The following is a 144,179-nucleotide window of genomic DNA, read 5'->3' on the forward strand; positions in this document are numbered from 1 at the left end:
GCTGTATACACATTGTATATAAGGAGATCAGGGTACCAGTGCAGTATATACACTGTATATAAGGAGATTAGGAATACCAGTGCAGTATATACACTGTATATAAGGAGATCAGGGTACCAGTGCAGTATATATACTGTATATAAGCAGATCAGGGATACCAGTGCTGTATCTACACTGTATATAAGGGGATCAGGAATACCAGTACTGTATACACTGTATATAAGGAGATCAGGGTACCAGTGCAGTATATACACTGTATATAAGGAGATCAGGGTACCAGTGCAGTATATATACTGTATATAAGCAGATCAGGGATACCAGTGCTGTATACACACTGTATATAAGGGGATCAGGGTACCAGTGCTGTATACACTGTATATAAGGAGATCAGGGTACCAGTGCAGTATATACACTGTATATAAGGAGATCAGGAATACCAGTACTGTATATATACTGTATATAAGGAGATCAGGAATACCAGTACTGTATATATACTGTATATAAGGAGATCAGGGGACCAGTGCTGTATACACTGTATATAAGGAGATCAGGAATACCAGTGCTGTATACACTGTATATAAGGAGATCAGGGTACCAGTGCAGTATATACACTGTATATAAGGAGATGAGGATGGTATAATGTGTGTCGGTCCCCGGAGGCTCTGATGTCATTGCCCTCTGCTCAGCCTCTCAGTATATCAGCTGTCGCCTCCATTCTCCTCCCCTCCGGTGTGATCAGACGGTCAGTACTTTGCAGGGCTCCGGCTGCCTCCAGTACCATGGACAGGGAGCCCTATACCTGGAAGCGTGTGCCCGGCGAGCGGCGCCCTGCCTGCATATGCGGATCCTAGAGGCTGATCCCGGGATCTGGTGATCTAGTGACGGCAGGATCTCTGCTCCTTCCCCTCCTCTAGGAGCTGCTGGCAGCCGGAGGAGGACATTGTTGTTGTTTGGGCTTCTCCATAGCACATCATGCCGTCCTGAGGATCACCGCGCAGGAGATCCACCACAATCCTGCCCCCTGTGCCCGGCACAATGTGGGTGAATCCGGAGGAAGTGCTGCTGGCAAACGCCCTGTGGATCACCGAGAGGGCCAATCCTTATTTCATACTGCAGAGGAGGAAAGGGCATGGGAGCAGAGGAGGAGGGGGGCTGGCAGGTAAGAACTTCACATATATCTACCTAGAGGTGTATGGAGCCTTCTATATCTCTATCCCTCTCTTTACATTCTATCTAGTGGGAGCCAGGCCTGTGCCACTCATACAGCCGCTTCATACTGTGTTATGTTTACGTTTCAATACATTGAGATTTACTGTGTACAGAAGCATAGTCAACTACCCTTGTATACAGCATGAAAAATATCTTCAATGCATTTTTTTTGTTTTTTAATTTGTTAGTAAAAAAAACAGATTTGTTTGTTTTTTTTTGTGTTTTTTTTTAGTATCCATTTAATATACATGTTTTTAGCCTTTTTAAGAGTATAAAATCTACGTTAAATGTAATGTCTAAGGCTGGGTTCACACTATTGTTGTCCCTTCCATTGTTCTGCTCAGTCAGTGAGCAGAACAATGCAAAAAAAAAGGGCACTATTGGTCATTTCACACCACTGGTGCCTAACAGACCCCCATTGACTTTAATAGCATTCGTCTTGTTTCCAGCATTTCAGCGGACAAAATATTGCAGGATGCTGCACTATTTTTGGGATTAAAGATGGAACCTGTGACTGAGGTAGCGATGTCAAATTTCTTGAATTTTAGAAGCCATGGAAATTTAAAAATAAAATTTCCCTAGAAAAAAAAATGGAAACTTTTTAAAAGTGAAAAAAAAAAAAAAAAGTAGAGTGGAGTAGTTTTATAAATTTAAAATAGTTTAAATGCTGGATGTTGGTCTCGCCATTTTACTAAAAGGCAGAAAAGAAACAATTTGCTAGTCAGCCAAACACAGAAAATAGGCAAACATTATCTGTGATGGGGGGGGGGGGGGGGAGAGAACGTCATATGTGATGGGGGGGGGGGGGAGAGAGAATATTATCTGTGATGGAGGAAGAGAACGTTATATGTGATGGGGGGAGAGAGAACATTATCTGTAATGGGGGAGAGAACATTGGCTATGTTAGGGGAGAACTTTATCTGTGATGGGGAGAGAACATTAGCTGTGATGGGGGAGAGAACATTAGTGGTGGTAGGGGAGAACATTATCTGTGATGGGGAGAGAACATTAGCTGCGATGGGGAGAGAACATTAGTGGTGGTAGGGGAGAACATTATCGGTGATGGGGAGAGAACATTAGCTGCGATGGGGGAGAGAACATTAGTTGTGGTAGGGGAGAACATTATCTGTGATGGGGAGAGAACTTTAGTGGTGGTAGGGGAGAACATTATCTGCGATGGGGGAGAGAACATTAGCTGCGATGGGGGAGAGAACATTGGCTGTGGAATGGGAGAACTTTTATCTGTGGTGGGGCGAACATTATTTGTGAGGGGAAAGTACATTATCTGTAATGTGGAGAACATTATCTGTGATAAGGAAAAGCATTTGGTGTGATGGGGGAGAATATTAATAGGAATCAGATAGAAAAATTTCAATAAAGGCCAAACTGAGAGGAAAGGAACAAATAACTACTGTAATACCAACAAGATGGAGCTCAGCCACAACGATCCTAAACTGAAACCTTTTACCTGCAGCGCCCCTAGAGACAGAAATGCATATTATTCTGCTTTAAGAATTGCAAGGAAGAATAGGCAAAAATACCTCAAACGAGAATAGAAAGACTCTTGGCTGGCTACAAAAAGCGTTTACAAGCTGTGATACTTGCCAAAGGGGGCAGTACAAGATATTAACTCTGCAGGGTACCCAAACTTTTGCAGACGCCATTTTTTTGTTTTCTGTTATTTTGAAAGTGTAAATGATGGAAATAAAATCTAACTTTTGTTGACATATTATAAGAATGTCTAATCTGTAATTTGATGCCTTTAGGAGATTTTTCCATCTTTCCTTGGCTTCTTTATGCACATTAATACAACTTTTTACCTGGGGTGCCCAAACTTTTGATCCCCACTGTACAGCCTGTGAAAAACAATTGTCTGTTGATAGAAATGTACTGGCGTTCAGACTGATATGGTTGATCTCACCAGTTTGCACCATCTATAATGTTAGACCACCTTTAATGTGAGAAGCAGGTGGTAACGTACAGTGGTCATACAGCTGATCATAGCCGCCTCACTTCTGTGATGGCAGAATATAGTAGCATTCCTCCTGGGCTCGCTCTTGTGCTGGTCATTCTTGTTTTGACATTTGACTTGCACAAGGTCTAATGTGTTTTTCTGGGGGTGTAAGGTGGGTCATGTTTCTCCTGTAAAAGTAAAGGAGGAGGAATCAGCTCCTTTAGTAATGGGACACCAGTGTATGCTTACTGAATGATATGTGAACCTGCTAGATAGATATTATGATTTTTTAAAGATAAATTGTAAAACATTACATACTTATCACTGATGCTGTAACTGAGAGGTCTGTATGTAGCCAGTTATCAGTTGTGTAAATACTGTGATAGTTTTAGTAAAATAAATAAATAAATAAAGACAGCGTTTGGTATTCCAATGGAGAACTCAACTACACTGTTTTCTATAAGACTATATTACAGGGGCTCCATGGCCTTAGAATCTAGTATTGACACAGGCATTGAGGACCCGGGCTGGTGGTACTTGCTCCTAGGAACTATTAGCACTTCTGATCCAAGCAGATGAAGATGAAGGCCAGGCGTTGGATGGTGGGTTGCTTAGTAAGTGTTTTCACTTGTGTGGGATAGAGTCTGGTGAAGAAGCGGGGGTGTACAGGCACAGGATTGTCTACTTATTGCCATGTCTATAATGTAAGAGATATTATGGTGCATTCATACATATTAACTTATTTTTTGAATGTTTTAGTGTTGCGTCGCATACACTTCTATGGGCATCTATTAGGGCTCTGTACTATTCAGAGATTGTACAGAAGTGTTACCAGTTAAGTTTTGGCTCATGTTTGGCTATTGCCTGCATCTAGCATTTTTTCTAACAACTTCTTCTGTGACCTATAGATGCATGGATCAATACGGTTTCCCTAATAGGGAAGGATAGGGTGTCTTTTATATTAATTTTGTGACTAATAATAATAATAACATTTTAAAGGATACACATGACATCCCGGCAGCCTGTTTTATAAATGTCTACTATGTTGTTATCCAGTAGTGTGATGATAGGTTTGTATTGTACCTTCTGTCACCATTTATTCATTGTGTGTCTGTAAGATATACAAGTCCATTAAATTGTATTGCCATAGGCCATGTTCACATGTCAGAATTTCTGTGCCGAATTCTGCATTAGAATGCGGCAGGGAAATTCCGCTTTAGCAGAGTCCCATTGAATTCAGTGGGATTTTGTTGCTCTGTGCACACGGTGGAATTTCCAGATGTTTCAGGCACGGAGATGCCATTTTCCGCGTCCACTCAAGGAATGAACTTGTTCATTCTTTGTGTGGATTATGCACAGAATGCATAGCCGTCTATGAGACGGCGCATTCCTGTGCGGTCCTAATGCCGGCAGATTATGACAACACCCCGAAAGTGTCAGGAATGTCCGCACAAGGATTCTTTATGTGGACATTTTGTCGTATGAACATAGCCTTATAGTTAAGCAGTGTATATACACTGCATATTTTCCTATGTGCAGACCTATAGGGCTACCCGGCGGCAGTCCTGTGTGTGCAGTGAGGTTTGGAGGTGGGGCTAGTGCACCAATGTGACTGTGATGCGCGGGCCGCCTCCATACCTCACTGCACACACAGGGCTACTGTGGGTACAGCGGATTTTCCGCTGAGCTGTGGATTTTTCGCAGTGTGAAATACTCTGCGTATACGCAATATGTGACCCTATTCATACTGAAAAAAGAAACCTTTTAATGAGAATAAAGTTAGCAGCTGGTGCAGAGTAGAATCCATTTTCTAGCTCAAAGATTAGATATTTCTAACATTTGGCACATCTGCCATATCTGTACTGGGGGAGTGAGAACATTATCTGTGGTAGGAGATAAATTGGCTGTGATGGGGGGGTGAACATGATCTGTGATAACGAAAAGCATTTGCTATGATGGGGGGAGAACATTAATAGGAATCAGATAGAAACAGTTCAATTAAGGCCGAACTGAGAGGAATGGAACCAATTAACTACTGTAATACCAACAAGATGGAGGCCAGTGACAATCATACGAAACTGAAACTTTTCTCCTGCAGCGCCCCTAGAGACAAAAATGCATATTTTTCGGCTTTAATAATTGCTTTATTACTGCTGCTGCCTATCGCTTGTAACTATTAATCACCACTGTTGCCTATCACATATCATCACTGCAACCAATCACTAGTCATCACCGCTGCTGTTGATTTCTGGTCACTAGTAATCACCACTTCTGCCTATCACTGGTTTCTAGTAATCACCACTGCTGCCTATCACTGGTCACTAGTAATCACCACTGCTGCCTATCGCTGGTTTCTAGTAATCACCACTGTTGCCTATCACTGGTCACTAGTAATCACCACTGCTGCCTATCACTGGTCACTAGTCATCACCACTGCTGCCTATCAATGGTCACTAGTCATCATCGTTGCAACCAATCACTAGTCATCACCACTGCTGTTGATCTCTGGTCACTAGTAATCACTGCAGGTTATTATCTGGTAGATACCAGCTGTAGATAGGTAGATGACAGCTGTAGAGAGGATCTATATACCAAAGAAGTGATCATTGTTATATCCAGTGACTCACAGGTGACGTTGTCTTTGATTTTTTTTTCCATCCAGTTTAGATAGTCATGACAAATTCTTTTAGCCAAAACTCATTTCTTTATGGCAAACATTTAAGCCTTCACATTTTTAAGTACCCTCCCTATCTCTACACAATTTTCCCCTGTAGAACCCCATAACTCTATTAATGCCCCTTTTTGGTTTGCAGCTCAGAAAAAATGGATAGGTTGGTAGATCCTTCATTAAGTAGGCATGTCCCACAGTAGAAAAATAGAGCAATGTCCAGCACAAAAGCACGATGCAAGATGGAATTTATTGTAGATACACACAGCAAACAGCAACACGGATCATGGAGTAGAGTGACGCGTTTCAGCAACCTTAGTCGCCTTAGTCATACCATGGTGTACTCGGATCAATCTGGCTCTTATAATGGGCAGCCCCGCCCCCCCCACCAGGTGAAAACACCTGAGTGGGCCGGGGCGGCGCATAGCCACACACAAGGGCCAGACCGACGCCTGCGTTCACACTAGACAAAGAAGAACACCATAAAAAATATATAGATCATAAATAAAAACTAACTGTGAAATATCACAGACAGAAAGAGATTTTTTAAATAAACAATCAAAATTCCTAGGGATAAAGACTGACCAACGTGTATAGAAAACATAATAGTAAGTCAGTGACCTGAAAATACATACTAATATACATTGTCAGTCACACCCTATATGTGCTCAAGTTTATCAATGCTGGACACAGTATAGAACCAATACCATCATTATTGAGACATTAGGCCAAGTCACCAAATGCATAATAAGTAATGTTAATATATTAGAAGAAAGAAGGGACTTGGTGTAAATAGGCTGGTAAGAATACTTAAAAATTATTTTGAATTGGTTAAGAGCTAGTCCCTTGGATATAACCCACATCCGAAAAAGATAAATGCAGAAAAATTAATAAGCTGATATAAATTTTAGTATAGATGCTAACAATCTATGTAAACGGATGTGGGACAATCCATGGGAAGATATTTAGGTTCTATAGAAAAACATAGTGGAGGAAAAGGTGAGGGCCACTAATCCAAAGTCTATATATCACAAGACCACATATAATTGAATATGATACGTTTATAATATTAAAATAGAGAACATATATTGTGGTAGATATAGAGCTAAGGAAAATACCAACTGATAGGACAAGAGGACTATAAACTATAGAGAACTGAATTATTAAGCTTAATATGTAGAAGGGAGTATCTGAGATAACTGTATTATATACCAAGCTGTAACGTCCCTATACATGTGGGTTTAGCGAGGGGATAGGAACGGGGGCAAGACATCAAGTAACAAGTTCAAAAAATGAAATGAACTGTCAGTACGTATACTTCATTATATACAAATCTAATAATATAACATGGTGTCCTGTCTTTTGTTCAGACCCCTCGGAGACCTGGTATCAAGTTTTAAAATCCAAAATACCTCACGGTCAAGTAACTATTTTCTATGGTCTCCGCCGCGCAAAGGCATAGTGACTTTTTCTATGCCCTGAACATATAAGCTGCGAGTTGACCCAGAATGTTTCTCTGCACAATGTCGGCTCACCATGTATACGTGCCGGGAGTTAAAATGGGGGATGTCCGACAGGTGCCTCCGAATTCTCACTTTCAGGGCACCCGTCGTGCACCCCACATATTGGATGTTACACTCCCGGCACGTGATGAGATAAACGACATGGTGCGTGTTACAATTGACAAATTGTGTCATATTAAATTGCTCACCATTGGATGCTGACACAAAGTTCGTGCTTTTGAGCATAACAGAACAGCAGGTGCATCTGCCATGACCACATCTGAACGAGCCCTGGTGTCGCAACCAATTGGTCTTGTGACTCCTTGTATTCAAAAAGAGACTAGGAGACACTTTATTAGATATGGTTTTGGCTTTCTTAGATATACATCTGAACCCACCACTGAATATTTCGGAAAAAGACGGATCACCTGAGATCATGGGAATGTATTTTTGCACTATATTGCGGATAGCATGAAAGTCATCACTATATTGGGTCACAAATGTAATTGGGTGATGTCTTTGTATCACCATATCGTCATCGCTGGTGGGACAAGGCAATCTCCTCCCACCAGACAGAAGTTTTGGACGATCACGGTCGCGGGCAATATTTATCGCCCGTTGAATATGTCGATCGTGGTAGCCCCTTGATCTCAAACGGGATGAGATAACTCCGATCTCACGATCAAAGTCCTCCTGTCTAGAACAATTACGTCTAGCACGTATCATCTCCCCCACGGGTAAATTTTTGGTCACGTGGGTGGGATGACACGAATCGGCTCGTAGGATGGAGTTCACATTGGTCTCCTTCCTATATGTGGACGTCACAATCTTTCCGGTAATAATATCACCAGTCAGATATAGGTCCAGGAAGGAAACAGTGGGGACATAAGATGACACAATAAATTTGAGGTTAAGAGCGTTATCATTTAAGTAATCTGAAAATAGTTCCACGGCCGCCACATCCGAATCCCATATAAATATGAGGTCGTCGATGTAGCGGCCGTAAAATAAAATGGATGAAGAGTAAGGATTGTTGGGGGCGAAGATAGTCTCCCTCTCCCACCAACACATGTAAATGTTGGCGAGAGAGGGGGAGAACTTCGCCCCCATCGACGCTCCAGTCGTTTGTAGAAAAAAATGTTGGTCAAATTTGAAAAAATTATGTGTTAGTAAAAACTCTACCACTAAGATAACATATTCGCATAAATCAGCCGAATACTGCGAGTATGTTTTCAAAAACCAGTCCAATGCTGGTCTAACTAGTGTGTGAGGTATAACTGAATAAAGGGAGATGACATTATGTCGAGGACTCCCGTCCTTGACCACTTCCAAGAGGTGGTGGAACGGGAGTTGTTGATGTTATCGAAAAAGAAAAATTGTAAATCAGCTGGTAATCTATCCCCCCAGGAGAAGATAGCTCTTGACCATCTCAGCAAGTCGGACGATATTATCGTCCGGCAGGCTGATAAAGGGGGGGCGGTTGTAGTCCTTGACAAAGGACTTTACCGCAAACTGAATATGATCATGTTGCAAGATACCAACACCTACAAAACATTATCCGGTGATCCCACCTGTTCCTTTAGACCTATTCTGGACAACCTTGTGGATTTTGGGGTAGCCAATGGATTTATTGATCAGCGTCAAGTTGAGTATATCAAAATCAAACATCCGGTTATTGCTATATTCCATTCGCTCCCCAAGGTCCACAAGGGTGTATTCCCCCCACCCATGAGACCAATTGTGGCAGGGATATCTTCCCTTAATGAAAGAATGTGCTCATGGGTGGATAATCTGCTTCAACCACTGATCGGTCAAATTCCGGGCTACATTAAAGACACCGGACACATTTTGACTATGTGTGAGGATATAACCTGGCAAGATAACTACATATGGATAACTGCTGATGTCACCTCCCTTTATTCAGTTATACCTCACACACTAGTTAGACCAGCATTGGACTGGTTTTTGAAAACATACTCGCAGTATTCGGCTGATTTATGCGAATATGTTATCTTAGTGGTAGAGTTTTTACTAACACATAATTTTTTCAAATTTGACCAACATTTTTTTCTACAAACGACTGGAGCGTCGATGGGGGCGAAGTTCTCCCCCTCTCTCGCCAACATTTACATGTGTTGGTGGGAGAGGGAGACTATCTTCGCCCCCAACAATCCTTACTCTTCATCCATTTTATTTTACGGCCGCTACATCGACGACCTCATATTTATATGGGATTCGGATGTGGCGGCCGTGGAACTATTTTCAGATTACTTAAATGATAACGCTCTTAACCTCAAATTTATTGTGTCATCTTATGTCCCCACTGTTTCCTTCCTGGACCTATATCTGACTGGTGATATTATTACCGGAAAGATTGTGACGTCCACATATAGGAAGGAGACCAATGTGAACTCCATCCTACGAGCCGATTCGTGTCATCCCACCCACGTGACCAAATATTTACCCGTGGGGGAGATGATACGTGCTAGACGTAATTGTTCTAGACAGGAGGACTTTGATCGTGAGATCGGAGTTATCTCATCCCGTTTGAGATCAAGGGGCTACCACGATCGACATATTCAACGGGCGATAAATATTGCCCGCGACCGTGATCGTCCAAAACTTCTGTCTGGTGGGAGGAGATTGCCTTGTCCCACCAGCGATGACGATATGGTGATACAAAGACATCACCCAATTACATTTGTGACCCAATATAGTGATGACTTTCATGCTATCCGCAATATAGTGCAAAAATACATTCCCATGATCTCAGGTGATCCGTCTTTTTCCGAAATATTCAGTGGTGGGTTCAGATGTATATCTAAGAAAGCCAAAACCATATCTAATAAAGTGTCTCCTAGTCTCTTTTTGAATACAAGGAGTCACAAGACCAATTGGTTGCGACACCAGGGCTCGTTCAGATGTGGTCATGGCAGATGCACCTGCTGTTCTGTTACGCTCAACAGCACGAACTTTGTGTCAGCATCCAATGGTGAGCAATTTAATATGACACAATTTGTCAATTGTAACACGCACCATGTCGTTTATCTCATCACGTGCCGGGAGTGTAACATCCTATATGTGGGGTGCACGACGGGTGCCCTGAAAGTGAGAATTCGGAGGCACCTGTCGGACATCCCCCATTTTAACTCCCGGCACGTATCCATGGTGAGCCGACATTGTGCAGAGAAACATTCTGGGTCAACTCGCAGCTTATATGTTCAGGGCATAGAAAAAGTCACTATGCCTTTGCGCGGCGGAGACCATAGAAAATAGTTACTTGACCGTGAGGTATTTTGGATTTTAAAACTTGATACCAGGTCTCCGAGGGGTCTGAACAAAAGACAGGACACCATGTTATATTATTAGATTTGTATATAATGAAGTATACATACTGACAGTTCATTTCATTTTTTGAACTTGTTACTTGATGTCTTGCCCCCGTTCCTATCCCCTCGCTAAACCCACATGTATAGGGACGTTACAGCTTGGTATATAATACAGTTATCTCAGATACTCCCTTCTACATATTAAGCTTAATAATTCAGTTCTCTATAGTTTATAGTCCTCTTGTCCTATCAGTTGGTATTTTCCTTAGCTCTATATCTACCACAATATATGTTCTCTATTTTAATATTATAAACGTATCATATTCAATTATATGTGGTCTTGTGATATATAGACTTTGGATTAGTGGCCCTCACCTTTTCCTCCACTATGTTTTTCTATAGAACCTAAATATCTTCCCATGGATTGTCCCACATCCGTTTACATAGATTGTTAGCATCTATATTAAAATTTATATCAGCTTATTAATTTTTCTGCATTTATCTTTTTCGGATGTGGGTTATATCCAAGGGACTAGCTCTTAACCAATTCAAAATAATTTTTAAGTATTCTTACCAGCCTATTTACACCAAGTCCCTTCTTTCTTCTAATATATTAACATTACTTATTATGCATTTGGTGACTTGGCCTAATGTCTCAATAATAATGGTATTGGTTCTATACTGTGTCCAGCATTGATAAACTTGAGCACATATAGGGTGTGACTGACAATGTATATTACTATGTATTTTCAGGTCACTGACTTACTATTATGTTTTCTATACACGTTGGTCAGTCTTTATTCCTAGGAATTTTGATTGTTTATTTAAAAAATCTCTTTCTGTCTGTGATATTTCACAGTTAGTTTTTATTTATGATCTATATATTTTTTATGGTGTTCTTCTTTGTCTAGTGTGAACGCAGGCGTCGGTCTGGCCCTTGTGTGTGGCTATGCGCCGCCCCGGCCCACTCAGGTGTTTTCACCTGGTGGGGGGGGCGGGGCTGCCCATTATAAGAGCCAGATTGATCCGAGTACACCATGGTATGACTAAGGCGACTAAGGTTGCTGAAACGCGTCACTCTACTCCATGATCCGTGTTGCTGTTTGCTGTGTGTATCTACAATAAATTCCATCTTGCATCGTGCTTTTGTGCTGGACATTGCTCTATTTTTCAATTGTTCGTCCTTGTGGTGTCCGCACGAGTCCGTGCACTGAGGCGGCGGTGGAGAGCTGGACGATCTTTCTATTCCCATGTCCCACAGTAGGTCCATAGTTTCCCAGTTATGCCCCTACCCCCTCCAGTAGTTAGTTCGTTTCTCCCCCAGGCAAGGCAAGTATGTCCTTTTATGAAGATAGTTCCTTTGCCTCCAGTAGTTGCACCCTTAGGTAGGTAGACTACTTCCACCACACCTCCACAGCAGGTATGTACTTAGGTAGGTAGACCAATCCCCCAATAGACAGGCATTCCCTATTGTGTCAGGGCTGAGGTTATAACTTGCTCTCAGTGTAGGCCGCAGGCCCGACACTGCCTGTGGCTTAGGCTGACATAATAATAACCAGGCAATGGAATCAGAATGTCCTGTTTGCAGGAGACACTGAAGCTGATACCTGCAGGAAGCACCTTGTTCTGCCCCTATCTGTTATTGAGTGCTAAGATTGATAGTTTTCATTGTATTTATGGTATTTGATCTGATGACTATTCCCATTATATCATCCTGTACATGAGATTGGCCTCACACCAAGTAGCAATTATCACATTGCACTGTGAACAATGGAACCGTGATCAGGAAGGAATGACAGCTATTTAACCCATTATCGCCCGTTATCGCAGTTATTTTGTAACAGGCGATAGTAACGGGAGAATTAGTGCATGCACTATTTCTCCCGTTCATTCGTTCATTCGTTCAGCCAATGGCTGTCCGGGCATGCTGGAATTGTAGTTTTGCAACAGCTGGAGGCACGCTAGTTTGGACACACTGCTCTGTTTAATTGATAGCAGTGAAGTATCTAATTTTGGAAGTAAAGCAATGAGTATTTTCTTCCCAATTCTAAAAAAAACCAACCACAATTTCTGCTTTTTTTTTTTTTTTTGCCCAGGAAGTATTTATTCACAGTATTATACAGTACGCCAGCTGTAACGTTCACCCCTTAAATACGCAGGGACTTTTCATTTTTGCGCTTCTGTATTTTCCTCCTCGCCTTTTAATAGCCATACGCTTTCAATTGTCAAATTACAGACCCATATGAGGGCTTCTTTATTGCACCAGTAAGGCTAGGTTCAGACTACGGAATTTCTGCCTGCAATTCCGCTTTGAAATTACAGGCGGAAATTCCCCTTGCTAAAATGTATATTATAGTAAATGGGTTTCCGTTCACAAATTCACACTTTGGAATTTGTGAAGCGGAATTTGTGAACGGAAAATCCACTTGGAAATTTCCACCTAAAGAATGGCGTTGCTCTTACTTCAGGCGGAAATACTCGCGAAACACATTGCAGTCTGTTGGAGACTGCATTGTCCCCGCGGTTCTAGCGCCGACTGATTGTACTCTGTAATGACATCACTCATTTTACTACCAATCTATAGTAAAAAAAAAAAGTTAATAAAAAAAAATATATATATATATTTGTAGTCCAAAAGTTAAAAAAACTAACATTTCGCTTCATTGGGAGCTTCATTTCTAGGTAAAAATGACATGTTATCTTTATTCTATAGGTCCATACGATTACAACAATTATTAAAGGGGTTATCCACCATAAGGTGATTTTAGTACGTACCTGGCAGGCAGTAATGGTCATGCTTAGGAAGGATCTGCGCTTGTCTTGGGGCTAAATGGCTATGTTGTGAGATTACCATAACACTGCGGCTAGCTTTTTGTGAACTGGTATTTCCTGTTTGACTTTTCTTTTTTTGACTACAAATCCCATAATTCCATTTTCCTCCCTCCCACACATCAGCCACCCCACCCATTGAAACATAAATGAGCTGCATCCATTCAAAAGACCTGTGGTTTTCAATCAGGGTGCCTACAGCTGTTGCAGATTGATCTCTCTCACACCAAGCAATCACTCCACCCATTGAAGCAGACAAGCTTCCTGTCATCAGCTGACTAGTGAGTCAGGTCTCGGCCACATTGCAACCTGGGAAAAATCTGAGACAACAGTCATTTTGTATGCTGTTAAAAATAAATATTGGGGTGAAAATCACAGAAGAATTGTGAGAAAACCGTCACACACAGGTACAGACACTATATTATGAACTACACTAACTTAACATAAATTTTTTATAGAATTTGTTTTATTTTACCTTTAAAAAATATATTTTTGTACGAAAATTAGTATGCGTAAAATTGTCCTCTTCTGACCCATATAACTTTTATTTTTCCGCATAAGGGGCTATATGAGGGCTCATTTTTGCGTTGTGATCTTTAGTTTTTATCGGTAACATTTTTTTAAGATGGGGCTCTTTGTTAACTTTTTTCTGGTATATAAAGGTACCAAAAATCTGCAATTCTGATATTTCGTTGACATTACGTCATTGACCGTGTGGTTTAATTAACATTATATAGTTCAGTCATTTCTTCCTTTACATTACCACAAACATTTGTTTATTTTTGTTTACATTATTTAGAAATGGGAAAAAGAGGCTGATTTAACCCTTTCATGATCTAGCTAATCATTTTTTCTGGCTCACATTTTTTCTCCTTCCCTTCTAAAACACATAACTTTTCATTTTTTTACTGACAAAGTTGCTTTAGGGCTTATTTCTCGTTCGGCTCTATTGGAGGACACAGGAACCGTGGGTATATCTTGCTGCTACTAGGAGGCTGACACTAGGCATTAACAAAAAAGAAGTCTGCCCCTCCTGGCTGGATATACCCCGCCCACTGACTCTGAGCTAACCAGTTGTTTTTTCCTTGCCAAACCTGCTTTCCTTTTTGTAGGCGGGTCTGGAAACGCATCTGGCGCTCAGTTCCCTTAAAGGGCAGGTTTCGGCGCTTCCATCCTTTTTCAGCGTCCCCCTAGCATGCGATCCTCATGTCCGCACCTTCCTTCATGGTGTGGCTCACGAGGCTCCTCCATACAAGCCCCTACTCCACCCTGGGACCTGAATCTGGTACTCAGCGCCTTGCAGGGCTCCCCTTTTGAGCCCCTCAGGGAGGTCTCTCTCCGCTTCCTTTCTTGGAAGGTGTCCTTTCTCATCGCCGTTACCTCCATCTGGCGGGTGTCTGAATTGATGGCTCTCTCCTGCTGCCCTCCTTCATCAGGACAAGGCTGTGCTTCGGCCGGTATTGTCCTTTGTCGTTAAGGTAGTCTCCGCTTTCCATGTAAATGAAGATATTGTCCTTCCCTCCTTCTGCCCGGCCCCTTCTCACCCTAAGAAGCACTCTCTCCACAATTTGGATGTGGTCAGGGCTCTTCGAGTTTATATCTCTACCACCTCTTCCTTTCGGCACAGTGATTCACTGTTTGTCATTCCGGAAGGCCGGTGCGAGGGGCTTCCAGCTTCTAAGGGGATTATCTCCTGGTGGATCTGATCTTCATCTCAGAGACCTATCGTTCTAAAGGGAAGGTTCCTCCTTTCCGGGTTACGGCACATTCCACCCGTTCTGTTGGGGCCTCCTGGGCGGTCTTTTACAGGACTTCAGCACTGCAGGTGTGTAAGGTGGCCACATGATTGTCCGTGCACACGTTTACCAAATTCTACCAAGTGCACACTTCTGCGGACGCCGGGTTTGGGCGTAAAGTGTTGCAGGCGGCAGTGGCGTTGCCTCCACCTGATTTTTCTCTGGCTGTGTTCTGCTTCCCACCCGGGGACAGCTTTGTTATGTACCACAGTTCCTGTGTCCCGCAATGGAGCCGAAGGAGAAAAGTAGATTTTATATACTTACTGTAAAATCTCTTTCTCTGGGGATCCATTGGGGGACACAGCACCTACCCCGTTGGTTATTAGTTTGTTGACCTGAGGGTTGGTTGCTTGTCTGTGGTTTTGTTCGGTTGTTTTTGTCTGGGCCTTACTCGGACTTCTGTTGTGTGTTTCGGTTCCCTCCTACTGCTTTGGGACTAAACTGATTAGCTCAGAGTCAGTGGGAGGGGTATATGCTGCCAGGAGGGACCGACTTCTTTTTTTGTTAATGCCTAGTGTCAGCCTCCTAGTGGCTGCAAGATATACCCACGGTTCCGGTGTCCCCCAATGGATCCTCCGAGAAAGAAAGAGATTTTACAGTAAGTATAAAAAAAAATCAACTTTTTCTGTGTGGCGAGTTGTACTTTCCACTGATACTTTTTTTTTTTTTTTTTTTATCATACAATGTATTACAAAGCCAGAAAAAAATATATGTTTGGCAAAATTGAAAAAAATATTGAATTGCACAATTTTGTATGGCAATAATTTTTTTGGAGTTCAAAATACGGTAAATCTGACATGCCATTTTTATGCTATGGGTCAGTACGATTCCAGTGATACCAAACTTGAATAGTTTTTGTTTTGTTTTATGGTTAAAAAAAATGTAAACCTTGAAAAATAAAAAATAAATTTTGTTCATTACCATGTTCTCACCCCTATAATTTTTTTTTTTTTCTTCTACGGAGCTGTGTTTGGGGTTAGTTTATTTGCGCCAAGAGCTATAGTTTTTAACGGTACCACTTTTGTGTAGTTCTGGCTTTTTGATCACTTATTACATTTTTTTTTCTTTTTGATCTATGAAATCTGTGCTCGATTGCTAAGGGCTGCCAAAGGGAGCCCTAATCAATAACAGAGCCAGGGAAGACGCTGAGGATATGTTAAGACCTCAGGCTTCCCTAGCAATCCATAGCCCCCCACGATTACATTGGGGGGGGGGGGCTATCGAACCACTAGACACTAGGGAATAGCGGCATTTAATGTTTAAATGCTGCGATCTGTATAGATCACGGTATTTAACCAGTTAAATGATGGACATCGGAGCGATCTCCAATGTCCGCATTGCTGGCAGATGTCAGCTGCTGATAGCAGCGGACATTTCCCAGTCGTGACACGGACCTGACCCGCGGGCCCCCGTCATGTCCGCCCACCCCACCCATGATGTACATGTGGTCATGGGTCGGTAAGGGGTTAAACTCTTATCGGGGAAGGAGCTTATTCACATTTATTACCTTTTTTATAATTTTGTCACAAATCCCGCTGGTCGGATGGGCAAATATTGTCCTTATATTCCGACCTCATATCCCATCCTTGTATCCCATCCTCATATCCCAGCCAGACTGATGCAGAAAAAAAAGGTAGAAAATAAAAGGGGTGTGGCTTAAAGGGTGGGCATGTCTTTGCTAGACGGGGCATGGCATGCTTGGAGGGTGTGGCTTGCAAGCCGGACTGACTCATTCACCAGGAGATGCAGAGCTTGTGGAGTAAGGTACCTGAAGTCCCTTATACTTGTATGGGACTTGAAACAAAAACCCTGACCTTCGCAAATGGGGATAGGTTAGGGTTAAATTAAATATCCTATATTTTTAGTGGACATATAAGTAACATATCTCCAGTTGAAGTAATGCAGTAAAGTATATTTCCTATAGATTTGTATGGGACTTTAAACAAAAACCCAGACCCTTTCAAATGGGAGGGGGTAAGGGTTAATTTACCTATCCTATGTTTGTTTTTTGACATATTAATAACGTTTGTACCATGTTTCTTGGAAATATCTTTAGCCATTTGGAAGTGATGCTGGAACATACACACGTACGCACATTGTGGGAGATTTATCAAAACCTGTGTAGAGGAGGAGCGGCGCAGTTTCCCATAGGAACCGATAAGATTGCTACTTTTATTTCTACGGGGGCATCTGGGAAATGAAAGAAGCGATGAAATGGGCAACTGCCCCTCTCTTCTTCTACACAGGTATTAATAAATCTTCCCCATTGAGTTTTATATATCCGGATTTATCAAAACCTGTCCAGAGGAAAAGTTGCCCATAGCAACCAATCAGCTCGCTTCTTTCATTTTTAACAAGGCCTCTGCAAAATGAAAGAAGCGATCTGATTGGTTGCTATGGGTAACTGGGCAACTTTTTGCTTTGCACAGGTTTTGATAAATATCCATATTTTTTTTACTCTGGGATTTTTACTCTGGGATTGTCCTTTGCCACAGCCAAAAGGACACGTTTTCACTTTACTAAAGCAGGTCCACACCAGCTGCTTAATGCAAACTGGTTCCCTGCTAGGTTTATTTACATAGGTTGCTGGATACAAAACACAAAGTAAAAACCTAGGCCGTCTAGCCACTATCTACACAGTTCAGAACCTGTCTGCCAACTGCTGGGCTAATATCTGCCAGTTAAAAAAAATATATACAGTTCCTGCAATCTTAATTTTATAACAAGACAAAGCGCTCCTATTATGCTTTTCAAACCTCTTTTACTTACTCAGCCGCAAAAGAAAAATACATATATAAGATGATATGTATGAGAAAAAACTTTAAACGTAAGGTATAGTGTAGCCAAACATGCTACCATTCACATTAGCCATTAGGAAAGTAGGACACATCATAAAGGTGATGGTTAGTATTAGGGATCGACCGATATCGTTTTTTTGGGGCCGATATCGATAATCGGTGGAGGTTAGGGCCGATAGCCGATAACTTATACCGATATTCCGGTATAAGTTATCGGCTATTTATCCCCCCGCGACAACGCTGCAGATCATTGATTTAAAGCGGGCGCTTTAAATCAATGCACTGCAGTGGCTTTTGCGATGCCATAGGCCGCCGCCACCCGCTTCTCTCCCCCTACCTTTCAGGGTGGTCTGGGCCATCCATCCTTCCTGTAGTGTCAGGCGGCATTCCGGGTGGAGGGTGAACCGGTCCGGGCTGTCCTTCTTCTCCGGGGGTCATCTTCTCCACTCCGGGCAGGCTCCGGCCTAGTAACGCAGCATAAACGCTGCTGCGCAGTGACGCCCATGCGCAGCGACGCACCTGATGTCACGGCGTAGCGGCGTCTATGCAGCGTACTAGGCCGGAGCCTGCCTGGAGTGGAGAACATGACCCCCGGAGAAGGACAGCCCGGACCGGTTCACCCTCCACCCGGAATGCCGCCGGACACTACAGGAAGGATGGATGGCCCTGACCACCCCCATTACGGGTAAGTTTAAATTTTTTTTTATTGACTCGGAGGGTGGGGGAGGGGCCCGGCCGGTATAGCGGTATGGGCAAAAATCCATACCGTGGGAGAAAAAAAAACGGTATCCGGTTCATACCGGTATACCGCCCAGCACTACGGTGGGGGGTGCGACGCGGTGCGGTGGGTCGGGGGGGCGGTCGCAGTGCGGTGGGGGGCGGTACGGGGGGCATTATCGGCTTATCGGCAAGGTAATTGCCGATACCGATAATGCCCAAAATCGTGATTATCGGCCGATAATATCGGCCATACCGATAATCGGTCGATCCCTAGTTAGTATCTCATCTTCCTCTTCTTTTGCTGCTCAGCAGAGAGTATAGATGAGTGTCCATTATATATCAACCTTAAATACTATTCACAGTCTGCAGTTTTGTATATTCTCCTCAGAAATGTTACTTGGTTTGTTGTTGTTTTTTTAATTTAATGTAAATGGAAAGTGACATGCCATTCTACGAATATTGTGTATAATGATAGGTTTTGTTACGATGTGAATCTTTGAGTAATCTTGATGGAGTTTGGCTATTAGATGAGGAACACTAAAAAATGTTTTGCACAAAGACTTTGAGGGAAATTTTAGCCAAACATGTACAGAGCAAACGTTGACCAATTGCCCATAGCATCCAATCAGATTCCTTTTATTTTTCTGAGGCCTTTTAAAAAATTAAAGGGGTTGTCCACCATAAGGTGATTTTAGCACTTGCCAGCCTGTCAGTAATAGACATGCTTAGGAAGGATCTGCGCTTGTCTTTGGGTTAAATAGCTATGTTGTGAGATTACCACAAAGCAGTGGCTTTCTTTTTGTGAACTGTTTTTTTTTCCTGTTAGAGTTTTCCCTTTAACTACAAATCCTATCATTTCACTTTACTCCTTCCCACACATCAGCCACCCCACCCATTGAACCACAAACAAGTTGAATTCCATGCAAAAGACCAGTGCTTTCTTACCAGGGTGCATTCCGCTGATGCAAATTCCCTGTGGTCGTTCCACCCATTGAAGCAGAACAGGCTCCCTGTCATCACCTGACTAGTGAGGTAGTGTCTCGGCCCCACTGCATCCTGGGAATACCTCAGACAGGAGCCATTTCGTATGCTGTTAAAAATGAACATCCAGAGCAAAGATCACATAAGAATGCTAAACCAGACATCCGAGACAGATACAGACACTATATTAGGAACTACACTAACTGTACAGCCCCTGTAGCGTAGTCAGATAAGAAATATTCCTGGAATTCCCTTTTAGGGTCTATTCACATGTACAGTATTCTGCGCAAATTTGATGTACATGATTTCAAGCTGTGTTCAGTCATTCAGTTTACATTAAAATCTGCAGCAGAAAATCCTGCGCATCAAATCTGTACGTGTGAATAGACCATTAAAGAAGGAATCTGATTTTTCACAAGTTTGGATAAATCTCCCCCGTCTTTCTAAAGTCCCTTTTCAAAACTCTGCCATCCAACTTTTTCTTTGCCCTGCCTCATGCCTCATCACTGTAGCCAGCACTGGGTTCAGTCATTGTCTAAAAGTGCTGATGGCACCTACCAATATACTCCTCCAGCTCTTCAATAGTATAGTGAGTGACACCCATGAACGCAATACAACATGGAGAATTTGTCATATCACATACTTATTTTGGAAATCATTATTAAGCAACAGATTAGACATATATGAACCATTTCTTAAAGGAAATTTGTCAGCCTGTTCACCCACACTAAACCTAATACACTGGGTTATAGTGGAGGTGAGCAGTAGTCCAACGAGGGGTCACTTACTTAAATATGTCCAGTAGGTCCTGGGATGTCCCCCAGAAGATCCTCTGCTGAATTCAGTGGATCGTGCACAGGGGGCTGGGCTTCATCGGCTCAACTTACATATTCATGATCTGTGACTCCATGTCCTAGTGAACAGACTAGGATGTGTAAATTGACCCCCCCCCCCCCCCCCCCTGTGCAAGATTACTTTACTTTACTGAAAATTCATGGACCACTTCGCTGGAGTCACAGGCCATGGATATGTAAATTGAGCCCCCCTGCGCACGATTTACTGAAAATTCATGGACCCCTTCTCCCATGTAAGCACAAGATGGGTGGGCATATCAGAGCAGAGGGGAAGGAGGCAGGGATGCTGGTTATGCCAGGTCCCACCTCCATTGCACAAAGGACAAGATTTCAATATTAGCAACAAAGGCTAATATACCCTGTTTCACTGGAATGGCAAAGCCGATCTGGGTAAGTTACACATCATTTCGGTTCAGTGCGGGTGAACCGGCTTTCAGTTACCCTTTAACCCCTTAACAACCTATTTTTTTTCTCTTTTTCCATATAAAATACATGAACATAATAAAAATGAACATATTTAGTATCCCCACAAGCATAATTGCCCGACCTATTAAAATATAACATTATTTATCCTGTATGGTGACTGTTGTATAGGTAAAAAAAAAAAGACCAACCCCCCAAATTGCATTTTTGGAATTGGGTACTGTTTTAATCGTACTGACCTAAAATATCAAATGCCATGTTAGTTTCACCGCATGGTGAGCGGTGTAAAAGCCCCCAATATTTTTTGCAGATATTCGGCAGAATTTTTTTGGTATTTTTTTGTTCCCGGGCTGCAAAAAATAAACTAATAAGCTGTAATTCACCTTCTGTCGCTCCTCCGATGTGCCAATATCGGTCTTCTGTTTTTTGGGCCTGGTCTTCTTCTGCATGTTGGAGCCTGACGTGACACACTGAGATCAGCTGATTGCCGGCTGCAGAGATGTCCCACCTTGGCCGGTGATACAGTAAATGCAGTGTCATGTAACAGGCCGGGGCCCTGCCTTATACCTACTGCCCGGGCCCATTACATTACATTCTGCTCAGCGTACCGGCTGAGGTGTGACATTGCTGCGGCCGGCGATAAGATGGTCACAGTGTGACGCATCGGGGTCCAAGATGCAGAAAAAGGACCGGGCCCAGAAAATGGAAGACCGATATCGACAAATCAAGAGGTCAACATCGACATGAGGTGAGTTACAGTTTATTTTATTTCTTGCTGCCCGGGCACAATGGATACAAAACAATTCCACCGGATATCTCCTTTAAGGGGTTTAGTAAAATGAGTTTGTTTCCTTTATTTATCTGCTAGGATCCTTAATTTTAGCTGCAGTTAGCGCTCACAGCTGAAGTGTCAGAGCCTGTGCTGAGCCTTCTCCTTCCTCCCATCTTTGACTGATTGACAGCGCTCCTCTTCCAGCACTGAGCCAATCAATAGGCAGGAAAGGGTGGGGGAGGTAGGAGGCTCAGATCAGCCTCTTTTGACACTTCAGCTCTGAGCGTGATCTACTACTGACAGATTCCCTATACTGTGTGTATATCTACTTCTTGTCTATAGTCTCGCTGAATGTGAGACTTGGTAAAACTGGTAATGTAAGATCCTGTTATCGATTGTCTTAAAGAAGAAAAAAAGATCACTTTTGTACATTAATATGCCACCACTTGACCACAGACCATGTGCTTTACTGGCATGACCTTGAAGACTTTGCTTTTATGCTTAGGTCATATTTTCTAATGAAGCAATTCATGATCTTCCTTGTTGCTTAGCAGTGAATGAGTCTTGTTGACTCTATGCCAGGACTCTACTCTACACGTTTCCTAATTCTTCGTCATGGCAATTTACAAACACTTTAACTGCTGGAACACATCTCAGGAAACTGGGTTATACAGTACTTGATTTCTTGTTCTTGTTTGTAGTTCAGTTTTTTAGTTCATTTCCTCCTTAATTCAAAAAAATAAAAAATGTGTATTATATAAATGTAACTGTATATATTTTTTGCTGAAAATGTATATATCCTATATATTTTCTCATGTAACTCACTCTAGCCCTGCATTTCAGCTATTTCATTTTTTATTTTACCTTTTTAACCTACTTTAGTCAGTACAGACAGGAGATCATAAAACTCCGTTAGATGTCAATGAGAACTGCAAAGCCGGACTGCACAGAAAAAGTGGCATGTCCCTTTTTTTGTGTGGTACCACAATGGGAGATAATTCTTATTTGGAAGCAATCACTGTATCTGGATTAAAATCAACAGTGGACCCTCTGGTGCTCAACTCTGTCATTTGTCAAACTTTATTGGCATAGGTATAGTCACATCTCTACATAGTGATAGGGATGGGGAGAGATGGCAAGGTAGCCCACTGGGGACGCCTTTCTTTTCTGGGACTTTGGAATAGGTTCATGCACTGATAATAAGAACATAGCTAGTCATCAGATGAAACATAGAGTATATTAAACCAGGACATGACAAATTTTTTATGAATCTAGGAACCAGGATGTCACACACAATGTGACTTCATATGATCAGTCATTAGTGTCCCCTCATCTCTCCCTGTGTCACAATCATTAGTATCCCTGTATCTCTCCGTGTGTCATTAGTGTCCCCTCTTTTCCCCTCACGTGTCACAATCATTGATGTCCACACATGAGTAATGATCATTACTGTCCCCCCCTCATCTCTCCTCATGTGTCACGATCATAAGTGTCCCCTCATATTTGAAAAAATCAGACTGTTTTATATACCTCCGCATTAGTTCTCATGAGTATGGAGCATGACCACCAAGGCTGCTGATTGGCTGTGGCGATCACCTGACGTTCGCTTCTCATGCAACACTGTAGCGCCGACCGAAGGCAGAATGGGGGTCATTGCAGGATTTGAGGCAGAAGTAAATAAAACAAGTGATCACCCCTATTGGAACGAGTTTAGAAACACCTAGGCGCCATGGCGACCTGGAATCTGGGATTTGTCAAGCCTTTTATTAAACCTATTCACTATTGGGGCTAATATAGTAATTTCTTCCTTGTACTGACAAAACAGCTCTGACCCATGACCATGAATTCTACAAGGCCTCTGACTGTGTCCTGCGGCACCAAGATGTTACCAGCATATTCTTTAAGCACCGTGTTGCAACGTAGGCACCCTTTGGGTCAGACTTGTTGTTTCATCACAACACACAGATTCTCAATCGGTCTGTGCTCTGTGAGATTTAAAAGGCAATACAGCACCTTTAACAGGGTTTTATTTGTCAAACCATTCGTAAATATTCTTTAGCAGCACCGCAGGTCATATTATCCTGCTAAAAGAGTACATTGTTATTAAGAAATACTGGTACCATGATGGGATGTACTTGATCTAGTTCTGTACTTGAATGTTTAGGTAGATAGTATGTGGAATAGTAAAATCCACATGAATGCCAGAACCCAAGGTTTCATAGTAGAATATTGCCTGAAGCATCATACTACGTTCATCTGCTTGCCTCCTTCCTATGATGGCCCCTGAAGCCCATTTGTTGGCTACTAACCACTGCATACTGAAAACATGCCTCAATACCTACTTTTTTTTGGAGATGCTTTTTTCCAGGCATCTATCCATAAACATTTCTTGCTCAGATCTCCACATTTGTCCACTTTTTTATTTTTATAATACAGTACATCAGCACTAAAAACAGACTATGTACTTGCTGCCATATATATTCTCTCTTTAATTGGTGCCATTGGCATAAGAAAATGAATGTATAATATGGTTGCCCCTGCTCCAGCTGTCCTATTTTCCCATTTAAAGTCTTTTCTCACCTATAACTAAAATCTCAAGTTTATCATCCTTATGTGAAGAAGAAAAATGGAATGATCTTATTGAAACAAGCAACTTGTATGATAGAGTAACCCTCAGAAATGAATGCTTATCACTCATGTTATCCTATTTCTGTAGACTAAAGCTTAGTTGCTGGTTTATTTTGCAGGTTTACTGGTTGGGACCCTGGATGTTGTATTGGATTCCAGTGCGAGGGTAGCTCCTTACCGCATCCTTTATCAAACTCCAGACTCTCTTGTATACTGGACCATTGCTTGTGGTAAGAAGCTTAGCATGTTGCATGTGAGATTCCTTTTTAATAGTTGTAAGGGTGTATCATTTGTATCATTGTTTTTCTGCTAAAGAACTTCAGCTTAAAGGGGTACTCCAGTGGAAAAACTTTTTTTTAAATCAACTGGTGCCAAAAAGTTAAACATATTTGTAAATTACTTCTGTTTAAAAATCTTAATCCTTCCAGTACTTATCAGCTGCTGTATGCTCCAGAGGAAGTTATTTTCTTTTTGAATTTCCTTTTTGTCTGACCACAGTGCACTCTGCTGACACCTCTGTCCATGTCTGGTACTGTCCAGAGCAGAATAGGCTTGCTAACAGGATTTGCTCCTGCTCTAGACAGTACCATGACATGGACAGAGGTGTCAGCAGAGAGCACTGTGGTCAGACAGAAAATAAATTCAAAAAGAAAAGAACTTCCTGTGGAGCATACAGCAGCTTATAAGTACTGGAAGGATTGAGATTTTTAAATAGAAGTAATTTACAAATCTGTTTACCTTTCTGGTACCAGATGATTTAAAAAAATACTTTTTTCCACCCTTTAAAGTAAATCTTTTATCAGTGTCCCCTGCATTAACCTGTCCTTATAGATAGGTAGTGCAGTTGACACTGATGACAACAATACTTACCTGTCCCCGCTTTGTGGTCTTGGTTTCCCACTATCTTCCTCTGTGTGGCCGAATTGGAGCATGGGCGGAGCTTCCTGACAACACCATCCCTGCTTCTCTGCTGAATCCCGCTGCTAGCAAGCAGTAGTGGTGACGTCAGGAAGCTCCACCAATACTCCAAGTCGGCCCCGGAACGGAAGATACGGAGGAAGATAGCGGGAGAACCAGAGCACAGAGCAGGGACAGGTAAGTATGGTTGTCATCCGTGTCACCTTCACCTCTACTGACAGGTTAATGCAGGTGACACTGATTTCCTTTAAACTTTGTTCACATAAATATATGGTGGGGATGACTCTGTCCTTTTGATGGATGCTTTTCCAGCGGTGCAGACCAATGCATCATTTATTAGTCTGTATCGGTTCAATTGAAATACATCATATATAAAATAAAGTGGGCAGCAATCAAATGGCTTACCCAGCCTAACAGTAAAGAATGTTTTGTATCACTTTGCCAACTGTAGCAACAAAAATTACAATAAAGGAGTATTCCAGCAAATAAAATTAACACTACTAAAATGCTGTGTAACAAATAAAAACTTCCTGCACAAACTACCTTTTTTTTTTCTATATTACTGCAAATCCAACTATATATTAATAAGACAATGGGCATGATATAATCATGTGGTTGAAGTGCTGTCGTCAAATAGGAGCTCAGTGAAAATCTACTCAGTAGCCCCATAAGCATATAGAAAAGACTGACCAATGCTGCTGTAGTTAAGTAGGTCTGCAGTAACCTTTTTGCAACTGATGTAATGTTAATAGGAGAGCCCCTTTAAGTGTTCTGATATACTCCTAACTCATTTTTTTAGGCTGTGTTCACATGCTGCAGCTAATTACTGCATGTGTTTTTGACACAAATTTGGCATTTTACTACGATTAGCATAATCATAGCAAAAACGGTTGCAGTATTTAGGGGCTAATTAGCCGCAGTGTGTGAACACAACAATTCTAAAAGCGCCATTGTCCTGTATTGCTCATTTATTCAATATCACAGTTATTTGTTAAGCCAAGATATTCCTAGCACTTATGATGACTGACGTTAGAAAATCCTTGGAATTTGACATACCAGAGCACTCCTTTAAAATATACCTCCAGGAGTACTCTCTTGCGTGATCGGACATTGGGCCTGGAGTGATACCGCTGCATGCTTGTCTGTTCCTTTTTCAAAGCCGTTATACAATGCTTGATAAGTATTGTGCTCGGGTCCTATTCTAGTTTGATATTTTTATGTAGGTTCATCTCTCCACACCTCAGATCGTCAGATCAGACAGGAGAATGGGGGAGATTTATCAAAACCTGTGTATAGGAAGAGTAGTGCAGTTGCCTATAGCAACCAATCAGATATTGTCTTTACATTTTTAAGAAGGCCTCTGTTAAAGGAAACAAGCACTCTGATTGGTTGCCATGGGCAACTGGTTAGTTTTACCTCTACATAGTTTTGGATAAATCTCCCCCAGTATCCCTGGAAGTACACTCTTGGATAGGGTGACATGACATATTTACAGCAGCTGTGAAGAGGGTGAGATTTTAAATGTTTTATCCACACACTGCAGTAGAATCTGCTGAAAATTTGTGTCAAAATTGATATTCTGTGTTGATGTAGGAACAGGAGGGCCTAGACAACTTGTTTGTATACTTCCCTAAGGCCTCATTCACACTGCCCTCAGGCTCCGTTAGGTGGAGCTCCGTCTGCAGTTCTGTCAAGATTTACTGGAAAAAATTCCTGTAAAATTACCAGAACACCGACGGGCCCCATGCAAGTGAATGGAGGCTGTCGGGACCTGACAGTAGCCAATTGCATCTCACCCGTTTCAGGGTCCAATCTCCTCAAGAAAAAAAGAAAAAAAAAGCCTATAGGACCCTTAATGGGTCAGATGCAAATGGCACTGGGAACCTAGCCTAAGTTGTGCCATGGTGAATTTCAGAGCTCTATTAAAACATTTTTTTTAGCAAGCTTTCTAAATCGAACCACTTTTCCTAAATGTGAAATCCGCCATAGCAGATATTTTTGTCAATAAATATATCTAAAAGGAGTACTCCGGGATGTTAAAATTGTGTCCCATACTTCTGGCAGTGACTCAGGTAACCCGTTTTGGCCTCCACCGCGATCCTCTTCCCTGGTGTCCGGTGGTCCGTGAGTTGAGTCATACTGCACTCAGCCAATCACCGACCGCAGTGAAGTCCCGCCTCAGCCGGCGATAGGCTGACCAGCACTGTGATGTTCACGGTCCCGAAAACTGGTGCCGGGGCCGAAAATTTTACAGTGCTGCTCAGCCTATCGCTGGCCAAAGCGGGACTTTGCTGCAGCCGGTGATTGGCTGAGTGCAGTATGACTCACCGCCCACCGGCAACCAGGTAGAGGATCGCGGCGGAGGCTGAAACGGGTTACCGGGGGAGCGGCAGTAGGTATGTATCCCTTTATTTTTTTAATGCCAGCAGTATGGGACACAATTTTAACCTCCCAGAGTAGTCCTTTTAAGGAGATAATTTCATGCATTGCTTTGTTTCTGGTTACTCTTTTGGGTAGGGTCACATTTGCTGTATTTTCTGCAGCTGATTCTGACAAAAATATGCAGCAGCAAAATACAGGATTTGGTACCCTACCCTTACTAAACATAGAAGGAGATTTATCAAAACCTGTCCAGGGGAAAAGTGCTCAGTTGCCCACAGCAACCAATCAGATCGCTTCTTTCATTTTTGAAAAGGCCTTTGAAAAATGAAAGAAAGGATCTGTTTTGTTGCTATTGGCAACACAGCAACTTTTCCTCTGGACAGATTTTGATAAATCTTCCCGTGTACTTAAAATTTCCGAATGACAATCTGCCGGGTGTTTCCTGTATCTAGCATAATATAGAAATCCAATAATTATAGTATAGATAAACTGAACATTACAGTTCTGTGTCACTGATATGTTGTGTATTAGCCGGCTTCTACATTCTTGTAATGATGAGCTGAATGTATGCTGTTATACCATTCTGACAGCAAAAATTAATCAACATCTTTATAAGTAGTTGTACCTATCACTGTTACTAATGTAATAATAATTTGGTTATAATGTTGCTGCCTAAAATGGGCAGAATATTGTAGTCTGCGTACTAAAATAAAGCCATTATGGGTCAAAATCCATGGTGTAACCTATGGCAGACTAAGCTATTTTGCCCCTTTTTTATAGACTATGGTAGCTATTTTTGGAAAGAACCATAATACTACTATAACTTAAAGCCTCATACATCATTAAGTGTGTGTATGCTTATAATCACTTTATTGACAAATGTTAGTAGCATCACAATAAAACTTATAGTAAAATATATTGACCTTTCTTTACTGTTATTTGCCAGAGGGTGATGGCAATATTTGTATGCTTCCATCATTGTTTTGTGTTTGCCTTGTCCTATCAATAGACAAGAGAATGCCATAGTCATTGTGCTTTTAATGTGTCCAGGAGGCTCTCGGAGGGAAGTAACTGAGCACTGGGAATGGCTAGAAGTCAACCTACTTCAGACGCTTTCGATTTTTGAAAATGAAAATGACATTACCACATTTGTCAAAGGAAAAATCCAGGTAATGAACGTGTTTGTTGTGTATAGTTTTGCAGATTGGTAGACTCACCAGACTGATCAGCTGATCACTGCAGCCACTCCAATTTGAAAGTTTTTTTTTTTTGTAGGGAGTCAACCTCTTTAAAAGAGTACCTGTCGCCAAACAAAACTTTTAAATATTGTTCCTTATGAAATTAGAAGACACTTTGAAATGTACTTGCTGTTAAAATTCTCAACCTTTTATATGTTTTAATGTGATTGAAAAAAATGGCCACTTGGTGGCTCTGTTCTGTTCCCTGCCGCAAGTCAAATAGTTTGGTCTCCTCTCAGACTGGCAGGAGACCAAACTCAGGAAGTGTGTGCGGGGCAGGGGGAGGCACAGCTCTTGAAGGCTTTAGTGACATCACCCCTGCTGGGGAACGCCCACTTTCTCCTGCCAGGAGCTCACACAATGTGAGCAAGGGGAAAGGTATGATACAGAGCTTTTTAAAGGTCGGAGAAATTTTTTAAGGGCAGGAGGGGTGTTAGGAGTAGTTAGGGATATAATCTGAGTTAGTTTAGAAAATATGGTTTGATGACAGGTACTCTTTAAGTATACTGGTTAGTTTAACAAGGCTTGGCTTTAACTGGATCCTACACCACACTGTGATAAGAATCTACATTAGGCCTTCCCCCAAGGAGTTTTCCCATGTCAGATGTTTGTGGCATATTGGCAAGATTTCTGATGCCCTACAGATACAGGTTGGATAAATAAGAAACCTTACTCTGGGCCTACACGTATGTCCAATACTATGCTCTCTGACCCCCATCTAGTCTATTGAAGGCGGTACCAACCGTTCCTTTTAGGCAGAGAATGAGTAGACAAGGGTCTGTCACTCTATGGGAAAACACCACTAGGATGCTTGCTTGGCAGTTTCTGTAACTTCCAGACCAATGAAAGGGCTGTGCACATTTGTGCTTGAGGAGCAGCCCTGGTAAGTGGTTATAGTTAGAACTTGTTTCTTCAGAAGAATAGCAAGCTCCAAATGTCATGAAAACAGCAAGCTCCAAATGTCATGAAGGAAAATTGAGAAATGCAACAAGAAATATACTATAGGTGGCAAAATCCCTAGACTATAATGGATGGATGGGGAGTTGGAGATGTTTGATCTCTGCCGGGGATCTCAAACAACAGACTTTAACAAAGCACATTTAGCAAAAAAAAAAAAAATACTGAACCTAAACCTGTCACCATGAAAATGTCTATTCTATCGGCATAATCCAATAGAATAGGAGGAGCTGAGAAGATTGCTATATATTTTTGTGGGAGTCGATTTTATATAATTTTGTCACTTATTGATTGAAATCTCTGATCTTTCCATGCTTAGGAGTTCAGTGGGGGATCCTATAATACCGTTCCTTTAAAATCTGTTCATAATGTATCTATTGGTTAATATACTGTACGGAAAAGTTAAAGGCGTATTCTGGGGAGATAACGTTACCGGTAAATAATTCCCTTGCCCAAAGTTGTTTCAGTGATTTATACTTTTATTTTAAGATATTTTAATATCTAAAGTTTGTGTCATCAGAGCGTAGGCATTCTCGCCCTGGAAGATTGTTCAATGTTGTCGCTCGCTCCCCCTCCCTTCAGGACCAACATGTCTCATACAGTATTCTGTTAGGCGAGGAGGCTCGGCTTGAGTATTGCAGAGAAGCTTGGAAAAATACCCTTTGCAGATGGCGCTGCGGCTCCTTCAGAATGTTGAAAGTGGACCAATGCTTGGCTTAAGGCTCCCAGTGCAACCATTTTTATTGAGTTATGAAAATAAAAAACATGCGATGATGCGTTTTGGGAGGAACCCTTCCTTCCTCAGATCAGAATGCTATACAATAGACAGGCATCCATATAAATACATAAACAAAATGCCAAAGTACAGGTAAGGGGCATGGCTAATGACCATAACAAATAAAAACCACTCAGAACATGTTAATTATAGTAAAATCACATATGCATGGAACATTAAAAAGTAAAGTAATTCATAGGATACATAGATCAATCTGTAGATCAGATTTTCCCTGGAAAACCTCTGCCACCGACTGCACAAGCACACCTAGAAGGGACGTTCGTCGCGTTGGCGAATGTCCCTTCTAGGTGTGCGTGTGCAGTCGGTGGTAGAGGTTTTCCGGGAAATTCTGATCTACAATCGATCTACCACTTTAACTCCTGTTACCTAGGGTAATACACCAGGCGCCGGTATCGGTCTCTCCATTTTTTCTCCTTAACAGAGACTTGAGTATTGAGCCTGCATCAAGCCGAGCCTCCTGGGATGATAGAATGTGAGATGTGTTGTCCCTAAAGGGAGCAAGCAAAGACAGCAGAGGAGTTGACCCAGAGGAGGAAATGACAGCACTATGCAGCTTCCGGGGTGTGATCATATGAATGCTTTAATTTTTTTAATACAATTTTATATTACACTAGAAAACAACTTGGCCATGAAAACTATTTACCTGTAATTTTATCTCTCTTGAATACGCCTTTAAAGTAATCTTAATGATGGTCAAAGGTGATCCTTTTTCATGTGAATATAATATGAACTAAAAGTGCACTAAATGTGCAGAAATAGTGTAACTTTCAAATTCCCTTCCAGGGTATCATTGCAGAGTATAATAAAATAAATGGCGTTAAAGAAGATGATGATACCGATAAGTTTAAGGAGGCGATAGTGAAGTTCCACAAACTATTTGGTATGCCAGAAGAAGAAAAGTTGGTCAACTACTATTCATGCAGTTACTGGAAGGGCAGAGTGCCCAGACAAGGATGGGTGTACCTAAGCATCAACCACCTCTGTTTCTACTCCTTCCTGCTGGGGAAAGAAGGTAGTATAACAAATTAAACATTTACTTCCAGTAAATACAAACTCATTAAAGGGTTTTCTCCTGGGCCATCAACATCAGATCAGTGTGATACCAGCTCTATGTAGCCCCACCAGTCACTGTGACTTTACACCTGCATGCTGTACATTTAGCAGTGGCCATACAGGGTATTGCAGTCTTGTCCAATTCATTAGGAAAGAAACTAGTGTTGAACAAATTTCTAGTAACTGCTCAGCCATTCATTACTTTATTCTGCATAAATTATAGACTACAGTCTGCAGGAAAATATGGAGTATAGTACCTTCCCCCAGAAACCAGACAATGGCAGGACACAAACAGGTCAGTATTTGCCATTAAGCACCCGTGGGCCTGTGTCTAGGGTAGTAGTATTGAGAGGAAGGGGGGCGCAGCACTTTTTCTAATTAAAAAAAAAGAACATAAACACTTTTGATGTAGCTGTTGCTGTCATGCTGCGGCCTGGAGAAAAATACTATTTTTCCCCTTGGATGAATCCACATGGGTCAGATTTTCAGCTAAAGCATTCTTATGTTGTGGATTTGTGATTGCTTTCGCTGCTTTCTGTGTATAGTGGTGAGATCTATACACACAAAATCCAAATCCAAAACTCGTGCAGTTTTTATTACACATTTGGGCCAAATCTGCATTAAAAAAAATTCTGACTCATGTGGAATCGCCCTAATTGTGTATTCAGTCCGAGTGCCTAGGGCAGCATGAGTTGCAAATGTGACCCTGCACACAGACCTATACCTCTGTGTTCAGTGATACCTGCCTATCATATTGCTTGCCCCCTAATGATATTGAGTTTGCTTTGCTGACACTGTCCGAGTCTACATGGTAATATGTAATTTTCAAGCTGCAAATGGTGATGGTCACGTGGCGGCATGACGTAACGCCGCCAGCTCCGAGCCTCCGGACCGCCCTGCCGGCCTCCCGATGGAGCTAGGAAAGATTCCCCGGCTCTCCCCCCCCCCCCCCCTCCACTGAAAGAGTCCCTACCGGAGTTCGAGCCGCTGTGTGGGATCCCCGTGTGGAACCGGAGACGAAGCTGCAGGCCTGGCTGGGCCAGCTCAAGCACAGGGATGGGGGCCTCGCAGCTTGGCGGTGAGTGGTTGGGGGAGCTCACGTGATCAGGATGCATGTGATCTACCCCAGCAGCATTCCCGGAAGACGCCGAGGCACGCTGAGGAGCACTGGGGTAGAGCACAAGGATCTAGCCTGGTTGGAGGAATACTGAAGGCACTGGGCTGCCATATGAACTCAAACTAAAACGCGGTGACCTACACTCAATTCCTGACCTTGAGTAAAACACTGAACACAGCACTGAACTACTACCAGCAATAAATGCTGTTATGCCACCTAAAGTCAACGCTAGAAAATCCTTAGGGGGGGGGGAGTGATGCCCCACATAATACAAGGATGGATAAATTTTTGAAGTCCCCACTTGATAATGTTAAAACCAGGAACAAGCGGGACAAGAACAAGTACTGCATAACACCGCAAGCGGCTCGAGATTTGCTATATTGCACCCAGGGGATGATGAGATAGAAGAGGAAAGAGGGAACCTAGACTCACAGGTTCTGAATAGAATCTTGACTGGGGTGGAAAAATGCAATAAGGCATTGAAGGACTTAACAACTCAAGTGGGAGCTCTAAGTGCAGAAGTTTCCTTTATAAGAGAAGATACTAATAAAATTAAGGACAGAGTTAAGCAAATAGAGAAAGCAGTACCGCGCATGGAGAAGGAGATGGGTGAGATGAGAAAAGAACATGAAGTAATGAAAGCAGATAATAAATACCTCAAAGAAAAGATCGCAGATCTAGAGGATAGATCAAGACTCAATAATGTACGGATTGTGGGGTTGCCGGAGGTTGAAGAAGGGGAAAATCCTATTGCTTTTATAGAAAAATGGTTAAAAGAGGTTGCTGGAAACTGTCTGCTTATCAATCTTTTTCATGTTGAGAGGGCTCACAGGATTCCCACAAAGAAGCCCGTTCCGGGTTCTGCCCCAAGAACGTTTCTGGTTAAGCTTCTGTGCTCTCAGGACCGTGACATCTTATTAAAGATTTCTAGAGAAAAGGGAACAATATTACTCGGGAACTCTAAAGTTTATATGTACCCGGACTTTTCAATGGATACCCAGCGCAGAAGAATGGCCTTTAATCCTGTTAAAAGGAGACTTCATGCTGCTGGCATTAAATTTTTTTTTATTGTTTCCTGCCAGGTTAAGGATAATATTTGAGAAAAGGGTTCTATTTTTTGCCTCAGAAGAGGAGATTAATAAATGGTTGGAGGAGAGGGGGTTATGAGAGTACTGGGGGACGGGGGGTAAAAGTTAGATATGGGATGGTCGGCGGGGGGGGCAAGGGGCACAGTGTAGTATAGAGATTTGTGGAATTAATGCGAATCAGAAGGAGTGGGGAGCTGGGGGGGAGGGGGGTGGTTTGGTTTGGGAATAGGGGGTGGGAAGGATAGGGATAGGGGAGGTAGGGGAGAGGGAATGGAAAGGGAAGGGAACCTACCAGCTGGGTCCAGGCGAGAAGGTCATCAGTTATGGATGGGAGAGAGGACAAACTTCCATGGTAATGGAGGATAATAATAAAATTATCATATGGAATGTTAGAGGTCTTAAAAATAGGAGTAAATGGGTAGCAGTATTTGATAGAATAAATAGACACCATCCCGCAATTGTATGTCTTTTAGAGTCTCACTTGACCAAGGACTCTGTAAATATTCTGAGTAAGGGGTGGGCAAGAGAAGCCTTTCATTCCATTTTTTCTCTGAGTATTCATCTGGGGTGTCAGTCCTAATCCATGAAGCACTAAATATTCAAGTGTTAAGCTCTCAAATTGATTGGAGAGGTAGATTTGTGTTTCTGTATGTTAAATGGGATGGTAGATTAACTATTCTAGCATTTACGTATATCCCTCCCCCGTTTTCTACAGAAGTGTTGCAAGTATTAATGGATTTTCAAAGAGATAAGGAGTTTATTGACTTATGGGTAATGGGGGACTTAAATTGTGTTATGAATAAGGAGATGGATTGGTAGGGTAGAAAGCTGGGTAGTAATAATACTCTCCTTTATAATTGGTGTCAAGAGGTGGGGTGGGAGGAGGCATGGCGCAATCTACATCCATATAAGAAGAAATTTCCATGTTACAATACTACTCCTAAAACAGCATCTAGAATCGACCATGTTTTGGTCAATAGTGCAGGAAGGAGTTACTCGCAAAAAATTGTGTATGAACCCGGGTGTATATCTGACCATGCAATGTTAGTGTGTTTTATCAAAAAAGAGGCAAAGAAACAAGAAACAGTAAAGAGCATGTATACAAATCCCCATTGGTTAAAGATTCAGGAAGTAACAATGGGGGTTAGTACAGAGATCAGAGAATTCTGGGATATAAATAAAGGGACGGCAGACATTCTAGTAGTATGGGATACATTAAAAGCTTTTTTGAGGGAGCTACTTATTAGAAATAATGCCAGGTTCAAAAAGAAATGTAGGGAAAGGGAGAAGGAGGTATTGGAAAAGGTAGCAATAGCCGAAAGAGAGTATGAAAATAACCCTAGTGAAGTGAACTGGCTTCACGTTAAACAAACACAAGATATATATCGGAAAATTATGCTAGAGAAGGCCCAACATGCTATCTTCTTTAGGAAGCAAAGATACTACGTCGAAACAGGTAAACTGAATAAGACACTCATGGGAATTATTAATCAGAAAAAGAATAAAACGATAGTTGGGATTAAGGACAAAGAAGGAAGGGAATGTACGAAACATGAAGAAATAACAAAAGTAGCAGTCCAGTTTTTTCAGGATTTATATTCTAGGGAAAGCTATGCGACAGATGGGGAAATTGATACATTCCTGGAGGGAATTAAGCTCCCTAGAATTAATGAGGACGAAAAGAATAAGATAGGGGAAGGAATTGGTGTAATGGAAATAGAAACGGCCTTGAAATCTTTCTCACAGAACTCAGCCCCGGGGCCGGATGGCTTGGTCTCTGAAATTTATAAATGCTTCGGCGACCCGTAATTGTCATGCCTCTTAGAGGTTTATAATGAATCCTTGAGTAAAGGGGAGTTATCCCCAACTATGGCCGAAGCTATTATAGTCTTAATCATGAAGAAGGGTAGAGAGAGTGGTGCAATGGATGATTTCAGACCAATCTCGCTCCTAAACACAGATCAAAAAATCTTAGCTAACTGGGCCATTCGCTTACGAGTGATCGAAAAGCTAATAGGGAAGGAACAGAAAGGATTTATGAAGGGAAGAAATATTTATAACAACATTAGAAGAGTTTTCCTGAATATGCAGGTACAGGATGAGGGGGGGTCCCCGCTCCATCCTGTCTCTTGATGCTCAAAAAGCATTTGACAGGGTGGAGTGGGGCTTCCTCTTTAAGATAGTAGAACACATGAATTTAGGAGAATACTTTCTGCAAGGGCTAAAGGCCCTATATAAGGCCCCTCGAGCAAGGATTAATATAAACAATATAGTGTCTCAGGAGGTAGTCTGGTTGCAAAGAGGAACTAGGCAGGGTTGTCCCCTGTCGCCGCTCCTCTTCTCCCTCTTCATCGAGCCACTGGCACAGCTGATTAGGGGCTCCGGGCTGTTCGGGGGGTTCGGTGTCGAGGGAGAGGAGGAGAAAATATTGCTATATGCGGATGACGGGGAGTTGTTTGTAACAGATCCAAAAAGAAACTTATCAAGGATTATGAACTTGATTAGCGATTTTGGTAGCTACTCTGGCTTCCAGATTAACTGGAAGAAATCGGGGTTATTATTATTATCAGAAAAGAATCAGGATTTTCAGGAAGAGATACATGTTCTGCGGGACAATGAGGCCCTGGAATACTTGGGAATTAAAATATCCAGAAATATAGAGGATTTTGTTCAGTTAAACATTGTCCCATTGAGACAGAAAGTAAGAAATAAAATCCAAATATGGAAAAAATTGCGCTTAAACATGGCCGAAAGAATTGTCCTAATAAAAACTATTATCTTTCTCATGGTTTTGCATGTGATAAAAGAAGCACCTATTTGGTTAGGGGAACAGCACTTTAACAAAATACAGAGTGAAATTAATGAGTTTTTATGGGAGGGAAAACAGACACGTATGAAACACACTTTTTTTTAGCTCTCTTTGGAGGTTTTGGTTTAGCAAACCTGCAACTGTATTATATAGCTGCACAAATTGAATATATGATTAAGGAAGATGATATGTTAAAAAGTTTTTTTTCTAAATTAGGCAGTAGGGGAGGTAGTACACTAGAGTTATTTGAAAGCGATAGATGTATGTGCACTGGTTGGGGAAGAGTCCCCATTTGTAATATGTTTAACAAGGTATGGAGATTCACGAGACGATTATTAGGGATTAAGGGGAGTACGCAATATACACTACTGTGGCGTAATGGCTATTTCCTAGAAATGTTAAAATTGAAAGAATATGTAGATTGGGAAAAAATGGGGTAGTTAGAGTGAATGATTTAGTGAAAAGAGGCACACTGAAAGAGTGGAGAACACTTAATAGGGAATTTAACATAGGACAGAACAAATATTTTTTATATGTACAAATCAAAAGCAAATTTGAGAAGGAGAAGAATAACGCCAGATGGACAATAAATAGACACGAACTAATGGACTGCATATTTGGGTTACGATCTGTTTCTACAAAAGTACTGGGTACAGTATATAAGGGCCTGGTTAGATCTGCTATGGAAAGGAATCCTTTAAAAAGTAGGGTCAAATGGATGCAAGATGTAGGTCAGATAGAGGGAGGAGAATGGGGGGAGGTGTTCCCTAATATTGTACATTCATCCCTAAATATGAATCATAAAATCTCAATGATAAAACTGATACATAGGATACCTTATACACCTGGGTTCCTGCACAGAATAGGGAAAAGAACTGATTGTAAATGCCCAAAATGCAATATGGAAGAAGCAGATTTGGTACACATGGTGTGGGCATGCCCAAAATTACAGTCTTTTTGGAAAGAAGTCTATAAAACAGTGGAGAAGAAATTGAGAGTAAAAATAACATTTGATATTAAAACTGCAGTTTTAGGGATAGGATTAAGGGAGCAGGTGAAGAATAGTATTATTCTTAGTCATTGGTCTAGCTAGAATATTCATCCTTAGGAGATGGTTTGCACCCGAGGGCCCAAATTGTGTTGAATGGCAGAGAGAAGTAGAACAAATGAGAAGATTTGAGGATATCTACTACAGAGGGAGAAAACTGGGCCCGAAAATAGAAAAGGAATGGGGGAAATGGGAGGAGGTAGCTTAGCTGGTAGTGGGGTGGGCGGGTAAGAGGAGGGTTTTTTTTTTTAAGGAACATTTGTATATTTGTTATGTAATGATGTATGTATTCTTTTTCATAAAATAAAAACTTTTTGAATATAAAACAAATATGTAATTTTCTGATTTCTGTCAAATGACATTATCCCCTGTCCACAGAACAAGGGGTAACAAGATGATTAGTGGGGTTCCCCTGATCCTGAAAGGAGGGATAAAATTGTCCCTGGAATTAATAGTGCACATCATTCATTCCCTATGGGGTTGCTGAACTTAGGAACATATCCATTATTATTTGTAATTGTTAAAGAATTTTAAGTCCTATCCTATATCAAGACATTTAGAAAGCTTTTTAAACATCTTTTTTCTCTGTTTGTCACACAAAATATGTGCCATTTGATAAATTTGACACAAGTCTGCAACTATTACAGCAACGTTTGTGCTATACAATAGTTAAGAATTTACACCACTCTTTGTAAATGCATCCTAGTGTCACCAGAACGGCCTGGGGAATGATCCCCATTAGTCAGATCAAAGAGACAATATCCTAGAAAAGGTGTAGGTATTTTATGTGTGATACAGATATGATAATGCAGCCAGTAGCAGATCTAGGCTTTCAGGCTGCTACAAATAAATGCATTTCTGTTTGCACTGAAGACATCTAGCAATGTCCTTTCTAAACTGTCATCTGTCCCTTCTCAGCCAAGCTAGTGATCCGATGGGTTGACATAACACAGCTGGAAAAGACGGCTACCTTACTTCTCCCAAACATGATTAAAGTCAGCACTCGCTCCAGTGAACACTACTTCTCTGTTTTTCTTAACATCTCGGAGACTTTTAAATTGATGGAGCAGCTTGCTAACATAGCCATGAGACAACTCCTAGATAATGAAGGTTTTGAGCAGGATCGATCTCTTCCCAAATTGAAAAAGAAATCGCCCAAAAAAGTATCTGCCTTAAAGAGGTGAGTGGAAATTTTAGAGACTATATATTTGGAAGTATTCAGACCCTTTAAAGGGTTACTCCGCTACCCAGCGTCCTGAACATTTAGTTCCGAACGCTGTTTGCAGGCTTCAGTGTTCACGCCCGCCCTGTCATGTGACGTCATGACCCGCCCCCTCAATGCAAGTCTATGGGAGGGGGCGTGACATCATCGCGCCCCCTTCCCATAGACTTTCATTGAGGGAGCAGGCTGTGATGTCATGAGGGGGCGGGCGTGAACAGGGAAGCACACACACAGAGTTCAGAACTCAATGTTCCGGGAGTGGAGTAATCCATTTAATAGTAGTTGATAACTTTTTGCAGCTATAAAAAATACATTTGTTATTTTTATATAATTAAATTAGTTAGCATTTCCTACCCTCCACTCTGTCCTACCAAAGCACCCTGTCTTGTTGTTTAAACTTACTATACAGGGAGCTGGGTAGATACACTATATGGACAGAAGTAAGGGGACACAAACACATTACATCTACAGAAGACATTCCAAATCCATTAGCATTAATATGGAGTTGTTAACCCCTTGCAGTTATAACAGCTTTCAGTCTTTTGCGAAGACTTTTTACAAGATTTTGAAGAATGTTTGTGTTTTGTGTGTGGAAATGTTTGTAGGAAAAAGCATTTGTGAGGTCAGACATTGGTAAGAGGTCCTGGCTTACAATCTCTGTTCTAGTTCTTCCCAAAGGTGGTTGAGGGGGTTGAGGACAGGTTGGTTCTGTAGAGGCCACTCTAAACTAGCCCAACCTTGCTTTGTGCACTGGGGCACAGTCATGCTGGAACAGAAAAGGGCTGGATTCAAACAGTACCCATGAAGTTGGAAGCATACAATTGTCCAAAATCGTCTCAATAGCTGAAGAATTAATTTCTCTTCACTGGAAATAAGGGTCCTAGGAAAACACCTTAAAATAACCATATAGCATTGAACGTTGCAGTCAACATAATGCAGTCAGGCAGGTAATATTTTCCTGGCATTCCCCAAACCCGGGTGGATGACCAGGGGAAGGGGGTATGCTTTAAAGTAAGGAAAACAGACATTTACTTACTGAAATGTTCATTTCCTGGAGTCCATAGGCAGCACAAGCTATTTGTTATTGTGCTGCCTAGGATGATCAGGAAATAAGTATTTTTTTGCTGGGTTACAGGTTTGTGGATATAATTAGACACAAATGTCTCTCAGGACCGAATAATTCCATAGCTAATAGCCTGTCCCTCATTCTGCCATTGTATTGAAATCCTCTAGTAACTACATATAATATACCACAAAAGAAAAAACTAGAATTGGATTGTCAAAATATAACAACATTTTATTAAAGCACAATTAACATGTGAATACATACAATGGTTAAAAAGGCAAAGGTACCCAAAAACATGCGAGGGTAACCAGTGCATGTTTTTGGGTACCTTTGCCTTTTTAACCATTGTATGTATTCACATTTTAATTGTGCTTTAATAAAATGTTGTTATATTTTGACAATCCCATTCTAGTAGGTTTGTGGATATAGTTTATGCAGTAGGAAAGATATGTTAATACTATAATATGCCTTGCACTTATATTGCAGAGATTTGGATGCACGAGCCAAGAGTGAACGGTATCGGGCTCTTTTCCGTCTTCCGAAGGATGAAAAGTTGGATGGACATACAGACTGCACATTGTGGACACCCTTCAGTAAAAGACATATAGTGGGGCAAATGTTTGTTTCCACAAATTATATATGCTTTACTAGTAAAGAAGAGAATCTGTGCAGTCTGATCATCCCATTGCGAGAGGTTGGTGGTGTTACTTGCTCTTACAGTTTATATTATCATTGTGTGCGATGAGGAGGACCAGTCTCCGAGAAAGTACCTTCATTTGCAAGTGTATGTAACCCGTTAATAGAGAGTATCACTCTTGAAGAAATTAGTAATTTGGCAGCAGCATTTTACAGCCCATTTAACTCAGTTGTCATTTAGAGGTTTATGGTCTGTTACACAATCTGCCTGATCTGATTATATTTATATAAGAAGTGCAATGACTGAGAAACCTCAGCATCTCAAAGACTCGGTGCCACTGGTCTTCACGTAGTGCATTGAGATGTAGGCAGATTCACAGGGATTGTTCCAACATAAATATTATGGTAAGTGTATATTTTAAATAAATATTGCAGATAACACAGGCTCCAATAATTATGATACTGTATTTATAACAACTTGGAAGTGAGGAATATATGCCTCACTACACAGATATAACTCCATTATGTAATGGTTTGAGAAGCTTTGCACAGTCTAAGGCTCCTTTCACACTATACTGAATGCAGTAATTTTTCCGCCACGATGTCCCGTCACTGTATCGCGTCCGTAATGAATTATGGGCATATACGGGTGCAAACGGGCAGTTACAAAATCCCATAGGCTGCAATGCGATTTAGTCTCGGCCGTCAGGGGTTTTGTAACGGCAGGTTTTTGCCGAAAATCGTGACGGAACATGCAACGGAATTTCAATAACGGAGAAATCACTAGTGTGAAAGGAGCATTAGCTACCTACTGTATGTAACTGCAAGGGAAGCAAAGAAAAAAAATTCAACCAGGTTACTTACTGATCTAGGAAGAAAAATGGAGGATTTTCATATCAGTAACTTTAGAAAAAACAATTAAAGGGAACCTTTAACAACTAGACCAGGTGTAATAGAAGCAATTTGATACCCATTTTATACCTGTGCTTGATATATGTGTTTGTGTAATGTATTTTTAGATATTAACCTGTCTGTGCTGTTAATAAAGTATCTGGAGCCCTCAGGACATTACACAGCAGCTCAGTCAGAGTCATGTCATTCACCTTTCTCCCTACTGCAGGCATGCCTGGTGATTGATAGCTTTCCCTGCTCGATTTCAGAAAAGCTTTACTGATGTCACAGCAGGGGGCACTGTCTATTATCAGGCAGAAGGCATGCCTGCAGTTCCACAATACTTCAGGCATGCCTACTTTTTCCCCACAGGTAAATGAGATGAGACTTTTCAATACTGATCTGTAATGTCCCAGTGACTCCAGGTACTTTATTTACATCACAGCACATGCAACACACAGAATTTACCATCTAAAAACACATTCTTAAGACACACCTACCAAGCACATGTATAGTATGGGAAATAAATTACCTACATCACACTGACAGCAGCTTTACTATAAAAAGCTGCTGTCATGTTCTCTTTAATAGTAATCCCATTGGTGTAACTTGGGGGCCTTATAATCATTCATTGGTGGAGTTCTGAATGCTCGACTGATGTACCACCCAAAGTCTATTGGACTGACAAGGATAACTAAGCACTGTACTGACTGGCTACCAAATAGGCATTTATAATACACTCTAGTTACAGAAAGCATCTATGTAAAACAAACCCTTAAAAGCAGAATATCTTATTTAACATATCAATTTTGTGGATCATATCAATTCTGTGTATTTGACACTTTTTCAATTTGGAAAAGAAGAATTGAAAGAAGGCAATACCCCGATGTGAGATTGGCATTTAAGAGAACACATTTTAATATGATACATAACAGCAATAACATTGATTGTTGTCATCATTATTTATTTTTTTCTTCATCCTATAAGCAGTGTTTGGCTGGTGTATATCATTCTTTTATTAAGGTACACATTGATGCCAGCAGCTCCGTATTCTATGTGTAGTAAAGGAATATTTTGCCTTTATGTAGGTAACCATTGTAGAGAAGGCTGACAGCTCTGTTGTCTTGCCCAGCCCCCTGTCTATCAGCACCAAGAACAGAATGACATTCCTCTTTGCCAATTTGAAGGACAGAGACTTTCTTGTGCAGAGAATATCAGATTTCCTGCAGCAAACAACCCTGAAAATGTACTTTGATAAGGATATTTCTGGAAGTGACAGCAGCATAGAAGAGGAGGTACAGTACGTGAATGACCTGCATATACACTTGTTCTGATCAATTTTCCAATGCAGATTCTAACAATAGGAAGCACCAGATAATAACTAGATCTTGATCATTGTTATCCAGTTCTCTTCAGTGACTTTTAACTCTTGTTTGAATGTAACACAATCCTTTGACATTACAAAAGCTAGCCCTGGTGATGTAATGTGTGCATGCATATGTATATGTGCTGTAATATATGTGCTGTAATATGTGCCGGTTCATGTTTACAGGTTGACTCCAGGGCTACTGGTTTTGTCTCCTGCAGTCCCCACCATAGACTAAGAGTGGAAGCCGATGGGGACCATCACGTTAACCTTAATGGGAATTGTGCTCCCACAGCCACACAGACTTTAATGACAATGTATCGTAGAAAGTCACCGGAGGAGTTCAACCCTAAATTGGTAAGAGGCAGCCCGGACTAACACCGTATAAGCCGAGTTTTTCAGCACGATTGTTCGTGCTGAAAAGCCCCCTCAGCTTATACTCGAGTGAACCCTCTGTCTGTCAATCCCTTCTCAGTGGTCTTCAACCTGCGGACCTCCAGATGTTTCTAAACTACAACTCCCAGCATGCCCGGACAGCCATCGGCCACTGTGGCCTTCGTCATCATCCAGACCCCCCTTTAGTTTTCTACTCCCCTCCCCTCGGTGGGAAGGAAGGGTGAGCTGGTCCGGGCCATCTATGCTGCAGGGACCGTCCGGTGGGGAGGGTTAGTCATTCCAGGCTGTCAATCTTCACCGGGAGGCCCTCTTCTCCGCTCCAGGCCGGCCCCGGTCTAGCGACATTGCCTTGACGACGACGCACAGGGACGTTCATGCGCAGGGACGTCCGTGACATCTGCTGCGCACGGACGTCCCTGTGCGTTGTCGTCAAGGCAACGTCACTAGTCTGGGCCGGCCCAGAGCGGAGAAGAGGGCCTCCCGGTGAAGATGGACGGCCCGGAACGACTAACCCTCCCCACCGGACGGTCCCTGCAGCATAGATGGCCCGGACCAGCTCACCCTTCCTTCCCACCGAGGGGAGGTGAGTAGAAAACTAAAGGGGGGTCTGGATGACTACGAAGGCCACAGTGGTCTTCAACCTGTGGACCTCCAGATGTTTCAAAACTACAACTCCCAGCATGGGAGTTGTAGTTTTGAAACATCTGGAGGTCCGCAGGTTGAAGACCACTGATGAAGGGATTGACAGGTGGTGATGATGAAGGGGGGGGGATGATGACGAGGGGGATGATGACAGGGTGATGATGACGGGGGTGTTAATGACGGGGGTCTGAATGATGACAGGGGGGGATGATGTATTTCCCACCCTAGGCTTATAGTCGAGTCAATAACTTTTCCTTGGTTTTTGGGGTGAAATTAGGGGCCTCTGCTTATACTCGGATCGGCTTCTACTCAAGTATATACGGTAATACTGGACACTGTTCTAGGGTGCAGAAAGTGAACCTGACAACTCTCATCACTAGCTTTGTCATACTGGTTACATAAGTGGTTTTAATGAGGCTTACATTCTAAATCCAGCCATTGATGTCTGAGGAAAAGGAGTCTGTTAATGGTTTTCTGCTGAAAGACAGCACTGGTAATGGTGACTAAGGATAATTTTTGTGTGTACGGATTTAGAATCTCATCCTCAGCAGTTTCTTGCACTGAATATATTATATTCTGCATTATAAAGCTGCTGCTTGTTCTAGAAAGATATGTCAAGCAGACTATTACACTCTTTTTTTTTTTTTTGCATTTAAATTACGGTAGGGTAATGATGGTGGCAAGGCACTTGGCCTGGAGACAAAGCAGCCTCAGTGGCTAACAAGTGAAAGTCTGGATCTGTAGCTCACCCCATTTTGCTTTGTTTTCCCCAGGGGCACACAGCACGCTCTTCTGCAAGAACAGTATATGTGCCCCAATGTTATTCAGTAGCTCATCCCAGAGCACCCCTTTATATGTCTGTAACAGCCCCCCAGTAATTAAGGCATGTAATTATTTACCTTTACATGCACTTTAAAGGAACCTGTCATCCCTTTAATGACAGGTGATGACAAGTTCCCTTTCATCGGCAGGAGAAAGAAGTAATTGTATTGCCTCCCCCATCTACTAGGCTACTATGTACCTGCACAGGTTGCATATATAGTATAACTAATGCGCAAAATGATAAAAAGTATACATTAGCTTTCTCTGACAATGTATTTTTAGCTGAAGAAATGGGCTACATCTAAAAAGCTTCTATTCACCTTTTGGGTACATGTGCTTTATCTTCTAAAAGTAAGAATAGAAAGCCAATCTATATGAGCCGCTCCCATACTGGTGGACTTGATCCATCCTTGTATTAGATAAATGGCCATTTTTCTCCGTGTCCACCATTTCATATGTGTGGTCTATCAGAAGATCAGTATGGCTGATTGGATGGTGAAAAAACTATCATACAGCTATGTTACACTAAATACTAAACAGAGAACACTTTATTCTGTTTTCAAAGGCCAAAGAGTTTCTTAAGGAACAAGCTTGGAAGATTCATTTTTCAGAGTATGGGCAAGGTATTTGTATGTACCGAACACTGAAAACAAGAGACCTGGTACTAAAAGGCATCCCAGAGAGCATGCGAGGAGAGCTGTGGCTGCTGTTCTCTGGTCAGTTATATGAATTGTATACGTGTATTGTACAATTACAGTCACAATTCGTTTCTTTGACAATTTGTTTAATGTTAAAAGGGGCTATTAATGAAATGGCAACGCATCCAGGGTATTATGAGGAGCTGGTCGAGAAGTCTATGGGTCAGTACAACCTTGCCACGGAGGAGATAGAAAGAGATTTGCACCGTTCCCTCCCAGAGCATCCTGCATTCCAGAATGAAATTGGAATTTCTGCCTTGAGGAGAGTCCTCACCGCTTATGCCTTTAGGAATCCAAACATTGGATACTGTCAGGTAAGTTCTTGAGCTAATGGACTGTCAGCTACAAAGTAGACAGGGCATTTATGGAGTTTATTCTCTGTGATTCTGGCCACATATAGCCTAATTCTGTATAAAGAGTTCTGCAGTAAAGGAAGAGCGGACCAGAATTATGAACTAGGGATCGACCGGTTATCGGTTTGGCCGATATTATCGGACGATATTCACGATTTTTTACATTATCGGTATCTGCAATTAACTTGCCGATATGCCGATAATGCCCCGCCCCCCGGCCAGAGACGACCGCCGCTGCCCCATTGCCTCCCCCATCCCCGGTTTTATAATGACCTGTTCCCAGGGTCCGCGCTACTTCTGGCTCCCGCGGCATCCTGCACTATTGCTGTGCGCTGCGCAATGACGAGTGACGTCCTCAACGCGACGTCACCGTAAGTCGCACAGTGACAGCCCAGAGCACCGCCGGAGCCAGAAGTAGCGCGGACCCCGGGAACAGGTAATTATAAAACCGGGGATGGGGGAGGCAATGGGGCAGCGGCGGTGGTTGGACTCAGGCCCGGCAGGGGGAGAGAAGCGGGCGGCGGCGGTCTCTGGCCAGAGGATAGGCAGGGGGGGGCAGCGGCAATGGTGGTTGGACTTAGGAGGACCCCAGGACAGGCAGGGGGAGAGAAGCGGGTGGCGGCGGCTGTCTCTGGCCCCACAAAAGCCGCTGCAGTTCATTGATTTAAAGCGCCCGCTTTAAATCATTGATCTGTAGTGGCTTCTGCGGGGCCGGGGGTGGGAGGGCGGTTGGTGGCGGATTAGATGGAGAAATAGCCGATAATTTATACTGGAATATCGGTATAAGTTATCGGCTATTGGCCTCAAAGTTCACAGATTATCGGTATCGGCCCTAAAAAATCAATATCGGTCGATCCCTATTATGAACACTAATAAATCACACTGCAACATATGCAAAATCTCCGCCATATCATAGTCACTTTCTATTCTCGTAGCAAAGCGGGGATGAATTATATTCAATTTTATAATATTTATGCGCAACACCTGAGCCTTTTTTAATCTCGCTGTTAGCAGCTTTATCAGATTTCTGAATTAATTTTTGTATGTACTAATGTATGTACTAATATGCAATGCTGGCTCTTCATAAGTAACCCTCTCTATGTATAAGGGTATCACTAAAACTGCCATTTACTAGAGGCAAAGAACAATAAGAACCCCCAATAAACCTTTGCAGTATATAAGGGGCATGCATTAAAAAAGGGATAGTGTGTTGTATGGTACAAGATGGTTAGTCATGAAGAACCTGTGCTATACGACACATGAATCAGTTAGTATATTCGGATATCATTGGTGAGTGGTAAATAAAGCCCCTTCAGTTTAGATATGAGCTTTTCTATGTATCATCAGTAAACTGGCCCCTCCTCAACCTTGCTTAGGTTTGATGCATTTTTGCTATATTTTTTGTTAATGAGTAATAAAGATCTAATTTACTCCTCAAAATTAAGTACTAACACACTATGATGAATTATGTCCATCTAGAATTAGATCTAGAAGGAAAGAGAAAATACTCGCATAAACCTTACACTTGTGAACCCAGCCTAACACTGCAAAAGAACAGATTTATGTAAAGTGAGGATTTTATGTCATTAAATATGTTTCTTTTGTCATATGTTTACGCAGTCCAATAACAAAGTAATGGTTTCCACACACTTTCCGTAGTGTTATGTAGAAGCTTAGTCCCAGGAGTTGTCTGTGGGTGTCATTGTGAAACAGTCAGCAGTTTGGGCTGCCTTCTGGTTTCCTCTATGGTTCACCATCCTATAAATAAGATTACTGCAGTAAAACCATTCTGCAAACAATAGTCAGTGACCCACTTGCATAAGTGTGAAGACGTTTACAATTAAATGTATTCTTTAATTTACATTAAAAACAATGTTCTTATACCTTTCTATATCCATTAGGTAGCTTCTGCAAAAACAAAGTATGGGCTTAGTTCTGAATTTTGCCATAAATCATATGCATTTAGCTAATAGATGCATCCTGTGTATTGACCCACTACATGTATGTGTAACGCCGAGCGCTCCGGGTCCCGCGGCTTCCCTGGAGCGCACGCGGCGTTGTAGTAACAGCAGCGCTCCAGTCTCTGTCTCTGACCGCGAGCGCTGCTGTGTTTGTGCCGGCAGGGACGCGATCCGTGGGGCAGGTCAGACCCATTCACGGATCGCGCCCCGTTCTACTCACCCTCCTCCTGTGACTGTCTCGTCCCAGCGCACGCGGCCCCGCTCCCTAGGGCGCGCGCGCGCCAATGTTCTGAGATTTAAAGGGCCAGCGCACCGTTAATTGGTGCCTGGCCCAATTAGTTCGAATCACCTCCCTACTCATAAATACTCACTTCCCCTTCCTTTCCTTTCCTTGCCGGATCTTGTTGCCTTGTGCCCTGAGAAAGCGTTATAGTGTGTTCCCAAGCCTGTGTACTCAGACCTTCTGCTGTTGCCCCTGACTAAGAACCTCGCTGCCTGCCCTGACCTTCTGCTACGTCTGACCTCGCCTCTGTCTAGTCCTTGTGTACCGCGCCAGTGTCAGCTGCCTGAGAGGTCGAGTCGCTACTGTGGAACACGACCTGGTAGTTACCGCCGCAGCAAGTCCATCCCGCTTTGCGGCGGGCTCTGGTGAACACCAGTAACTGCTTAGAACCGATTCCCCAGTACGACCCGCATCATCGCCTCTCGGGTACAGAGGATCCACCTCCAGCCGCAAGTCCGGACCCTGACAGTATGTCATGTAACCCTGGTGCGAACTGAATGCCAGGGATAATCTAAATCTATCAGGGGTGTGGGTTACACCATTCTGCTGTGTTGGCAAGAGTCAACTATACAGACATTTAAATGCTAAATAGTCCTGGCCCTTGTGACACTGGCATTGTGTTTATTTTTGTTTCAATTTATACCTATGCAAACTTTTCAATAAAAATTTCAGTTAAAAAAAAAAAAAAAAGCTAAATAGTAGAAACAAACAAGATATAATAGAAACAAACAAGATAACACATACAAATTGGAATACCATTCACCATTATTGAATTCCTGCATATGTACAAATAGTTTGCCTGAATTACAACATATTTTGAGATTCTTGTACATGTCACATTGCTTGCTATTGACTTAAAAATTGACAAAAAAAATTAATTGTGAGTATATTGTTGGGTATTACAATATAGTGTACCTAGTGCTAGATATATAAAAATACAATGCATAACTTGTGAATACAACTTTTAAAGTTTACTTGAATGAAAAGTTATTATAGTGCAGCACAGTGCACAATAATCATTCTAAATTACTTTCATTTTTTTAAATCGGCATCAAAATACCTGTACAAAGCAGACATTGTCTACACTTCCTGCTGCACATATTTGTGCATTAGGGGACAAAGCCTCTGGCTCAGTCTCCAAAGCACCTGGGATAGCAGATAGGGGTATCTAGGTCCAAAGAAGAAATACTTTCCCCCACCCCCACCAAATAGCTTTGTGCAGTTATTGGAAGTCCGATTCCTTCTGCTTCAATAATTAGAACAAAGCATTTGTGACTATATAGCTGCTTGGTTACTGCAGACTGCACCTTTCTGATAAGTTTTACTGTTTTTGTTTCACGTAAAATACTACTATTTTGACTAGCCTTGCTTGTAAATTATGCAAAAAACCAATACAGAGGATAGCTCATGACATTTCCCCCTTTAAACTTATTGCCATCCTTCCACTGCTACTTTGGTCAGTACTACAGTTTGTATCTGTATAGTACATTCAGAAAGTTTTAATATCTTTTTTACTTTTTTCACATTTTATGTTGTGGCCTTGTGCTAAAATAAGTTTTTCCCCATCAATCTGCACTCAATTCCCCATAATAACAAAGTAAAAATGAAATGTTAGAAATCGTTGCTAATTTATTGAAAAAATACATAAATATTCACTTTACTCTTTTCTTTGTATTCGCTGCCAAATGCACTTAAATTGTCTCCAGTCTTCTTGGGTATGATGCCACAAAGTTGGTGCTACTGGATTTGGACACTTTCTGCCGTTCTTCTCTGCAGATCCTCTCAAGCTCCGTCAGGTTGGATGGGGAGCATGAGTGGAAGCCATATTCAGGTCTCTCCAGAGATGTTGATGGGGTTCAAGTCAGGGTTCTGGCTGGGCCACTCAAGAACATTTACAAAGTTGTCCCTAAGCCACTTCTGTGTTGTCTTGGCTGTGTACTTCGGTTCATTGTCTTTTTGGGAGATAAACCATCTGCCCAACCTAAGGTCTAGAGTACTCTGGATCAAGTTTTCATTAAGACTATCTCTGTACAGTGGTCCCTCAACATATGATATTAATTGGTTCCAGGAGAACCATCATATGTTGAAACCATCATATGTCGAGTACATATGTCTATTTAAAAATGGTAATTGGTTCTGGGGCCTTGGAACCATTGTATGTTGAATACATATCTCTATGGGAAACTGCCAATTGGTTCTGGGATGACCATTGTATGTGGAGTGTATGGGAGTGTTTAACAAACCAGGGTGCCTCCAGCTGTTGCACAACTACAACTCCCAGCATGCATGTACAGCCATTGACTGTCTGGGCATGCTGGGAGTTATAGTTTTGCAACAGCTGGAGGCACACTGATAGGGAAACATTGATGTATGGGGTGTATAGTGTGTATATGTATTGTATGTGATGTGTGACATCGCATACAGTACTGTACAGTTCTTTAAATACCTTCAGGGGGGGGGACAGAATGTCCTATATTACGATCCTGCCGACTACAGCTCTATAGGAAAGGAAGGGGAGGGCAGCCAGCAGCTGATTGGATGCAGGCTATTGGCTATGGCTGCACTGGGGGGGGGGGGGGGGGGGCTTACACGGAGCTCACAGTGGAAGCCTGCGTAAGTTAGCAGGACAGCATGTGAGTAACAGGAGGCAGAACGGGGCACACGGGGCACATTAAGCATTAAAATCTGTCAGTTGCTGAAGTTGTCAGCGCTGTCAGATAGCTGTTTGTACGATGGCCCGACACCCAGCAGCAACGTATGTCGATGCTGCCTTCAACATACGATGGGCTCTGAGAGGCCATCATATGTTGAAATGATCATATGTCGAGGCCATCATAAGTCGAGGGGTCACTGTACTGTGCTCCATTAAACTTTCACTTACCTTGACCTGTCTCTCTTTCCCAGCTGCAGGAAAACCCCCAGTATGATGCTGCCACCACCATGCTTCACTGTGGGGATGTGGTATTGGACAGGTGATGAGCAGTGTCTGGTTTCACTTACTCATTATGGGGTATTGAGTGCAAAATAATGGGGAAAATCTAAATATTGTATATTACTTTAGCACAAGGCTGCAGTATAAAAAAGCTTAAAGTTAAAAGGTCTGAAAACTTTACAAATGTACAGCATATGTTTTTATAGATATAATTTATACCTTTTGACCATTTTATGTATTTTTCCATGCAGGCAATGAATATAGTTACCTCGGTACTACTTCTTTATGCCAAGGAAGAAGAAGCCTTCTGGTTGCTTGTGGCTCTCTGTGAACGAATGCTGCCTGACTACTACAATACAAGAGTTGTTGGTGAGTATTGTGTATATTACTATGTACCTTTATGTTGAACTGTACTAATATTATGTATTATATGTAGTATCCCAGTGTCCGAAATTGTTTGTGCGCCCATATGTGTATACAATGTTTGTTTACATGGAAACTTTTACCACTGTACAGCAGAAAGCTCTCTATTCTTTGTCTTCCAATGTTCTGAACAAAACTGTTGTCACTGACTTTGACTATATAGAATGTCAATAGCTACAGGGGGGTACAATTATCAATTTCAGTAAATGTAGTACATTTCAGTAACCATGGACAGGGTCTGTATGGATTGTACTTCATTTGTTTCTTTTTTACCACTAGGAGCTCTGGTGGATCAAGGCGTCTTTGAAGAGTTGGCCCACGATTATGTTCCACAGCTTTATGACTGTATGCAGGATCTAGGAGTGATCTCCACCATCTCCCTCTCTTGGTTTCTCACACTTTTCCTCAGTGTGATGCCCTTTGAAAGTGCTGTTGTGGTTGTGGATTGTTTCTTCTATGAAGGCATTAAGGTCATATTTCAGCTCGCCCTTGCTGTATTGGAGGCCAACGTCGACAAGCTCCTCAACTGTAAAGATGACGGAGAAGCTATGACTGTACTTGGAAAGTACGATACAGTATTTTATCTACATTTTTCACATGCAAGAAAACCTCTTAATGGTCTATTCACACGTACAGTATTCTGCGCAGATTTGATGCTCAGGGTTTTCTGCTGAAGATTTCAATGTAAACTAATAGACTGAACACAGCTTCAAATCCTGCACATTAAATCTGCGCAGAATACTATATGTGTGAATAGACCCTAATAAGATCAACTTATTGAGAAGATTGAGAAGACTACCCCCATATAGCCCAGATTTTGCTGTGATAGTTTTTTTTAATTCCCTATTTTATGTGTATATTGATTGGCCTCCAGCAAAAAATAAATAAATACATTTTAAGCTATGTGGCTGTCTGATAAAAAATAAAAAAAAAGCCCCTACTTGCCTCCCCTGCAGCCTGCATTATTGCGGCACACTTCCCGGAGCTGCAGACAATATGTCACATCGCTGTTCAGCCGGTCACTGGAGGAGATGGCACAACACTGTGAGCAGTGATTGGCTGAGTGGCATGTGACGTATTGTCTGCAGCTCTGGGAGGTGCAGCATGACAGAGACCGAGCGCAGCAATAATGGAGGTTGCGGGAAAGGTAAGTAGATGTTTTTTTTTTTTTTTGTTTTTTGTTTTTTTTTACGAGACAGCCAGGAAAAATAGCTTTAAAAAATGTTGCTGGTTAACCCACCACCCCCAAAAAGGCCATTTTTCACAGCAATTTTAGAGGTTGTGTCAAAAAAGGTTTATGGTATGTTGATATAGTTAAGCATTTACCCAGTATAAAGCATGTCTCCACCTTCTGGGGTATACACCTCAGTGTGTAGCATCAGGTCTCTAAGCTAGAATATAAACCGTGATTCCTCTATGATGTGTATCCTCTTCATTCACTTACAGACGGAATTCTTGCTTTATTTCAATATAAGACCTAGAGGAGGAGACTTATTGCAGCCCTTCATCCTTGCTGTCTTAGGATAGCTCAAAAATAATTTAATATCTTATCAAAACTGGAAATACAAGTTGTTTATATCTATACAGAGCATTTTCTTCTCTGCAGTATTCAAGCAAGCAGCCTCTACAGGGATAGAGTGGCAAGTGGAATGTGACAAGTAGACTTGTAGAAACAGTGACCAAGGCCTGGTTGCTTAATATCTGTAAGGCTCATCTGGTTTCTGAATTCTGTTTTATGGTTCTTTCATAGGAGCGGGAAAACAAAATTCTACACATAAAACAATGCACTTAAATGGAGCCTGATGGCCCCGACTGTTTTTTTTTTTTATTGGGTCTGGCAGGTTCTATCATTGTGTTCGTAATTTTAGTGGCAAAAGAGATTTTGTTATTTATTATCAACAAATGTGACTGAATCTGTCATGAAGGCTCCAAACATAGCTGCCAGTTCAGTTGTGAGTACAGCCTAATATGGCTGAATTAGGATGAAGGAGAGGTGTGGAGCTCAAACTACTTTATAGAGAGGCTTCACAAATATACTAGGGCACTGTGGGAAATATTTTTCACTGGATGTATACTGATGTTTTTTCAGCTGCTGGAATAATACAATTTAAAAGCAACTATTAACTATTGTTTTCAGCTAACATATATTTCACTTTTTTAGGTACCTGGATAGTGTGAGTAACAAGGACAGCACATTACCCCCAATTCCTCACCTACATTCCCTGCTTACTGATGATGTGGACCCATACCCAGAAGTGGACATTTTTGCCCTTATTGCTTCCTCTTATCAGGTACTGTACATGCAGCTTTTTTACTGTACCAATAACTCCACTGATCATTCTCAGCTTTAAAGGGTTTTTCCAGCCAAAAACAGCACCACCCATGGTCTCGGGTTGTCTGCGGTCTGTTTTTCTAATCCTGAATAAGGGTGTATTCACATCTAGGATTTTGGGATCTGGTAGCTGGACATGGTAGGAGAATTTCAAAACCATCTCCTGCTGTATTGCTGCAGGAACCATGGCATACCCCATTAATTTAATGAGTCACCTGGAGTCAGATAGTGTCTCCTGTTGACTAATTTTCCCACCGTCTCCGTTTTTCTCAACCAGACTAAAAATTGTGATCTACTGTGCTTTTCAGTTCTGTTTAAAAAATGGATGCGGTTGGAAAATGAATCAACGAGAGACATTTCCTGACATTTTCGGGGTGGCTCATTGAAATCAATGTGGTAGAGCGTAAATTCGGCAGTGATATAGCAGGAGGCAGTTTTTAAAATTCTCCTGCCGTATCCAGCTGCTGGATTCAGAAATCCTAGATGTGGATGCACCCTAACCCCTTTTAAACAGAATTGGATATAAACACAGTTTACGGAGCCGTAAGCCTCAACTCTGTACACTGCAGTTCAGCTCCCCTTCACATTAATGGGAGCTAAGCTGCTGTAATACAATACAGTGCCAAGCAGCTATTAATGGTCAATCCTGAGGCTAGGCAGTCAATCAATTTTGGCTGAAATACCCTTTAAAGTGCCCCTGTCATCAACAAAAACTTTTTATATAATGTAGATAACATTATATGTATTTCAAACAATATGCATACAGCAATCAAATACAGCCTGCATAGGGGCCAGATATTCCCAGCATAAATATGGATTATTATCAACAAAACGTTATGTGTTGAAATAGGGGAATTGCCATAAAATATAGCTTTTCTTCAATATACATTAAAATTTCACCAATACTCGTGATTGTGCTCTAATTAACCAGCACCAAATCATAAACAAAAAAAACATAAAATGCAGTCACCCCATTATCATGTAGATTTACAAGAACACCATAGCCTATGGCCAAATTTAGCAACAATCTCCCAACGCGTTTCTACCACAATGTCATGGTGTCATCAGGGGAACAGTAGATCTAAAGTGGAGGGCAATGATAACTCTGCCCTTTTATCTATAATTATGGTTCACTGCACTATTAAAATAGATATTGGTACACCAGAAATAAATTTAAAAGGGAAGCACCCGATACACAGTGCACACCCCTATAATATTATGCAATAGAGTGACAGCGGTCCAGGCTGCGAGTTGATCCCTTATAGGTAACCTGAAAAACAAAAGCATGGAGAGGGGCATGGTATTATGTCATCCATCATTTGTTGTTTCTGATGGTATAGGAGTATTCATTCGCATATAGCGTCTGGTTTGCACTCACATTCCCCACTAGTCATCCAGGATACCTAAAGAAAAAAACATGGGACCCGATAAATATAGGGCAACAGCCTGTACCTAGAAAGCAAAAAGAGCAACTTGCACCAGCATATTTACTCACGCTCTGGCCGCTTCACTTCCGGTTCTGGATTACGGTGGTTGCACTAACCTGCAGTGGCTGGGAGCCGTCTGTAACTGACGGCTTCTGAGCGCACACTGAAGACCTGCCGGAGTCTGATGTCATATCCTATTGCCGGGGAGCCGCGTCATTGCACCCACCCCCTCTGACGTCTGCAGAGGGGGATGCTTAGTATGACTAGTGGCGTCCCAAGTAACGGCAGCAGTAACGGAAAAACGCAATTTGCTTTATATACAACAACGGGTGACTGAAAATATAGTGGCTATATAAAAGCTATATTTTATGGCAATTCCCCTATTTCAACACAAAACGTTTTGTTGATAATAATACATACAACATTATATATATATATATTTGTAATATACATTTTTGGTAAAAAAAATGTGTATATTTTTGGGTGAAAAAATGCTGTCTCGGCAGCTATTGTCTGTGTCTCTGTGAGGAGTCCAAATACAGGAAGTGAGGACAGGACAAGCAGGACTCTGGGCAGGCTCCTGTGTGAGGCCATAGCATGTCACAGAGCCTCACTGCACAGAGCCCTGCTTGTTCACCCTCACTTCCTGTATTTGGTCTGCTCATGGAGACACACATGCAATAGCTGTCGGAACAAAAATATACATATTTTTTAACCAATGTAAATTACAGATATACATAATGGTCTTATCTACATTATATTTTAAAAGTTTTTGTTGACGACAGGTACACTTTAAGGTACTCGTACACATGGGATAGCTGTCAGTTGATGCCCATCTCTTCTGATCACATCATACACCAATCTGAATGAATTAAGTAGAGGTAAGCCACTGCCAGAGTACTGTGGCGGCAGCTTTCTTATCCGAGAGCAAAAGGATCGGGCAGTTGAAAGTTAATATATCTGATCCTTCCTTTCCCTAACTTAATCTATCCATGGGAGAGTCATTAAGCCCCATACACATTAGTTGGTCCCGAATTCCACAGAAAACAGTGAGTTTGGCCAACACATGCCTAGTGTGTATATGGGCCTTTTAGTCTCTTTCAGATATAAGGTATTTGAGTTCTCTAAACAGGAGCCATAGTCTAAACAAATTTACTGTATAGTGGTTGGGACACCACAGCTGGTGTGCTGCAGTAAAATAACATTTATACAGGAATGTTGGGGTAGAGAAATATTTGTTACACATTTAAAAAGGTTTTATATGATGAATGAAACACAAGGAAAAAAAAGTTGTTTTCTGATTATCTACTAGGTGTCACTTGTGTGTTTTGTCACTTACATACTGTTATAAATGTAACTATAATTGTTGTTTTTGTTGTTGTTTTTTTTTTAGAAATTCGGCTCTATACGGGCAGATCCAATAGAAACAATGAGGTTTAAGCAAAGGTTAAAAGTGATACAGACTCTTGAAGACAATACAAAGCGAAATGTGGTAAACTATTGCTTTTTGAATGGTTAAAGGGGTTCGATAATCCTCCTATAGAACTGAATGGAGGGGGCGTGGCATGACGTCACTTTCCCGTCTCGGAAGCCCGGCGGTTTCTGAAACTGCAGACACAGCTACGCATAGAATGCGGGCTGCTGCAGGGAAATCATGGGGGGGGGGGGGGGGCCACAATCAGACATCTTTGGATAGGGGATAAGATGTTTTTGCCCAGAATACCCATTTAACTGTGTAATAGGTTTTTAGCCTATGCATGTAAAAAAAAAGGTTTTTATTTGCCAGCTGCAAGATATTGAAACATTGTGGAGCTAAAACACAAAGTACAGTTTCGTAACAGAAATATACAATAATAATTTTTTTATATACATACATTTGGAGAACCCCTTAAAGATGTACTCCAGAGGAAAACATTATTATTATTATTATTTTTAAATCAACTGGTGCCAGAAAGTTAAACAGATTTGTAAATGACTTCTATTAAAAAAAAATCTTTATCCTTCCAGTACTTTTTAGCAGCTGTATGCTACAGAGGAAATTCTCTTCTTTTTGAATTTCTTTTTTGTCTTGTCCACAGTGCTCTCTGCTGACACCTGATCCCTGTATCAGGAACTGTCCAGAGTAGCATAGGTTTGCAATGGGGATTTTCTCCTGCTCTGGACAGTTCCTGATACGGACATCAGGTGTCAGCAGGGAGCACTGTGGACAAGACAAAAAAGAAATTCAAAAAGAAAAGAATTCCTCTGTAGCATACAGCTGCTTAAAAGTACTGGAAGGGTAAAGATTTTTTAATAGAAGTCATTTACAAATCTGTTTAACTTTCTGGCACCAGTTGATTTAAAAAAAAAAAAATGTTTTCCACCAGAGTGCTCCTTTTAACCTAATCCAGGCATAGCCATAAGCCGATTCCCTTATAGCTATAAGTGACCCGCAGCAGTGAACCTATCAGACGCCTATTCTGGTAATTGGGACGTGGCCATGCGCTGTGCTTTCGGTATGACGTCATAGGAAAACAAAATCAGGATATCTGTGTTTGTGTAAAGACGTCCTTACAATTTGTTTTAAACAAGAAAATTTCGGGAAAGCTTGATGGACCTGATCCGTTGTCTTTCCTGAAGGCAAACCACTCCAAATGTTATCGGGGAAGCGGGGGCTGACAGTCCTTGATTCAGTGATGATTCATATAAAAGCTGTATAATGGCCACCTTTTACAAAACTGCTGTGAATGCATTCACGTAAAGTGTCATTCTATGCGGTCTGCAAATAACGCTTCATAATGCTTTTGTGTCTGTCCTATTAGGTCCGCACTATTGTAACTGACACAGCATTTACTATTGATGAGCTGGAAGAGCTGTATGCACTTTTTAAGGTATTTATTAAAACACAGAAAAAAGGGACATATATCACTCAAAAATTCACAGAAAAAAAGGCCAACTTATAGGTTAGGCACCTATTCCCATTATGATGCAGATCAGCCACAATGCTATATATTGGGAATAGGTGCCTAATAGAGATGAGCGAACTTACAGTAAACTCGATTCGTCACAAACATCTCGGCTCGGCAGTTGATGATTTATCCTGCATAAATTAGTTCCCGTGCTCCTGTGGGCTGGAAAAGGTGGATACAGTCCTAGGAGACTCTTTCCTATGACTGTATCCACCTTTTCCAGCCCACCGGGGGAACCTGAAAGCTGAACTAATTTATGCAGGAAAAGTCATCAACTGCTGAGCCGAGAAATTCGTGACGAATCGAGTTTACTGTAAGTTCAGTCATCTCTAGTGCCTAACCTGCCCTTGTATCAGTAACCAGTAAGTTGGCTCTTTTTCTGTGATTATTTATTAAAATATTAGCTTAAAAACAAAAATGAAAACCTAACATCACAGGCATAGATTATGTTAGTACATTAAATTTTTATATATATATATATATATATATATATATATATATATATATATATATAAATTATATATGTTTAACATGGCAGAGGGGTTCACATCTGGAAAAAATGTCTTGTTAATGTACGTTGTGTAAAACATTTAGGGGTGATAGAAAATTTGCCCAGTTGCCCATAGCAACCAATCAGATTGCTTCTTTCATTTTGCAGAGGCCTTGTTAAAAATGAAAGAAGCGAGCTGATTGGTTGCTATGGGCAACTGGGCAACTTTTCCTCTGGACAGGTTTTGATAAATCTCCCCCTGAATGTTTACCTTTATATGCATGTGGTGTTCTATATGTATATTTGTGTATGTATTCATGCCTGTAAGTCCCAGTAAAATGACGTGTCCTCTTGTATGTTTGCCTTTATATGACCCTCTATATGTATTGTTTCAGGCTGAGCACCTGACCAGCTGCTACTGGGGAGGTACCAGCAGTTCAATAGAACGCCATGACCCATCCTTGCCCTATCTTGAGCAGTACCGCATAGACTTCCAACAGTTCAAGAGTATGTTTGGCCTACTCTTCCCATGGGCATGTGGCGCACATACAGATATCATGGCTTTTCGCGTCTTTAGGCTTCTGGATGAAAATGGTGATGGTTTAATCAACTTCCGAGAATTTGTATCAGGGCTAGGTGAGTATTGTATATTATTCAAAAATGTATTTTACTTAAGCAGAATGAACAATCTGTGCAAAATACATTTTTTATATTAGTTTTTTAATATTTCTTAATTAAGATAATGGTGACCTCTAGTGGTTGAATTTTCATATCCTAGCGAATTGAGTTACACAAAACAAAAGTTTTTTTTTTAATGGCTTATTCACCTCTGCTACATGACTACCCAAACAGAAGGGAGACACAGCAGAGAGGTATGTAGCTTTTTTTTTTCCCCGTGGGACCTGGTGGGGGAGGGGGGCTCATGGCAATTCAGATGAAGTTCTTTCCAGTCTGACCTCTGCTCTCTGCTGACACCTCTGTCCATGTCAGGAACTGTCCAGAGCAGGAGAGGTTTTCCATGGGGATATGCTACTAATCTGGACAGTTCCTGACACGGACAGAGGTGTCAGCAGAGAGCACTGTTGTCAAACTGGAAAGAACTGCACAATTTTCTCTAGGGCATACAGCAGCTGATTTTGAAAAAAAAAGTAATTTGCAAAAATTTCTGGCACCAGTTGGTTTGAAAACATTTGTTTTCCACTTGTTTCCACCAGAGTTCCCCTTTAACCCCTTAAGGACTCAGCCCATTTTGGCCTTAAGGACTCAGACAATTTAATTTTTACGTTTTCATTTTTTCCTCCTCGCCTTCTAAAAATCATAACTCTTTTATATTTTCATCCACAGACTAGTATGAGGGCTTGTTTTTTGCGCGACCAGTTGTCCTTTGTAATGACATCACTCATTATATCATAAAATGTATGGCGCAACCAAAAAACACTATTTTTGTGGGGAAATTAAAACGAAAAACGCAATTTTGCTAATTTTGGAAGGTTTTGTTTTCACGCCGTACAATTTATGGTAAAAATGACATGTGTTCTTTATTCTGAGGGTCAATACGATGAAAATGATACCCATTATTACATACTTTTATATTATTGTTGCGCTTAAAAAAAAATCACAAACTTTTTAACCAAATTAGTACGTTTATAATCCCTTTATTTTGATCTCTAACTTTTTTATTTTTCCGTATAAGTGGCGGTATGGGGGCTCATTTTTTGTGCCATGATCTGTACTTTTTTTTGATACCACATTTGCATATAAAAAACTTTTAATACATTTTTTATAATTTTTTTTTTTAATAAAATGTATTAAAAAAGTAGGAATTTTTGACTTTTTTTTTTTTTTCGTTCACGCCGTTCACCGTACGGGATCATTAACATTTTATTTTAATAGTTCGGACATTTACGCACGCGGCGATACCAAATATGTCTATAAAAAATGTTTTTTACGCTTTTTGGGGGTAAAATAGGAAAAAACGGACGTTTTACTTTTTTATTGGGGGAGGGGATTTTTCACTTTTTTTTTACTTTTACTTTTACATTTTTTTAAATTTTTTTTTACACTTGAATAGTCCCCATAGGGGACTATTCATAGCAATACCATGATTGCTAATACTGATCTGTTCTATGTATAGGACATAGAACAGATCAGTATTATCGGTCAACTCCTGCTCTGGTCTGCTCGATCACAGACCAGAGCAGGAGACACCGGGAGCCGGACGGAGGAAGGAGAGGGGACCTCCGTGCGGCGTTATGAATGATCGGATCCCCGCAGCAGCGCTGCGGGCGATCCGATCGTTCATTTAAATCGCGAACTGCCGCAGATGCCGGGATCTGTATTGATCCCGGCACCTGAGGGGTTAATGGCGGACGCCCGCGAGATCGCGGGCGTCGGCCATTGCCGGTGGGTCCCTGGCTGCGATCAGCAGCCGGGATCAGCCGCGCATGACACGGGCATCGCTCCGATGCCCGCGGTTATGCACAGGACGTAAATGTACGTCCTGGTGCGTTAAGTACCACCTCACCAGGACGTACATTTACGTCCTGCGTCCTTAAGGGGTTAAGGAGGTAACACTTTGCCTGAGGGCTGTCCATTAAACCTCACTCTGATAAACCTTCCAAACGTATGCTTCCTGTATCCAATATTCTGTGTGGTAATAGTATATTTATGTCCCTAGGTGCAGCCTGTCATGGTGACCTGACAGAAAAACTGAAGCTGTTGTACAGGATGCACATATTGCCTGGTGAGTTCTACAGATCTCCTCAGCATTACGTCAGCCATCACATAGAATAAATGTCAGCCCTCACACATATCCTGTATATATGGAGAAAGTATTATGACAGCAGATAAGGACAAGGTTTATATCTCATGTACATATATTAATTGTATACAGTGGTCCCTCAACATACGATGGTAATCCGTTCCAAATGAACCATCGTTTGTTGAAACCATCGTATGTTGAGGGATCCGTGCAATGTAAAGTATAGGACAGTGCAAAACTGTCCTATAGGACAGTGCAAAACTACAACACCCAGCATGCCCGGACAGCCAACGGCTGTCCGGGCATGCTGGGAGTTGTAGTTTTGCAACATCTGGAGGTCCGCAGGTTGAAGACCACAGGTAGAGGAAGTTGTACTCTCCTGTCCCCGCCACTCCGGCCATCACCGCTCGTCACCGCTGCCCTGGAAGTCGCCCTCCATCGCTGTTGCCCTCCCCGACGCTCCGGCAAGGCCTCTGCTTCCCCGGCATCTTCTCTCTCCGTCGCCGCCATCACGTCGTTATGCACGCCGCTCCTATTGGATGACGGGACGGCTTGCGCACCGACGTGATGACGACGATGGAGAGCGCCGACGATGTAGGGGATCCTGAAGAGGACGCGCCGGAGCCCCGAGGACAGGTAAGTGATCGTCACCGGAGCACCGTAAACGGCTATCCGGTGGCAGCTGAAGCAGTCTGCTCTGCTTGATAGCCGTTTATGCGATGGCCCCGACATACAAAAGCATCTTATGTTGATGCTGCCTTCAACATGCGATGGCCTCTGAGAGGCCATCGTATGTTGAAATGATCATAGGTCGGGGTGGTCACTGTATAGGGGTCACTGACCCTGTTAACTGTGTTCAATCCATAGACTTTTAACCCTTATAGTAATGATACATTATTGAAAATTTCAGACTTGTCACCAGAACAAGAAGAACCAGATTCTGCATTTGAGGCCACACAGTACTTCTTTGAAGACATCGCACCTGAGTGTAGTCATGGTATGCCAGACATCTGTGAAAGCATGTTTGTGGTCAGGAATATGCTATACGCTTAGTTTTGTGATTGGCAGATATATGGTACCTTTGCCAGCCTTTTCTCATGACCTTAGGTGATTATGCCAGTAGACTATTATCACTAATGTTCAGTGTTCATAATAAAGATACAGTATCTCTCATAACTGAGTCCACCCCTCACATTTTTGTAAATAGTTTATTATATCTTTTCATGGGACAACACTGAAGAAATGACTCTCTACTACAATGTAAAGTAGTGAGTGCACAACCTGTATAAGGATATGTTCACACTTCATAATTCCTGCAGAATTCTGCGACTGAAATCGTACCCAGTGAACATTAACATCAGTGTGAATGGGTCTTCCACAAGACCCGTTCACATTGAGGAATTTAAGCAGCGGACAATGCCACCGTTGAAATTGTTCAGCGCAAAGAAAGAACATGTTCATTCTTTGCAGGGAAGTCCGCGAGCGCTGCACAGCTGTCAATGGTGACGGCGCAGTGCCGCACGGTTCTATCTCCAAAGTATTTTAACAGCAGCCGCCAGATGGAATCTCCGCTCGCTGAATTCTGCAAGCGGAGATTGTGCAGTGTGAACATACCCAAACAGTGTTTAATGTTGACTCCTCAAAATAAATCAACACTCAGCCATTAATGTCTAAACCTTAGCAACAAAAGTGAGTACACACCTAAGTGAAAATGTCCAAATTGGGCCCAAAGTGTTTATATTGTGCGTGGCCACCATTATTTCCCAGCACTGCCTTAAGCCTCTTGGGCATGGAGTTCACTAGAGCTTCACAGGTTGCCACTAGAGTTCTCTTCCACTCCTTCATGATGACATCACAGAACTGGTGGATGTTAGAGACCTTGTGCTCCCCCACCTTCTGTTTGAGGATGCCCCACAGATGCTCAATAGGGTTTAGGTCTGAAGACATGTTTGGCCAGTACATCACCTTTACCCTTAGCTTCTTTAGCAAGGCAGTGGTCCTCCTGGAGATGTGTATGGGGTTATTGTCATATTAGAATCCTACCTTGCGGTCCAGTCTCCCTAGGGAAGGGATCATGCTCTGCATCAGTATGTCACAGTAAGTGTTGGCATTCCTGTTTTCCTCAATAAACTGTAGCCCCCCAGTGCCCGCAGCACTCATGCAGCGCTACACCATGACACTCCTACCACCATGCTTGGCTGTAGGCAAGACACACTTGTCTTTTTACTCCTCACCTGGTTGCCGCCACACACACGCTTGACACCATCTGAAACAAATTTATCTTGGTCTCATCAGAGCACATGACTTGGTTCCAGTAATCCATGTCCTTAGTCAAAAGACAATCTCTGAATATGATTCTAAGCATGTGCACTCAACTTGTTTGGTCGACCATGGCAAAATCTGTTCTGAGTGGAACCTGTCCTGTGAAATCAATGTATGGTCTTGCTGCAGCTAAGTTTCAGGATCTTGGCAATCTTCTTATAGCCTAGGCCATCTATAAAGTTAAACTTCCAGTGACCAGTATTAGAAAGTGTGAGAGCGATAACACCAAATTTAAGACAACTGCTCCCTATTCACATTGGAGACCTTGTAACACTAACAAGTCACAGGACACTGGGAAGGAAAATGGCTAATTGAGCCCAATTTGGACACTTCCACTCAGAGGTGTACTCGCTTTTGTTGTCAAGGTTTAGGCATTAAAGGGGTACTCTTTCCCTAAGACATCTTATCCCCTATCTAAAGGATAGGGGATAAGATTTCTGATCGCAGGGGTCCCGCGGGAGTCCCGGGGGCAAGGCGTGACATCACACGGAGGCGGAGTCATGACGTCACATAGTCGTGACCCGGCAGACATTGAGGCTGCAGCGCTGCCTGCAGCTCCCACAGGTGGGTACTGCAAGCAAGATTGTGGAGGTCCCCTATCTCGTTTGGATAAGGGATAAGATGTCTTAGGGCCGTAGTACCCCTTTAAGGGGACACAACATAAAATACTGTTATACAGGCTGTGCACTCACTACTTTACATTGAAGCAGGGTTTAATTTCTTCAGTATTATCACAAGAAAATTTTTACAAAAATGTAAAACGTTTGACATACTTATGTGAGATACTGTAATATTTTTTTCTCCTGTTCCCTCTATATCAGTGTTTTCCAAAAGCAGTCCTCAAGTACCTCCAACAGGTTATGATTTGAGGATATCCCATGCAGAGAACAATTTTGATAATGCACTAACCAGAATTATATCACCTGTGAAAGACTAAGGAAATCCTGATAACATGACCTGTTGGAGGTACTTGAGGCCTTTGGGAAACCCTGATCTATATTGTGTCTTGCTAAATCCATGGTTATGGGACCTTTAAAAGAGAGCAAGAAGCTTTCCTTCATTATAAGAACATTTACAAAGGTTAAAAAGGAATCTGTCATCAGTGTCACCAGCACTAACCTCTTGATACAAGCTGGTAGTGCAGGTGACACTGGTCATAATGATACTTACCTATCCCTGATATGTAGGCCCCGTTCACTCCTTATTCTCCTCGTTCTAGTGGCAGGTTTGGAGCATGTGCTGCACCCCAGCAGCATGCTGATTTCACGGCTGCTGCTTCTTCAAGCCTGCTTCTTCATGCAGAGTAGTAGCCATGACATTAGCATTCTTCAGGAGCGCTGCCCATGCACCAAGCCTGCCGCCTAAGTAAGAGGATTGAACAGGGCCACAGATAGGGGATCGGTAAGTATGATTTTCATCAGTCTCACCTGCAATAAAAGCCTGTACCAACAGGTTAGTATCGGTGCCAGGGATGACAGATTCCCTTTAACAACAAGAGGTTAATGCTGTTCACATAGTATTTTATAACCATAACTTTCTGCTTTCTGACAGAAATGGGAAGTTTCCATAAAAATTCCTAGACAAAAATGGTGCAACATGCTGCGCTATCAGTGATATACCTGATATAACCCATTTTAAAGGGGTACCTCGGTGGAAAACTTTTTTTTTTTTTTTAAATCAACTGGTGCCAGAAAGTTAAACAGATTTGTAAATGACTTCTATTAAAAAAATCTTACCCTTTCAGTACTTTTTAGCAGCTGTATGCTGCAGAGGAAATTCTTTTCTTTTTGAATTTCTTTTTTGTCTTGTCCACAGTGCTCTCTGCTGACACCTGATGCCCATATCAGTAACTATCCAGAGCAGTAGAAAATCCCCATTGCAAACCTTTGCTGCTCTGGACAGTTCCTAACACGGGCAGCAGGTGTCAGCAGAGAGCACTGTGGACAAGACAAAAAAGAAATTCAAAAAGCATAGAAGTTCCTCTGTAGCATACAGCTGCTAAAATGTACTGGAAGGGTAAAGATTTTTTAACAGAAATAATTTACATATCTGTTTAACTTTCTGGCACCAGTTGATTTAAAAAAAAAAATGTTTTCCACCGGAGTACCCCTTTAAGCACCATTGGGGTCTATCATGCAGGGGATCCCACACTGCTATTATTTTTCTCGTTCGTGTTGCATACATTAAGTGACCTCCCTCTATACCATGCATAGGCATACTGATTTAGTAACGTAAATATGGTGCAGTTTGTGACATGTGTCGTAGACATTTTTTTTTATGTCTTTTCACTTCACTGGATAAAGGGGAGGAGCTTCTGTAAAAAAGATGTGGGGCGTAGATGTGCCACAAATGCACCAAATATGCACAAAAAACCTAAGCCAACTGATAGACTAAAACTAGACAGTGAGAAAGATGCACCAAATAGGTTGACAGACTGTTATAAATCTGGTGCATTCTTGGACTTATACAGCATTTATTTATTCCACACAAAGTATTACAGACCATAATACAGTAAACTTTAATTTGACAGCTTCAATCGGATAGGCGATGTTAAGTGTCACTTTAGTTTTCTACATCATGATCTAAGTCGGGTCTGCTATATCTTTACATTGCCCATAGGATCTCAAGCAAACAAATGTATACCACATACAGTAGTCTGTTTCTTTGCAGCATGGCAACTCTCCTTTTTCAGTACAGTTGACAAAGTAAATGCCAGCATATTCCCTTGAACTTATGCTAAAAGAATGAACTTTTTTTTGGGCATATGTCAAGTAAATGGGGCCCTATGAATGATTTTAGTGTTTGCGCTGGGAGGATTTTTACCACTTGTGCCAAATGTAGTGTACAAACCCTATGTAAACATAGCCTGAGCTTCTATGCTTGATCATGTTAGGAGCCAAAGTGTCACGGAGGCTGTGCTGAGCCGCAGGATGCATGGCTCCTCCCTCCCCCACCCTTCCCCGTCTTGATTGATGTACAGAGTATGAGTTCAGCACTGGGTCTTGTACATCAGTCTGTCAAGGTGGGGTCAGGAAGGGAGGAGACATGCATGCTGCAGCTCAGTGCTGCCTCTTTCACACCATAGCTCTGGGCATGATATAGAGCTGACAAATTACCTTTTCAAGGGGTAATCCGGTGGAAAACAATTTATTTTAAATCAACTGGTGCCAGAAAGTTATACAGATCTGTAAATTACTTTTATTAAAAATCTTAATCCTTCCAGTATTTATCAGCTGCTGTATAATACAGAGAACATTTTTTAATGTCTGTCCACAGTGCTCCCTGCTGACACCTCTGTCCATGTCAGGAACTGTCCAGAGCAGGAGCAAATCCCCATAGCAAACCTATCCTGCTGTGGACAGTTCCTGACATAGACAGAGGTGTCAGCAGAGAGCATTGTGGTCAGACCGAAAATAAATTTTAAAAGAAAAGAACTTTCTCTGTAGTAAACAGCAGCTGATAATTACTGGAAGTATTAAGATTTTTTTTTAATAGAAGTCATTTACAAATCTGTTTTAACTTTCTGGTACCAGTTGATTTAAAATAAATTGGTTTCCACTTTATATCTATGACAACGTGATATGAAAGGTGAAAGTTCCAGTTGATGTTCCCGTTCCATAAGAATTTTTTTTCCAACTGTTCTACTGTAATTAATTTCCACCAATGTTCATGGGTTTATACAGGTAGAATTAAATACAATGTAAGCTCAACAAAAGCATTGTGCACTTAGCTCCCCCTAGTGATGCCAAGGGGTAATTGCAGGAAGTTCAAAAGAAGTTCACTGCCAGGCCCCCTACCACAATGTGCTCCATTGCTGATGTGTGCCCCAAATTTTAAATTCAAGGCAGATTATTCAAATTCCAGACCTCCAAAGAAATCCAGGCCGAATAAATTCAGAACCCAGAATCAGACCTCCAACCTGACCAATCACTGCCCGTCAACTCTTCTTCACCACCTGGTGGCACCGTTCAGCATCAGGACCTTGCTCCCTAATCTGTTTGCCCCTAGAGTGACTGTATTAGTTCTCAGCTGGGAGAGAGAGGGTAATGAAAGAACTCCTGTATTGGGCTGATTTAAAGACAGAACAGGATATATAGTTCCAGGATATATAGATCTTCCTGTAGATTTGCATAAAGAAAGGTGTGAAACAGCACCGGGGACCGACCTCTGTGCCCGTGACTATCCAGGTAGCCAACCCAGAATCAATGTAGTCAAAGTTCCGAAATCACAGCACCAGCAGGTCTTGGATCTTGAAAAAACGGGATTATTTTATTTTCCTCACAGCAAATGCAACGTTTGGCCAATAGTAGCCTTTATCAAGCATTGCTAAAGGCTACTATTGCCGAAACATTGCATTTGCTGTGGGGAAAATAAAATAATCCAGTTTTTCAAGATCCATGACCTGCTGGGGCTGTAATTTCAGAAATTGGTTAAATAGTCAAGTGGACGGACCTACTTAGTGATTGACAGCCTTCAATGTATTGGTGTGTATATAGAGATAGGTGTCAAAAGTAGGACCACCCACATGACTATTTAGCCTAGAGCAGAGATTTCAATGTTATACGTTATCCTAAATCTTTAAAAAAAAATATATAAATAAATAAATGCCCAACTCAGTCCCAGTCAGAGAAAGTAAGAAAGTAGATGCGCTGCTTGCCCATCACTATCTCTTATAGTCTGCTTTCTGTAGCTGTAACACGCTGCCCTATTTGCAGTAGGAGAGTGATACACCCTATGCAGTCGCACACCCCTTTGTCGCCCCTACTTAAAGTCAGTGGGTTAGTTTCTGCTATGGCGGTAAGATATTGTTTATGATGTGCTACAGAAAGACATCTAAGAGATGTTTCTTCATTTCCTATGTTGACATTAAGTTGCTGCAATTGAGTTGAGAAGCAAGAGAAGGACAGAAGAAGGCTTTGTTGCAGTCAGTCTTAAAACAGTTAAAGGTAACACCTAGCTGTCTGTGTTGTGCTTATAGTAGAGACATATTGTGATAATTGTGATATATATACACTGTTGCAGTATTAAAATGGTGATCATTACTGAATGATTATTATATATATTTTTTTCCATTTTTTAGTTAAAAAAACAAGTCAAGATAACCGAAATTATCTCCGGATATGGGCACAGGAGAACCGCTCCAAGAAAAAAGATGCTAAAGAATTACCCAAGTTAAGCCAGGTAATGGACTGATAAACTGATGTGATATAGCTGTGTAAGTGTTGCATGCTAAATTTGTGTTTTTTTTTAACTCTAACAAGTTTTATAGAAGTAGTAGTCAGGGGCATAGCCCTACACTTTATAGGTAACTCTCAGAGTTAGGTAAACAGTGTAGCTCTTGGGGCTACACTGTTTGCACAAGTCCTATTAAAGTCAATGAGAGTTAAAGGGGTACTCCGTCCCTAGACCTCTTATCCCCTATCCAAAGGATAGGGGATAAGATGTCAGATCGCCTGGGTCCCGCTGCTGGGGACCCCCGGGATCCCTGCTGCGGCACTGCGCTATCATTACTGCACAGAGCGAGTTCGCTCTGTGTGTAATGACGGGCGATACAGGGGACGGAGCAGCGTGATGTCATGTCTCCGCCCCTCGTGACATCACGGCCCGTCCCCTTATTGCAAGTCTATGGCGGGGGCGTGACCACCGTCACACCCCCTCACATAGACTTTTATTGAGGGGGGCGGGCCGTGACATCATGAGGGGCGGAGCCGTGACTTAACGATTCTCCGGCCCCTGTATTGCCCGTCATTACATGCAGAGCGAACTCGCTCTGTGCAGTAATGATAGCGCGGTGCCGCAGCGGCGATCCCGGGGGTTCCCAGCAGGGGATAAGATGTCTAGGGGCGGAGTACCCCTTTAAGCAAATTGTGTAACTTACCTGCCTGCTTCCTGACTACCAGCGGCCACAAAAAAGCTGGAGGTGGCCGGGAAGAAGGTAACCTGAGATGAGAAAACCCATTTTACTTAAATAAACTCTGTTCTAGCAAAGTTTGGTTACTTTGGGTGAAATTTTGTCTGTTTGTTTTAGGGGCAGTTTATTGAATTATGTAAGACCATGTACAATATGTTTAGTGAGGATCCAAGAGAACAAGAACTCTACCATGCAACAGCAGCAGTTACGAGCTTACTGCTTGAGATCGGTGAGGTGGGCAAACTCTTCAATTTGCAACCTCCAGAAGAAACTACAAGCCACAGAAACAAGGAAACTGCAAGTAGGGTCCAGGAGAAGAAGCCCATTCAAACCTACCATTATGGACAGCCAGATGCTTTCTCCACCAACCTTGTTTCCAGTCACAATACAGACAACACAGAAGAAATTCACTCTGACCAAATGGAGGAGGTCAAGCTTGAGGACTCTTCTCCAAGAGACAATGGGGCCTGCTCATCTATGCTCATATCAGATGATGAGACAAGAGACGATAGTTCAATGTCTTCTTACTCTGTGCTAAGTGCCGGGTCCCATGAAGATGATAAACTGCAATGTGAAGATATTGGTGATGACACCATCCTCGTACGCAGTCACCGCCAAGCTTCTTTGCCTGTCAGTACTAGTCTGGACCAAGATTGGGCTGTTACATTTGAGCAGTTCCTTGCTTCTCTCTTGACAGAGCCAGCTCTAGTCAGATACTTTGAAAAACCGGTGTCCATGATGGCTAGAATCACTAATGCTAAAAATGTCAGAATGGTGGGCAAAGCTTTCCCTTCTACGAGTGACTATGACATTGCTACCATCTCTGGATGAAGAACACTAGGGTAAATGTAAACAATATTCAACCATCCTTGTTTTTTCGTTCAGTAGAGACTGAAACCCATCAATTCATTTAGAAGAGATAAACTTGTTTTAATATTTTAGTCCAAAACGGCACAATTTACAAATGGTCATGTGAAGATGTTACAGATTTTAACCCAACATTTTCCCTAGGAAGCACCCTTTATATAGGCATGAGTACAAACTATTTTACATAACAAATTAGAAGTTTTAGACTACTTAAAGGAGTATTCCGGGGTTAACTAATTTTTAACTATCCTGCCCATTATGAATAATTATGCTAGTTCTACATTTACTTGCTATACCGCTCTGCTGTGGATCATCCTCTTTTTCTTCATTACATGGTCTCCCCAGGTCTAGCGTTTCCTTTCAGGTCCTGATGACGTTCATCTCACAATCTTTTGTGGCTCGAGGCGGCAGCTGGTGATGTTTGCGGTCCATCTGTACTTCCCGTTGTGTATGTCAGGACATACAGATGGACCACAAACGTCATCAGGGGGCTGGCTTGTTAGGAAATACAAGAAATAGCCAAGCCCCTGATACAAGCTGCCGCATCCAGCCACAAAGGATTGTGAGACGAACGTCATCCATACCTGAAAGGAAACGGTAGACCTGGGGGGACCATATAAAGAAGATAAAGTAGACGATCCACAGCAGAGCCGTATAGCAAGTAAATGTAGAACTAGCATAATTATTCATAATGGGCAGGATATTTAAAAGTTAGTTAACCCCGGAATACCCCTTTAAGTGCACATAAACCTAACCAGATAATGTAACTTTATGACCTCTATACGTCATGACTATATTGTACTATAGACAGCATATGGTAAAATGCTATAATATCATCTTTGAGTAAAATATTGCATTCTGTGTCTTTTAATAACTCCTGTAAATAAGTTATGTGAACTTTGAGAAATCCATATATATATATATATATATATATATATATATATATATATATATATATATATAGTGGAAATGCATAGCCACTTTATTAGACAGTATCCCAACCCCCGTCAAAGCCAGTTTTTGCTGTCCTTCGAGCACCTGCACTTTGAATTCCTGCTTCTTTATAAGATAAATTGCCAGTTTTACTTTGCTATCATCAATGTGTATTTAATTTAGCAGTTTTTTTGCCCTCCATTAGTTAACAATGTTTCATGGTGCTGCTCCAGACAGAAGTGTATTTGGTCGTATGACCACACGTAAGACAAGTGTTGCAAGTCTGTGCTGGGCCCTCAGAGATGAAGGTTGTTTAGTTGTGGAAAGATGCGGAGTGCCCAAAGTTTCCCTCCCAATACTTTATTTTGTAATGTGTATCAATGCATTTTATGTGTATATATTTTTTTTTTATTTGGAAAGTCTTATTTTTTTAAGCTATTTTTAATTTTTGGGTAATTATTGTGTGTATATATAAATATAAATATATTGAACCCCTAGATGTTAAGAATAATGTAATAATAAACCAATGCTGCTGTATTGTTCTGCTGTTTACAGGAAATAAAGGGTTCATTGAGAAAATAGTTTGTCATTCATGTTTCCCCCCCAGGAAAGCGCCACTTTTGTGCATCTATTTTGTCTGTCTTAAAGGGGTACTCCGGTGAAAACCTTTTTTCTTTTAAATCAACTAGTGGCAGAAAGTTAAACATATTTGTAAATTACTTCTATTAAAAAATCTTAATCCTTCCTGTACTTATTAGCTGCTGAATAATACAGAGGAAATTCTTTTCTTTTTGGAATGCTCTCTGATGACATCACGACCACAGTTCTCTCTGCTAACGCTATTATAATAATAATAACGCTTTATTTATTGTTGTCCTTAGTGGGATTTGAACCAAAGTCCCCAGCACTGCAAGGCAGCAGTGCTAACCACTGAGCCACCATGCTGCCCTTAGCATACATCTGCTATACATCTGCTATGCATCTGCTATGAATCTGCTATTCATGGTTGCTATAATGGACAGAGATGTCAGCAGAGAGCACTGTGTTCGTGATGTCATCAGTGTTCCAAAAAGAAAGGAATTTCCTCTGTAGCATTCAGCAGCTAATAAGTACTGGAAGGATTAAGATTTTTTAATCTGTCTGCGCCAGATTTTGCACCAGAACTGAAAAAACCAGACTAACTCTCCTTTTTGCTAAGAAAACCCCGAAAAAGGGGCATGGCCACCAGGGGAAAGGGGCGTGGTCTCCAAAAAGGGGCATGTGCCCGACATTTTCACAAAAACCCAACATATTTACTAAGGTTTCCACATAAAATGAGGTGGATTTGAGCTGAGGAAAACCAGACAGATCAGAGCATGTGTAAAAAAAGGAAAGTGTAGGGAAAGTGGAAAATGTAGGGAAAGCTTAGTAAATACCTTGGAAAATAAATTGTAGGGAATGAAAACCCACAAAAAAACCTACACAACACTCTTAGTAAATGAGGGCCAATATGTCCATATAGAATTCATATATTGGATCTTTAGATTAAAACAATCCTGCATCCTAAGACCCCAAGATCAAATATTTTGTTCAAGGTACATTGCAATTTAAAGCAGTTTTGCGCCTATTTAAATGAACAATAACATGTTACTCTGTTAAAGGGTTTATCCTGTGATGTAATTTTATTCTGAAAAGTGGGCAAGCTGTATATATAAAAAAAAATAATAATAAAAAAGTAAAATACTTAACTGCCACAATCTCCCAGCGCTGCCGTTCCATCGGTACCTGGTCCATGCTGCTCCTCACTTCCTGGTCTCCATCTCAACATGAGGAAGTGGGGTTAGGGGGGTAGTACCTATCAAAGGACATACCTAGCAACTGATTGACAGAGACTACCCTCTTGGGGGGGGGGGGGGGGTGAGCTTCCTACCATCAAAATATTAGTGCAATCGAAAACTCTTTCACCCTTTCACTTTCTTTACATTTTGCAATTTTGCAGCCTTTAGCTAAATATTAACAAGACTTAACCCCTTAAGGACTCAGCCCTTTTTTGCACATCTGACCACTGTCACTTTATGCATTAATAACTCTGGGATGCTTTTACCGATTATTCTAATTCCGAGATTGTTTTTTCGTGACATATTCTACTTTAACACAGTGGTAAACTTATGTCGTTACTTGCATCCTTTTTTGGTGAAAAATCCCAAAATTTAATGAAAATTTCAAATTTTTCTAACTTTGAAACTCTCTGCTTGTAAGGAAAATGGATATTCCAAATACATTTATATATTGATTCACATATACAATATGTCTACTTTATATTTGCATCATAAAGTTGACATGTTTTTACTTTTGGAAGACATCAGAGGTGAAGGAGAAAATTCACTCTCATGTTCTTGTAGACCCAGTTTTTTAAATTTTACAAGGGGTAAAAGGAGAAAAAGCCCCCCCAAATTTGTAACCCAATTTCTCTCGAGTAAGGAAATACCTCATATGTGGATTTCAAGTGCTCTGTGGGTGCACTACAAGGCTCAGAAGGGAAGGAGCGACAATGGGATTTTGGAGAGTGAGTTTTTTCTGAAAGGGCTTTTGGGGGGCATGTCACATTTAGGAAGCCAGAACAGCAAAAAAAAAAAAAAAAAAAAAAAAACATGGCATACTATTTTGTAGACTACACCCCTCAAGAAACATAACAAGAAGTAGAGTGAGCCTTAACACCCCACAGGTGTTTGACGACTTTTTGTTAATGTCAGATGTGTAAATTAATTTATTTTTTTCACAAAAATGCTGTTTTTCCCCCAAGTTTTACATTTTTACAGGGGGTTATAGGAGAAAATTCCCCCCAAAATTTGTAACCCAATCTCTTCTGAGTATGGAAATACCCCATGTGTAGGGGACAGCAACAAAAAAACTACATGGCATACTACAAAAAAAAACACATGGCATACTATTTTGGAAACTACACCCCTCAAGGAACGTAACAATGGGTACAGTGAGCCTTAACACCCCCACAGGTGCTTGACAAATTTCCGCTAAAGTTGCACGTGAAATTGAAAATTTTTAATTTTTTTTCACTAAAATGCTGGTGATACCCCAAATTTTTTCATTTTCACAAGGGGTAATTGGAGAAAAAGCCTCCCAGAATGTGTAACCCCATTTCTTCTGAGTATGGAAATACCCCATATGTGGATGTAAAGTGCTCTGCAGGCGAACTACAATGCTCAGAAGAGAAGGAGCACCATTGGGCTTTTGGTGAGAGAATTTGGTTAGAATAGAAATGGGAGGCCATGTGCGTTTACAAACCCCCCGGTGGTGCCAGAACAGTGGACCCCTTCACATGTGACCCCATTTTGGAAACTACACCCCTCACAGAATTTTATAAGGGGCGCAGTGAACATTTACACCCCACTGACGTTTGACAGATCTTTGGAACAGTGGGCTGTGCAAATGAAAAATAAAATTTTTCATTTTCACAGACCACTGTTCCAAAAATCTGCCAGACACCTGTGGGGTGTAAATGCTCACTGTACCCCTTATTACATTCCGTGAGGAGTATAGTTTCTAAAATGGGGTCACATGTGGGGGGGGGTCCATTGTTCTGGCACTATGGGGGCTTTGTAAACACACGACCTTCAATTTCGGACACATTCTCTTGCCAAAAGCCGAATGGCGCTCCTTCTCTTCCGAGCATTGTAGTGCGCACGCAGATCACTTTACATCCACATATGGGGTATGTTCTTACTCAGAAGAAATGGGGCTACACATTTTTCCTATTCTCCCTTGTGAAAATGAAAAATGTAGGGTAACACCGGCATTTTAGTGAAAAAAAATATTTTTTTTTCATTTTTACATCCAACTTTAACCCCTTGTTACATTCCGTGAGGGGTGTAGATTCCAAAATGGGGTCACATCCAGGTATTTATTGTCTTATTATCTCAGAACCGCTGTAAAATCAGCCACCCCTGTGCAAATCACCAATTTTAGGCCTCAAATGTACATGGTGCGCTCTCACTCCTGAGCCCTGTTGTGCGTCCGCAGAGCATTTTACGCCCACATATGGGGTATTTCCATACTCGGGAGAAATTCGTTACAAATTTTGGGGCAACACCAGCCTGTTAGTGTAAAAATATTTTTTTTTACACTAACATGCTGGTGTAGACCCCAACTTTTCCTTTTCATAAGGGGAAAAAGGAGAAAAAGCCCCCAAAATTTGTAACGCATTTTCTCCCGAGTACGGAGATACCCCATATGTGGCCCTAAACTGTTTCCTTGAAATACGACAGGGCTCCGAAGTGAGAGCACCATGCACATTTGAGGCCTAAATTGGGGATTTGAATTTGCCACAAAAATACCCTACGGCAGTGTTTCCCAAACAGGGTGTCTCCAGCTGTTGCAAAACTCCCAGCATGCCTTGACAGTCAGTGGCTGTCCGTCAATACTGCGAGTTGTTGTTTTTCAACAGCTGGAGGCTCCGTTTTGGAAACAGTGCTGTACAAAACTTTTTTTTTTATTTATTGGGGGGGACTGAGTAGGGTATATGTAGTGCTTTACTTTTTATTTTGTGTAGTGTAGTGTTTTTAGGGTACATTCACATGGGCGGGTTTACAGTGAGTTTCTTGCTGGGAGTTTGAGCTGCGGCGGAAAATTTGCCGCATCTCAAACTCGCAGCCGGAAACCCCCCATCATGCCCACACATCCTTTATCTGTAGTTGTGGTTTAGAGAAAGCTGAAGGCTGTAGTGGTGCAATGGTGATCTCCTATACCGGATACCAACACACTTTACGGCAGGTATCCAGTATGCTGCAAAATACAGAGTAGCCTTTCTGCATGAAGACAGATGACCCCTAGTGGCGGCTATTAAAATGTTTTAGTAAAATTTACATATATATTTTTTTTAAATAAATGTATATTTAAAAGAGTTATCTTATCAGTAGTACTACAAAATATAAAAAGTTTTTCATAATGACAGTGCCTATTTAAGTTTTCCCCCCATCAATCTGCACTCAAAATGTGCAAGATATATGTTACATATTTTTTGCCACGTTTTCCCCCTAAATGTACTAACCTATTTTTCGTGTTTTTATGTCTTCTGAGATCAGTGTATGCAGAGGACTTCTTCAGATTTGGTGGACTACATCATTGACCCTCGTTTTTTTAGTTAAATATTAGTAAAATGGTTAATGAGGACATGGGAGGGAGTGTTTTTTGGAGTAAAAGTTTTTAAAACGTGTTGTGTTGTTGTTTTTTCAATTTACTTTACGGGCTAAGTAGTGGAAGCTGTCTTATAGACGGAATCCATTACTAAGCCGGGGCTTAGCATTAGCCCCAATAACCGCTAGCGCTAACCCCCAATTATTACGCCGGTACCCACCACCACAGGGAAAATACAGGTAACCCCATATGTTTTTTGCATAAATAATTATTTTAAAAAAGTGTGTGGTTCCCTGTATTTTTATTCTCAGTCAAATACCAACCAAGCAGCAACAGCCTGACGTTACCAGGGTGGGCGAGGACCATTGTTACCAGTCCTACCCAGCCTAAATAACGCCAGCCTGTTACCGCCTAGGCCCAGGAGCGCCATTTTTAAAGCTCCGGGCCTGTTGGTATCAGCTTTTCCTGACACCCCTGTAACGGTGGATACCGGGGTAATAATTGGGGGTTAGTGCTAGCTGTTGTTGGGGCTAATGCTAAGCCCTTGCTTTGTAATGGACTCCATCTATAGGACAGCTTCCACTACTATGCCTGTAAATTAAATAAAAATTTAAAAAAACACAACACGTTTTAAAAACTTGTATTCAAAAAAACACTCCCCCACAAGCCCTCGTCAACCATTTTATTAATAGTAAAAAAAATGCAAGTCATCATCGTAGTCCACCTTATCTACCTAATGATGTACTTACCTATTTACACAGTTCACATAAATCAGTCAATAGCAATTTGTACCATTTGCTTTTGGACATCGCACTACCGAACGATTGTCTAACATGGAGCACCCAATGTGTGCACAGTACCTTATGCCAAATCCATGGGCTGTAAAGGGTGGTGACTGACTTTTGGTACACTAACTACAGAAGTCATGTACCTCTCCTTGAGACCCTGCACTAAAGGAACAATATGCCATATTTTGCCTTCTGTTACACACTAACACTTTAGGAATACTTTACATTACAAAATGTGTAAATGAAATGTGGGGTATGTAACTTTTTCAACAAGTTATTCTTAATGGACAAAAACCTAAATAAAAGTATTGTAAAATCTATGCAGTGCATGGTTTTTAAATGTTTTCTATACAGATTGGCTAATTTTCTTGTATCATTAAATATGTTTGTAGGAATGCTTTTACGTAAATCGTGGTCTGTGAACTCATTATCGGAGTTCATTGGACTTCGTTTAAGGTGAAGTGATGCAAGCTGCATGGCAGCTATTTGAATTGCATAGGAAATGTTTGCATAGTTTGACTTTACATTCTTAATAAGCAAGTGGTGCAGACTAGAGATGAGCGAACTTACAGTAAATTCGATTCGTCACGAACTTCTCGGCTCGGCAGTTGATGACTTTTCCTGCATAAATTAGTTCAGCTTTCAGGTGCTCCGGTGGGCTGGAAAAGGTGGATACAGTCCTAGGAGACTCTTTCCTAGGAATGTATCCACCTTTTCCAGCCCACCGGAGCACCTGAAAGCTGAACTAATTTATGCAGGATAAGTCATCAACTGCCGAGCCAAGAAGTTCGTGATGAATCGAATTTACTGTAAGTTCGCTCATCTCTAGTGCAGACCTTATAGCGGTACAGTATAGGCCTAATGTGGAAGCCCTATTACAGAATTGTGCAAAATGTAATCTGTCGCCAAGAAAACTGACTATTGAAAACTGTAAATATAATGAAAACATTATTATAAAACAAACAACGCTTTAAGGACCAACTACAAACGCATATGCATTTAGAACGACCAGAACATAGCTAGCAGACTACGTCTAGGCCATTAGATTCTATGGGACCAATGTCTGCCCACAATTATACACTGCTCAGAACAATAAAGGGAATCACTATAATGGAAACCATATATAAATGTTATATCATATTACCGTTATACACTGCTCAAAAAAATAAAGGGAACACTTAAACACAATGTAAATCCAAGTCAATCACACTTCTGTGAAATCACACCGTCCACTCAGGAAGCAACACTGATTGACAATCAACTTCACATGCTGTTGTGCAAATAGAACAGATAACAGGTAGAAATTATCGGCAATTAGCAAGACACCCCCAATAAAGGCGTGGTTCTGCAGGTTGTGACCACAGACCACTTCTCGGTTCCTATGCTTCCTGGCTGCTGTTTTGGTCACTTTTGAATGCTGGCGGTGCTTTCACTCTAGTGGTAGCGTGAGACGGAGTCTACAACCCACACAAGTGGCTCAGGTAGTGCAGCTCATCCAGGATGGCACATCAATGCGAGCTGTGACAATAAGGTTTACTGTGTCTGTCAGCGTAGTGTCCAGAGCGTGGAGGCGCTACCAGGAGACAGGCCAGTACATCAGGAGACGTGGAGGAGGCCATAAGAGGGCAACAACCCAGCAACAGAACCGCTACCTCCGCCTTTGTGCAAGGAGGAGCACTGCCAGAGCCCTGCAAAATGACCTCCAGCAGGCCACAAATGTGCATGTGTCCACTCAAATGGTCAGACACAGACTCCATGAGGGTGGTTTGAGGGCTGGACGTCCACAGGTGGGGGTTGTGCTTACAGCCCAACACCGTTCAGGACATTTGGCATTTGCCAGAGAACACCAAGATTGGCAAATTTGGCCCTGTGCTCTTCACAGATGAAAGCAGATTCACACTGAGCACATGTGACAAACATGTCAGAGGCTGGAGATGCCGTGGAGCACGTTCGCCTGCCTGCAACATCCTCCAGCTTGACCGGTTTAGCAGTGGGTCAGTAATGGTGTGGGGTGGCATTCCTTTGGGGGGCCACACAGCCCTCTATCTGCTTGCCAGAGGTAGCTTGACTGCCATTAGGTACCAAGATGAGATCCTCAGACCCCTTGTGAGACCATATGCTGGTGCGGTTGGCCCTGGGTTCCTATTAATGCAAGACAATGTTAGACCTCATGTGGCTGGAGTGTGTCAGCAGTTCCTGCAAGAGAAAGGCATTGATCCTATGCACTGGCCCGCCCGTTCCCCAGACCTAAATCCAATTGAGCACATCTGGGACATCATGTCTCCCTCCATCCACCAATGTCACGTTGCACCACAGACTGTCCAGGAGTTGGCGGATGCTTTAGTCCAGGTCTGGGAGGACATCCCTCAGGAGACCATCCGCCACCTCATTAGGAGCATGCCCTGGCATTGTAGGGAGGTTATACGGGCATGTGGAGGCCACACACACTACTGAGCCTAATTTTGACTTGTTTTAAGGACATTACATCAAAGTTGGATCAGCCTGTAGTGTGGTTTTCCACTTTAATTTTGAGTGTGACTCCATATCCAGACCTCCATAGGTTGATAAATTTGATTCCATTGATAATTTTTGTGTGATTTTGTTGTCAGCACATTCAACTATGTAAAGAGGAAAGTATTTCATACGATTAGTTCATTCATTCAGATCTAGGATGTGTTCTCTTTAGTTTTTTTGAGCAGTGTACATTGACATCCTATTTTGATGGGATGCTGATATATACACACATACATGCCACAAAAGGCACAAATGTCATGTGAATGCATCCTAAGCAGGGTCATTTTTGTCCTTATGGGCTATTTGGATAATGTTGACATGGATAGGTTATTGAATGATAGAAACACCTGATATCTTGTTCAATTTAGTCAGTTACTCTTGGAAACAAAACAGATGGGCTGAATAACAGATGATTAGTATAAATTAAAAATATAAGGGATTTTTGTTGGATTTGCCTGGTCATTTCAAGATAGCTACTGCAAGTTTAAAGGTGTTAGTCTAAGATAAATAAAAAAAAAATGATAGCATGCTAGGGTAATAAAATAACATATTCACTATACCCAAGTGTTCTGCTTTCTGAGTCCAGTGATATCGCTGAAGTCCTCTGCACTGCCTTTGTTTACTTCCCTGGATGACGCACTCTCCCTGCTCTCCTGATGACTTTCCAACCACACAGGAGCCAATCACTGGCCTCAGCAGTATACTGCACCAGACTTATGAGCACAGTGATTGGCTGCAGTGTGTGAGGAACATAATCAGAAGAGCATTGGTGGCTCCATGGATTATGTTCTGTATGTCTGCTAGCTAAAAGGCAGCAATATATTAATGCTCTACTTTTCTTATATCCTGTATAGTAAAAGATATGTTAAATGAGCCCGTCCAGCCACCTTACTAGTAGTGTTGCAGTACGGGCATCTGTTCTATTGTTATAGTTGGGACTGCAATCACGCTTTCTAGTGCTAGAGAGTAACATTATTTCTGCCTTAGGGTCTGATAAGGCATCAGTTAGTCCTATTACATTATAAATGGACTTATATCAACCTAGATAGGTGTTGGATTCTTAATTCATGATATACAGCAATTTGCTGTTTAGTTATCATATTAAAATATTGGAAATGAAAGGAAAAGTTTAATGTTAAGGTGTTCACATACATTACTTGGTCATATAAGATGATATCATGGAATTACTGGGTTTTTACTTTGTATATAATTTTGCACAGATGCTCAATGTCATTTAGGTACTGTATTTTCCACTCCAAAGGCTATCCCATATCCATAGGGGATAGGGGACCGCAACTGATCCAGAGAATGGAGGAAATTGTTCCCTGAATAAATGGTGCACACTGCACTTAGTAAAATGGTGAGCATTAATTTTTTTTAAAATTATTATTCGTAGGGCTTCCAAACATTGCAGAGCTTAGTGATATCTTCTGGAACTTTTGGCATTGGGAGTACCCCTTTAAATAGAGATTTTATTTAGTATAATGGTATGTTCACACTACGGATTTGTAGCTGAATCTCCGCTCTTGGAATTCAGCGAGCAGAGACTCAGCCTGGCAGCCAGCGGTGGCGATAGGACCGCGCGGCACTGAGCCGTCACCATTGATGTCTATGCAGTGCTCGCGGACTTCCACGTAAAGAATGAACATGTTCTTTCTTTGCGCGGAACAATTTCAGTGGCGGAATTGTCCGCCAATGAAATTCCCCAGTGTGAACGGGTCTCGCGGAAGACCCATTCACACAGATTCAAACTGTGTGGAATTTCACGTGAGCGGAATTCCGCAGAAATTCTGCAGGAATTCCGCAGTGTGAACATACCCTAATGGGAACTAAATAAAAGGTATATACTGGTATATGTATTTACATTACTTCATCCCTATGGCTAGACATATAGGAATGCTCATCATTTAGTACCAGTGAGTGGATATATTATAAATCATTATCCTCCATGGCCTTGCAAATACAATATATAAATATTTTACATATTTTTCTGTAGTCCTTTTCTCCTTTTGTTTTTTTTTTGGAGGAGAGGTATGGACACAAACTGGAATAGAGGAAAGAAATAAAACTTTGTGCATTTGACTGATACATTGATACGACTTACTATTGATATATAACAAGTCATATAGCTGAAAGTTTATGACTATACTGATCCTATCCAGTCTAAGAGCTGGTTGAAGCCAGATTATGCAGACTTTGTTCCTTGTTTGCCTTCTGTCTATTCTCTACACCCAATGATAAAATGAAATTGCAAATGTGAACTTGTCAGCTGCAACAATGAACCTGCTGCGTCACAGGAGACACCAGCGCAGGAATTCAGTCCTTTTCCTCAAGTGTCCCCATTGTATAAAAAAAATTGTCTTGAAGACAGTGCAATAACTGTTTTTACTTTTTTTTTATAGACATACAAGTTTCTTAGTATAACTTTACAAGAACGTACTGGAAAATAACAGTTTAGACAATAAAGTGATATTTAAAAATATTAGGAGGGGTAAGGGTGGGGGATTTATCAGTTTATGACATGTTCCATCTGTATATTGTGCAAAAATTCTGACATATTTTTGGCAAAAAAAAAAAGCCTCTATGACAGGCTGGGCAATTTTCAATGTCTAAGTAAAAACAAAGAGAGGCGGTCCTCAGATGTTCTATCGTGGGATTGACTGGAAGAGTGGGTGGGGGGAGGAGAGGGAATGGGAGGAGAGGGAAGGGGGGAGAAAGGGGACAGTAAATGGCGTGAAAAGAAGGGGGTGCGGTGGCCCAGTACGGAAGTTGTTACCCCACACCATTGCTGCCCTGTCTGGCAGCCTCCCTACAATGCCCCCTGGGCCTCCCCTGCATCTATTCTACCAGATGCAGGATAAACCATGCCCTGGCGTCACAAATACATGGGTTAATTCCATCTGCCCTGCATCTCACATCTCTTACCAAAGGGGGAAAGGGAAAGGGGACATGAGTGGAGAAAAGAGAAGGCACAGGGGGGGGGGGGGGGGGAGCGAGGATGGGGTGTGATTGAAGTAATAACAATAAATAGCAAAAGAACTAAATAAAGGAGAGGTAGATCAGACCGTTAGGGGAAAAACATTAACAAAATTTATTAAACATGAGTTGAGTGAGGTCAAGTAAGGAGGTACGCTGGGCCCAGAGAGGAGAGCTCACTGTGAACAACCGTCTGCAGCGGTCCTTATGGCTGGAAGCTCTGAGGAGGACCACCAGAATGGGTGAGCGGTAGTGTTGCTCGCGAATATTCGCAATTCGAATTTTATTCGCGAATATCGCATATTCGCGAATTCGCGAATATTCGCGAATATAGCGCTATATATTCGTAATGACGAATATTCGTATTTTTTTTATTTTTTTTATTTTTATTTTTTCACAGTACACATCACAGTGATCATCCCTCTCTGCCTCCAGCTTATGTGGTGTAAGAAGGCTGTAATACTACTGTGTGATACTGGTGTGCGAATTATCGCATATACGAAAATTCGAATATGATAATTTTCGCATATGCGAATTTTAGCTCGTTAATTTTTGCGTATGCAAATTTTCGCATATGTTAATTTTCGCACATGCGAAAATTCACATATGCGAAAATAAAACGAGAACATTACGAATATGCGAATATTCGCGAATATGACGAATATTCATCCATATATTCGCCAATATTCGCGAATTCGAATATGGCCTATGCCGCTCAACACTAGTGAGCGGAACATAGTCCCACTGTTCTTTCTCCTGCACAGGTTATTTGTTCAGAGGCAAGCACCTCTGCCTGTCCCCATATCTGCATCACCAACTAACAATTCACTGCCTGCCACGGGGATTACACCCGACCTAATTTCTTTCAGGAGAGTGCATAGCAGTCAAGGAACTATTAAGGCACCGCCACTTGCATTTACGCGCCCCTCACTACACAGCGGTGAAATTGACAACTGAATATTTACAATTATTTCTCCTCCTTGCTGTCTTTATTGACAGGGAGCACACAGTGCTCAGTTCGGATCACTATAATGGAAACCATAGATAAATGTTATACCGTTATACTGTAGTATTGTTTTGTCATCTTGTGGTTAATACACTTACAGGGTACACAGTACCCAAGTGCTGCGACATAACAACAAACTGACCATATAACAAAATACACGTTATAAACAGCTACCGTCAATACAGGGACAACTACTATTATAATTATTATTTATTTTACATGGGGGCAATGTATATGTCTGTACAATTCTCTTAATTAAATTACTGGATTTTTTTCCTTTTTATCCTTATTTTTATCTGTTATGAAAATGTTTTTAGGTAGTTGGTTGCTGGGGCCCAGCGTACCTCCTTACTTGACCTCACCCACGCATGTTTAATAAATGTAATGTTTTACACCTAACGGTCTGATCTACCGAACCTCTCTTTTATTTAGTTCTTTTCCCCTTTCTTGTTATTCCTTCAGAGCATTTGTGGCCCTCTTTTAATTTCTTGTAGTTAAACAAACCGTTTAACCTCTTACTGACATTTGCTTTCTTGGCCATCACAGTTTCCAGATCTTAATCTTGTGGTCCATCTTTGGGAAGAAGTAGAACAAGCATTGCTTCAGTTTTTAAAGGGGTATGTTCGTCTCATATTTTTGGTTTCATGGCCCCTCTAGCCTGTTTTCGGCTGCTGGAGGTGGTCGGGAAGCCAAAAGTAACCTAAGCAGTAGAGTTTTGCAATTCATGTGACTGTAATTGACTTTAATAGAAATTGAGCAAACCATGTAGCCCCACAAACTATGCTGTTTACAAGATTCCTGGAGTTCTTGTTTCCAGAATTAAAGAACATGTTAGTAATAGGTAATTAGGTTCAGACAAACTTGTAGTAAGAGAAAGATGCCATCCCAGTCTTCAACAGGTGTTGTAACACTGTTGTGCCAGAGACATAGCACATTAATGGTGTATATCTTTTTTGTATAAGTAAATGTTAAGTAATGAACATGTGTCAGTCATCCTGTATGTCATATGGTAAAAGTAGTATGATGTGTTGTACAGTCATTCTCAACAGTCAGGGTTGCAAATAAAGGGTAAAGGTAAAGAGTGCCAGGGGTTGAGGTTCAATAAATGTCTACATTTGCTCCATGATTGCCATGTGGTCAGAAGGATTGGTTACTGGTAATGTCTGAAGGTAGTTAAGTGTATGCCATGCAAAATGTAAGAGATATATTTGGGAAAGTTTTTGAAGAGTCAACAATCTGACACAATCCGTAGTTGTGCTGTCAGTCTATTTATCAGGTAAACTTCCCCATTGGATTTATGATGTGGACATGCATGTAATGCTACTCTAGGTCATCACTCTTTTAAAAAAAAAAGCTCATTGCTCATCTTCACCTACCAGCACCTTTTTGACTGACATATAGAGAGCCCTGTATGTCAAATATGATGAAAGTGAGCAGGGAAGCGTGCCAGGCTGTGGTACTTGAGAAGCTTGACCCCACCTCCTTGACACTGAGAAATAAAAAATACATTTTAAGTTTGGCCACCACCATTAAATTGTTTTTACACCCTTTTTTTGGGCAGACTAGATGGGCAAAATGTTTCTTATCTGCCAACACATTCTATGTTTATATCAAGGACAATTTTCTCCATTCTTGGGATTGGTGAGGGCCCACAGTGGAAAATCCACAGTAGATTTCATTTACTTTAATGTGGTTTGCTGTGGATATTCCTCTAAGGAAAATTGGCCACGACTAAGCCTGCAGCAGAAAACTTGCAATCAATCTGCACGTGTGTACATACCGTTAAACTTTATGCTGATGAGAATCTCAGTGTTTATGGCAGGCTTATAACAATTACAGGCTGACATCACCACCAATTGAAATCTCATCCCTATTTGTGATTATGGTAGTTCAAAGGAAAAATGTGCCAAATACTGCATGCCACCCTGACTTGAAGGGGATACAATGCCCTATACAAAACTGGTGTTAAAGGGGTACTCCAGCGCTTAGACATCTTATCCCCTATCCAAAGGATAGGGGATAAGATGCCTGATCGCGGGGGTCCTGCCGCTGGGGACCCCCGTGATCTTGCATGCAGCACCCCAGTTAAAATCAGTCCCCGAAGCATGTTCGCTCCGGGTCTGATTACTGGCGACCACAGGGCTGGCAGCGTGTGACGACAGCTGTCACGCCCCCTCCCATAGGCTTGCATTGAGGGGCGGAGTGTGACATCACACGGGGGCGAAGGCGTGATGTCACATGCCGCCAGCCCTGTGGTCGCCGGTAATCAGACCCGGAGCGAACATGCTCCGGGGACTGATTTTAACTGGGGTATTGCGTGCAAGATCACGGGGGTCCCCAGCGGCGGGACCCCCGCGATCAGGCATCTTATCCCCTATCCTTTGGATAGGGGATAAGATGTCTAAGCACCGGAGTACCCCTTTAAGAATTCAATGAGTTAGTTTAAAGTCAATGAGTCATTGTAGAGATATATGCTTTTTATTTCTTTGCCATAACAGTTGGTGGAATTGTTTATTTGCCGATAGGGTAAAACCTGAAGAATCAAAAAGACACATGGGGGGTATTTATTAAAACCTGTGCAGAGGAAAAGTTGCCCAGTTGCCCATAGCAACCAATCATATTGCCTCTTTCATTTTTAACGCGGCCTCTGAAAAATGAAAGAAGCGATCTGATTGGTTGCTATAGGCAACTGGGCGACATTTCCTCTGGACAGGTCTTGATAAATCTCCCCCATAGATCCTTATTTTCTATTGGATTTTGGGGAAGAAATTTTTTTTTTTTTTCCCTTTGAAATGTGGGTGAGGTGAGGCTTTTTTTTTTTTTACAATCCGAGTGATTCATAAAATTGTTACTCTGTTTTTGCCATCTTTTCCGGTTGTGATTTTTTACTTTCATTAGGAAGGTTATGGTGCATTTCTGGTGCACCAATGTTTTAAAACATGTGAAACTCCATTCATGAATGAGGGAAAAGTGAATTAAAATTCACTCTGCAAAGGAAAATAAAAAGGGGAATGATCGTACATAAGGCTAATAATGTCAGAGAAGGTAAATGTGTGAAACATGAAGTCAGTATCCAGGCAAAAGGTCCTGTCTTCCACTGAGACCGTACTGTTGTCCCATTAGAGTGGTCTCATAGTTCTCACAGCTCCTCATCACAGGTGTGCTCTGTCTTTGGCAGACTGACAGAATAAAGTACAGCTTGTTGTGAAAAGGGAGATACCGGGGGTAAAAGGGCAGTTCTGAGGCTTTCAAATGATTGTGGAGTCAGCAAATGGTGAGTATGAGGTGAACGAAAAGACACTTCAGATGAAGAAAGATTTCTATAATTTAGTTAGCAATTCCTGTTATGCAATTCTTATGTACTGTACAGATAAGATAGACAATCAAGATATGAGGAAATGCTGATAAGATAGAAAAATTCAGAATAAGAAACTTATAATTTATACACCTTATCCAGTTATCACTTAGCCCTTCGTCCAGAACAGTTTGGTGCATTTTTTCAGCCAATACCTGGAGTGGATTCAAAAGGAAGGTCTGTACTCCTGAAAATATGGGCTGATAAAACATGGGCTCTTCCTATAAAGGGAATCTGATAGCGAATTCATCAGCACTAAACCCAATACACAAGGTTATATTGCGGGTTAACTGGATTACAATAAAGTATTATTTACCTGGATTCGCAGTCCAGTTCCCAAAATAAATGCTGTATTAGCTGACATTGCTAATCTGCAAATGGCTGGCTTTGCGCACTGGAGGCGAGACCCAGCATACCCAGTTTCTCTGCATCCATCCCCTCTGCACCAATATGCCTGTCTACCTCCCATTCACATGGGTCAAGGGTCCCATTAACCCCTTAAGGACTCAGCCCATTTTGGCCTTAAGGACTCAGACAATTTAATTTTTACGTTTTCATTTTTTCCTCCTCGCCTTCTAAAAATCATAACTCTTTTATATTTTCATCCACAGACTAGTATGAGGGCTTATTTTTTGCGTGACCAGTTGTCCTTTGTAATGACATCACTCATTATATCATAAAATGTATGGCGCAACCAAAAAACACTATTTTTGTGGGGAAATTAAAATGAAAAACGCAATTTTGCTAATTTTGGAACGTTTTGTTTTCACGCCGTACAATTTCTGGTAAAAATGACATGTGTTCTTTATTCTGAGGGTCAATACGATTAAAATGATACCCATTATTATATACTTTTATATTATTGTTGCGCTTAAAAAAAATCACAAACTTTTTAACCAAATTAGTACGTTTATAATCCCTTTATTTTGATGACCTATAACTTTTTTATTTTTCAGTATAAGCGGCGGTATGGGGGCTCATTTTATGCGCCATGATCTGTACTTTTTTTTGATACCACATTTGTATATAAAAAACTTTTCATACATTTTTTATAAATTTTTTTTTAATAAAATGTATTAAAAAAGTAGGAATTTTGGACTTTTTAAAAATTTTTTCGTTCACGCCGTTCACCGTACGGGATCATTAACATTTTATTTTAATAGTTCGGACATTTACGCACGTGGCGATACCAAATATGTCTATAAAAAATGTTTTTTACGCTTTTTGGGGGTAAAATAGGAAAAAACGGACGTTTTACTTTTTTATTGGGGGAGGGGATTTTTCACTTTTTTTTTACTTTTACTTTTACATTTTTTTACATTTTTTTTTACACTTGAATAGTCCCCATAGGGGACTATTCATAGCAATACCATGATTGCTAATACTGATCTGTTCTATGTATAGGACATAGAACAGATCAGTATTATCGGTCATCTCCTGCTCTGGTCTGCTCGATCACAGACCAGAGCAGGAGACGCCGGGAGCCGCATGGAGGAAGGTGAGGGGACCTCCGTGCGGCGTTATGAATGATCGGATCCCCGCAGCAGCGCTGCGGGCGATCCGATCGTTCATTTTAATCGCGAACTCCCGCAGATGCCGGGATCTGTATTGATCCCGGCACCTGAGGGGTTAATGGCGGACGCCCGCGAGATCGCGGGCGTCGGCCATTGCCGGCGGGTCCCTGGCTGCGATTAGCAGCCGGGATTAGCCGCGCATGACACGGGCATCGCTCCGATGCCCGCGGTTATGCTTAGGACGTAAATGTACGTCCTGGTGCGTTAAGTACCACCTCACCAGGACGTACATTTACGTCCTGCGTCCTTAAGGGGTTAATATTCATGAGGTGGGTGGGCATATCGGTGCAGATAGGATGATGGCACAGGGAATTTTCAGTGCAATAGAAATGTTTTGTACTCTTCTTCAGATATGTACGTCCACACAATCCTGTAGATAGAATAACAGATAGTTATTTCCTTCTCATGGATTGGTTTGTGCTTTGATATGCATTGTCAGCTGTGAGACCTTACATAGACAGGGGTGTTTATTCCCACATCATGTCCAATCAGCTGAATTTACCACAGGTGACTCCAATCAAGGTGTAAAAACATCTGAGATGATGAAGAAAAACGGGAGACCCCAGAGCTACATTTTAAGTGTTATAGCAAAGGGTCTGAATACTTATGCCCATGCTAAATTTTCATTCAGTTTTTACCATGTCATTATGGGGTATTAAAGGAGATATGCAGCATAACATTGTTTTGTCTCCCTGTGCCTGGGCTGCAATAACAAATAAAACAAACTTTAACTCCTCTTCCTGTGTTCCCCCGTTGCTCCTGTATCGGGTCCTGTTCCTCCGGTGCTGCAGGCTCGAAACGTCACAAAGCCGTCAGCGTATCGCCGGCTGCAGCGATGTCCCGCCTCGGCCTGTGATAGGCTGAGGGAACTGTCGTGTGAAAGAGCTCTGGCCGGGCTCCTTTACATGACAGTTTGCTCAGTCTATCACCGGCGGGACATCGCTGCGGCCAGGAATACGCTGATGGCTCTGTGATGTTTCGAGACCATAGACCAGCAGCATCGGAGGAACGGGACCCAATACCGAAGCAACGGGGGAACACAGGAAGAGGAGTTAAAGTTTGTTTTATTTGTTATTGCAGGCCGGGCACAGGGAGACAAAAAATGTTTATGCTGCATATCTCCTTTAAGTGCAGAGTAATGGGGGAAAACTTGGATAAATAACTGCAAGACAGAGTGAGTTGAAAACTTCTTTTCTATGCTCATTTAGATGAGTTTCGAATTCATGTGGAATAAGACAGGGCTGTCTCCACTCCCCTATTTAATTTATACTTGCCAACCAACAAGCCTTGGGCCATGCTAACCCTCCAGAACATTGCCATCTGGGAGCTGTCGATGACATGTGAATACTCACCTTCCAACAAATTATTTTTCCCCAATCTAATGATTGTCAGTCTCTTGACTTTATATGGCTTTGCTAGTATATCATACTTTACCATTACTCTGGACAAATAAGTAGCACTGAATATTAATCTTCCTTCAGCAATATAACACTCTGTACAGAACTCCTTTTCCTTTCAGTGGGCGAAACAATCACTGGACTACTTAGAAATTTGTATAACTTTTCTTCCCAGAAGAAACAAACAGTCTCATTCCAAGAAGTTAAATCATGCATGGAGACTATCTTTAGCAATGAGAAACCCACAAGCATACTTGTTAACAAAAGATGTCTATAGATCCAATATGTGTATGCGCCTCTGAACCCCCTGATCATCGCACAGAGGCTTCCCTCCGCTTTTTGTTATTTCATTTGGCACAGAAACTGTTTCTCCTTATTGTGAACGTTTTGCATCACCTGGTCTTCATGTTGAAATCTACTTATACATGAAATCTTAATAGTTTCAGTATACCTAACATTGATATGTAGGAGGATTTAAATAGAAGGGTGCAAAAGTAACATCACTGGTTAATGGCCAGTGACTGAAAAACAAAGTAAAACGAGGCTAGTATGGAACTACAGGTCCCACAAACCAATGTATAGCGTATCTTCTGAAAACGTCTGCATTGTAAGCCATACAGATAACATTTTCTTCAGCAACTGAAACGAGACAACTTTTACGATGTGGCTACCTTTCACCCCAGTGGGAAGGTCAATCACCACAATGTTAGAATTTGGGCTTATCAAGTACATAAGGGACCCACCAAAAGTTAATTCATTCTCTGTAATGAGCAGGCACAAAGTCTATGACCCCTTTTATTTTGTTTTTTGACAAGGACACTGTCACTGTCCCCACCTACCTGGACATGTTACAGAAATGTCCACTCTACAGTTCAGAGATGGCAGCGAGGGGTACGGAGATGGTGGAGCCCACCGCAACATGTGAGGAAAGCAGCAAGATGGCGCCAGAGCAGTGGAAAGTTGTCGCAGCCGCTGCGCAACTTTTACAAGAACTTGCTGAACGCTTGCAGCAGTTGTCCCTTGGGGCCGAGGAGGCCTGCAACCTGACTCCGCTTCCAGAGGACGACGAGTGGCCAGCTACCCCGAGAGGGGAATCGCCGCAGATGTCAGGACCTGCATCACTGGTCAGACTGTCCCCTCACCACAGGTCCTGGGGATCCTGGGAGGAGATCGCAACTGAGGATTCGGATGTAAGTACGCCGGCCGAAGCCACTTTTTCTACTTCTTCATCCTCCTCCAGCCCTGACTGGGAACCCCTAGTACCGAAGTCTGCACCTGTTAGCGCACGCCCGCGGTCACCCCCCCCCCTTCCACAGTGGGTGTTCGGCGATGAGCCTGTGCCCCTACAGTACATGCGGGACCACGTCCTTCCCCAGTCAGGGAAGTCCCATCCACCAGTCCCCACAGCTGAGGCAGAAAGGGCCTGCAGGGAGGCCGAAATTACTGGCATCATTGAAAAGTTAAGGGCCCAGCATAGAGAGAGAGATATGGGCCGAAACTCCTCCCTTATGAATTCCAGGCAGAGCAACAGAGGGACACTAAAAAGCTGGAAGCTCTATACATTCGTATGCTGGACTATCCTCAAGAGGTTGAGCCACCCTTAGAGCGCCGACGCGCCACAGTTGTCAAATTTGATAAAGCCAGAGGCTTTGGTACCCTCCAGGACTGCCAGCATGGAGGGACCATATTAGTCAATAGAAGGGCCGTTCAGCAGGACTACCTGCCTAAAAGTACACCCCAGTCAAGAGTCTGCAGGGTGAATGGGCTGCAGCCGTAACTAGGCCCAAGAATCCAACACAGATCCCCCTCACAAACTTTCCATCTAAGCCACCCTTAGAGCGCTGACACGCCACAGTTGTCAAATTTGATAAAGCCAGAGGCTTTGGTACCCTCCAGGACTGCCGGCATGGAGGGACCATATTAGTCAATAGAAGGGCCGTTCAGCGGGACTACCTGCCTAAAAGTACACCCCAGTCAAGAGTCTGCAGGGTGAATGGGCTGCAGCCGTAACTAGGCCCAAGAATCCAACACAGATCCCCTTCACATACTTTCCATCGGACAACTGGGATGCAGATCCCCATTGAATCCGTCCGATGAGGTTACCTGACACAGCCTGTGAAGAGGAAATGTACAAAGAGCCCATCATGGATCCCAAGTACATGTCAAGGTCCAGTTCATCATCAGTAACAGAGAATGTGCCCAGGTCTACTCCCCCTGAGGAGGTGAGGCCTGATCAACAGCCACCAACATATGTGCCTAGGCCTACTCCAGAGTCGGAGGTGGGGTCTAATCGTCAGGCACCAACTGATGTGCCGCAGCCTACTCCACCCAAGGAGGTGAGGCCGAATCAACCGGCACCAACTGTAGTCCCAGTGGCCTCAGCCGCTGCCATTAATGTTGTTGTGAGCATCAACCCATCAGTGGCACAGTCCCGGCTCAAATGTTTCTTGGGACACTACTGTAAATCCCATGAGGGAATCCCACCCTCGTTCTCCTTGCTATATGTCACAAAGTAGGAAGCACGCTGATTGACGATGTTGGGAGTCAAGAAAATCCTACTTCTGAAGTGTTATGCTCATCACTAACTGTGTCGTACACCAGTGCCTTTATTTTGTTGCAGATTTTCCAGTTTTTTAACCAGTTCCAAGATGGAGTGCCTGTAAGGACTATGCCAAGGAGTTCACCTGTTAAGCAACGTAACCACCATAAGTTTGTGCCCGGCCCCTGGCCGAGAGACTCCTTGCCTGATGAGATCCTAGTAAGTTTGTACCCGGCATCCGGTATAGCCGTGTTTTATTCAGAACTCTATGTAGGTGGACTGTCGAGCCTTAAATGATCGTTTATGTAAATAATATAATAATAATATATATTTTTTTGTTTGTGTGCTTAAAAATTTGCACACCAAACAGCAGGTAAATATAACCTGCATATCTCAAGTGTTGTACTGCTGATATGTAACCTTTGTATTCCAAACAAATAAAATGTCTGGTTACATAAAATGTCAACAATGTAAATGGTATTATTGTACAGAAGTATAAAATTACTGTACATAAGTGCAAAGTCCCTGTGTCGAAGCAGAAAAAGTAAAGAAGTAAAGAAAAAAAAAGATATAGCATATATTTTTTCTTGGTGTCCTCCCAGCTCCTCTGGGAGTAACAATAAATGTGACCCTTCACTAGCGCCTAAGGGAAACATACCAATCAGATACCAAGACTTCACATTCATAAAATTCAGTGTACACATAATTCAGTACATAAAATTCATTAGTGCACATTCAAAAGTTCAGTACACATAACTTGTAACCCATACTCACAAAAAAAAAATAGGTATATAGCTATATCTCACAAACAAAGAAAATGAGTCTTAGGGACTGTAACATGTTCTATATCAGTACATACCACTGTTATGCACAAATATAATGCACTAATATGTTCTTTTGTCTCTACGTGTTCAGGATGCTCTTCCTGGCCAGAAGGTATTCCTGTAGCTAACTAAACAATACATTTATCCAGTAAGGTAACAGTATGCTTAATTGTTATCTACATCAAGAGTTCTAGGGGTAAGTGTGTAGTACCGCTAGACCCTAGTAGTTAAGGCATTGGGCAGAAAGCCTCAGGCAACCCAATCCGCAACCAGTGTATAACAAAATGGAAATAATATGTGGTATTATATCAAATGTATGTCAGTAAAAAGGTAACAGTGAGATTAATTACAGTATGTAGAAGCATTACAGTCATTATACATACTTCCAGTCTATATGTCAGTCAAAGGTCAAATGTCAGATGTCAATCAAATTTTCCGCTAAAGACGAATGTTATAGCTAGGATATAGTGAGTTATAAAGCTCTATCTACCAATTCCTCGTGACTACAATTCAACTCAAATCCTATAATTAGTAGCACAGTGGCCTGCTTAAAGCTCAAGACTATTAGTCCCAGCCAAGCCTGTGAGGAACCTGTATCCCGGTTACCTCAAGAGAAACTGTTTAATTGTAAAGACTGTTTGCACAAGAAGTTCAGTAAAAGTTCCAGTTATCTCATAAATCCTGCTGTGGACATTCCGTTTATTATCCTGCCGTTTTTTGGGCCGGTTGTTGGCAGGGCCTTCTATACAAAACAACCACACCCTGGTGTGAAGACAAATCAAGGGTTAATGCCACCAGACCCTGTAACATCATTGCCTCACCCGACACCACATTAATGTAGGTGGGGACAGTGACAGTGCCCTTGTCAAAGAGGACGTCCTGCCAAATGTAGTCTATCAACAGAATAGTGCACCTTCACATTTCCATTTGGATATTGGCCGATGTCTGCATGAACCTCTACAGGAATACTGGCTCAGCCACACTGGACACAATTCACCAATGTTGCGCTCACCGTTGCCGTTGCTAGATCAAACATCCTGTAAACTCTTTTTGTGGGGGCTACATCAAGGACTTAGTGTATCTGCCCCTCAGACATAGAATCTGAATGACCTGAGACAATGCATCAGTGAAGCAGTGGAGTCCATATCCAAGGATATGCTGGACATGTCTGGACAGAACCTGACTACAGCCTAAATATCTGCAGTGTCACGGATGGAAATCACTGAACATCTGTAATGTATAGGTAAAACTTGCAGAGATAGTGTATGTTTTCCTATTTAAAAAAATGGTGTTATATTCCTTGGGTTATGAATATGGAGGCTATAATTTTGCACCATTATTTTAGAATCACGTGTATATCTTTGCAACAAAGTGATTTAATATATAATAACATTTTAGATAAGAGAAAAGCCAGCAATAAAAGTCCAGAACATTGTGTTCACCTTGTGTCTCCGGACTTTTATTGAATAAACGGGACTCTGCTTTTCATATCATCCAGGCTGGCTTTTCTCTTATCTATTTGGACCTTTGGTGCCGCCATACACCTGCGGTGGAGGGGACTTACCTGCGGTGAGCTGGCCTACCTATTCTACATAATAACATTTCGATACATATTTTTCTGTACTGTTCTGCTTTCACTGAACTTCTGAACTGCCTTCTGTTCTTTGCACAGATATATATATTTACGACACTATTATATTGTACAACCTTTGCACAAGAAATGGAATAAACAGGATCTAGGCAGTAATAATTAGAGATATAGCATATTTATGTGCATTGTGTTCCTTACCTGAAACGTCTTTGTGTTACTCATGCCTGAACAGGCCATCAGGCTGACACTGTGGAAACTGAGGCCTGGGTAAATAGGTTCTTCTTATGAAATAAAATAGCATCTGTAATTGAAAAGGTACATGACAAGTATAAGCGTAGCAGAATCTGTGTTGTGGAAATGTTTAAGAAATCTCTGACAGGTTAAAAAATAGGTTGTTGGGGAAAATATTACAATAGCTGGTAGAAATGGTCATTGTGGTCAGTCAGAATGGTTATGTTAACCAAGGGAGTAAGGATGAGCCCAGGGAGAGAGGGGGTTGGGGTGGGGGGGGGGGGGTGGTGGGATAGAGGATGTTGTTTTATATTTGTAGTGTCTCTTATTGGTACTCTACTACAGTTGCCAAATATTTTAGAATTTTCTGTGAATTCTAAATCGGGGGAGATTTATCAAAACCTTTGCAAAGTTGCTGAGTTCCCCATAGCAACCAATCAGATTGCTTCTTTAATTTCTGAAAAGGCCTGTGAAAAATGAAAGAAGCGATCTGATTGGTTGCTATGAGAAACTCTGCAACTTTTCCTCTGGACAGGTTTTATAAATCTCCCTCTATGTTCCCAAGATGCTAGTTCCTCCAGTCTATAGATATGATCCACTCGGTTAGTCCATTCAATATACATGTGCACAACCAAAAATGTTGTTCCGTTTCTTTTTTTTCTTCGGATTTAAAATTTTTCGGTTCTGTTAAACCTTCGGGATACAGTAATTTGTTTTATTTTGTTTTCGGATGCATGCGTATATATTTTTTTCGGTTCTATTCGGAAAATGTTCGGATTTCGTATTAATTCGATATTTCGGATCTATTCGTTATACATGTCATTAGTTTTATTTTAGTTTTCGGCCGATTTCATTATTCGTTTTTATGGTTATTGGAGATGGAGATTCCTTTTTTAATAACATTTCGTAGGGTGCCATTAAAAAAGTTAAATAAAAAAGGTTCAGTTGCGAAGGAAAAAATTGTATCTAATGAAATTTATCTTTTTTATAACAAATGTTTTATTAATTTTTAAACAGGGATCAATTTATGTGGGTGGGCAGGGCACTAAAAATGTAGCTGACAATAATAAAAATGTAGTGTGTGTGTGTGTTTTTCACATTTTTTCTTTATTTTTACAATTTTTTTAGGTAGTACTACTATTCTCAGCATGGAACACACTGTTCCTGTACCTGTACTAATTGACAGATCGACAGGGTTTGTTGCAATCCTCCTGTATAATGTATAGATGCGGCTGCTCTTCTATGGTCCGCTACACTGACGTATATATACACATATTCATATTTCCTGCAGAGAGTTTTGATTGGCCAGATGGTTCCAGACAATCACAACTCTCTGTGGGATATATGAATATGTGTATATATACACGGCAGTGCAGGGGACCATAGAAGAGCGGCCACTGCATCTATACATTATACAGGAGGATCACAGCGGGTGTCAGGAGTGACATCCGCTGTGATCTTTCCTTAACTGCAGGTACTACTACTCCCAGCATGAAGCACACTCTGATCCATATTGATCCGAATGTACGGAATATGAACAATTCGGACAAAAACTAATTATGTCCGAAACGAATTGCACAAGCCTACCATTCAATCATGGAGGGGGAAGATTTGGATTTACAATATTTAGATAATAGAACTCTGGCAACTGAGAGCAAAGTCCGGGTAATCTTTGGGACATGTAAGGAAAAGAGCTTGGGAACAAATGTAATAATGATTCCGCTTGAAAGGGAATATTTTGTAAGCAGATCTGGTTGAATTTCAGTACGTGAGACCAAACTTCCAACAGTTATCTGTATGATTTGGGTTGAATTTGTTTATTCAGGTAGGGGTGCAGTACCATCTGGAGAGGACCCTGTAGCCATTCTCCCTCAGGGTGAGTTCACACTGAGCAAATGAAGAAGAATTCACGCTGATAAATTTACGTGCAGAAAAAATTATTTTCTATTCGCGCAGAATTCGCGCGGACTTTGCACAGAATTGCGTGTGGAAATGGGGGAGAAAGAAGTGAAGTGTTTTTCAGCCATTTCTGCACAAATTTCGCGCAAATTCGATGTCGGGCGGAATTTTTTTTTTTACCATTGACTTCTATTGGATTCTGCTCGTGGATTCTGCTTGAAGAATGAACATTGTTCTTTCTTCAAGCGGAAAGGAATTCAGCGTCGGAATTCCGCTAGCAGAATTTCGGATGTGTGAACAGGACAGAAGAAAAAAAATTTAAGTCAATGGGCAGAGGAGTTGTGCATTAATTTGGAGAGAAGAATTCATAAGGAATTACTCGAGTAAATTCCTCTTGAATTATTCAGTGTGAACGCACCCATATCCTGACGCATCTAAAGAATGTTTTAGGTGCCTTTAATAGCAAATTTTTTTGCATAGTGAAGAAGGGCCAACTGTGGTTAGTTTCCCAGGATTTTAAGAAAGAAAAAGTTTCAGAAGCTGGAGCAGCAGCCCCACCCCTTTTATTATCTAACCTTTTTGTGCATCGGTCTGGCTTGCAAATCACATCCAGTCCCACAAAGCCATGTCCCCTTCTATTTTCAGCTTACAATATCTTCATCACAAATCAGTTCCACCTGAGGACAGGATATGAGGATGGGACATAAGGACGGGATATGAGGATGGGACATAAGGACGGGATATGAGGACAGCATATGAAGACGGGATATGGGGTCGGGATATGAGGTCAGGATATGAGGTCGAGATAGGAGGATGGGATATGAGATCGAGATATGAGGACGGGATATGAGGTCGAGATATGGGGACGGGATATGGGGTCGGGCTATCAGGACGGGATATGAGGTTGGGATATGAGGACGGATATGAGGTCGGGATATGAGGACAGGATATGAGGATGGGATATGAGGACGGGGTATGAGGTAAAGATAGGAGGACGGGATAGGAGGTTGGGATATGAGGACAGGATATGAGGTTGAGATAGGAGGACGGGATATGAGGTCAAGATATAAGGACGGGATAGGAGGTCAGGATATGAGATCGAGATAGGAGGCTGGGATATGAGGTCGAGGACGGGATAGGAGGTCGGGATATGGGGTTGGGATATGACAACAATATATGAGGATGGGATATGAAGTCAAAAGCTTCCTCCTTTGTTGATTTTCCTCTCTAACAAGGATTAGGAAGGAAAAATCGGGCAACACCGGGTACTCAGCTAGTACTTTGATAAATGCAAGTAAATTGTACCTTTATAAGCAAATCAGTAGGACATTCCGATCTGTTGGCTTTGGCAGGACATCAGTTTTTTTGTCATCCTTTATGGCCCAGTGTTCTTTTCCAGTTTCAAGCCCTTTTCCTGGATAATATAGATAGTTTTTTTATCTGTTATTGATTTTCTGTTGCTTATATGTAAGGAAGTAACGTAACCAGAAGGTTTAACAGCAAAACATGGGGTCACCGCCTTCTCCATTTGAAAGCAGATGTGATTTCTAACATACACTGCTCAAAAAAATAAAGGGAACACTTAAACAACACAATGTAACTCCAAGTCAATCACACTTCTGTGAAATCACACTGACCACTCAGGAAGCAACACTGATTGACAATCAATTTCACATGCTGTTGTGCAAATGGAACAGACAACAGGTAGAAATTATAGGCAATTAGCAAGACATCCCAAATAAAGGAGTGGTTCAGCAGGTGGTGACCACAGACCCCTTCTCGGTTCCTATGCTTCATGGCTGATGTTATGGCCACTATTGAATGCTGGCAGTGCTTTCACTCTAGTGGTCTACAACCCACACAAGTGGCTCAGGTAGTGCAGCTCATCCAGGATGGCACATCAATGCGAGCTGTGGCAAGAAGATGTGCTGTGTCTGTCAGCGTAGTGTCCAGAGCATGAAGGCGCTACCAGGAGATGTGGAGAAGGCCTTAGGAGAGCAACAACCCAGCAGCAGGACCGCTACCTCTGCCTTTGTGCAAGGAGGAGCACTGCCATAGCCCTGCAAAATGACCTCCAGCAGGCCACAAATGTGCATGTATCCACTCAAATGGTCAGAAACAGACTCCATGAGGGTGGCATGAGGGCCCAACTTCCAAAGGTGGGGGTTGTGCTTACAGCCCAACACCGTGCAGGACGTTTGGCATTTTCCAGAGAACACCAAGATTGGCAAATTCGCCAATGGTGCCCTGTGCTCTTCACAGAGGAAAGCAGGTTCATACTGAGCACATGAGGCATTTCTTTTGGGGTCCGCACAGCCCTCCATGTGCTTGCCAGAGGTAGCCTGACTGCTAGTAGGTACCAAGATGAGATCCTCAGACTCCTTGTGAGATAATATGCTGGTGCAGTTGGCCCTCGGTTCCTCCTAATGCTAGATAATGTAGACCTCATGTGGCTGGAGTGTGTCGGCAGTTCCTGCAAGAGAAAGGCATTGATGCTGTGGACTGGCCCACCCGTTCCCTAGACCTGAATCTGATTGAGCACATCTGGGACATCATGTCTTGCTCCATCTACCAATGCCACAATGCACCACTGTCCAGGGCACCTTATCAGGAGCATGCCCAGGCACTGCAGGGAGGTCATATGGGCACGTGGAGGCCACACACACTACAGAGCCTCATTTTGACTTGTTTTAAGAACATTACATCAAAGTTGGATCAGCCTGTAGTGTGGTTTTCCACTTTGATTTTGAGTGTGACTCCATATCCAGACCTCCATGGGTTGATAAATGTGACTTCCATTGATCATTTTTGTGTCATCTTGTTGTCAGCACATTCAACTATGTAAAGAAGAAAGTATTTCATACAATTAGTTCATTCATCCAGATCTAGGATGTGTTATCTTAGTGTCCCCTTTATTTTTTGAGCAGCGTATTTGTAATGCACTTCATTTACCAAAAATGTTTTCATACCCCAAAGAAAAAGCTGTAAACTTTTGGCCACAAGGTATCTAGTATCTGTCTCTAGTATCACAGACCCCAAGACGAAACACAGGCAAGACTTAATTACTGCTAACTGCAGAAAAGGTGGAGAAAGCCTGGTGAGTATTTGCAATCTGTGAGCCTGAGGATCCATACTTTCTCTAAAAGGTTAATCAAGGCTTCTCACTCATCTATAATTTCTGGGCAGCTGTCCCTTGTGTAAATACCAGTGTTTCTTCTACTGTATGTAATATTTTTCTGCCCGGACCCTTCAGCCTGTCATCATCATCAGCACTTGGTCAGTGTTAAGTGCTCTGTTGTGCTGCTGCTGTTTCATTTCTGCTCACATAGCGCTTTGAAAACTCAGTGCATCAGTAACTCCTTCTCCCTCCACATGCCATCAACAATAGTGTACTGTAAATCACCCCCCAGCACAGCTCCAGCCTGTTCAGTCCAGTGCACTTTTACCAACACTATGCCATGGCGTAGGAGTAAGGAATAAGTGCTGTGCTGTGTTTGGCCAGGCAAGAGAAAGGAAGTATAGGATGTGTACTAATGTAAACAGCCCAGCTCTGGTCCCACCCCCTGAAAAGGAGAAATATCTGTGCACAATAGAAGGGGCCCAATAACAGCACTGAAAGCCCCAAAATCACTTTGTCACAACTCTGAAGAGTTAATCTAACATACCATGCAAGTTTACAGATTCTTTTGAAACAACAGTTACGCTTTAACCATAACCACCTTTAGCATCGATTGGATTCAAAACATGAAAAGATTATGTCCTAAGCGTCTGGTCTTTAATTTTTTGGTCATCCAGATTTGTGAATGAAATTTTCCACTCTTCACTTCCAATATCCACATTCATCATTAAAGACCCCTTACTCCGCCCCTAGACATCTTATCCCCTAAGGATCCAAAGGATAGAGGATAAGATGTCTGATCGTGGGGGTCCTGCCGTTGGAAACCCCCGCGATCTCACTGCAGCACCCCCTGTCATCTGCTGCATGGAGCGAAGTTCGCTCTGTGTCTGATGACGGGTGATACAGGGGTCGGAGTATCGTTCCATCACGGCCCCGCCCATTGTGCCATCACGGCCCGCCCCCTCAATACAAGTCTATGGGAGTGGGTGTGACAGCCGCCACACCCCCTCACATAGAATTGTATTGAGGGGGCGGGCCGTGACATCACAAGGATACGAGAACGCGCCGTCACGATACTCCGCCCCCTGTATTGCCCGTCATCAGACATGGAGCGAAGTGTGTTGCTGTAGTTAGGCCACAAAGTGCAATCCCGGCAGTTATGCCCATGTTTATATACCACCATCTTATTCTACAGCACTGAACATAAATTGTCATTCATACCACTCTCTTTTCCAACAAGGCTCTCAATCTAGTTTTCCAAATTCATAGGCACTAGATACAAATTTCTAGGAAGCTGATAAATCATATTACAGTGGGGGAAAAAAGTGTTTAGTCAGCCACCAATTGTGCAAGTTCTCCCACTTAAAAAGATGAGAGAGGAATGTCATTTTCATCATAGGTATAACTAAACTATGAGAGACCTAATGAGAAAAAAAAATCCATAAATTCACATTGTCTGATTTAAAAAAAAATGTATTTGCAAATTATTGGTCAATAACAAAAGTTAATCTCAATACTTTGTTATATACCCTTTGTTGGCAATAACAGAGGTCAAATGTTTTCTGTAAGTCTTTACAAGGTTTTCACACACTGTTGCTGGTATTTTGGCCCATTCCTCCATGCAGATCTCCTCCAGAGCAGTGATGTTTTGGGGCTGTCGCTGGGCACATGGACTTTCAACTCCCTCCAAAGGTTTTCTATGGGGTTGAGATCTGGAGACTGGCTAGGCCACTCCAGGACCTTGAAATGCTTCTTATGAAGCCTTTCCTTCATTGCCCGGGCGGTGTGTTTGGGATCATTGTCATGCTGAAAGACCCAACCACGTTTCATCTTCAATGCCCTTGCTGATGGAAGGAGGTTTTCACTCAAAATCTCACGATACATGGCCCCATTCATTCTTTCCTTTACATGGATCAGTCATCCTAGTCCCTTTGCTGAAAAACAGCCCCAAAGCATGATGTTTCCACCCCCATGCTTCACAGTAGGTATGGTGTTCTTTGGATGCAACTCAGCATTCTTTCTCCTCCAAACATGACGAGTTGAGTTTTTACTAAAAAGTTCTACTTTGGTTTCATCTGACCATATGCAATTCTCCCAATACTGGCTTAAGCAGGGGGACACGTCTGGCACTGCATGATTTCAATCCCTGGCGGCCTAGTGTGTTACTGATGGTAGCCTTTGTTACTTTGGCCCAGCTCTCTGCAGGTTATTCACTAGGTCCCCCCATGTGGTTCTGGGATTTTTGCTCACCGTTCTTGTGATCATTTTGACACCACGGGGTGAGATCTTGCATAGAGCCCCAGATCGAGGGAGATGATCAGTGGTCTTGTATGTCTTCCATTTTCTAATAATTGCTCCCACAGTTGATTTCTTCACACCAAGCTGCTTGCCTATTGCAGATTCAGTCTTCACAGCCTGGTGCAGGTCTACAATTTTGTTTCTGGTGTCCTTTAACAGTTCTTGGGTCTTGGCCATAGTGGAGTTTGGAATGTGACTATTTGAGGTTGTGGACAGGTGTCTTTTATACTGATAACAAGTTCAAACAGGTGCCATTAATACAAGTAACAAGTGGAGGAGAGAGGAGACTCTTAAAGAAGTTACAGGTCTGTGCGAGCCAGAAATCTTGCTTGTTTGTAGGTGACCAAATATTTCCCACCCTAATTTGCAAATAAATTCTTTAAAAATCAGACAATGTGATTTTATGGATTTTTTTTCTCATTATGTCTCTCATAGTTTAGTTATACCTATGATGAAAATTACAGGCCTCTCATCTTTTTAAGTGGGAGAACTTGCACAATTGGTGGCTGACTAAATACTGTTATCCCCCACTGTATTCAGAATGCTTATTTAGAGCTCTTGTCTCCTACTTGGGTCACAAATGAGACTACAATAAGGCAGCATATCCAGATAGGGATTGTAGTGCATGAGTAAGTGGCATTCTGCTGCTTACCTGTAACTTCTTGACACTCAGTGGAAGTTTGGAGGAAGAAAGTGCATTAACTTTGAGTTGCACTTGTAGGTGCAGGGGGTACACCTAACACATACCTGTAGCATCAACATGGTACCTATACATACTGAATAATATTAAGAATGTTATCCATGCTGATAAAGGAAGAAAATGCCAAAATTGTGATTTTTTTTTCTAGTTCAGATTTCTATGACCCACATGGCATGAAGACCCTTATGACAATTACCTCTGATCATGACGGCATTATAGGAATGCTAAGCTTTGCTATAATGCTAATCTTGGTAGAAGACTTTTCACATTATTGTGCAAAAAACAAGGTGTTTTCCTTCCTGCTATCAGCTATTAAACCTTTAAAGATGTGATCTCTGTACTGGGCAGGTTACTGATTAAGAAAATGTTTTTCTGGCCTATGTGCCCATCACACACCCCTGCTCTGCCTCCCTTACAAAGAGAAACCTCTGTCAACCTATTGAGCGGGCCAACTGTTTATTGGAGCAAACACGCAAGCCTCTTATTTCATTGGTTGTATAAGGCGAGCCTCTGCCGACAGAAGCTGAGTCAGTTGTCAGTTCACTGGCCTCTATGGACTCTGTGCTCAAAAATACGCTGTATAGACCATAGTGAGCTACGTACATACTGTATATTCCAATGTGCATTTATTCCGTAGTATATTAAAGGACTGATGCCTCAGGGAAAGAATAGGGACTAATGCACTTTACCCTGCCAGACAATTATAAGTACATCATATGGACCCCATAAAGAAAAAGATCACAATACTGATTACATAAATGCTAAGTCCGTCTGTAAACAGGATTGGGATGTCAATTGGGGCTGTACACTAGCACTTGTGTACCTTTACTTTAACCTAATCTTATTCCCATGATATTCCTTGTCCCTGTGAGTAAAGGCTATCTTTAAGCCTTAAATGTGTCAGCCTTGTGCTGTGTATGGAGTTTAAAGAAATTTCTTTACAAACAGCCCTCTTTTATTTGTAACAAATCACTGGAAGAATCTGCCTTGTTACTTATCATTGAGCATGAGTTATATCTTCTGACTATTCTAGTAAATACTTCAATTCTACATTATATCATTCTGGAACATCTTTTAGAACTCTTAGAAGTCTACATTGTGCTATTCCTCTGTTATTTCTCCTAGAAAATCATGAGTAATGTGACAGCAGATATGAACATGCAATGTCCACAGGTTCGGGACCCATTTAACTATAAGGTTATCTTAATGATCCAAATACTACCTACAGTGGGGTGGGGGGCTGCAAATACTACCTACAGTGGGGTGGGAAGCTGCAAATACTACCTACAGTGGGGTGGGAAGCTGCAAATACTACCTACAGTGGGGTGGGAAGCTGCAAATACTACCTACAGTGGGGTGGGGGGCTGCAAATACTACCTACAGTGGGGTGGGGGGCTGCAAATACTACCTACAGTGGGGTGGGAAGCTGCAAATATTACCTACAGGGGTTCTGCAAATACTACCCTCAGAGGGTGCTGCTAATACTACCTACAGTGGGGGCTGCTAATGCTACCTAATGGGTGTCTGCTTATACTACCTACAAAGAGATCTGTTAATACTATCTACCAATGGGTCTGCTAATACTACTTACAGGGGGGGGCTGCTAATACTGCTTAATGGGCGTCTGCTAATACTATCTACAAAAGAGGCTGCAAATACTACCTATGGGGGGTGGGGTTGTGTGAGGACTAAATACAGGACGGTGCTGCAAATACTACCTAATGGGGGTCTGCCTCACTATCTACAAAATGGTCTGCTAATATTACCTACCAGGGGGGAGCTGATAACACTACCTACAGGGGGAGGGGAAGCTGCTAATTTTACCTAATGGGGGTCTGCTAATACTACCTACAAAGGCATCTGCTAGTACTATTATAGGGTGTTGCTACTACATACAAGGGGTTACTATCTACTACTTACAAGGGGGCTGCTACTGACAACAGGGGGCTACTATCTACAGGGGGACCTATCTAGGGGACAACTATTTACCACTTATTGGTGGCAACTATCTGCATGAGGACCTACCAACCTATAGTTTGCACTTATCTACTCAGGACACCTGCATAATGCGTGAAACTATGTGAAGGGACTTGTCTTCACGTACCTACTAGAGCAACCTAACTACTTAATGGGGGGGGGGGGCTGCCTGCTCTTCCCCAACCCACTTATCTACCCACTCTATTAGTGGGACACCAAGAGGGGCATTATTGCTGTTTGGGGCACTAAAGGTACTGGAAAAGAGCGGAGCCTAAAATGTTTGTCTGGCAGGTTCTGTGGAGACGAGTTGTGGCTGGATGAAATTGTCATGACGGTCTGGGCTGGATAGAGAAGAAAAAGGAAAGTGAACGACTAAAATTAGAGAATACGTAATCTGTGAGTTGTTGTTTTGCAACAGCTGGAGTCTCCCTGGTTGGGAAACACTGGCCTATGCACACTATGAAAATTCAGCAAGGAATATTGGAGGTCATTCTGCACTGAATTTGTCATGGAAAGTAACCCCTGCAATTCAAAATTCCATAAAAAATTGGCTTTTCCATGCAGAATTGTGCCGAAAGAATGAGTATGTCTGTAGTGTACAATCCATAGGGTGCATGGGCCCATACTTAGAGTATGATATTTTTCTAACTATTTTTGAGTATCTATCTAAAAATAGTTCCAATACTGGATGTTTTGGTGTTGTACACAGGTGATTTACAAAAAAGATAAAGACATCCAATATGCCATCTTCAAAATAGCCTAGTAAATAGCAAAATCAAAGTAAGTAACCTACAAAAATACCAAATATTATTGTTATTCTTTAAAAAGGCTGCATTCACACCACGATCTGACCTTCTGATGCACAGATACGATTTTGGAAGCTCAAATCGCCTGAAATCGTACCTGTGCATGGATAGGTATGGGCAGATACAAAGTCATTAACTATTATGGGGCTGCGGACCAGATCGTAGTCAGCTAGTGACTACGATCTGGTCATTTTCTTAGGAGATCCGATTTTTGACTCGGACTGAAAATCGGTACAGACCACAATTTTCAGTCCGAGTCAAAAATCGGATCCCCTGAGGAAATGACCAGATTGTAGTCACTAGCCTACTACGATTGGGTCCGCAGCACCATAATAGTTAATGGCTCCATATCTGTCCGTACCTATCCATGCACAGATAAGATTTCAGGCGATTTGAGCTTCCAAAATCGTATCTGTGCATCGGAAGGTCAGATGGTGGTGTGAATGCAGCCTTATAGCAAATTATATTATTCATTTATCATTCATGGCAGATTTGTTGTAAATCAAGTGGTGTTTGTACATGCCATACAACATAGACAGCTACTTTCTGCAACAAATGTATAAAAACCTTGATATAATGTCGATAGACCTCCAATTAACAAATGTTCTTTGCTTTCCTTAGATTATATAATCCTTGTTCTTCTGAGAATTGCTTCTGTCTGGAGGGAGGAGTCTGGGTTCGGGGGGTGTGTCCTCTGGACCTCTCACAGGTATTACCACCTCCTCCTAAGCATCTCACCTAGATATGACATCACATCTGGCTTACAGTATATAAGGAGCTCTGATGAAGGGATCAGTACAGGGGGAAATCTCTTAGTAAGATCAAGTAAGACCAAGAGAAGAAGACATCTATCCAGTGTGACCTGTACGTATGAACACTACTTTACCTTAAGATACTATATGCTACATTTTTTCTCCCACTTGTAAATCATTACCTCTTGTAAACCAGGCTAGTAGAAATGTAGATTTCATATTGATCAGCTGTAAGTGAATGAGGTAGTGTTCCTGGTATTGCATTATTTCTTATTATAATTCCCATTATGACAGTGATTTAACACTAAGAATGATCTAAAGACTCTTATCCCTCTCTTGTAATGTTTAAAATATTTCTACTTTTATTCATGCACAGCTTCAAATTCATCTTATCAAAATGGTTGGACTGAGACCCTCTGACATCCCCCCAACCCCAGCTGTAAAGTTCTTTGGTGCTGGCACTGCGGCATGCATAGCTGACCTCTTCACATTCCCCTTGGACACTGCAAAAGTCAGACTACAGGTAGGTGCCTGCTTTGGGTTTTGGGCTATGCATAAACACAAAGGGGAGAATTTATCAAGCTTCTCACACAGCTTTTTGGTGTAAATTTGTTGCAGATTTTGCAAGAAGTGTGCAACTTTTTGCTCAAGTGAATTTGCCTAAACTGTCTTAGGTACACTCTTTTGCTTTTCAACTTAGCAGGGGTAAGACATTAATGAAGTGCACCTTCATTAGTGTCGCATAGCCCTCGATTACACCACAAATATACACCAGCCCAGACCTGGCTTACAAAACTGCCTGTAGAAAGTCACACGGGGAAAGAGTCGCAGAAAAGTCAAAGTGGTCCACTGGAGTGAAATTTCCTAAAAATGGGTACTAGCCCCATATTTATCAGAGGCCTTTCACCATTTAATACATGTGGTGCATGTACACTCCATGAACACCATCAAAGCCTGCATATAAAATTGACTTTAATTAATCTCCCCCATAGAGATGAATTGAGCGAATAAAAAATACTACATAGATACTATAAATGTATGACCAGCAGCCATGCATGAAATCATCACGGTCTTCCAGAAGATGTGTATTGCACTCAATAAAAATGCAAAAAGACATAAAGGGTAAACTTTTGATATATTTTAGATTAATGAATGTTGAATAACTTTCCAATAGCATGTTAATGAAAAATATGATTCTTTCTATTGTATTTTTCCGATCAGTCCTGTCAGCAAGCATTTCTGACTCATGCTGGAGTCCTAAACACTCAGAGCTGCCAGCCTGCTTTGTTCAAAGCCAAACAGGCTGTGAACAAAGCAGGCTGGCAGCTCTGAGCGTTCTCCTTTGTGAAGAAAGCAGACTGGCAGCTCGTAGTGTTTAGGACTCCAGCATGAGTCTGAAATGCTTGCTGCCAGGACTGGTAGGGAGACCCCTAGTGGTCATTTCTTCAAAGTGGAAAATTAAATAGAAAGAAGCATATTTTTTAATAACATGCAATTGTAAAGTTATTCTGCATACATTAATCTATAATATATCAAAAGTTTTTTGATGAGAGGTACCCTTTAATGTACACAGGCCATTGTAAAATTGAGGTGTTTTACGCATATATTCCATTGAGCATATTGCTCCTCAGTTTTCAATCATTGGGATATGCCATGATTTTTGCTACTACTTCACCAATCCCAGTATTACCAACAGTACAAGGGGCCCCACACATCCCATATACAATAACATGCTAAAAAAAAAAATGCTCCCCGGAAATGCCTACTAGAGCTTTACTTATGGGCTATTATAAGCCCTATTAGAGAATTTATAAAATTTGTTATTTTAATTTCAGATACAAGGAGAGTCAACAGTGTCAGGGGCAGTCACTGGAATCCGATACAAAGGAGTTCTTGGCACTATGCGGACAATTGTGAAGACTGAAGGACCAAGGAGCCTCTACAACGGATTAGTGGCCGGATTGCAAAGGCAAATGAGTTTTGCTTCTATTAGAATTGGGCTGTATGATACAGTCAAACTCTTCTACACCAATGGGAAAGAGAGTAAGTATGTATGAATTATGTTAATATGGGCACTATATTTAAAATACAAAACTTTTACTTAGTACAGTGATCCCTCAACTTACAATGGCCTCAACATACAATAGTTTCAACATACAATGATCTTTTCTGGACCATTGTAACTTGAAACCAGACTCAACATACGATGCTATGGACAGTCCAGATCTGTGATATCTGTCACAACTGGAGGAACTGACCAATCAGAATGGGCATTTTACTGGTAAATCACCTGTATTACTGAAGTGCATGCACTGACTGGTGTCTGGTAGCGCCCCCTACAGTACAGGGAGGAACTACAAGTTCTGTACTACTCCTTACCTGTGCCAGGGTTAGCTGCTCCTTTGGACACCAAGTAAGGGCGGCTCCATTTGGGACACTGTATAGGACCCTGAAGAAGCTCCTTTCCTCTACATAAACCATTGTTTCCCAACCAGGGTGTCTCCAGCTGTTGCAAAACTACAACTCCCAGCATGCCCGGACAGCCAACGGCTGTCCGGGCATGCTGGGAGTTCTAATTTTGCAATAGCTGGAGGCACCCTGGTTGGGAAACACTGACTTAGACAGTGATTTACAGCAGCTCTTTCTTACTTTTCTGTGTATGGAAAAGTTTTATCACTATTAGTTATCTACTTAATTTCTTTAATGCTCACTTTTTCCTTTTTTTCGGATGCCATTTTGGGGCTTCAGATCCAATTCCCAGGTTTCCATAGAGTTATGGTCTCAACATACAATGGTTTCAACATACAATGGTCGTACTGGAACCAATTAATATTGTAACTTGAGGGACTACTGTACTGTATATAAAGAAGCAAAGACATGTGGGTACATGTTAGTGATCGTTGTATATTCTTCTTATAGAAGCCGGGATTGTAAGCAGAATACTTGCTGGATGTACGACAGGAGCATTGGCTGTCACAATAGCCCAGCCAACTGATGTGGTAAAAGTCCGATTCCAAGCTCAGGTCAATCTTCTTGGGGTGAAGAAGAGATACAGCGGTACAATGGATGCTTACAAAACCATTGCAAGACAAGAAGGAATGAAAGGCCTATGGAAAGGTGCATAATAGAATAGCAATGTATACAGTGTGTGCAGCTATAGTTTACTTATTGGTACATTCATTTTTACTGTACAGATAGGGTCACAAGGGCTGTCTTTTTCTGCGTATTTTGCTGTGTATGGGTAACAAAATCAGCTGCAGAAAATAGCAGCAAAACACGGTATGCGTGACCCTACCTTAAAGGGGTACTCCACCCCTAGACATCTTATCCCCTATCCAAAGGATGGGGGATAAGATGTCTGATCGTGGGGGTCCCGCCGCTGGGGACCCCCGCAATATAGCATGCGGCACCCACCTGTTTCTGCTCCGGAAGCACTGGAGGGTCTGGGTCCCAACCACGGGAACGGAAGATCGTGATGTCAAGCCCGCCCCCTCAATGCAAGTCCATGGGAGGGGGCGTGACGGCCGTCACGCCCCCTCCCATAGACTTGCATTGAGGGGGCGGGCATGAAGTCACACGGGGTGGAGTCGTGACGTCACGATCTTCCGTTCCCGTGGTCGGAACCCAGACCCTCCAGCGCTTCCGGAGCAGAAACAGGTGGGTGCCGCATGCAGGGGTCCCCAGTGGCGGGATCCCCGCGATCAGACATCTTATCCCCCATCGTTTGGATAGGGGATAAGATGTCTAGGGATGGAGTACCCCTTTAAAGAGAATAAATCTAGATGTCATTGCAGGATATCATGTAAATTACTGGTTATTGATAATCATGACAACTATGAAAGCTTTAGGTATATAGCGGTGGTCATGAGGTTATGAATATTATGTCATGTTTGCAACAGCTTGAAATTCTGAAGTATAGTAATAAATAGGGATTTCAATTCCTACAGTATTATTATTACATTAGTATAGTTTTCCAAACATACCATTAATGAAGTAAATCATAAAAATTTTATACTGTATATTTGTTTTTTAAACAGGAACATTTCCAAATGTGACGAGAAATGCAATTGTCAACTGCACTGAACTGGTGACCTATGACCTAATAAAGGAAGCCCTGCTGCAGTACAAACTAATGACAGGTAACTACCGTTTCACAAAAGGCTTGCTATTACCATTGTCTGATGGGTTTTTGTTGCTCGCGAATATTCGCAATTCGAATATTATTCGCAAATATCGCATATTCGCGAATTCGCGAATTTCGCGAATATAGCGCTATATATTCGTAATTACGAATATTCGTTTTTTTGTTGTTGTTTTTTTTCTTCACAGTACACATCACAGTGATCACCCCTCTCTGCTTCCAGCTTGTGTGGTGTAAGAAGGCTGTAATACTACTGTGTGAGACTGGCGTGCGAAAATTCACATATGCGAAAATTAGCATATGCGAATTTTCGCGTATGCTAATTTTGTAAATGCTAATTTCCATATATGAATTTTCGCATACGCGAATTTTCGCATATGCAAAAATAAAACGAGAATATAACGAATATACGAATAATCGCGAATATATGACGAATATTCGTCCATATATTCGCGAATATTCGCGAATTCGAATATGGCCTATGCCGCTCAACACTAATGGGTTACAGTAATAACTTGATGTTAAGCAGTCTGCACCCAATTAAGTGGCTGACAATTCTGAAATAGTATCAAATATTTATTGTTGAAACATGAGACACTAATAAGTAAAACTATTATTTTTCCTGGTACTTACATTGTCGTTCCATATAAAGACTCTATTGTCATCACATCAAGTAGATTCCCAATGAATAATAATAAGACTCAAGTTTTTGGACTTTAATTCTGCCATTAATATTTACATTTTGCAGATAAAAAAGTTACTTTTTTTAATCGTACTATCTTGTATGCACACATGAGGTTAGTGTCCTATAATAGTCATGACCGGCTGGCCAAAGTAAGTCAAATGACGCATGTTCTTACATCATATGTAGACTACACAGTGTAGGGAAGAAACAGGATGGTAAATGCATTGTACAGTAAGCACTAAATGTACAGTGATCCCTCAACTTACAATGGCCTCAACATACAATAGTTTCAACATACAGTTGTCTTTTTTGGACCATTGTAAGTTGAAACCAGACTCAACATACAATGCTATGGACAGTCCAGATCTGTGAAACGTGTCAATGAAATGACCAATCAGAATGGGCATTCACTGGTAAAACTCCTGTATTACTGAAGCGTATGCACTGACTGGTGTCTGGTAGCGCCCCCTACAGTACAGGGAGGTATTACATGTTCTGTACACTTTACCTGTACCAGGGTTACCTGCTCCTTTGGACACCAGGTGAGGGCGGCTCCATGTTACTTTTTTAGGACACTGTGTACTGTACAGGACCCCGAAGAAGCTCCTGTCCTCTACATAGACCAGTGCTTCCAAAAGCAGGGTGCCCCCAGGTGTTGAAAAACTACAACTCCCAGCATGCCCGGACAGCCAAAGGCTGTCCGGGAATGCTGGGAGTTGTAGTTTTGTAACAGCTGGAGGCTCCCTGCTTGGTAAACACTGACAGAGACAGTGATTTACAGCTCCCAGCAGATCTTTATTACTTTTATATGTAAGGCTTTGCTTTAGCTATATCAGTTATCTACTTATTTTTTTTTAATTCTTACTTTTTCCTATTTTTGGATGACATTTTGGTGCCTTTAGAACCAATTCCCAGGTTTCCATAGAGTTCTGGTCTCAACATACAATGGTTTCAACATACAATGGTCGTCCCAGAACCAATTAATATTGTAACTTGAGGGACCACTGTACGTGATAACTGGACTATTATATTTTGATGTTTTTTAGATAACCTCCCGTGCCATTTTGTATCGGCCTTTGGAGCTGGCTTTTGTACTACTGTTATTGCCTCCCCAGTGGATGTGGTAAAGACAAGATACATGAACTCCCCTCCTGGACAGTACACGTCAGCTATTAACTGTGCATGGACCATGCTCACCAAGGAGGGACCTACTGCATTTTATAAAGGGTAATTGTCATTGCTTTATATAAGAGAAACTTCTCCATTACAGACATAACAGGTAAAGCTAATGCAAGATGTTTCTGAATCTTACGCTACATGTTTATCATTTGTTTCGGTGCAGGTTTGTACCTTCATTCTTGAGGTTGGGATCCTGGAATGTTGTCATGTTTGTGTCTTACGAACAACTGAAGAGAGCAATGATGATGTCCAGACAAGGGGTTGAATACGCAGTGTGAGATTCCAAAGTCCCGAATGTACCCCAAGACTCACAAAATGAAAAAATACTATATAAGACTGTGTTGCATGACTATTCCTAATACATTATTCATGTATATACTGAGGGAGTGGTAGAAGATACTTGTAATCGGCAAACACAGCAACTTGGTGAAGGCAGAGCTCGCCCTTAAAATGGGACCTATAGTCTGTGAACAGTGTATTGGTATATGATACATACCTTGTACATGCAGGTCTTGAAACCACTGTTGCTATGACTGTGTATAGGAGTTGGGAGAGTAGGTTAACATATTGTCCTAGATGTTATATTGTTTTCTCAATTGTAGAAGCTGGTTCTTCTATTTAAAATAGTAGTGAAAAATAGTTTCAACAACACTGCGTTCCCAATATTAGTATATCTTTTGTAATAAGAGCTGTCTGGTTGAGTTCTCTGTAGGAGCCCCATGAGCAGAACATGAGCCCCATGAGTCTTGAGCTGGCCATATACATCAGATTATTGTTGGCTGAAAATCTCATGTCAATGAAGCTCTCCTGACTCCCCCTTGACAGATGATGTTGGGGCAGAGAAGGGTTGGGCAGTTAGATTTCCACATGCTTGACCATTTTGTTCCCAGGGGACATAAGGTGCCACCATACAGTGTCTGGCATTGGCCACTGAAAATGCATAAAGCTCTGTCGAGCCAAGCGTGCAGGTCTATATGTCTATAGGGTGGTTGGAAGAGACAGCTATTAGTCAAGCACAATCTAAATTGTATGGCCAACATTAGATGCACCTTAATATGCATAAAATCTACAGGAAACTAGATCTATTTCATGGTTTTGTAGAATGTAAAAACTAGGCTGGAAGACAAGCCAGAAAAAGTCTGAGCTTTTTGTTTGTATGTTTATATTTATTTCAAATTGGAAACATGCTAAATAAAATGGCTTTATTATATGTGTGATGTTTGTGAAATATTCTTAACAGAATCTAAGAACATAGAATACTAGGGTAGGAAGGCTACACAGAGACTGGAACAGCAGAACATAGAGTAGCTACACAGAGACTGGAACAGCAGAACATAGAGTAGCTACACAGAGACTGGAACAGCAGAACATAGAGTAGCTACACAGAGACTGGAACAGCAGAACATAGAGTAGATACACAGAGACTGGAACAGCAGAACCTAGAGTAGATACACAGAGACTGGAACCGCAGAACATAGAGTAGATACACAGAGACTGGAACAGCAGAACATACAGTAGATACACAGAGCCTGGAACAGCAGAACATAGAGTAGCTACACAGAGACTGGAACAGCAGAACATAGAGTAGATACACAGAGACAGGAACAGCAGAACATAGAGTAGCTACACAGAGACTGGAACAGCAGAACATAGAGTAGCTACACAGAGACTGGAACAGCAGAACATAGAGTAGATACACAGAGACTGGAACAGCAGAACATAGAGTAGATACACAGAGACTGGAACAGCAGAACATAGAGTAGATACACAGAGACTGGAACAGCAGAACATAGAGTAGATACACAGAGACTGGAACAGCAGAACATAATGTAGCTACACAGAGACTGGAACAGCAGAACCTAGAGTAGCTACACAGAGACTGGAACAGCAGAACATAGAGTAGCTACACAGAGACTGGAACAGCAGAACATAGAGTAGCTACACAGAGACTGGAACAGCAGAACATAGAGTAGCTACACAGAGACTGGAACAGCAGAACATAGAGTAGCTACACAGAGACTGGAACAGCAGAACATAGAGTAGCTTACACAGAGACTGGAACAGCAGAACATAGAGTAGCTACACAAACAGCAGAACATAGAGTAGCTACACAGAGACTGGAACAGCAGAACATAGAGTAGCTACACAGAGACTGGAACAGCAGAACATAGAGTAGCTACACAGAGACTGGAACAGCAGAACATAGAGTAGCTACACAGAGACTGGAACAGCAGAACATAGAGTAGCTACACAGAGACTGGAACAGCAGAACATAGAGTAGCTACACAGAGACTGGAACAGCAGAACATAGAGTAGCTACACAGAGACTGGAACAGCAGAACATAGAGTAGCTTACACAGAGACTGGAACAGCAGAACCTAGAGTAGCTACACAGAGACTGGAACAGCAGAACCTAGAGTAGCTACACAGAGACTGGAACAGCAGAACATAGAGTAGCTACACAGAGACTGGAACAGCAGAACATAGAGTAGCTACACAAACAGCAGAACATAGAGTAGCTACACAGAGACTGGAACAGCAGAACATAGAGTAGCTACACAGAGACTGGAACAGCAGAACATAGAGTAGATACACAGAGACTGGAACAGCAGAACATAGAGTAGCTACAATTCTGTATTACATATGAAGCCACCTTACACGCCATATTTTCTAGTGGAAATAACATTACAGTGGTCCCTCAAGTTACAATATTAATTGGTTCCAGGACGACCATTGTATGTTGAAACCATTGTATGTTGAGACCATTACTCTATGGAAACCTGGTAATTGGTTCTGAAGCCACCAAAATGTCATCCAAAATAGGAAAAAGTGAGAATTAAATAAAAATAAGTAGATAACTAATATAGATAAAGTAAATCCTTACATATAAAAGTAAGAAAGATCTGCTGGGAGCTGTAAATCACTGTCTATGTCAGTGTTTACCAAGCAGGGAGCCTCCAGCTGTTGCAAAACTACAACTACCAGCATGCCCGGACAGCCAAAGGCTGTCCGGGCATGCTGGGAGTTGTAGTTTTGCAACAGCTGGGGGCACCCTGCTTGGGAAGCACTGGTCTATGTAGAGGACAGGAGCTTCTTCAGGGTCCTATACAGTACACACAGTGTCCTAAAAAAGTAACATGGAGCCGCCCTCACCTGGTGTCCAAAAGAGCAGCTAATCCTGGTACAGGTAAAGAGTACAGAACATGTAATACCTCCCTGTACTGTGGGGGGGCGCTACCAGACACCAGGTAGTGCATACGCTTCAGTAATACAGGAGTTTTACCAGTAAATTGCCCGTTCTGATTGGTCGGTTCTTCCAGCCATTGACACGTTTTGCAGATCTGGACTGTCCATAGCATTGTATGTTGAGTCTGGTTTCAACTTACAATGGTCCAGAAAAGACCATTGTATGTTGAAACTATTGTATGTTGAGGCCATTGTAAGTTGAGGGATCACTGTACTGGGAAGGAATTTTCAGCAGATCTAATATCTACTTCAATTTGGCCCTGTGCATAAGGCCCTATGGTTATTGAAATCATGAAAATTTCCTATATAAATTATTTACCACTTTTTACTATCTCATCTTTGACATTACATTTTTGTATGCATAACGTTAGTTGCAGAATTTCTTCAATTTGACTTCCCTATATACTGACTAAAAAAAATAAAAAATTGTAAACTTACAACTAATTTGTATAAACTAATGAACATTCATATACTGGTAATACTACCCACACTAACCTACAGTATATAGTAGTTTTGTAACTTTTTTTCTTTTGGAACTTGAATTGACCCCACCTATCTCTCCCTATTGAGGACAACATACACATCTTACCCCCAATGTTCTCAATGTTCTCATATTCTGTTAACCACTAATGCCCCTTGATGAAATAATTGATATAAGTGACCATTGTATAGGGAATGTAGGGGAGTCTATGCTTTCGGGTGTATCCTTTTGGATTGTGATTACGGTAGCTATATTTGTTGGTCTCTTCATAATGAAGGGGAAGGATGGTGGGGTCACTTCTTGGAGGGCAGAGGCTCTGCCTGGAGGGCCAGGAATGAGGTGAGAGAAGGTGGGTCAGATCCACTAACCACCATGCCGGCCTTTATATAGCTCCTCTAAGAGCCCACCAACATACAGAAGGGAAGTGACACCATACCAACCAGAAGACTTTTAAGCTCCCTGCCTACCCAGGGGACAGGCATCTTCCAAATGTGTCAAATCAAAATGAAGAAAGGATTTGGAGGGGTAAGATACACAGTTAATAAGATGTATGTTAGTGTTACGAGAAATGTTCTTACTAGTGTCTTGAAAGATTCACTTTTATGAAGCAGAATTCATTATTTACTTAGGAAAATAATCCAATATCACATTATCTGTAGTGAAAAGTACTATTCAGGTGAACATGGTGATACACAAGATAGCGATCAATTACACTGGTGCTTGAACATTTGTGAAACCTTTAGAAGGCTACATCTGTCTTTCACACCATTCCAAAAATATAATCTGTTTTTCATGTCCTAAAAGTAGATAAAGAGAACCCAATCATATTTATAAATGAGACAAAGATAACAGACTAGATCAATTATTTATTGAGGAAAATAATCCAATATCACATATCTGTGAGTGGCAAAAGCTGCTTTGAGTATTTGGTATGAACCCTGTGCAGCGAATGTGAATATTTCCAGTATTATTGATCAGTCCTGCACATCACTTTGGAGGAAATGTATCCCATTTAAGTTCAGGACTTTGATCATTTGCTGAGGGGTCTGTCACTAAAGCCTGTCTCTGAGGGTGGGGGCCGGAGCGCACTGAGGATGGGTGAGTAGCCGTCCCCTGTACAGGAGATTGTGAGGGGCCCCCAGCAGTTAGACCCCCTGTAATCAATAACGTATCTCTATCCTGTGGATAGGGGATATGTTTAATTTGCCTGAGTACCCCTTTTAACATCCTTTGGGAAAAACAATTTGTGTGCGTAGGGACATTGGGAAAGATTTATCAAAACCTCTTTACAAATGAAAGAAGTGATCTGATTGGTTGCTATGGGCAACTGCACCACTCTTTTCTGCACAGGGTTTGATAAATCTCCCCCTTTGTCTTGCTGCATTACCCATATTTTCTAAAGATTCAGCTCACAGACAGATGTGCTGACATTTTCCGGTAAAATTTGCTGGTATAAATCAGAATTCATTGTGATTCAAATAGGGATGTTTTGCAAATGGGATGAGGGTTTTATGCTGCAATGCAGTGTTTTCCTTTCTCCAAACATGACACTTATCATTGATACCTGTAATGTCCCAGTATAGGACATGGTCCTGCACTACACTTAGCCCCTGTCAGGTTGAGTCCCTCAGTGATCTGGGGGCTCTCCTGCAGTGTCTCCTCTGCTGTTACTTTAATGTTATTTATTGTACTATATGTATAGTCAGTATACTAATGTATAGATAGTATAAAGGACTTTTGGAGGACTAATGTAATTGTCTAAAGGACCTGTGAGATGTTACATGATATGTTCACATGATGTTATCATGTTACCCAGAGAGCACCAGCTTAACACATGACCCGCAGCTTGACCTATGGGCTTCTAGTACAGCCTCCCCTTTATAAGGAAGGGAGGTGCTGCAATCTGCCTCTCTTTATGCTGAGGACAGCAAAGCACAGACACCTCAGATCCAGCATCCAGTACACCTGGAGGCCACCAGCCTGCATATGTAAGTCCAGCCATCTATGTCTACTGTCAAGTACCAGTCAAGTCAATCATAGTCAGAGTGGCTGCATTTAAGTCTGATCCAAAAGTATTGCAACTTCAAGCAAGCTGCAGGGCCCTTTTCGTGCTACTGGCTGTCTCTCTTGGATCCTGGCTGTAGAGACTATAACAACTGTCTGACCTCAGTAAAGCCTCCATTAAACCATATCCTGGTCGTGGACTCTCATTTCACTGCCTAGGAATTGGGATAGCGGAGATATTGTTTGGGTGGTTCCCGATACCCAAAAACCACTCTGGCGTCACAAACACTATGGGTTAATAACACCATGCCACTGGGGTTAATGAAAAATGTGTATAGACCAGCTCACCCTTCCTATATGGATGGAACTCGCTACCAGACAATGGTTTATCTCCCCAAGAACAAGATTGGATAGTTTATTTCAAATGCTTAAATATTCTCTCCATACAGGTAAGAGGTGTGGCTGTGCCTGACAATTTCATATTCCATATATAATGTGTATACAACAAAGCAAAATAGAAGTAAACACTTCAGCATCCATATGTGAAAAGCTTGAACCAGCTAAGACAATCAATACTATCTACACTGGCTAAAATACTGATAGTGTGGCCTCTAGTGGCATCATTTATAAATGCAACATAAAATAATATGGATTTTGGGTAAAACCTACATTGAGAGAAAAAAAAAAGACAAAAAAGAAAAACACAGCTGTTTGGCAAAAGAGTTTACTGTAGGTATAAAAGTATTCTGGTAGTGAAGGAAACAGTTGTCCATGTTGGTATATAGTTCAAGATACTATGCCAACAGAATGAAACAATAGTAAAACTAGTGTCAATGCAAACAAATGACTAACAAAGCTTAGAGAAACAGAACTGCAACAGTTTGTTTAAAAATAATATACAATACCTGTTTTCATAATATGAGGTGTCTGGGATTTTTGTGCCTAGTTTACATGCGCAAGTCCCAGTTCAACCATGGGGTTGATGACCCAAACTGAAAGCTTCATAGTCATTTATGGTTCTTTTAGCTTAGGTCATAGGCCTTACTTTGCACTCCTTGTTCACTTCCATCTATATAAATGGTCAATACTAAATAGTGGATATTAACTTTGGAGACATTGCTCATACATCTCGCTGGGATCAAGTGCTGTCACACTTAAGCATAAAAGGGCTGAATTACCTTATTCAGATTAAAGGACAACTGCAGTGCTAATGAAGTAGTGCTCTAATGTCATTAAATAAGAAGTTATGCAACTTACTAATTGTGCTCCATTACCTTTTCTGCACAGTTTAGCTGCTTTGCTGTCACAGGAAGTTGCTGCCTGGGGCTCTAATGTGAGTAGCGTCTACCTGTTATTCCCTATGGGGCTGTCAGCTAGGTCGACGCTACGTCACAAACTCCCAGGATTCTTCACTCCCCCTGCAGCTCCTCCAACCTCATACATATTCATTAGGCTGTTATGTGCTCTGCTCTAATTGGCTGAGCGCACAGTAGGGGAGTTTCAGGGCTGTGAGCTGAGCCGTTTGGATGTGAGCAGAAACAGAGCCTGTGTCTGCAATCAGCTTCAGCATGGCTGGCTCCCCCCTCGGTCTCCGTGGTGACATCTGCCCGGGTGCTAAAGTGTGCTGCTGTCAGTGAAGGCAGTAACCCTTTATGTGCCTGCCTCTCACAACCATGTTAGCTATTGTACTGTGTGTCCCTTTTCTCACTGGCCTCTTGGAATAAAGTTTACAGCAGTGTGCTGCTGAGAGAAAGCATAGCATTCCTGTGGGTCACTGCTGCTGAGCGGTACATAAGTCCACATTGTCCCCCTGTCCTCAGTCCCTAAATGTTGCACCATAATATATACCAGTGTTTCCTAACCAGAGCACCTCCAGCTGTTGCAAAACTACAACTCCCAGCATGCCCTGACAGCCGTTGGCTGTCCAGACATGCTGGAAATTGTAGTTTTGCAACAGCTGGAGGCACCCCTGCAACTCCACACTGTACATTATAGCTATGTAAGCTGTTTTCCAGGAAGCCGCAGCCGACTCTCCTATTGGACAGGGGAGAACATGTGGTGAGGATGGGAGGGGATAACCACAAGGGAAGGAGCTGTGGGCGTTACTTTATTATAATTTCCTTCGGGGGAGAGGAGGGGGGGGGAGAGCAGCAGCTCACAGGAAGCAGGTGCAGGGGGTCATGGGAAATGTAGTCTTTATGACATGGCTGCTTACTGCTTTGGGTGGCAATTATCAGAGAACGTCTAGACCGTTTTGGACAAATGAGGTATCTTTGGAAAGGTCTTGAGCTATGAGATGAGGTAAACTTTTTTTTTTTTTTTTTTTTTAAGTACCAGCGCTGCAGATGTCCTTTAATGTCCTGTCCTTCCATTCCAGTTTGTTGATCATGTTTTAGCTTAAAAGAAGGATGCATGTCCAGAAAAGACCAGCAGAAGGCCACATGAACTATTCTCTCTATATAGGGTGAGTATAAAAATGGAATCATGGACATGAGTGGTCATGCCTGTAATCTGTTTCTTTGCACAGAGCAAACACTACTGAGTTTATCAGCAATGGAAATATATCTGGGCAACTGTTCATTTTTAAAAGCAAAGAAACAAAAAAAGCTGGCACAGCGTAACATACAATGTCCTAAAAAATGCAGGACTACACAACAAAAGTACAAAAGTCCCAATACCATCAGAAGTACACAGGAAGGTGCTCAATTCATAAAATAAAACAAGTTTTGTATATCCATATAACAGTAGAGCATAGAAGCAGAACTCACCTGAGAATGATAATTATAATATACCGTATTTATCGGCGTATAACACGCACTTTTTAGGCTAAAATTTTTAGCCTAAAGTCCATGTGCGTGTTATATGCCGATACAGCCCCAGGAAAGGCAGGGGGAGAGAGGCCATTGCTGCCCGCTTCTCTCCCCCTGCCTTTCCTGGGGGTCTAGAGCGCTGCTGCCGGCCCTTCTCTCCCCCTTGCCATCGGCGCCGCTGCCCGTTCTGTCCCCCTGACTATCGGTGCCGGCGCCGATATCCAGGGGGAGAGAAGCGGCGCCGACAGCCAGGGGGAGAGAAAGGGCAGTGGCACCCATTGCCGGCGCCGCTGCCCCGTTGCCTCCCCCCATCCCCGGTGGCATAATTACCTGGGTCGGGTCCGCGCTGCTGTAGGCCTCCGGCGTGCGTCCCCGGCGTCGTTGCTATGCGCTGCACGGCGCAGCGCATGACGTCAGTGCGCCGCGCCATGCATAGCAACGACGCAGGGGACGCGTCGTTGCTATGTAATTATGACAGGTAATTATGCCACCGGGGATGGGGGGAGGCAACAGGGCAGCGGCGCCGGCAATGGGTGCCGCTGCCCCTTCTCTCCCCCTGGCTGTCGGCGCCGGCGCCGCTTCTCTCCCCCTGGCTATCGGCGCCGGCACAGATAGTCAGGGGGACAGAACGGGCAGCAGCACCGATAGCCAGGGGGTCAGAAGGGCCGGCAGCAGGGCTCTAGACCCCAGGAAAGGCAGGGGGAGAGAAGCAGGCACCGACGGCCTCTCTCTCCCCCTGCCTTTCCTGGGGGTATATCGGGGTATACACGCGCACACACGCACCCTCATTTTACCATGGATATTTGGGTAAAAAACTTTTTTTTACCCAAATATCCTTGGTAAAATGAGGGTGCGTGTTATAGGCCGGTGCGTGGTATACCCCGATAAATACGGTAATTTACTTATGCTTACACAGCAATCTTTTACCGTGACATACCTCCGTCTTACTGTGTCCTACCAGCAAAAAAACACTGTTACTTTCAGGAGTTGACATTTAAAGGGAACCAAGCATTAGATTTGACCGTTTGACCACTTCTGCTTAGGGAGCAGAGTAATGACGCGTAACCATGGCCAGAGCGTCAGAATTAGGTAAATAATATAGCTCCCCACCCAGGAAACAGGGTGGCAGGGGAGACTTACAAACTTTATATCCTCACCATCCCTGGGGGCATGAAGTCCCTTGGGGATGGCGAGGACGAAGATTTTACCATATATAACGCGTTTCCAAGTGTTATATATAGTAAAATCTAATGCTTGGTTCCCTTTAAAAGGCAGTTTGGTCCAAAATAGGTACAGAAAATCTAATGCCCCTTTCAATTGGTTGCAAAATGATGTCCCCAAGGAAAACCACAAATGCAGTACCTGGAAGGCTATGTTCACACCGTGGAATGTGCGAACATGCCGGTGCTAGGACCGCTCAGAAATGCATTTCTGTGCAGACTCCGCAGAAAGAATAGACATGACTATTCTTTCTGCAGATGCCTTAATCTGAATTTCCGTGCCAGAGACATCTGGCATAGAAATTCTGCCATGTGAATAGAGCAGCAGAATCCCATTGATATCAACTACTGCTGCAGAATGTCAGTGCTTAATTCTTCTGCGGAATTCTGCATGGAAATTCCATCATGTGAACATAGCCTAACTGGTGCATTTATCAACTGCAGAACATGTTTTATTGTTTATGAGTTGCTAATCCCTGTGGGTGCTTCTTACACACTCAAGTTGTAAAAGATCTTCACAAAAGTGATCCCAAAGTATTATGGCTTTCTGGAATAGAATAGGTTAACGTGGAACAGGGAACAGATAAAAATAAAACATTCCTCCAAAATGCTGCTCAGTGGATACTTAAAAGACAAATGTCTTAATGATAGGATAGAGCTAAGTAGGTTTTGGATATCACATTGTAAAAAAAAACATCAAGAATAGAAACACCATCCAATGTGATTGTTTATAAACAGTCTGTTCCAAGTCATCAAGCGGGAGGATATTTAAAGGGAACCAATCATCAGATTTTACCCTATATAACGCTTGGCAAAGCGTTATTTAGGGTAAAATCTTTATTTTCACCATTCTCGGGGGAAGCTTCTGCCCCCAGGGATGGTGAAGATATGAAGTTATAAACTAGTCACCGCTGCCGCAGGGGATCTCTTCTAATCTACTCCCGTTCTTCTGCCGGCAGCGACGCCCCCTCCGCTTCATTGATGGGCAGCATCATCGCTCTGCTCTGTCCGTTCAGTGAGCGGAACAATGACGCAGCCCATCAATCAAGCGGAGGGGGCGTCGCTCCCGGCAGAAGAACGGGAGTAGGTAAGAGGAGCTCCCCGCCCAGGGGACTACTTACGGCGGTGACTAGTTTATAACTTCATATCTTCACCATCCCTGGGGGCAGGAGCATCCCCCGGGAATGGTGAAAATAAAGATTTTACCCTATATAACGCTTTGCCAAGCGTTATATAGGGTAAAATCTGATGATTGGTTCCCTTTAATCCCACTGATGTGGAAAGACAGGTGTGGTCCAAAAAAAAAATAATACGCCATATGCGTGAAACAGCTGTTACCTCAAGGGCTCTGTGGAGTCTGCTGGATACCATTCTGCATGGTTGTTTTATGATATTCAAATAAAGAATAATTTTTATCATGTACCTGGGCGAGTGCTGCTTTTACGCTCTATGGGTATCTGGTAAATCAGGTTGTTACAGCAGTAACAATTATCCCCCAACTAATAGGATAGGGGGTAAGTTTGTGATCACAGGTGATTTTGATCCCTGGGATGCCCTGCAATCTTGAAAACAGAGACCAGAGTCTCCCATTGCAAAGCAGTGGCATGGACACATACACACTGCTACTCCATTCATGGTTATTCAGGGCTGTACTTTTCTATCGTCTGCAGTTTTCTGTTCCATTCCAACATGAGATTCATTGGTTCTTGATATCAGGAGTGAACCCAGCAGTCTGATGCTGTGAGGATAAGCGTTATTGGTGGGACAATCCCTTTAAAGGGATGCATTTTGTGCAGCCCAATACAGTCAACACTCATAATTACATATAAAGGTCTCTGTATTTTCTGCACCAGTGCATCTGCTACATGAGCAGTGGCTGAACTGAATATTTCTAATAATAAAGCCTAAATCCCTTCCATGGCGATCTGTATCAACAAACACATTTGTCATCAGGTCGTGTGTGGTACTGCAGCCTAGTTGTAAAACCACACCCAATCGGAGGACAGGCACGGTGCTCTTAGTATTTAGCTTGAAATGAGCAGGAAGGGGATATTTTTCATGCATCTATATCACCACCACACACTGTATTTTAAAAACTTACAATATTTATAAAACTATGTTTATTTGATCTAGCAATAAAGCCCCTTTCAAAGAGCTCAGGAGATGCTAAAGCTGCAGCATTATATCTTTATTTACAGATCTAGTGCCAAATGATGCAGAGCTCTAAAGCTTTTAGACTGAAGCCATGACAAAAAAAAAAGGGTAGAGCATATAGTGTAAAATAACTGCTTCCACCTGGCTGAAGTAGCATCAAGGTGGGCACCTTATTGGGCATAGAGGCAAAGAGAAAAAGCATTTGGTGCAATATGTTGTCTTGGTCTGTTTTAGATTAACTCTAATTATTGCTTAAAAAACATGTGATAACCAACTGTAAGAACAATAGATGAAATGCACACAGCAACTGGAAACATCAAAAGCACAAGGAATGTGAAGAAATATGATAGTGCTAAGCACTTTTACCCATTGCCAGCAATGGACCTCACACAAAACAACCCAACAATATAGACCAACTTAAAGGGGTACTCTGCTGCTCAGCATTTGGAACAAACTGTTTCGAACGCTGGATCCGGTGCCGGGAGCTCGTGATGTCATAGCCCCGCCCTTCACGCCCCCTCCCATAGACTTGCATTAAGGGGGTGGGGTGTGATGTCATAAGGGGGCAGGGCTATGACATCACAAGCTCCCGGCACTGGCTCCAGCGTTCGGAACAGTTTGTTTCAAATGCTGATCAGCAGAGTACCCTTTTAAGCTATAGATATAGACAGTTAAGGTCTATTGAACACATTAAAATACTTTAACATATTATTAAAGATCTGCTTCTTGCTTGTTAAAGACGGTCTTCGCTTTCAGCAGCATCACAACCATGAGAGATTGCCAAGGGTTTGAAGTATGTGCCCAAGAAATGTAAACTTACAACATAAAAGCAAATTCTGAAAATAACCACTTATTTAAGAGAAATATCATACACACTCATCTTCTGAAATTATATATATATTGACTTCAACTGTGCTGTAATGGAAAACCATGGGCAACTCTGGTTCAGACTGTTTGCCCTAGACAGCTTCACAGAACCAGTAAGTCAACCAGTTCGAGCCCCACCAACCCATCAACCAGTTCGAGCCCCATCAACCAGTTAAGCCCCAGCAACCCCTGCTGTCAGGAGAAAGATTTAAGTGAAACTTCCCCTATTCCAGATGACACTGCAATAACTACTGCAAAAAAAAACTTGGAGACTGGTAGTGATAATGGGAATAGACAAAAATCTGTGGCAAACATACATATCTTTCTTGAGTACCGCATCTAAAACACTTATGGTCTAGGCAACAATGTAGGACACTATGACAAAAAAGCTCAGTATAAAGGTGGTAAGCAAAGATAAGTTGACACATTTTGCTGGGCAAAATCTACATCATATGCATTAAAGACATCAAGATTATGTGACAGAAATGCATTGTATTGAGCTACAAGGATGATATTACATTATAACCCACAAAGGGGCCTTTTATATGAAAAAAAAAAACATGCCTAATTTAAAGAGCCTTTTACATGGCTCAATGATTGTGTGCCCAGGGCCGCACAAATGATGGTTGTCAGCTGCACATTCCCTCTTTACAAAAGGGAGATGTAAAGCCAAACAATAATGATTTGTAGTGCTACAAGAACCCAGCAATCAGCCAATAAATGATGGCTTACTTGTTCTTCAGCTGAGTGCTGGTCTTTTAAATGGGGCAATAATCAGTCTTTCAGCCAAGAATTGCCAATGTAAAAGGCCCTTAGGCGAGAACGAAATTACAGGTGAACACTGGACTGATGGCAAACCCATTTAGATAACAATGACTTAGACCACTTTTGGTGCAAATATACATAGAATCTGATTGTCAGTTAGCCTTAGTAAAACAAAAATTCACATCAAACACAACATTACATGGAAAAATGTCATTAAATAATACAAGATACCAAGAGCCTTGAATACATAAATTATGAGGATTTTTGATGCCGTTAAAGAGTCAGTATGACATCTGGGTCACTGAGGAGGTGCTTGATCTGATCATGAAATTTTTCTCTGTACTGGTTGAAATGCATAATACTCTCAGGTTCTTCTTTAATCCAGAACTTGTCAAATTCATACAAAAGATAGCCTGGGAAAAAAAAAGTACGTAAAAATGATAAACACTAAATATTTAAATGGAAACCATCACAAAAACAAACTTTTCATATGTCATACAGATCTATAAAAACCTTTTTTTATTGTTCAGATCCTGACTGATCGCTAGATGGAGCTGGGAGAAATGCTTGCCCCATGTGAGCTAAGACAGTCACATAATGCAAGTCTATGGGACCAGCTCGGGCCCATAAACAGAGAAAGGAAAAAGAGGCGCACGGCCGTTCTTACTAATCACTTAGCCCTCGACGGACAAGAACATTTTCTTTTTTTTTTTTTTTTTTTGTTTAAAATCAGATATTTTTATTAGTGTATTCAAAATTTTGCATACTAACACTGTCTGGTCTGGATAAGAGGGGTGGCCATCACAGAGAGGTGAAGTGGTCACTTAGAAAGGTTTCACTGTATTAAGCAAGCTTGGAAAGGTCACCATAAATATGGTACTAAGGCTAATTTCACATTTGCATTGCAGTTCATCTGGGGGGGGGGGGGGGGGGCTCAGCCGCAGATTTAATTTATTATGCAGGATCTGGTCTGCATAATAAAAAAATAAAAAATACTGCAAGCAGTTATCTTTGTCTTGTCAAATACTGTTAAATGTGCAACGGACCGTCCAGCTCAGTATTCTGGCCCTGAGCGCAAATGTGAACTTAGTAGTATTTTTGGCTTCTATATATAGTAATATTTTTTGTTACTCTAAATAAAAAAATATATACACACAACAATAAAAAAAAAAGAATATGCAAGCAAAAATATAAATAATTATTACAAAAAAAACTTACAAAAAAACTGATGAAAGCATTTCATCTCAGGGAATCCAGGAACCATGTTATAGAAGTGAGACTTCAGAGCACCGCTCTTGAGTAAACTGTATGCCATTTCTGTCAGATTGATGCCAACAATAGCATAGGAATACCTATAAAAGACACAATCCTTTAATCATTCACGTATGTATCTATCTGCTGCAAAAAAGAACAAACTTTAAATGTAGGTCAACAGACCCTGCCAAAAGAGTTACAAGCCCCAACAAATAATATACCCCAAGAGAAGTATCCAGCAATTCTTCAAAGAAAGTGAAGGCTTTCTTAGGCTTCCATGTATAACCAAAAGGCTGATTTTGCCTTCTCTATTTTCACTTATTCAGGACTCAATAAAACAATGTGATTGCCTTGATGCTGGTAACAAGCCGACTATACCCTGGCATCATCTAGTAGCGATTCATGCCCTTTTCCCATTACCTTTTTATTTTTAATGATTTTTTTTAAGGGACTTTAATTGACACTCCTACCAATCAGCTGACTAAAGGGGTCCTAGAACACAGGCAAAGTGCTGCAGTTTCTTCATTACCAAGTGCTGTATATTTTTTAACAGATGTGCCTGGTACTACAAGTAGCTTAGTTCCATAACTTGAATGGAACAGAGCCACCTATCTGATATTGGTGGTCTGTTCTAAGGATAGGCCCCTTAAGGACTCAGGGCATACCTGTATGTCCTGAGTCTGGCTAATGGGGTTTAAACCGTTCTCATGAGCGGAGAACGGGTTAAACCCCGTGGGTCCCGGTTGCTATGGGCAGCCAGGACCCATGGCTAATGCCGGGCACCGCCGATTGGGCCGATGCCCGGCATCAACCCTTTAGACGCCATGGTCAAAGTTGATCACAGCGTCTAAATTGAAAGTAAAACTATCCTGGCAGCTCAGCGGATCTGATCGGGACTATCGCGACAGAATCACGATTTCCCGATCAGCTTACTAGATGACAGGAAGGTTCTCACCTGCCTCCTGGTCGTCCGATTGGCGATCTACTGCTCCATGCCTGCTCAGCAAGCTGGAGCAGCAGAGCGCCGATAACACTGATCAGTGCTATGCTATGGCATAGCAGTGATCAGTGAATGCCATCAGAAGATTGCATGGTATAGCCCCCTGTGTGGGCTAAAAAAAAAAAAAATTGAATAAAGCCCCTCCCTAATACATGTTTGAATCACCCTCCTTTCCTATTTTTTTTTATAAAATAATGTAATTAAAAAATAATGTGGTACCACCGCGTGCGTAAATGTCTGAACTATTAATATATAAGGTTAGCTAAACCGCACGGTCGATGGCGTACACGTAAAAAAAAAAAAAGTCCAAAAACTGAATTTTTGGTCATTCCATATACCACAAAACAAAAATGGTACCGATAAAAACTACAGACCAAGGCGAGCCCTCATATAGCCCCGTATGCGGAAAAATTAAAAAGTTATAGGGGTCAGAAGATGACAATTTTTACCCCTTGAGGACCCAACAAATTCTGAGCGCCGGAGCTAGGACAGGACATGAGGTAAGCCTTCAGGCTACCACAGCAGTGGATCGCCCAACCCTCCCAACCAATTTTTCTATTAAGCACCTGTATGGGCATAGTACTAAAAAGAAAAAGGAAAAATAAAATTGACATGTCACAGAGACAGTCAGTGCTGAGACCCCCAACGATCAAGAGATGGAGAGGGTTTATGCGCGTGGTAACACTGTTTACTCCCTGGCTTGCAGTGATCACTGTCTTGCTGCTATACTATAGGCCCAGAGGACAGCAAAACCTCCTAGAAGCCTTCTCCACTATATTGATAATTATCAATTATAATTGGACCATCAGCAACAAAGAGAGTGGTATTAACCTTAACGGTAGTCCACACATATCCAGGTTATATGACATGCCATAAATTGTATCTGTAGTCAGGACCACCTTACACCTTAATTCTACGAGTTAGAGAGGATGCAGGCATCACAAGAGGGTGATGTAGTGTTGGACTATGGGTAGTCCCTACTGCACTATTTAGGACCTGTCTTTTATATGCAGGTATCCCTGCTTACAAGGGCACTCCCGCTCTGGAACCTCTTAGAAGCCGTTCTATATCGATATATACGCCACAGACATCATGTGGAATCAGTAAAATATAAAAGAACTGCAGGGTCTTTACTAATAAAAAAAAAATAGGAAGCTCAGACAGGGGTCATACCACTGCTCGCATATGCAGACAGAATTTACACCCTCAAAAAAGGAATCATCCAGCTCAGGCTACCAGATATGGTAACCTCCCTTCAAGTGATAGTGATAATCAGATACATATGCACCTGCTGCACTTGAAGAAATAAAATTTAGCTGGGCTTAAAACAGTGTCAGTCACACAAACAGATCATAAAGACCACTTTTTGTTAATACATCCCATTATAGAAATCTATGATAGTCATAAAACACTGTCATGTACAAGATGACAGTTTATCGAGGCAGTGGTTATAGTGTATTAAATAGCAACATAGTAAACGACTGACACACACTAAGACTAGATTAACATTAGGGAATCTCTGGATGGAAATATTCCGGATGGAGATTCCAAAAGGGACTGCTCGGACCTTGTCATCCCCATAAATGAATTTCACACGGATTCCGCCAAAAGAATGACCGAGATCAATTCTTTCTTCAGCGGATTTCCAGTGTTGAACTTTCATAGTCTGCACTTTGCAATGGGATTCTGCTGCGCCAGAATTTCCAAGTGTAATTACTCAGTGAAATGTCTCAGTCTGCACCCCGCCTAACATCATTAAGTCTAAATTTCAATTATGTCTTCTATAGATAAATATTTAGAATATGACCAACACAAATGCACTGCTATTTTTCAGAAATGCCCTATATATACCCAGAGAGGTGCCTTTAGAAAGGCTGATGCTTCACACAGTAAAGATTATGTAAGTAGAAGACCAGTAAACAAATAGATAAAAGGATCAACTGTATATAAGCTTGGTGTCCTATGGAATCAGTGTGGCAGCATCTGCCCCAGCAATAGAATAATTTAGAACACCAAAATACCCCTTTAACTTAAATAGCCTTACCCAATTTTTGGATGATTGGAATGAGACAATATTAAACGAGATTCTTCTGTGTAATTTCTACTAAAATACCTAAAAGAATAAAATACAAGAGAGATCACAAAATTATTATACTTCAACAATCTATTGGTATACAGCCAAGTTCCAAATAGTACAGCAGCTGGTTGGCAAGATAAATGGAAGGATCAAAGCCTAATAGACTGGATTTTATTAAGCCGGGTCCACACAGGGTATTTTTGCATTTGGAAATTCATGAAAATTATTTTTCAAGATTGTAGGTATATTTTAAATTTAGCAAGTTTGAAAACTATAGTTATTTCTCATTATTTTAACTGAAATCTATAGATGCCATACCTAGAGCGTGCTTTCTGAAAAAATGCCACTAGCCACAAACATGGCGAAAGCAGTATTGCAAGCCAAAAATGTGTAAAGATATTTGTATATTTCTATTAGGGATCGACCGATATCGATTTTCTGTGACCTTTCAGGCCGATAGCGAATAACTTATACCGATATTCCGGTATAAGTTATCGGCTATTTCCCCCCACTCGGCCCCGCAGAAGTGGATGCTTTAAATCAATGAACTGCAGCGGCTTTTGCGGGGCCAGAAACCGCCACTGCCCCAGTTTCTCTCCCCTAGTGAACACAGAATAATTGGAAAAAAATATTTATGACAAAGTTTTGATTTTCACATTAACCCCTTAAGGACTCAGCCCATTTTGGACTCAGACAATTAAATTTTTACGTTTTCATTTTTTCCTCCTCGCCTTCTAAAAATCATAACTCTTTTATATTTTCATCCACAGACTAGTATGAGGGCTCGTTTTTTGCGCGACCAGTTGTCCTTTGCAATGACATCACTCATTATATCATAAAATGTATGGCGCAACCAAAAAACACTATTTTTGTGGGGAAATTAAAACGAAAAACGCAATTTTGCTAATTTTGGAAGGTTTCGTTTTCACGCCGTACAATTTATGGTAAAAATGACGTGTGTTCTTTATTCTGAGGGTCAATACGATTAAAATGATACCCATTATTACATACTTTTATATTATTGTTGTGCTTAAAAAAAAAATCACTAACTTTTTAACCAAATTAGTACGTTTATAATCCCTTTATTTTGATGACCTATAACTTTTTTATTTTTCCGTATAAGCGGCGGTATGGGGGCTCATTTTTTGCGCCATGATCTGTACTTTTTTTTGATACCACATTTGCATATAAAAAACTTTTAATACATTTTTTATAATTTTTTTTTTAATAAAATGTATTAAAAAAGTAGGAATTTTGGCCTTTTTTTTTTTTTCGTTCACGCCGTTAACCGTACGGGATCATTAACATTTTATTTTAATAGTTCGGACATTTACGCACGCGGCGATACCAAATATGTCTATAAAAAAAATTTTACGCTTTTTGGGGGTAAAATAGGAAAAAACGGACGTTTTACTTTTTTATTTGGAGAGGGGATTTTTCACTTTTTTTTACTTTTACATTTTTTTACATTTTTTTTTTACACTAGAATAGTCCCCATAGGGGACTATTCATAGCAATACCATGATTGCTAATACTGATCTGTTCTATGTATAGGACATAGAACAGATCAGTATTATCGGTCATCTCCTGCTCTGGTCTGCTCGATCACAGACCAGAGCAGGAGACGCCGGGAGCCGCACGGAGGAAGGAGAGGGGACCTCCGTGTGGCGTTATGAATGATCGGATCCCCGCAGCAGCGCTGCGGGCGATCCGATCATTCATTCAAATCGCGCACTGCCGCAGATGCCGGGATCTGTATTGATCCCGGCACCTGAGGGGTTAATGGCGGACGCCCGCGAGATCGCGGGCGTCGGCCATTGCCGGCGGGTCCCTGGCTGCGATCAGCAGCCGGGATCAGCCGCGCATGACACGGGCATCGCTCCGATGCCCGCGGTTATGCTTAGGACGTAAATGTACGTCCTGGTGCGTTAAGTACCACCGCACCAGGACGTACATTTACGTCCTGCGTCCTTAAGGGGTTAAAGAATAGGGGATAAGATGTCTGATCGCGTGGGTCCCGCCAATGTCCCCCCACGATCTCTGCTGCAGCACCACAGTTGTCCGATGCATGGAGCGAACTTCACTACGTGCTTGATGACTAGCGATGTGGCTCCGGAGGTTCGTGACGTCACGGCCAATTCCCCCCTCTCCTTGTGACATCACTCCATCCCTCTCAATGAAAGTCTATGGGAGGGGGCATGGCGGCCGCCACGCCCCCTCCCATAGATTTGCATTGAAGAGGTATGGCCATGACGGCATAAGGGGACGTGGCTGTGCCATCTTGAGCCTTCTAAAGAACGCCTGGTGCTGCAGGGAGATCGTAGGTGGTCCCAGCTGCAGGAGCCCCACGATCAGACATCTTATCCCTTAAGAAGTCCAGGGGCAGAGTACCCCTTTAAGGACCTTTGGGTAACAAACCTGTGAACTGCAGGGCTTTGGAAATTACAGGTTGTGGTGGTGAAAGTTTGTAAATATGTATACACACATATAGTACAACATCAATAATTTTTACATAAGCAAAAAAAAGAGCATACAAATGTTTCCACCCCCACAGGGTCTTTGTAAATTATGTATAGCATAAATTGTCCATCATCACTCTAAAGATTAGACAGCAAAACCAACAAAAAGATGAACTTACAACAAATTAGCCAGTCCCAGAAAGCCCATACCACGGAAATCAGTCTTTGGATCATCCCCTTGAAAGCCTATGTCCCCCCACTGCTTTGTGATTCTAGACTTCAGCTTCTCATGAGGCATTAGTAAGTCCCAAAGCTAAAACAGTGATATAAAACACAGTTAGATTAGGTATTAAAAGTTTCTTTACTAATATCATACATGCAATTCTCCTTTAGTCTCGATATCGTGTTTATTAGTGTATATGCGAAAAGCTTTTAGTTTTGATTAAGTGAAAAAATATAAACACTGTTTCATGAATACAGTAGTCCCTCAAGTAACAATATTAATTGGTTCCAGGACGACCATTGTATGTTGAAACCATTGTATGTTGAGACCAGAACTCTATGGAAACCTGGTAATTGGTTCTAAAGGCACCAAAATGTCATCCAAAAATAGGAAAAAGTGAAAATTAAAGAAAAATAAGTAGATAACTGATATAGATAAAACAAGTCCTTACATATAAAAGTAAGAAAGATCTGCTGGGAGCTGTAATCACTGTCTATGTCAATGTTTCCCAAGCAGGGAGCCTCCAGCTGTTGCAAAACTACAACTCCCAGCATGACCGGACGGCCAAAGGCTGTCCGGGCATGATGGGAGTTGTAGTTTTGCAACAGCTGGGGGGACCCTGCTTGGGAAAAACTGATCTATGTAGAGGACAGGATCTTCTTTGGGGTCCTGTACAGTACACGCAATGTCCTAAAAAAAGTAATGGAGCCGCCCTCACCTGGCGCCCAAAGGAGCAGGTAACCCTAGTACAGGTAAAGTGTACAGAAGAACATGTAATACCTCCCTGTACTGTAGGGGGCGCTACCAGACACCAGTCAGTGCATACGCTTCAGTAATACAGGGGTTTTACCAGTGACTGCCCATTCTGATTGGTCAGTTCTTTCAGCCATTGACACATTTTACAGATCTGGACTGCCTGTACTTTATATGTTGAGTATGGTTTCAACTTACAATGGTCCAGAAAAGACCATTGTATGCTGAAAATATTGTATGTTGAGGCCATTGTAAGTTGAGGGATCACTGTACTAGAGACTACTGTATACATTCTGTACAATCTAGCACTGGGGGACACTGCAGCCAGGCACTGGCTAAGAAAGCATTTCTTTGTGTTGCGATAAAAACCAGGAAATGCTGCGCAGCTAAACTTGGGTGTGATGGATAGAGATGGAAAATTTACGGAAATTTTGAAGCATGAAGCCTGTTTTTCCCCTGGAAAATGTTAAAAGGAGGAGTAGTTTCATAAACTGAATATTTTAATGCTAAATGTTGGTCTCCCTAATTTCTGTTGGGTACATGGGGCCTTATAACTAGATGCATAAAAGCAGATACGTAAACAATGGAGAACTACTATGTATGAGAATTCATTCACCTCCAACAGCTGCTGCTCATGTTGAGGATTGTCGGAGTCATATGGCTGCTTCCTTACACTCTCCACATCCAAATAGAGCTTCTTATAGCCAGAGATCTGTAATAAGCATATCCTTAAGTTTATCTGAAACCTAAAAGAAAAGGCAAACATTTTTCACTAAAGCCAAGTATTTTTTTCTACATTTTAATTGCAGAATCAGAATTTAATTTCCAGTATGTGCTGTGTATAAAAGCTACAAACCTTTTATCTTTTTCCACATTTACTTTCTTTTCTTGTACAATATCAGCTACATATCTGTCAACTTCATTTTCAGCAATATCGATAGCACATCTCAGGACCTGTGGAAAGATCAGTACATATAAAATACTAGCTGAGTACCCAGTGTTGCCCGGTTTTTCCTTCCTAATCCTTGTTGGGGAGGAAAATATACAAAGGAGGAAGCTTTTGACTTCATATCCCATCCCCATATATTGTTGTCATATCCCAACCCCATATCACGACCCGTAATATGTGTTCCAGGTATTGTGGGAACATAAATTCCCACAAGTTATGTGGGAACATAAGTTTTCCATTGATTTGCAAACCCCGACCCTCACAAATGGGGGTAGTTAATGGTTAAATTAACTATCCTATATTTTAAGTGGACATATAAGTAACATGTGACCAAGTATTATCGAAATATCTCCAGCCGTTTGGAAGTTATGCAGTAACATATATTTCCCATAGACTTGTATGGGACTTTAAACATAAACCCCGCCCCTGGCAAATGGGGGTGAGTAAGGGTTAAATCACCTATCCTATGTTTGTTGCTGACATATAAGTAACATGTATGCCAAGTTTCATGTTAACATCTTTAGTCGTTTGGAAGTGATGCTGGAACATACATACACACATTGGGGGATATTTATCAAAGTACTAGCTGAGTACCCGGCGTTGCCCGGTTTTTCCTTCCTAATCCCTGTTGGGCAGGAAAATAAACAAAGGAGGAAGCTTTTGACTTCATATCCCATCCTCATATATTGTTGTCATATCCCGACATCCTGTCCCGACCTCCTATCCCACTTCAGAGAAAAAAAGAGAAAAAGAGACAGGAGGACAGCGCCTAGCGTAATTCAGTGAGAACCAGACAATTTACCAAGGATCTGCAATATAGGTGTTGTGCTCACCTGGCAGGACACTTGGGTTCATGCACATAACCCCTCCGTATGGGGTACAGACGTATGGATCTCGAGATCTGTATATGGTGAGGAAAAGAACTCCGTTGCCGTGGCGCTGCTTTCATACGATCCACTACAAACTCCGTGACACGGGATATGGTATAACCAATATGTTTTTATTTCTCCATAAAAATGGTTAAAACATATGACAAATGGCAAAACGCATTTCTGTTGAGGTACCGGTATTTGACTGTCTGACTTCAGGTATTTGGATACAGCCGAGATGCCAAGATCATGTTCAATAATGGTATACAGTGATTTGATGTCCATGTTTAGGAATGAATAACTGTCCTTCCATTTTAAATCTATAATGGATGATATGAGGTCACTAGTGTCACGGGTGTATGATGGTAATTCGGTAACGTATTTTTGTAGGAGGTGATCAATATATTGGGAAAGGTTGGAGGTAAGTGAGTTAATCCCCGATATAATGGGGCGTCCTGGTGGTTTTAACGGGTGCTTATGAATTTTTGGTAAGTAGTAGAAGAGTGGTGTATCCGGCTCAGATATTTTTATGTATTTATATTCCTGTTTATTTATGGCTCCAGTCTCCAGACCTTCATCCATTAGGAGTGTTAGTTCTTTGGCGTATATAGATGTCTTTTTTTCAAGAGTCATGTAGAACGTTGTGTCTGAAAGAAGACCGTTAGACTCTGTGATATACTGGTCGTACTCTAGGATGACAATTCCTCCTCCCTTATCTGCCGGTTTGATAACAATAGTGTCATCTTCTGCCAAATTTTTCAAGGCTTTCCTTTGTTGGTGGCCGAGATTATTTGATCGTTTCATACTTTTTGGTCTTTTTGTCTTTTTATTATTAGTAAGTTCTTCGAATTCATTGGATACTGCTGCCATAAATGTTTCTACGAAATTTCCCCGATATTGGGTGGGGTAGAAACTGGATTTTGGTTTTAGTCCGGTGTTTATTTGAGGTGGTTCTGTCACGATATTGTATTCTGACTAGGGATCGACCGATTATCGGAATGGCCGATAATCACGATTTTGGGCATTATCGGTATCGGCAATTACCTTGCCGATAAGCCGATAATGCCCCGCCCCCCCGACCCACCGCACCGCGTTGCACCCCCCACTGTAGTGCTGGGCAGTATACCGGTAAGAACCGGATACCGTTTTTTTTTCCTCCCACGGTATGGATTTTTGCCCATACCGCTATACCGATCTGGCCCCTCCCCCACCCTCCCAGTCAATAAAAAAAATTAAACTTACCCGTAATGGGGGTGGTCCGGGCCATCCATCCTTCCTGTAGTGTCCGGCAGCATTCCGGGTGGAGGGTGAACCGGTCCGGGCTCTCCTTCTCCGGGGTCCTCTTCTACACTCCAGGCAGGCTCCGGCCTAGTACGCTGCATAGACGCCGCTACGACAGGTGCGTCGCTGCGCAGCGGCGTCTATGCTGCGTTACTAGGCCGGAGCCTGCCCGGAGTGGAGAAGAGGACCCCGGAGAAGAAGTACAGCCCGGACCGGTTCACCCTCCACCCGGAATGCTGCCGGACACTACAGGAAGGATGGATGGCCCGGACCACCCTGACAGGTAGGGGGTGAGAAGCGGGTGGCGGCGGCGGCCTATGGCACCGCAAAAGCCACTGCAGTGCATTGATTTAAAGCGCCCGCTTTAAATCAATGATCTGCAGCGGTGTCGCGGGGGGATAAATAGCCGATAACTTATACCGGAATATCGGTATAAGTTACCGGCTATCGGCCCTAACATCCACCGATTATTGGTATCGGCCCTAAAAAAACGATATCGGTCTATCCCTAATTCTGACTTAGCCTGTGTGTCCGAAGAGGTGCCTCTGGATTTGGGGAGATTGAAAAATCTCTTTAGTGTCAGCTTCCTGATAAAGGAATTTAGATCTAGAAATAGATCAAAATCTTTCGAGGAGATGGACGGGCAGAAGGACAATCCCTTCACTAGAACACTTAGTTCGGTGGTACTCAAAACTCTTTTTGATAAGTTGAATATTTTAATAGTGTCCAGTGTGATTTCTGTTTTGCCGATTTCTGGTGTTAAATACGTGGAGTTGTTCTTATTTCTTGACAGGTTTTTATTTTTTATTTGTTCATGTACCTTACTGAATATTCTAATTGAAAAACATGATAATCTTGTTAACGTGTCTGATAAGATTGATAATAGTATTTTTGCACCTGACCTAAAACATCTAAATGAATATCCTAGTTGTGATAAAACCACCACCTCTAAAATACAAAAATATGAGAAAGAATTAGCCTCACAAAAACTTAAAAAACTAAACAGATAGATCAGATTACAAGAATAATAATGTAAAATACTGGCTAAAAGAGACAGGAAATCGCCCCCCAAAGGCTCAACCGACTAGGCGACTAAAACCACAGGCACCACGTAAACCTCTGCAACAACGGGCCCCTTCCACCTTTCCCGCAGCCTATAAACCTGTGCCCGCTCCGAGACGCTCTCACCCAGCACCACTACCAACACCCATCCCCATAGTACCACCTCCGGAATTGGCACCTTCTACTAAACAGATCCCAGAAGAACTTTTAGAATACATAAAAAACACTGGATCCACCTTACCCTCGGGTCGTTACTTAACACCCATAACACCCGAAGAAATGGTTCTCGATGATTCGCTTATCACCATACATGGAAGTCTCACACCGACCTTGGATACCGTAAACCATGATCTTTCCTTTGCTAAGTTCTTCCCACCATGCAATAACCCTGGATCCGATCACCGTGGATCGGTGAGCCCCATATCACCACAAAATAATAACCCACTCACAGAGTCTTTTTTTAGGACTTCCCCCCCCACTCTGAAACATACACCGGACCCCCATCCCCGTCCACCAGTGGAACATGTATTCCTAGCAGCACCAATCAGATTGTCAAAACAAAAAAGAAAAGAGAAGATGAAGAGGAGGACTCAATAAAGAACAAAATCTGTCAAGAAATAAGAACAACTCCACGTATTTTACACCAGAAATCGGCAAAACAGAAATCACACTGGACACTATCAAAATATTCAACTTATCAAAAAGAGTTTTGAGTACCACCAAACTAAGTGTTCTAGCGAAGGGATTGTCCTTCTGCCTGTCCAACTCCTCGAAAGATTTTGATCTATTTCTAGATCTAAATTCCTTTATCAGGAAGCTGACACTAAAGAGATTTTTCAATCTCCCCAAATCCAGAGGCACCTCTTCGGACACACAGCCAGAATACAATATCGTGACAGAACCACCTCAAATAAACACCGGACTAAAACCAAAATCCAGTTTCTACCCCACCCAAATTTTGTAGAAACATTTATGGCAGCAGTATCCAATGAATTCGAAGAACTTACTAATAATAAAAAGACCACAAAGTCTGAAACGATCAAATAATCTCAGCCTCCAACAAAGGAAAGCCTTGAAAAATTTGGCAGAAGGTGACACTATTGTTATCAAACCGGCAGATAAGGGAGGAGGAATAGTTAGTAATCCTAGACTACGACCAGTATATCACAGAGTCTAACCGTCTTCTTTCAGACACAACGTTCTACATGACTCTTGAAAAAAAAAAAACGACATCTATATACGCCGAAGAACTAACACTCCTAATGGATGAAGGTCTGGAGACTGGAGCCATAAATAAACAGGAATATAAATACATAAAAATATCTGAGCCGGATACACCACTCTTCTACTACTTACCAAAAATTCATAATCACCCGTTAAAACCACGAGGACGCCCCATTATATCGGGGATTAACTCACTTACCCTCAACCTTTCCCAATATATTGATCGCCTCCTGCAAAAATACGTTACCGAATTACCATCATACACCCGTGACACTAGTGACCTCATATCATCCATTATAGATTTAAAATGGAAGGACAGTTATTCATTCCTAACCATGGACATCAAATCACTGTATACCATTATTGAACATGATCTTGGCATCTCGGCTGTATCCAAATACCTGAAGTCAGACAGTCAAATACCGGTACCTCAGCAAAACTTCATACTAAAAGCAATAAAATTCATTCTGGACCATAACTTCTTCCAGTTTAATGGGCGAATATATTGCCAACACTGTGGCACGGCGATGGGCACGAAATTCGCACCCAGCCTAGCAAATATCTTTATGGGGGCATTTGAGGATACATATATCTACCCACACCCCCTTTTTCAACATTGCATCATATACCGCAGGTAGATTGATGATATTTTTATCATCTGGGATGGCAGCAATCTCGACCTGAACAACTTCATCACATCCCTCAATGTGAACAATTGGAATGTGGAATTTACTCTCACACACTGTACCAACAATGCAGAATTTCTGGATATCATTATATCACACGACGAACAGAAAAAAATCACAACAAAAACTTACTTTAAACCATTCGATGGAAACAGCAATCTGGATTTCGCAAGCTGCCACTCAGAAAAATGGACAAAAAACATTCCAAGAATCGATGCAAGGACTTCAAATCTAATATCACTTGGGAGACATATATGATTAAAACCATGATGTCCTGTAAGACACCTTTTGTCATCTATATCTTGGAATGCATTTGTGGCATCCAATACGTTGGGCGTACTACTCAAAATCTGAGCGCCCGGCCTAACAAACACAGGTTCAATGTGAAAACAGGATATGCATTGCATAGTGTATCCCGGCATGCTGCAGCTCAACAGAACGATTTTAGCCAAGTTACAGTGGTGCCAATTGAACATATTCCAATAACCTGCCACCGGCAATATACACAACTCTGTTGGAGGGAAAACTTTTGGATTTTCAAATTAAAAACTTTGGTCCCACAGGGTCTCAACAAGTATATTGAACATACTATATAAATATATACTCCCCCAACAAAGAAAAAACACACCTACCATACGGTAATAACCTGCGGTTCTACACTTTCATCCTCTGGAGACACACAAACTGAGGACCACTGCTACATACCGCCTCTGTACGTTCGGTATCACTAACTACGAAATCAATAAGAGAAGAAAACAACAGAAGCCCCATTGGCCGGCCGCTGATGTCATCTTCACCAATCACTGCTCACGAATAGAGCATCTGGATTGGTCAACACATTGGTTTTCATATTTAAGAATTAGCGCTAAAAACATGGACATACATATGATGACTTTTCCTTCTGTCTATGAAGCCACGAGTAGGCATTTCTCCTATTGGCCAGCCCGTGATGGGGTCCCCACCAATCACGATTCCTGACTTACGAGCATCCCTATTGGTCAATATGCCCATGTTCAAAATTCAACACAGGCGCGAAGACCCAGGAGCATATGGTCATCGAGTACACCTTGCCATTCATGTAACCAGAAGTAGGCGTTTCCCCGATTGGCTAGCTCTTTTGACAATCTTCACCAATCACCACTTACAAATTACAACATTCCTATTGGTCAATTTCATAATCATGTACTAGCGGGTAAGCACTACTATACATAAGAACTATTCCTACTTGTCCCCACTTGTTATCAAGTTGGAAGTAGGCACCTCTCCTATTGGCTGAACTGAAAAAAGCCGGCTCATCTCCTATTGGTCCCCCAGATGAACGTACAGTGACGTCCACCAAAAACCTTCTGATTGGCTAACCCTTCTAATGAATGGGAGAGTATACGTTTCAACAATATAAACATGTAGTACGTGCTTATCCAAGCCTCGTGATCGATCCGGAAACCATCCCGTTTGCTGTAAGAGGCTCAGCACGAATACAACTTTGATTTTAGTTTTTTTAATACATATTTATCTGAACTAGGTCTGATTCTGACTGTGTTACACTACCTTATCCTAAGAGTGCTATTTTACCTACTTTTTATAATTGTTTAGTATAATTTTAAGCAATTGAGAAAGGGAAATTATATTCCCGAAATGCGTTTTGCCATTTGTCATATGTTTTAACCGTTTTTATGGAGAAATAAAGACATATTGGTTATACCATATCCCGTGTCACGGAGTTTGAAGTGGATCGTATGAAAGCAGCGCCAGGGCAACGGAGTTCTTTTCCTTGCCATATATAGTTATCCTCCCATCCCGTCCTCCCATCCCGTCCTCCCATCCCGTCCTCATATCCCGACCCGTAATATGTGTACCAGGTATTGAAATATCTCCAGCCGTACGGAAGTTATGTAGGAGCTTACATTTCCCATTGATTTGCATGGGACTTTAAACAAAAACCCTGACCCTCACAAATGGGGGCAGTTAAGGGTTAAATTAACTGTCCTATATTTTAAGTGGACATATAAGTAACATGTGACCAAGTATTATGGAAATATCTCCAGCCGTTTGGAAGTTATGCAGTAACACATATTTCCAATGACTTGTATAGGACTTTATACATAAGCCCCGCCCCTGGCAAATGGAGGTGAGTAAGGGTTAAATTACCTATCCTATGTTTGTTGTTGACATATAAGTAACATGTGTGCAAAGTTTCATGTTAATATCTTTAGCCGTTTGGAAGTTTTTGTGGAACATACATACATACATACATAAACACACACGTTGAGTTTTATATATATAGATTTAGACAGTTTTTTCCTGTCTCAATTTGTCGCACAGAAAGTCGCAGTCTAAATATCTGCCACTTTTCTGCGACTTTTGCTCTAGAGGATTTTTAGAACATGATGCATTCTAGTCTATTTTAGACGGAAATGCATTGGAAAATTGGACAAGTCGTATCGGCTGAAAGTACACTGAAATGTCAGACCATGCTGGAGCAGGTTTAAATAGTCTAAAGCATAGATCACGAAGTCTGTGCACAGAATTTATCAAGAGCCGTGCGACTTTTGATAAATTAGGCGCACAATAGACCGGCCTAACCCTCTGTAGTTTGGTCTATATTGATGCAGGACATAGACAACTTTGATAAATCTCCCCCATTTAGTTTTTTTTATATATAGATCCATTGCTGCTGTAACCCTGCAGATTACATTTCTGAATTAACACTCATTGTACCATGAGGTTACTCTCATGCTGCCTGGTCACCATACAAACAGAACTGAAAGGGTCAAACAGAACCGATCGGAAATCCCCGACTACAGCACTTGGGCATCTCCAGCATTTCCATACAAATAAATTTTTACTTTACATAGATTATGTGATGTATACTTTGAATATTTTGAAATTATACGTGATGACTCTTACCTTCCTTTTTGAGTGTTCCAAGGAATATTCTAAAATATAGAAAAAAAAAATTATAATTTTTTAGCATCATTCTACTCAGCATTATGGGAGATTTATAAAACCGTCTTATAGAGTCTCTTTATTGTCCATGGAAACCAAACACATCAGTTTTTAATTTATCAGAGGAATATGAGGAATAAACGCTGAGCTGTGATTGGATGTTATAGGCAACAAGAGACTATAAGACAGCATGATAAATACTCCCCTATCTACTTGCTATACAATAAATGTAACATGCCCAGAAGTGGGGATCGTGACAAAATTGTGTATATTTTTGGGTGAAACAATGCCATCCCTGCAGCTATTTCCTGTGGGTCTCTATGAGGAGTCCAAACACAGGAAGTGAGGACAGGACCAGCAGGGCTCTGTGCAGACTCCTGGCTTGTCAATCATCCTGATGTATGAGCCAGGAGCATGTTATAGAGCAGTGGTCTCCAACCTGCGGACCTCCAGATGTTGCAAAACTACAACTCCCAGCATGCCCGGACAGCCAACGGCTGTCCGGGCATGCTGGGAGTTGTAGTTTTGCAACATCTGGAGGTCTGCAGGTTGAAGACCAATGTTTTAGAGCTTCAGTGCACACTGTCCTGCTATTTCTTAGTGCAAAGAACCCTGCTTGTCCCGCCCTCACTTCCTGTATTTGGACTCCTCAGAGACACCCAGACAATAGCTGCAGGGACAAAAATATACACATTTTGTAACCAATGTATATTACAAATATACATATAACGGTATTACCTACATTATACAGTAACCCCCCGACCTACGATGGCCCCGACATATGATAAAATCGACATACGATGGCCTCTCAGAGGCCA

At 41.8% G+C, this 144,179-nt stretch overlaps 3 protein-coding genes across 7 annotated transcripts in view; 2 read left to right on the top strand and 1 right to left on the bottom strand.

The window, feature by feature from the left end:
* The first annotated feature begins 708 nt into the window (after nucleotides 1-708).
* On the top strand, nucleotides 709-70,884 carry TBC1D9 (TBC1 domain family member 9). Of its 3 annotated transcripts, XM_056562920.1 has the most exons (21): nucleotides 709-1,159; nucleotides 24,583-24,693; nucleotides 28,814-28,932; nucleotides 31,538-31,766; nucleotides 38,788-39,049; nucleotides 40,644-40,851; nucleotides 42,773-42,979; nucleotides 43,237-43,407; nucleotides 45,476-45,626; nucleotides 45,708-45,922; nucleotides 51,389-51,506; nucleotides 51,840-52,125; nucleotides 53,722-53,851; nucleotides 56,713-56,811; nucleotides 58,121-58,189; nucleotides 59,153-59,393; nucleotides 61,435-61,500; nucleotides 62,429-62,515; nucleotides 68,712-68,786; nucleotides 68,921-69,021; nucleotides 69,869-70,884. In XM_056562920.1, the coding sequence occupies exons 1-21, from the start codon at nucleotides 1,036-1,038 to the stop codon at nucleotides 70,580-70,582; spliced, it is 3,783 nt and encodes a 1,260-aa protein (XP_056418895.1). In that variant the 5' UTR covers nucleotides 709-1,035; the 3' UTR covers nucleotides 70,583-70,884. The 3 variants fall into 3 exon arrangements, with proteins under 3 accessions (XP_056418895.1, XP_056418896.1, XP_056418897.1); XM_056562921.1 differs by lacking the exon at nucleotides 68,712-68,786; XM_056562922.1 differs by lacking the exon at nucleotides 709-1,159 and having other exon boundaries at nucleotides 28,773-28,932.
* A 33,154-nt stretch (nucleotides 70,885-104,038) lies between these two features.
* Nucleotides 104,039-114,223, top strand: UCP1 (uncoupling protein 1). Of its 2 annotated transcripts, XM_056551745.1 has the most exons (8): nucleotides 104,039-104,081; nucleotides 106,896-107,138; nucleotides 107,403-107,549; nucleotides 108,862-109,069; nucleotides 109,946-110,143; nucleotides 111,064-111,165; nucleotides 112,899-113,079; nucleotides 113,195-114,223. In XM_056551745.1, exons 3-8 carry the CDS (start codon nucleotides 107,424-107,426, stop codon nucleotides 113,307-113,309), a joined length of 930 nt encoding a protein of 309 aa, XP_056407720.1. In that variant the 5' UTR covers nucleotides 104,039-104,081; nucleotides 106,896-107,138; nucleotides 107,403-107,423; the 3' UTR covers nucleotides 113,310-114,223. The 2 variants fall into 2 exon arrangements, with proteins under 2 accessions (XP_056407720.1, XP_056407721.1); XM_056551746.1 differs by lacking the exon at nucleotides 104,039-104,081 and having other exon boundaries at nucleotides 106,701-107,138.
* Nucleotides 114,224-125,553: 11,330 nt separating this feature from the next.
* ELMOD2 (ELMO domain containing 2) overlaps nucleotides 125,554-144,179 on the bottom strand; it is a 21,765-nt gene continuing 3,139 nt past the window's right edge. For both annotated transcript variants that reach the window (XM_056562924.1, XM_056562923.1), the window contains exons 3-9: nucleotides 143,323-143,351; nucleotides 135,201-135,298; nucleotides 134,961-135,090; nucleotides 133,548-133,681; nucleotides 130,877-130,945; nucleotides 127,797-127,930; nucleotides 125,554-126,991 (exon numbers count right to left, since the gene is read on the bottom strand). In XM_056562924.1, coding sequence (XP_056418899.1) covers nucleotides 126,852-126,991; nucleotides 127,797-127,930; nucleotides 130,877-130,945; nucleotides 133,548-133,681; nucleotides 134,961-135,090; nucleotides 135,201-135,298; nucleotides 143,323-143,351 — 734 coding nt within the window. In that variant the 3' untranslated portion in view covers nucleotides 125,554-126,851. The remainder of the gene's footprint in view (nucleotides 126,992-127,796; nucleotides 127,931-130,876; nucleotides 130,946-133,547; nucleotides 133,682-134,960; nucleotides 135,091-135,200; nucleotides 135,299-143,322; nucleotides 143,352-144,179) is intronic.

This window comes from Hyla sarda, chromosome 1, assembly GCF_029499605.1.
Source record: "Hyla sarda isolate aHylSar1 chromosome 1, aHylSar1.hap1, whole genome shotgun sequence".
NCBI lineage: Eukaryota > Metazoa > Chordata > Amphibia > Anura > Hylidae > Hyla > Hyla sarda.

Coding starts and splice junctions, on each gene's coding strand:
- TBC1D9 (XM_056562920.1), top strand. CDS start 1,036: ATGTGGGTGAATCCGGAGGAAGTGCTGCTGGCAAACGCCCTGTGGATC. Junction 53,852..56,712: donor TTATTGCTTCCTCTTATCAG/GTACTGTACATG, acceptor TTTTTTTTTTAG/AAATTCGGCTCTATACGGGC. Junction 56,812..58,120: donor ACAATACAAAGCGAAATGTG/GTAAACTATTGC, acceptor CTGTCCTATTAG/GTCCGCACTATTGTAACTGA.
- UCP1 (XM_056551745.1), top strand. CDS start 107,424: ATGGTTGGACTGAGACCCTCTGACATCCCCCCAACCCCAGCTGTAAAG. Junction 109,070..109,945: donor CTACACCAATGGGAAAGAGA/GTAAGTATGTAT, acceptor TTCTTCTTATAG/AAGCCGGGATTGTAAGCAGA. Junction 111,166..112,898: donor GCAGTACAAACTAATGACAG/GTAACTACCGTT, acceptor GATGTTTTTTAG/ATAACCTCCCGTGCCATTTT.